The sequence below is a fragment of the Heptranchias perlo genome, chromosome 26, assembly GCF_035084215.1.
Source record: "Heptranchias perlo isolate sHepPer1 chromosome 26, sHepPer1.hap1, whole genome shotgun sequence".
Classification (NCBI taxonomy): domain Eukaryota; kingdom Metazoa; phylum Chordata; class Chondrichthyes; order Hexanchiformes; family Hexanchidae; genus Heptranchias; species Heptranchias perlo.
This window is the reverse complement of record NC_090350.1, coordinates 21855138-21999316: the sequence shown is the minus strand read 5'-3', so window position 1 is coordinate 21999316 and position 144179 is coordinate 21855138. Positions and strand designations below refer to the sequence as shown.

Genomic DNA, 144179 nt, shown 5'->3' with positions numbered 1-144179 from the left:
TGGCTAGTTTGTCTAGTATCTCCTTTCTTTCTATCTTAACTGTTGTAATATCCCTCATGACTTCTTCGACTGTTGCCATTTCTTCTTTGGTAGTCTCTTCAGTGAAAACTGAGGCAAAGTATCTATTCAATATCCCTGCCATTCCTGTATCATCTCCTGTGAGTTTATGTTGCTTGTCCCTTAGTGGCTCTATCCCTATCTTAATTCTCCTTTTGTTACTTATGTGCCTGTGGAATACTATTTCTTTTTATATTCTTGGATATTTTCATTTCATATTTCCTCTTTGCCTTTCTAATTGTCTTTTTAACCTCCTAAAGGTCATTGTATCCCCTTTTGTCATCCTCTCCTTTATTGTTTATGTACTTTGCATACACCCTTTTCTTTAATCTTCAATCACATTGTTGCCAAGTGAGATTATTAGAAAACCTACCAATCACATCACTGCAAAGTGAGACATGGGAGCAACAACCAATCACGCAGCTGACAAATAAGATTATGGGAAAACCAACCAATCGCAACACTGCCAGGTGAGACTAAATAACACCAATCAATCACAGCGCTGACCATTGATATTATGACAAAACCAACCAATCACATTGCTCCAAGATGAAATTATGAGAAGACTAACCAATCAGAGCACTGCCAGGAGAGATTATAGGAAGACCAACCAATTACAGGATTGCCAGATGAAACTAGATGACACCAACCAATCATATCATTGCCAATGGAGACACAGGAGCAGCAATTAATCATAGCACTGCCAGGTGAGATTATTGGAAGACCAATCAATTTCAGCACTGCCAGGTGAGATTAGATGGCATGAGAACCCAAACCAATTACTTCACAAACGATGACTTCACTGCCTGGTGAGAAAACGGTGACACCAGCCAATCGCAAATGCAGAAATAGAAGGCAAAACCAACTAATGGGTGGAGCAAAATGCAGCAAAGGGTGCATGAAAATGCAAAAAAGCTCCTCAAAAAATAACTTCACCAAAAATCTATCTTTCTCCCTTTAAGAAGCCTCTTCAGCAGGCCAGGTCCCATGATTCCCCTACATCCAATTTAAATGAACAAGGCAAAGCCTCGCCTGAAGATGTGAAATTCAGCATTGGACATATTATCATTGTATTTAAATATTAATAATGATGCTACACATATCAGTAGCATGGCCTCATTATTTGGCCTGACGGAAAATCGTGACCTGCAAATAGTTCACGCAAGTTTGAGCGACCAATATCTCAACCCACGCCCGTGCCTGCGAGGCCTTGCGCTGCAACTAAGGCAACAGATCAGATTACTCAAAGCATAACAGTGACATCAACAGAATTTGACACAAGACACTGGACAACACCAATCACATTGCTGCAATGTGAGACAATAATACAGTTTAAAGTACAAAATCGAAATCACACAACATGAGGTTAGATGGACAACACCGATCACAACAGTGTCACTTCTGAACAAAGTAATAGCTGCAGAACAAGATTCCAATGTAAACTTCATGTGAGGCAAGATCAGGGACAGTCACCAATCATTTTACTGCAGCTCAACACCAGAAAGTAGAGTACCATGCAATATAAAATGGGCCAAACAATGAATTACATTTGGTGTAGGTTAAGATTTTGAATGTGACAAAAAGCTGTACAGCACATGGGATAAAGCTGAGGATAATCAATCACAATAGAGAACAACTTCAGAGTTACAACCCTTAGAGTCATCGACATTTTGTTTTAACAGCTACCATTCTGTGATATAAAGTACGATATTCTTCAACCTCTCCAGACCTGCTACAGTGTGCTGAACTTTAGTTTCTCTGATCAGTTTGGGCATTTACCATATCTGAAAGCACATTGTTCTACGTTCTACGTTCTGTTAAAAATTCTGTATTACCTCAGCTAACACCAGAATTATAGGCAGTTCAAAGATACAGTGTCCAAATAATTGAGGTTCTAATAATGTACTGTACTGTTATTGCAATATGGAACAGCGTCAGTTAAAGCACAAGATAGCGAAGTACACAGCATATAATGGAAGTTGGGGAGGAATGAAGATCTAATCACATTAGTGTTACTGCCAGGTGAGGGAAGGCGATCCAGAGAAGAGAAGAGCAGAGGTAACCAAGCATAACTGTGTGGCACCTAAAGGATTAGGAATCTGGACAAGATGTGATATCTTATTGAAACGTACAAGATTCTGAGGGGACTCGATAGGGTAGATGCTGAGAGGATGTTACCCCTCATGGGGGAATCTAAAACTAGGGGGCATAGTCTCAGAATAAGGGGTCACCCGTTTAAGACGGAAATGAAGAGGAATTTCTTCTCCCAGGGGGTCGTGAATCTTTGGAATTCTTTACCCCAAAAAGCTGTGGAGGCTGAGTCATTGAATACATTCAAGGCCGAGTTAGACAAATTTTTGATCAGCAAGGGAGTCAAAGGATATGGGGAAAGGGCGGGAAAGTGGTGTTGAGGTAAAAATCAAATCAGCCATGATCTCATTGAATGGCGGAGCAGGCTCGAGGGGCCGAATGGCCTACTCCTGCTCCTATCTCTTATGGTCTTATGGTGAGATAAAATGGGGACAACAGTAACACTGGGGGAATTGTGGGAAGAGCACACTATTCACATTACTATTACATTGACAAGAAATGGCAGCACCGACAGCATGAGATGGGAAACTGCGTGATATGTAAAACCAGGCAACAACCAATGACACTGCTTGTAATGCAGTGAAATACGGTAACACCCAGTGCAAGGTATAGGAAAGCACAGCATGTGAGACAAGATAAGGTGGGAGGAAGGCAACAACCAATTACGTTAGTGTTACTGGAACATGAGACAGCGATGTCTGCAGCATAAGGCAAAAGACTGCACATTACTTGAATGTCATGTGTGAAACAGTATGGCATCATTAAAAACACTCACACCATATTACTGTTCCTAAAGTGAGAGACAGGGATACCCCAAGAAAGAGCCAGAGAACCATACAGTATGCAAGACAAGGTTAGAAACAATGTCATTGTTGCTGTAGCACCAGAGAAGGAGTTTTGCAGAACAACATGTAGAACAGACACAACATGATACATCATCACCACTGAGCTCTTACTCATTTTGATTTGTGAGGAAGCAGATTAGAAGAATCAAATTATAAGATTAAAATGTATACTAGCAAATTTTTATAATGTTAGGAGGTACAATATAGATTTATTGAATTGTGATAACATTTGTTTTCATTTCTCAGTCCCCAACATCACCAAATGTGTCAAAGGATTCAGTCCCATCTTAGGACACAAAATAAACTACATGGCAATGGAAGCTATGACAGTAAGCATACAATAACACCCAGAATTATAGACACATTTCCCTTCAAATGGTCCCCAGAGGTTTCTAATTCCTAGAAGTTGACAAAACCACTAAGCACCAATAAATCTACACAGCTTCCCAAGAATACTCTGGGAAGTCTATCTGGGAAGACATAGCCCAACGGATGCTTCTCCCTTTCTCCCCGCTGAGGAGAATAAGCACCCTCAAAATAACCATTCTACCCAAGCTCCAGTACCTACTTCCAGTCAAAATTCCTTCAACTATGTTTAATGATTTGAATAAATACATCATCAGATTTATCTGGAAGGCCAAGAAACTCTGAATTGTTGTCAGGACACTCCAACTATCTGAATACAAAAAGGACTTGCTTTCCCAAACAGCCACTACTACTATTGGGCAGCATAAGCTCAGGTAATATCATGGACCAGTGCCCTTCCAGGCAATCCCTAGATAGCTGTGAAAGAACAGTGTTGCAACGTGTCCCCTATATCTCATTGACTAAACTAACCTCCCTTGTCTACTTGCAGCCCTTAGTCTAGACCACAGTCTGAGTATGGAGAGAAGTGGAATGTCATTTCCATATCTCCAGGCAGAAATCTGCAGTGTCACTCATCTGGTGTAACTCTGACATTCCAGCTGCAATCCTGGGAAAGGGCTTCAACCCTTGGCATGATGATATTAATGAAAAACTCTCCAATTCATTTACAATGGAGCCATCAAATCCTTCGGTATCCTTCAGCTGAATTCCAGCCCCATCAGAATGATACCTTCTGAAGCATCTCCTAACTGTTGACCCCATACGGGCCAAAGTCACACAGCCACTCACAGCCCTGGAAATCTTCTTCCCATCCAACAAATACACAGCAAAAATACAGGTATAAGGAATCTTTAATTCCATCTACCCAACAATTCATATCTAGCAAAAATATCCTGGCAGAGAGGCCGAGCAGATGATGATCGGGATTCCTTTTGTGATGCAGTGAACACAGTCTTAATTTGTAATAAATTATAAGAGCAAATCAAAATTATCCTCAGGACATATACAATCCTTTTGGCGTGCGCAGGTGGAATCGCAAAATTATGCAGAGTGCTAGAAAGGCTGTGGAGGAGTGGGTACAATTCTCCACAGTTTCTGGTTGTGCCCCAAAATTCAGTCCTACTGGCAGAGGCTACATGACATCCATAAAATCACCAGCATCCCAGTGAACCAGATCTAGCACAGTGCCTCCTTGACTTCTTCATTGTGAACTTGCTGTATCCTAATACAGGTAAGCTCACTGTCTCCTTGCCCTCCTCATAGTGATCCTGCTATATCTTAACATGGGTATTTCTCCGAATCCAACTGTTAAAGTGTCCCACTGGGGTGGTGCCAGGTCAATGTAAATTGGGGCACTATGGAAGATAGCCCAGTCTGAGAAAATTATATACACCCCAAGACTGAACTAGGGGAAATTCTTCAAAATTGGGTCCCCATTCCTATCCCATTGTCAGCAATTCGCTGTACGTCAACAACAGTTCCCCCATAAGTTGCATTCCAAACACCTGGAGTGTGCTCCACCCCACCCATATAAGGTAACTGCTAAAGATCTAGTGTCACAACTAAATCCCTAGACACTGACAAAGCAGGCAAATGCGATGCACACTAGCTGGAATCAGTCCCCAGGGTCATTCAGCAATGCCAGCTGCTCAGTAAATCTCATTCACTGCCACAATGTACTATGTACACTCTGCTATGTACACTGTGTGCTATGAATATGAGTTGTAACCAAAGAACAATTGCAGTAAAATTGTTTGCATATTTGGTTGTTTTTAGACATTTTACCAAATCTTATTTTTCCTTTTGAAAGGCGGTTGGCTCCACTTCAGCAGCCACACATCTTATGTCAAAAGACATAATATCATGAAAGCGTCATGGGATTTGTATCTATAGACACAAAAATGAGATGTCACAACAAATAGATCATTGCTCCTGCTGTTCAGTGTGAGACAAGCTATTATTCATTTTACTAGTGAATAAATGACTAAGTTGTTTTAATCTACAGAAGGTGCAATCAAATTATAAAACTGTGATAGGTGCAATACCAAAGTTCTCAAATGTTGCCATAATTTGCAATATTTGTTAGTTTTTTAAAAATGCTTTTCATTTATCTGCTTTCCAACTGAATCAGTAGAATGTTGGGTTCAGATAGACCACTAGATCAAGAATTGGCAATCAACCAATGGCTATTGTTACTGTAAGACTTCAACACATTACCAGAAACTGAATTTTCTTATATCACAAAAACTTGCAACCTGCACTCACTGATGCTACATAGTTACTACTTTTATCATGTACATTGGTTTCTGACCACTATTTTACACTTACTTGTGGATTATACCATTGTATTGCTTGTGTGCCTTGTATTGCCCTTTTCTCAAATTGCATTGAAGCTGTGGCCATTTATAAAGACAAAATATGTTACTTAGTCACTAATTTGATTATATGCATTGGCTCTTCATCAAAGGAGTAAATTTCTTTATTATTTTAATGGTAAAATCAAATAATAATAATATACTTATACATGTACTGTAGTGAGAAATTTAGGATAAACTGTTTGATTTCCTTCAATCATTGGTCCACAACGCGCGTTAATACTTGTGGCAATTCTCCAATCATTGTCTCAGTACATTTGGTAATATGTTAATCTTGAAATTGTGTCCATATTAACAAAAAATGTTTCATCATGACTAATCTTATCAATGTTTGAATTATTTATTTTCAATCAATTGAAGAAAAAATGAAGGCTGCACAATACAACAGTAGCAACAAATGATATTAACAAATTAATTCAATTTCCATTTCACACAATTTGGATCTAACACAGTTTGGAATGTTGGTAAGTCACTAGAATTTACAATACAACTTTTACAAATAAAATCAAACTTGTATATACAGTGAACCCACATAAAGGTGAGTTTTATAGGAGTGCTGTCTACTTATCTCTGCAAAAATCACACATGGTTACTTTGAACTGTTTTATTGTTATAATAATCTTGTTCAGGAAAGTTCCACTTTTCAGTAGACAGATATCTCATAGTGACATAGAGCAGTGTATGTCTTCTCCCTAACATTAGGGCTCCGATTTTAACTCTGGGCGGGTTTTGGCCAGGTGAGTAGCAAGGTGAGTCGGAAACCCACCTGCTGCTCCAGAAATTAGGCCTAGGCTATTTTAACCCCTGGGCCTCATTTAACGTGGATGGGAAAGGGTAGGTTGTTGATGGGATGCAGCAGAAAATCGCATGTCGACAAAAGGTACTTGCCAGGATCGACTTCTAGGTCCATCTCACAAGGGTCTCAAATTCGGAAAGTAGGGGGAGTCCAGGTCAGGGAGGGCCTAAAGCTTTCATTTCCTGTGAGGCCTGGAGGAGCACTCCTGCTGTTCTTGGCTCCACAAAGGGAAGAAGAAAACTTAACTTTTTCAACCTCTTCTTCTTCCCTGCAGGTCCTGACTGACTTTCACCTGGTAGATAAGCCACGGTAGCTTCCCCACTCCGGTCTCAATTAAAATTGCAGTCGGGAACGGATGATATCATCAGGATCCGAAATGCATATGTAAAGAAGGGCACCACTGGCTTTGGGCTGGTGTCCTTGTCACCTGCTCAATAGAGCAGGTTAAAATTTGGAACGGTGACATCCTGGCAACTTTCTGGGGGCTAAGTAACCTGGGTGATTTTAACTGTCCATCCACCCAGTTTCTGTTGGGCAGATAGGGTTAAAATCACCCCATAGGAATGCCACCAAGTAGTTACTCACTCAGTTTGTCTGCTGATTTAAAATGGATGAAGGAAGGACTCAAAGGGAAGATCTGTTATTATGATTATGGAAAGAAAAATCTTTGTATACACTATTCTTTGTACTTACCACAATACTAAAGCTCCACTTTAGCAGGAATTATGTGACTATATATCTCCTGATGGTATCAGGTGGACCTATAGCATAATATATGTCTGTACAATAAAATAATTGTAATGGAGGAATCTTATGCCTGTGCATGTTACTTAGGGTAAGAACAGTCTGTCAACTTTAAAGATTTAATTCTCATAGAAGTATTATCTCTTTCTTTGTTCCAACTTGGAATATGAAAGCATTTTCCACCATCCAGTTGCCTTCAGTTTTCTGCTGATAATGGTCACCTAGTTGAATGGTTCTGCTAGTTTTGAGAGTTCTCTGAGTTTTCACGTTTACATTCTGCCTAGTTATGCCCCTATTCCTGCTGCCTGTATTGGCCTTGATTACACTGCCAAGCTGTTAGGCCACAAACTCAATGCCAAAAGTTTTCAATCATCTCCTACAAATCCAGAAATTCTTTACCTAAGTGCCCAAGTGAGAGACTGAGCGCTGACTGGGAGCAGTGCAGCTGGATTATGACAAATTATTATTTTTTAATGTTGAACGGGACTATAAAATCAGAATTAACTTGAGGACATCTGCCCTGATTACCACTGAGCACACTTACTGAGCAATTATGATGTGCACCCACTGTTGGGCACTAACACTCCAATTTAATTGCAGTTTTAATAATTTTGAAACCATGCAGCTAATCATAACCAAATTTTATACATGTCCTGCCAATGTGCAATATAAGTTTATTTTCAAAATTGTGCATTATTGGATCAGATTCATTATTGCTACCACCAGCACATCAATTTTCTTGTACATTTTATATATAACTTACCAGAATCACAATCTTTATTTGTAATCAGACACAGCTACAATGTGCCCCCCACAGTTGAATAGTTTGCTGACATTCAAGGCTGAAAACTTGAATAATGACACTTGGGTGAGTTACTTGATGACTACTTGTGGAACTGTATCCCTACAAGGAGTCAATGCAGCAACAGAGAGACGGGAACAAAAGCGCTAGGAGAAAATAGAAAAAAGCATATCCACACCTTTTAGAAAACCAATGAATACAATAAAATTATACTGGTGAAATTATTAATTTTCCTGGAAGATTAACTTGTCTATCCCTAATTGTTCTGAGAAGGTGGTGGTGGGCCTTCTCCTGGAACTGCTTCAATGCTTGTGGAGATGGCGCTCCCATGTTGGTGTTAGATAGGTAATGTTGTTGCCCCAATGTATTTTAAACCTCAAAAGGATTCTTGGCATTCTTCTTTGAACATTTACTCATCATGTACTGGTGGGGATTGCATGGAATTTTAATTTTGATTTCCCTTTTGAATTATTCTGTTATTGTAGTAATTTGGGTGAATTTTAGTTGCATTGCCCTCGGGGAGCACTTGATAGCTTGTGGGACTAGGCTTGTCTGGTCTGCACTTAAATAGGCCTACCTGAAAATAGGACTCGTCCATCATGTGCACACGTGATTTTGCACTTAGCTTACATTTAAGCACATTAAATTTCATCTCCAATCTCCTTAAAGTTGGTTACTTGACTACATAGCTTGGTGTGATCAGCAAATCTAATAATCTTACTAGACATACCCTACCTTCTTTTGTCTATAAGTACCGTTCTCCATATCATTTATGAGCACCCACTGAAGGGGTAAAAAAACATTGGGCCGGAATTTGCTGGAGCATGGTATCTTGTGGCATGCCCAGTTAGTTAGACTTTTTTCTGCACCCTTCAGCCCAAAAATCTTCTTGCCCTGTTAGTTTTTGGAAGTGCGAGCTGATAACAAGAGCAAAAGGGCATCTGGGACCTTGGTGAACGATGGAACCAACAGTGTATCTCCTTAACCAATGAGATTTAAGGATTGAGACATAAACAGAGGAAGGACTGAGAAGGAGGGTGAATTCAATGTCAAATCTGGTACAGAAAGAGAAATAAAAAGAGGGAACGAAAGATAGGATTGAGAGAGAGAAAAAAGGGATAGAAAGGAAAAGAAAGAATTTTTAAAAGAATTTTAAAAAAAATTTCCAACAACAATTCACAACCTGAAGGAATGAGACTCCACACTAATAATTGTTCACTTTCTAGGCAGGAGAGGTTGATTAGCAATAATTAACAACTATCACATCATTAAAAGAGTACTTACTATTAATTACTAGACTTAACTTTCTGTGGTGAGTTTAATGGGCAATTAATGTGCAAATGCAGCAACTTCATGAAACTCACAGGGAGGTTAAGGGTGAGATGCTGTTTTTGCAAAGCTAACGGCGGAGCGGTGCAAAGCGTCCACCAACGCATGGCGGTTTGTAATTTATGGAGTATCTCTACCTTGCCACAAGTTGCTGGGCAGTTTGCATATTAATAATGTCATGCATCAGTCAGACCCCATTATTTTTTCAGCAAATTCCGGCCCAATGTGAATTTCTATACTGAAATCTTTTCTGAACATTATTCTTTTAAAAATTCTATTTTGAAACATCTGATCAAACACTACGATTTCTTTTCTCACATTTTTAAAAAAATTCTGTATTTCCCTCTAATTCTTGCTACTTCAGCAGTCACTATTTCCTGGCTAAAAAGCTGGGGGGTGGGCAGGTGACTAGCTTCCAGGTTTATGCCAATGCCTTTCTGTAACTATCCTCCAGGAGATGCCCAGGAGCAATCTAAAGGGGCTTGTCTTTCGATTGTCCCCGTTTGTGGGAGGCACCAGTTTCAATTTGATTGCATTGTAAAATGAGGCTCAAGACCAATCAAGTAAAATCAGTTCTAGTGACTTGTTAATCATAATGTTTGTCCATTGCTACTTAAGATCAAATTCCATTTACTTTATTTTATTGTGCTAATGAGAACATTTGTAATCAGGGTCTTTGTGTTGTGTTATCTTTAATAATTTCAATAAGTTACCCCTAGATTACTGGAGGTTTAAAATTTTTAATGGTAGTTAGCAGAACAGCAAGGGTAAGTACAGGATTTAATTTCTCCATTTCTCTGCATTTCACCTAGAAACAGAGCCCCCCCCCAACCCCCCACCTCATTCCCCAGCACTCTGAACACTTCCCTGCCCTGCATCACAATCTTCTCCACCAATCACAAGGAGACACTGTACTACTTCTTCTTCACATTGCAAACGCACACTTACCTGTTGTTTGCTGCCTTCACTGCTGGCTCTACCAGCATTCTGTTCTCACATGGTAGCAATTGCAAAACAATGAACTCCTCTGATTACTCTTTTTTGACTTCACTGTCCAGTCACTGTCTTTCCATTGAACACCTCCCCATCCTGCTCACAACTTACTTCTTCTCCCTCTCAGCATATGAACTACATGAACACATGTGCACATTTCTTTTCAATAGCCGTTCACTAACTCTCCCCCTTTCTTTTTGCAAGACAAAATAGCTTACAACACAAGGGAGAGGAGCAAGATTGGCGGGGGGAGGGTAGGGCAATTATCCAGGCCCTTAGCAAAATGGAGATCATTGGCTCATCAAGAGTATAAAGTTTCAGATATGGCGAGTCTGGGGGCAACAGTGAGCGTGTTATCTGCCTATTGTACCCATTAATTTACCTCAAACAATCGCACATTCAACTAGCTTGCCAACATCATGCTGCACAGTGAAGTCTAGTATGTGCTACAGTCTAGCCTTTCAGTACCATGCTAACTCTTGTCCCTTTCTCCTTTCTCTAGGTTCTTTTCAGTACTTGGACCCTGTTGAAGAGGATTCGAAGAAGGACGATCCTCTGGAATTTGCACCATCATGCATTCCATCCCTCCCAAGTAGCAGGGCAAAGATTGACACCCTGGGTGGGTTAAAGAGTGACTTAGAGGGGTCCGTACCCAGCATGGTGAAGCACCCAGCACAAGTAAGCAGGGACAGAGACTAGTGGAAAGGACAGCCCAGGTGACGGTTCACTGGAGAGCAAGCTTGCCTCCAAGCTTTGATGAAGAAAACAGATGTGCTGCTTCAGTGGCCCAACCATTAAAAGAAAACTCCTTTCAGCACACAAGCAATTATACAATGTATTGGAAAGCCTGCCAAGGAGTTGCGGTACCATGTCTGAAAGTTTGGAGGAGTCTGCTTCTAGCTTGTGTGGTGTCCTGTCGCAGGGCATCAGCACTTTGTAGTCTACCATGGAGAGTATTGTCACCTCCTTGGACGCTGCAGCCGGCCCCTAACACCAGGAGTCTGTGTCACCAGCCTTTGTAGTTTTGCCGAAATCTCAAACTGCTTCCATTCAGACTCTGGGCTCCAACATCTGCACCACCTTGGATAGGCTGGTGGACCACATGTCTAGTGGCTTTAAAGGCATCACTGATCTCAAGACTGCTCTCCCGCATATCAGTGGGAGTGATGAGCTTCCCACTTTGGATGGTGAGATTGTTCAACTTGAAGCACACTACCACATTACATGAGACTCTGTGGGCTGTACTGAAGCAAGCCCCCAGACCTATCCAGGTACCTAAACCATTGCTATGTGCTCAATGATCATCCTGGTAGTCTCATGGCTATGGTTGTACCTCATCTGGACAGGCGTGCTGGGGTTATGGAGGGGTGTCATCAGCCATATGTGGGTAGCCCTTGTTCCCTAGCAGCCATCCTCTGACATTCCTCGATGGATGGAATAGTGAGGAAATGATTGACTGATGCAGCATGAAGACATCGTGACAGCTGCCTGGAAACCTGCTACAGACCTGCATTATTCTGTGGCAGTGATCACTGACCAGCTGCACATGTATTGAATGAAATCCTTTCATGTTAATGAATGCTCCTGGCTGGTTTTCTGGTGCCTTGATGGCTACATGTGTTTAGTCTGTGACCCCCTGTATACAAGGGAAGTCAGCTACTGCAGCAAATTCCAGAGCCCTTTCATTCTGACTGCTAAGCTCCGATTTTACATAACGGTCCTAATGAGATCATAGGACCCCAATTTGCATGTATTCATGAGGCACCTGCCTGTTTCTGGTGGGCATCTCGGCTGCCTAAAAGAAGTGAACAGTTAAAATGGTAGCAGGCGCAAAACTAGCTGGACCAGGGTGGTAAGTTCTCCCATTCAATTTTAATTGCACTCCCGCCCTGTTTCTGATGGGCGGAGAGAGTTAAAATTCCCTCTATATTTTTAGTTTGAGCTGTCTGTTTATGGTTCTTCTGAGTTGTAATCTCCGTAAATTACAATGCTGTAATCATACTGAGTAAGTAAATCTGTTCAAACACTGTGCCAGATTCACAGAAATGTAATTTATGCATACAAAGTGGTAGCAAAATTGCAAGTGTGTGAGAGTTGTTAGTGTGGGTACAAAAGTAAAAGTATCCTACTCTGTGTGGAGTGTTGGTGTGTCTGGAGCTGAAAGTTAAAAGGACCTAATTGCCATGAAAGTGTCAGGCAATATTGTTTGAGGGTCTTGCTTGTGGAAAATGGCTGCCACATTTGCCCACATAATAATAGTCACTGCAGTTCAAAGTACTTCATTATATATAAAGTGCTTTAGGTTGTTTATGAGAGACATTTAAATAGCACCTTTAATGTAGCAAATTGTCCCAAAGTGCTTTACGGTTGGGGGTCAGACCTGGGCAGGACTAGGAGGGAAAGCAGAGTCAAAGAGTAGGTTTAAGGAGGTTTCTAAGATGGTAACACATGTGGCAAGAAAGAAGGGTTTAAGGAGAGAGTTCCAGAGAGTGGGAGTAAGATGGCTAAAGGCTCTGCCACTGATGGTAGAGGAGGAAGGAGGGGAAAGCAATGTATAGTAGTAATCAAACTAACAAATGTTTAATAAACTGTACAGCATTATTAGAAGGTACATTATTAGGCACCTAACTTTGGGTTTCTCAAGCTATTTTTCAAAATGCTCTGATATAAAAGGTACTCAAAAGGGTGATAACTGTGAACAAACAATCTTCAGCCTTACCATTAGAACTGAACCTCTCGTGACAAGATGAGTCATAGAATCAGCATTACTCCCGCTCTTCTGCCTATATAGCATTTTGAGTCTCTAAGGATTTTAAAAATATGCTCTGCAGCTGTCCTAGCTCAAACTACGCACCAGAATATTTTTAAAAATTTATGTAACAATGTAGTCCCATACTTAAAAAAGTGATATATGGAGATGCGAGACCAAAGAATTTGTGCATCACTGGGCTCCCTTAATGCCTTTTTGTGTTAGTCCAGTGAGTAGCTGAGCCAGTGCAGATCAAGTAATGCCAAGTGTGATCCCCTGTCTATGCTGAGTTAGCTGACCTCAGCCAGGAAGATTATAGAGATGCTACAATGGGCTGAGTATTGCTGGTAAGGGTGGAGAAAATTGGCCAGGGTTCTCACTGCTGATTGGTATCATGTAACTCCTGCTAGACGTGTATGTGCATTGTTGTTGAAAGAGGGCAGGATTGGTCTCAGTTGTGATGCTTTGCTGTCACTCACTGTGGAGGCTCACACAAGTAATATCTATTTGGCAAGTTACTGGAGGATGTTCACTGTCCATTGAACTGTCCCCAGTTAGGAGTCAACACCTTCATCAGAGATAAGGAGGGGAGAAAATTGGCCAGGAAAAAAATCTTCCATATAATAAAATGTTCTGTGTCTATAGTGAACATTGTAGTCTAGATTTTCTGAATGGGCACAAGTTCGACTGGAAATGGGCAGTGCAAGAAAAGCATAGTATATGCTGATCCCAAAGGTATTCAGGGGTCATTGCCATTTGCATAATGAAGCTGAGCATTCAACTTGAAGAACACCCATCGCTGGGAGCTTGTCCAATGTCTGACAGCAAACTAGGTGCTGTTGGTCAGTTTAAAGGCTTGCAACAGCTTAAAGGGCCCGTGCTTGTAGGGTTTGTGACATTTGAAGGCAGCAATCTTGTTTGGTGGTACATGATGTCTGGAAAGAGCAGTACAGCATAGAGAGCATTCCATTTTTCAGACCAGGCCATAGAAATTATGAGAGAGAAAGTGAGGCACAGGAGGAGGCTCTTTTTGGGATCAAAAACTACAGGACCCCCAGGAAAGCTACCCAATAAGTATGCCAGGAGTTGGCAACCATCACCAACATATCACGTGCATGGAGACAATGTTGGAAGAAGTTTAGTGATCTTACCATGTTTGTCAAGGTAAGGAAACAAACTTTCATTCTATTAATTCAGGGTTCAAAGCATTTACAGCACTTACAACTACCTCCTCCTCATACTGTCTTCAATAATTTTCAATGCTTGTCATGAATGCTCATTGAATACAGGATGCTTAGCACCCCAATTCTTCCCCTGGCCCTATAGACAGCATGTTCCTTCACTTCCTCTGCCCATGTTCACTAGTGCTGTGTGTGTCATCCAGAGTGCTGCCTTCTGGCTTGCTGTCCAAATCTTCCAGGATCAATATTTCTGAGTATTTGCCTGTGTGTACATGGGGATCTGGACCTCATGTCCTTGCATCCATTCTGGCCAAAGTAATCATCGTATCTAATGCAGCCACATGTTGCATGTACATATCATCCCATCATTGTGAATTGAATGCTGAATTTTAAGTATCACTGTATGTCATCAAGGTAATTGCAACCTTTCACTTCTTCCATCCTACTTGCAGAATAAGAGAGGACCTAACAAACAAGAGAGAACATGCACAGGTGGAGGACTGCCTAATCTTTGTGTATTAACACCGTATGAGAAGGAAGCCTTTCAAATCCTGGGAAGAGAAACCATAGACAGTGCTGGAGATGGAGAATTAGGACGACTGTCGCTAGCTCAAGACTCATAATTATCTTCTGTTGATCTACCTTTCCGTATTCTTCTTTAAATCACTAGTGGTAACAAAGCATACATTGCAGCCCTTTATCATGACACTCCTTCTACTAAACGCTATATGTAAAGACTGCCTTGGAGGATGCCACTGTAATCTGTTTTTCTGTTTTTTAGGAATTCCCTCCCTAAACCTCTCCACCTCTCTATCCTCCTTTAAGACGCTCCTTAAAACCTACCTCTTTGACCAAGCTTTTGGTCACCTGTCCTAACACCTTCTATGTGGCTCGGTGTCAAATTATGTTTGATAACGCTCCTATGAAGCACCTTGGGACGTTTTACTACATTAAAGGCGCCATATAATGTGAGGCGTTGTTGTTGTTGTTGTTGTCGTCGTCGTCGTCGTCGTCGTCGTCCTCCTCCTCCTCTTCACTTTCTCCAGCTGTATCACAGGAAGCAGTGGCAAGCTCCACTACACACAGGCACTTCAAAGGACACACCGCCATTCACACTAATGTCACAAGCACCAACTTAGGTATATCTACCCTGGGGGCTATAGATGGTCAGCTAAAAGGGAATGCATTGAGTGACACACACAGCACAAGTGAGTAGGAGTAGCACATAGGAGCAGAGGAGGAGGAGGAACTTGTTTTCTATAGGGCCTGCTTGCATCCCACTTTGGCAGATGAGTCTGGTGATCTGGTCCTCATGGGACCTGCAGGATGCTTTCTAAGCATCAAGCATAGATTCAGTCAATGGGAACCATGCCAAGCAGTAAACTGCAGTTGGTGGCTCAGGTGGTAGAGTCCACTAACTACAATACACAGCCTTTCATAATCATTTGCAACATGGGAGTCTATGATGCGGTGTGGCAACTTCAGGATATTAGAGCTGCCTATGCCAGAGGTCCCAAGGGCATTCTGTGCTTCTCCCATGGATGCTTGGATGGTTGCTATGGAGGCCGGGGGTACCAGAGTGGAACAGGCCATCTGTTCTCACTTTGACAGGCTTGGAGATTGCTTAGAGGGAACAATGAGGTATGACTGCACTGATCTAATTAGTGCCATTAAGACTCCTATCAGGCCATTCAGTGGACATGATGAGACAGGAGCTATCAGTGTTGGCATGGCTGGAATGGGCATGAATGATGGTGCTGTCAGGATTCGAACACACCTGGATCTTTCTGCCACTTCCCTCCGATACTTGCATATGTGGCAGAAAGCACGTGGGGCCAGGCTACTGTTGGTGGCCCATGGGGTAAGAAAATGAAATTGCTTGTTCAAGCAAACAAGGCATCAGCACTTGCTTTATACATCTATGGACAACTGATTTGCTCATTTGCTGATGATCCCAGTGGTAATCCTGGAATGAAGCCAAGGCATAAAAGTTAAGGACAGTTGTGACATTGTCAGCTACTTGCACTGTTGTGCCTGTGGGGGCATTTGGCTGCAGATCGGTGTGGAGCACGCAGCACAACACTGCCACATCCTCCAATGTAAATCAAAGCTCTGCAGGCACTACTTCTCCGACAAAAGGAGATACGTGTACCTTTGCCTGTATATTCTGGTTGGGGCTACAGAGTACCTCTGATGTAGCCTAATATGTCTGGTATCCGTCCATTTATCCTCCTCTTCTTCCTGCTAGAAAGCACAGGCATGTGGGATTCCCACCGGAAACCTACTGTGGCACAATTGCAGCTGTTAGGAAAAAAGTCTGCACTACAATTGGCACAAAGGTTCCTGAACACCTAAGTGACATCAGCAAGAACATTTAAAAAAACAAAAAAAAAATGGCTTGAAGATTTGAAAAAAACATTCTTCTTACAGGACTCTTTAAAATGAACCTCTGTATAAAGTTCAATCCCTAGCAACTCTGAAATAATGTTAGGCACTCAAACACTAGGAAAGTACATCATTGAGACAATTAAAATATTTGAATTATTACACTTATTTTGTTTATATATTTTTATGCATTTTTTTGTTCTATCTTTCAACCTCTTTTATATATATGAATATTTGCCCTTTGTTTTGTAATACATCGCCTTGATTCTGTTATTTCTTTGTGTTATTCTCTTTAATTGGTGTTGGTTTTTTCCTTTTTCTTTCCTCCATATTTCCTTTTTTTTCTCACCTTTTTTTTGAGACAGTAGGGAATGTATAGAGGCAGGTTATAGTTTATGGGGACTCCAAAGAGGGTGAGGTGGAAGGGTAATCCCATAAAATCACAAGATTGGTGCAGCAGAAGGACTTAGGGTACATATCATCTTATCCTTTCAGCGTACCAACCCTACCATCTTACTGTTGTGGTATCTAGCTGCTTCCTAAATGCATCCAATGTCCTAGTCTCAACAGCCCTTCATAGCTTCTGTTCCAGCCACTGACCCAACAAATCAAAGATTGTCACTCTACAGTATAACTGAAAATAATGTGTTGCAGGCACAAAGAAGATTAAAATGATTAACTCTCAATGCTGAGTGCTTCATCAACATTCATTGATTTGATATGTTTCAAGTTACATTGAAACTAAGCAATGGCCTTACTAGTGAACCCTGGGTGTTTGATGTTGTGATGTTATTCCAGCTTTGACAACTTAGAACTTTCATACATCAGAACATTGAAACTAACAACAGACTGTGGCTTCTGTTGCTATTTATTTATGATGTAAAGGAAAAGCGAACATATTCTGAATTGTACCTCTCCAATATGTTTGCTTTTTTTTAAGGGTACTGCAGGGATACTTCTTCCTCAGTAGTAACTGGTCGTTTTAGCACAAACTTACCCATGATTTCTTTGAATGAATGCAACTGTGTAGACAAATATTTAACGTAATGTTATGTTGTAGCCTGTGCGGATATAGCAGTATTACATTTATTAACACCATAGGAAAATGGGTTCATTGAATGATCGTGTGACATTTCTGTGAAAGGAAAGCACACAACTGACATTCTAATTAGGTCTTTGTCATATTGCCAGCAATGAATATCCCCGCTTTTTGAGAAAGTAGTCAGTATCATGAACTTTGTTTTTGTGACTAGCAATATCTTTTGTACATCGGGCAAGATGCAATAATGGTTCCTCACAGAAGTAGCTTTCTCATGACCTATGGGCCATGGCCAATAGGTTGAAGAGCACTATTTTATATCAGCCCTGATTACCTATTCCAAGCAGGCGCACATCCCACTCTGCATTAACTACTTGCAAACTAGTCTTACTGCATTACATGAGTAGTGAAGAGAGCACAAGCCACACATATACTTCCAGCAGGGGTCCCTGAATGGTCACCAACAGCAGGAACCCTCATAGATTAGGTGCTGGAGTCAAAGGTAATATTCCTACTGGCTCCCCTGCTGAGATCAGCTAAAAGAATACAAACTCTGGATCAACTACTTACTGGATAAACTCACGCAGCCATTTTACCGACTGATGAAAAGCTGCTGCCTTATGTTTTAAATATTAGGATTATTTCTTAGTAATGATATAATGTATAGTGTTTACATATTAACACTTCAAGTTTATACTTTAAATATCAAGGTTGGCTTTTATGTATATAGACTAGTAAATTGCTTGTGGCATTCCCCATGATTTTTTTTAATATACAAAATGGCAATGGAGTTGGGAGAGAGACTTCAAAAACTCACACCACAGCACCACTTACTGGTCAGGTCCTGCAACTACATTGTTAGACATGATGTGGAGATGCCGGTGATGGACTGAGGTTGACAAATGTAAACAATCTTACAACACCAGGTTATAGTCCAACAATTTTATTTGAAAATCACAAGCTTTCGGAGGCTTCCTCCTTCGTCAGGTGAATGTCAGGAAATCCTTGAACGTTTTGCATTTATATTCAGAGAACAATATCTGGTGATTACAGATAATCTTTCCAACTGCCCGTTGTCAAGGCAATCAAAGTGTTCAGACAGAGAGGTGTTACCTACAGGACCACCGAATATACAAACGGCCAGAACACAAAACAGAGAGAGAGAGGAACATCCAAAAGGAAGAGAAAGACAGAAAATGACCCGTTGAATTAAAGACAGATAACTTTTATTCGCTGGTGGGGTTACGTGTAGCGTGACATGAACCCAAGATCCTCATGGGACGGCCTCAACTGGGATCTTGGGTTCATGTCACGCTACACATAACCCCACCAGCGAATAAAAGTTATCTGTCTTTAATTCAACGGGTCATTTTCTGTCTTTCTCTTCCTTTTGGATGTTTCTCCCTCTCTCTCTCTGTTTTGTGTTCTGGCCATTTGTATATTCGGTGGTCCTGTAGGTAACACCTCTCTGTCTGAACACTTTAATTGCCTTGACAACGGGCAGTTGGAAAGATTATCTGTAATCACCAGGTATTGTTCTCTGAATATAAATGCAAAACGTTCAAGGATTTCCTGACATTCACCTGACGAAGGAGGAAGCCTCCGAAAGCTTGTGATTTTCAAATAAAATTGTTGGATTATAACCTGGTGTTGTAAGATTGTTTACATTGTTAGAGGCAGCTATTTACTGTCCATACATAATTTACATTCTAAATGTTTGTATAGACAGTTTCAAGTTAAATGTTGACATAAAATTATGACCAAAAATCAGACAATAGGAAACTGGACAGGAAGGGTATACGTACACAAATTTATGATATATACTAGTTGATCTTCCATGGCATTGCACGCAGGAGTCAAGACCAGGTGAAGAAGGGTTAGAAGGTGAGGGTTAATTAGACCAGTGTGCTCAGACGTAATTCATTCCCCATCTTAAAGTCATAAATTCTGTCTTTCTTTTTATAGTTCCATTATAAATTCCTGTATCTACATTCGTAATGGAAATGAACTATGTAAACTTGTCATGCTGTGATTACACCTTCCCTTCACTGGTGTTGCTGCAGCACCTCCACTGGCAGGAAGTTTCCATTGGAAATGTGGACATAGGAATTTATAAAGGAAAAAGTACACAGATGATAGATGTTTAACATATGGCGTTGCACAACGTAAGCTTGAGAATATGACCTCTCTCTTACCTGTCTTCATGTTACTGTTTCTCTCTTTCTCTTCTCCTCTCCCCTTAACTCTTTTTGCTTGTCTCTGTATTTTTCTTCTTTTCTTTCTGCAATGTGACTTGGTGTTATGTGGCAGGGAAAAGAGCCACCAATGGCTATAGGCTGCATTTGGGATGAAGGTTACACGGAAAATGTGGCTTTCAGCGGCTCTTTTCCTATCCTATCCTCCAGTCACTCATGCTTCCTTGCTCCCATCATGTGCGTCAACCCTTCACCTTCCCATTACTCATTCTCCTTCCTACTACCTCCTCGATATCTCTTTCCATCTGAACTACTTGCTCAATCCCTTTATCTTTCCTTTCCCCTTGTTCCACTGTTACTCACCTCACCTTTAGCCTTCTATCCACTCCCCCACCCACATTCACTCCTCCTACAGCCGGTGGTGAGAGGCCAGAGGCTCTCACCCTCAATCAGTTTCTCTCCTCCCCTCCCTCTCCTACTCTACCATCCTATCTGATTCTTTCAGAGGCTTTATGTGCTATCAAAATTCAACCAGAAATTCCAATTTCTAACACCCATGAAACAGAGGCAGAGCGGGAGAGAGAGACAGACAGAAAAAGACACAAATAGAGATAAAGGCAGACGGGTGGTTTCTTTCCTCATTCTAATTTTATTTCTTTTTTAAAAAAATCAGAATATCTGGATCACATGTGTAAGCCATGAGCATTGACTCTTTCTAATTGTCAAAGAAACACAGATGAGGTAATTAGGTGGCTTCAAAATTCAGCTGATTTTTAAAAATTGAACTAACATTACATGAAGACGGTCACACTCTTGTTACCTCAACTCTCTCTTTCCCACCCGTCTAAGACCCCAATCTCTCTCTCTATCTCACTCACTTTCTAAAGTTTATAGAACACAAAACAAAGGCTTGAACAGGTGTGTTATCAGGGCACTGTAATTCTATCTCTCTCTCTCACACACACACAAACACATTTGATTTGATTTGATTTTTTACCTCAATGAAACTTTTGAAATTTGTCTATTAGCTTTTCTTCAAATAATTCTGTAAAACTTCTGAGCAGAAACTGTTCCAAGCTAAAGAAAAAACATTCCTCAGCATAGCTGACTGAATGGTACTGATGCATCCTAGAAAATCGGGTACGATGTACATGGTCAGACTGCACAATCAAAATTCAGCCCACAGCTCTGATCAAAACTACAAACTTCAAGCCCAAGCTTTTGGGAGAGGCTAAGGCCTCAAGTAAAAACTTTATTGAAAACATTAAAATACACAAAAGACAATTTAATGGATGCATTTAATCAAGCTATTCAGAATCATTAAACCCTTATTTTGGACAACAGAAATTTCAGTTACTGAGGAAAAAATGGTTGATGAAAAAATTTCAGAAAGCATTTTGAGAGACTTGTGGGAACCAATAATCAGATTGTGCAACCAGTAACCTTATACACAATCAGACTGATGAATTTAGATAGGCATTTTCTATTGTAAATGTGGACATAAAAATTAATAATGAAGAAGTTGAAGAAAAAGTATGTCAAAAATGTGATGAAACAAAGTCAAGAGGTGCAGACAAAGTGTGTGCAGGCATAAAAATGTTAATATATTAGGATAGATGAGTATTGCTGACTGGTGTTTTAAGTTCAAGGCTACGGGTTGGTGTTTTGTATTACAGGATTGCCAATTGATGGTCTATATTATAAGATTATTGACTAGTGTTTTATATTACAGGGATTATTGGCAGCTTTTTTTATTTGCTCTTAGGATGTCAGCAGCACTGACGAGGCAGTATTTATTGCCCACCCCTAGCTGCCAGAGGGCATTAAAAGTTAACCACATAGTGTGACACTGGAGTCACTGAAGTCACGTATAGGCCAGACTAAGTGGGCAGGCTCACTTCCCTGAAGGACATTGGTGAATCAGTTGGGTTTATATGACAATGCGGCAGCTCTGATGGTCATTTTATTTGGTGGCAGCCCACAAATTTTCATATTTATTGCTGGTCCAGTACCATAACTACTAGGTTGACATAACTTTTTATATTACATAATTAATGGCTGGTGTTTCATATAGCAAAATTGCCAGTTAATTTTTTCTATTACAGGATTATTGGCTAATGTTTGATATTGCAGGATTATTGGTTGGTCTTTTATATTACAAGATTATTGGCTAATGTTTTATATTAGATGATTACTACGCCGTGTTTTATATGACAGGAATTTGGATAATTTTTATATTACAAGATTATTGACTGCTTTGTATTACCGGTTTATTGGCTCTTGTTTTATATGACAATGTTACTGGCTGAATTTTTACATTACAAGATAATTGACCATTGTTTTATAATGCAAAATTATTGATTGGCATTTTATATTGCAAAACCATGGGCTGGTGTTTAGTTTTTCTGGACTATTAACAATTTTGTATGACATATTAATAGGAATCATGAATCAGAATCATGACTGATGCTTTAAATATCAGTATTACTAATTGAGTTTATATTTGGAATAGGTCTTTCAACTATCAAGATTACTGTTATAATTTTTTTTCAGGATTATTGGATGGTATATTTTGGGATTGCTGGTGTTATTTTTAGGATTGCTTTGCATTTTAAGAATTGATGGTGGGTGATTAATTTTTCAGGATTACTTGCTGTTTTTCATCTGACACACCCAAGTGTAGAAAAAAATATTTGACTGGAGGTCTCTGACTGGTATTTCACATTTCAGGATTACTGGATTTTTATTAATATTCGAGATTAATTGATTTTTTACATTATAACTAGTAGCTGGGGTCTCTGTTAGAATTATTGGCTGGTATTTAATTTATCAGGATTACTGGTTGATGTTTTTTTCACTATTGCTAGCAGATTTTCATGTGACACGCCTCTGTGTAAAAGAAAATCCCACCAGAGGGACTGCTGGCTGTTTCATATATTGAAATAGCTGTGTTTTATCAACCAGAAACACCAGATAATATATACACCAGGATTGCTGTATCTAAGTACGTACATTGATAAATGGTGCCTAGTGTCTTATATATCAAATTGCTTGCTGGTGTTTTATGAATTCAAAATCCTAATGTTTAATTTCTCGGAATTAGTAGCAGTTTTTATGTGTCACGCCTATGTGTAGGAGAAAATGGTAGTATCGGGATTGATGGCGAGTATTTCATTTGTAACACTTCAGACACACCATTAGGAATGCAAACTACTCCTCCATGGGCGGAACCATGGCAACAGAGACACCAGCTACTCCCATATTCTGGATCATTTTAAGTCGTGGAAATTGGTTGCTGACATTCAGGGCGGTACCATGGTATAATATTGTTGCACTATTTGTCATTCGATGAAAAAAGAAAGGATTTTATATCATAAATTCCAGAGACCGCACAGTTATCTCGTCTTCTGCTGAAGGCTGCGCTGGATCTGCTCTGTAACTGACTAATACCATGGTTGCTGTAGTGAGTGTGAACCCCATGTTTCTGGTGTGTCACTGGCGTTTCTCCAATAGGACAGCAATAGACCGAAAAAGATAGAATCCATCCAGGCCAGGGGGATGGTAGACCAGGGGGTGGCTAATAAATAAAATACAACTATACTCAGTCTTATGTTCACATTTCTGACCAAATGGCGTTTTACTCGAACTTTAAGCATTCCAGGATGTGAATCAAACCATTAATAAGGAAATAATCCGCAACTCGACTGGTTGATATTGGGACATTTTAGTGCCCATGAAATATTTCTATCAGCGCACATGTGCTTCAAACATAATTTCCCTAGCTTGTTGCTTCGTTTCTTTTATGTACTGTATAGATCCCAATTGGTTACATTGCCTTTAGTACATTAAGGTATGATTTGATAGCAGTAATGATATTAAGCGTTTGAGGTGGATGGAGAGCTTTCGCTGTATGCAGCTCACTCACGACCCACATCCTAACAGTGTTCAAAGCGATTTCTTACCAGCGACTCTGACCACGGCTCTCTCTGCGGGATCCAGCACCGAGTCCTGGCTTTGCCTTTTGGACCTCTGATGTTTGGAGAGGTTCCAGGGTAAAGTATCCCCTGGACACGGGGACAGGCTTCCCGATCTCTCGCTCACACTCTCTTCGTCTGAAGAAGACATCAGGAGGAAGGAAGGGTGCTGTCTTTCTCACACACAAAGATCTGAGAAAACATCAACACTTCACTGTGTAAGATATAAAGAAAAGGAGGGTCTCGGTTTCTTTTAAATTTTAAAGGGAAAAAACCCACCGAAACACCCTGCTTGCAACCTGCTGGTGAAATACAAGGACTTACCGTGAGCTGCCGGCTTGTGTGAACGACTCTAGTTGTTTTCTGTGACCACTATGGGCTGAGCTGTGACTCTGCAATGGCTGTCACTAAATATCCGCCGATTGCAATATATTCTCTAAGAACAGTCAATCCAGCCGTGTATACCCCACACTGCAATATTTCCTTCAGTATCAGCAGTATAATGCACTGCCTCTGGTTACCCAGCACGGTGCCAAGATGAAGAGAGAACTGGCAGATTTTCTGATTTTTCTTTTTGGAATTCCTGATTTTTTTTTCCCTTCCAAACGCGCTCAGCTCTTCCAACTCGCAGTGTGAGAGAGCAAAGGGGAGATTACTGCCAATTGCAATAAAAACATGGATTATCTCCGCACATCATAACCTTAGACTGGTCCACTCTTCCTCCACACAGCCCGGATTGGTCCAGTCTAACGGGTTTACTAATTCATTTTACATCACCTGCTCTTAATTTTTATTTTACAGAATGTTACTGCAATAAAATAACCTCAATCAGTACAGAAAAACATCGGATGTTGGATTCAAAAATAGATATGTATGTATTTTAATTATGTTCTTCCCCAGTGCGTATCATCCGTTAACGGTGATCTCCGATCAGATTAGTTCTGACCTAAAATAAACTTTCATCGATTTCAATCCATTATATTTGTATATTATTTATATATTGCCAAATCGCTGTTCTTTTTTTACTAACTCCCTGTCGATCCCATCTTTCCATTGTAAAGGATTCACTTGTGAACATTATAGAAACGTGAATTTCCGGTCCCCCTCATTAGATTGAGAGTTCCGCCTCACTAAACCACATTAAAATAACACCCTCTCCATTGCACACCCCTCCCTAAAAGCGGGCTTTTTGTCTCATCCCGAAAAAAACAGAGCACGGGGACTTTATAGATTTGACAGTTTATCTTTTTGAAGTGGTGATAACTTCTTATTGAATTCATTGATTTGATTTAATTTAAATTCTGACCCTAGACGCCTCATTTGGATTGGGCGCTCCTGTTCTGTGAAAGCGATCTGTGGTTCTAGGAAGCATCCCTTCAACCTATGGAGCTGAAATCCGCAGAGGGATATTCTCACCGGGAATTCGAGCGTTCATCTCCAAACCATTTGGAATAATTGTTACAATGGGAGGCAATTATACATTCCGGCCAGAGGCTGAGATTAATTGCGGTATCATCGGAGCATCACTACACAGACAGATCCCATAAACCAATCTCCAGTGCTGACTTCTGATGAAAGGTCATTGACCAGAAACATTAACTCTGTTTCTCTCTCCACAGATGCTGCCTGACTCGCTGAGTGTTTCCAGCATTTTCTGTTTTTACTCCAGTGCTGTGTCCCTGTGTCACTAATACAAGGACCAAGAAACCCAATCTATGATAAATTCATAACTATTGTCAAGAAATTTTGTGACTAGATCAAATACGTTTGTAATCAGATTACATTGTAACAATAAGGATATTTTCCTAATAATAATTAGCCTTCTAACAGATTTACAGCAGATTGTGCTGATTCAGGATAGACAACTGCATTATATCCTATAGCCTCTCCCAACGCCTCAATTTTAAAATTCTCGTGTTCAAATCCCTCCATGGCATCACCCCTCCCTATCTCTGCAACCTTCTCCAGCCCCTCTATGAACTCTGCATTCCTCCAACTCTGGCCTTTTGTGCATCCTGCAACCCCTATAACCCCCATTGGCAGCTGTGCCTTCAGCTGTCTAAGCCCTAAACTTTGGAATTCCCTCCCTGCACCTGTGTCCTCTCGACTTCCCTTTCCTCCTTTATGAGCCTCCTTATAACCCACTGTTGACAAACCTTTAGTCCTCTCTCCTAATAGCTCGCTCTTTGGTTAATTGTTGATTTTTGTCTGATTACCTTCCCTGAAGTGCCTTGGGACGTTTTTCAACGTTAATGGCACTATATGAACACACATTATTGTTGATTAATAACGGTATGAATGGAAGGAAATTCAAAATTAGCAGAAACACTGAAACAGCCTTTGAAACGGTGCGTTCAGCTTTCTGCAGAAATTCCTGATCCCTGAAAGACACAGTGACTTTTTTCTCTTCCTCCTGTATGTGCATTTGTGTCTGTGTTTGTATATATATCTATGCGTGTCTTGTCTGTATCTGTATCTATATGCGTGTCTGTCTGTATCCATGTCTATCTGTATCCATGGGCCTGATTTTACCAGGCCTGTGGGTTTCCGGTGGGTTGGGTTTCGGGAGCGTGGTCAACACGCTCGGTGAAATTAGTGGGTTGCCCGCGCGATCGTAGCAGGCAAACCACTAATTGGAGCCACTTACCTGCTCCTCCGGACTCCGCGCTGCTGGTCTGCGCGCCGGGCGGGCTGCGCATGCGCAGTACGATCTGTCAGCTGGAGGCTCTCTAGTTAAAGGGGCAGTCCTCCACTGACAGATACTGCAACCAATAGAACACATTACAGCATGGAGCAGCCCAGGGGGAAGGCTGCTTCCAGTTTAATGATGCCTCACCCCAGGCATCACCAGATGGGGTGAGGAGGAGGGGGAGGACAGAGATCTTCCACCCGGCAGGCGGGAGGAAGCAGCCTGCCTCTGCCACCAAGAAGGCCTGGCTCGAGGTGGCAGAGGAGGTCACCTGCACCACCAACATATCGCCCACCTGCATACAGTGCAGGAGGCGCTCCAATGACCGCAGTAGGTCAGCCACAGTGAGAACACGTAGTCTTTCCCCTACACTCCGTCTGCCACAACACTGCCCCCACCCCACATCTCCTTCGGCACCGCCAACACCACTCTGTCACATCACCCCTCATACCCACTCAAACCCCATCCTCATCTTACCTGCACCTACTCACCTCGCCAGTACTCACCCGCCACTACCACTCAACCCAATCCTCATATAATCCCATGGCTCTATCCCATACGCACCCTCTCGTGCATCTCCCTCACGGCCAGCCTCACTCAACCTGCCACCACCTGTGCTGCAGCCACAGGGCATGCATCACATATGTGCAGTAGGCAGCGTAAGGCAAACGTGTCGTGAGCATGAAGGGGATGCACAAGGGTGTTTGAGGGTTTGTCATGGGTGTTACCTATATTGAATTTCAGAACAACTCACATCACACATTATATTGGCACCACCACTGCCATGTCTCCGCGAATCCTGTCTGTTTTGCGCAATAATGCCCGCTCCTGGGTATCACTATGAGGACCCACCACTGATGCCACCCATTGTGTCACTGCAGAGTAGGTGCAGGTGTATTTGCAGGGCTCCTCCGCGCAGACGACTGAGAGACATCGGCGGTGTACCCGGCAGCACCCTGGAAGGATGTGGAGGAGAAGTTGTGGAGGGCAGTGGTGACTTTGGCAGCGACAAGTAAGCAGATGGTGCTGGGGCCAGCCAGGAGCAGCTCGGCATGAAAGAGGCTGCAGATGTCCACGACTACATGTCGAGTGAATCTGCGCCTCCGTCTGCACTGCTGCTCGGTGAGGTCTGGCGAGCTGCACCCCGGTCTGTGGACCCTGTGGCGAGGGTAGTGCCCTCTGCGACGCGTCTCTCTCTGCGGTAGCCCTCCCTCCTGCTGTACAGGTGGATGTGTCACAGCACTCTGTTGTGGAGCTCCACGTGTCAGAGGTGGACGGCGTGGATGGCGAGGCTGGTGATGCTGTTCGCCCTCCGAGGGGGTCATGACTGCAGCTACGACGGCCGCCATCCGCAATATGTACATCTGAGGGGGTCCGCAAGGTAGGTACATGTCTCCGGACCCCGGGGAGAGTGTGCAGGTTGGTGACTTTGACCGTCAGGAGGGGGGTGGTGGAGGCCACACTTTGTCCCAAGTGACAGAGTGGCCTCCTGCAATGGGTGAGGGTCTCCCCCCCCACCACCTGTCAAATGGACCTTTGCAGCTGCCACAGGCTGACGGCTGCAACACGTCCAGTTCAACTAGGACTGTTTCCCCCAGTGTGTGAAACAGTCCCATGTTTCTCCAAAATCACACACAGTCCCTTAATCAGGTCAGTTAATGACCTGAACAAGCGAAATAAATACTGTCAAGTGGCATCCCGCTGGCTTTAATTGCCTGCGGGATTCCCACCAGCGGGGGCTACGCACGCACCCCCGCACGTCATCGGGGAACCTGGAAGTGGGCGGGATCGTGGCACGATCTGGTCACGTGCCTAGATATCGGGATTTTCGGGGCACCCCCGCTGGAAACGCACAGGAAACCCGACAGTAAAATCGAGCCCCATGTGTCTGTCTATATCTGTGTCACCAAGTTATAGTCCAGCAATTTTATTTTAAATTCACAAGCTTTCGGAGGCTTCCTCCTTCCGGTGGCATCCCGCTGGCTTTAATTGCCTGCGGGATTCCCACCAGCGGGGGCTACGCACGCACCCCCGCACGTCATCGGGGAACCCGGAAGTGGGCGGGATCGTGGCACGATCTGGTCACGTGCCTAGATATCGGGATTTTCGGGGCACCCCCGCTGGAAACGCACAGGAAACCCGACAGTAAAATCGAGCCCCGACAGTAAAATAAAGCCTCCGAAAGCTTGTGAATTTAAAATAAAATTGCTGGACTATAACTTGGTGTTGTAAAATTGTTTACAATTGTCAACCCCAGTCCATCACCGGCATCTCCACATTATATCTGTGTCTGTATCCATGTGCCTGTATCCATGTGTGTCTGTATCTATATGTGTATTTTTGTCTGTACCTATGGGTCTTTACCTATATCTGTGTTTGTATGTATAATACGATATACATATCTGTATTTGCATCAATGTGTGTCATTATTTGTGTGCCTGTATCTATGTGGCTGTATTTATATCTCTGTGTCGGTATCCATATTCCTGCATGTGTCTGCACGTGTGTCTGTCGATGTGTGTGCGTGGAAGGTGGGACTCCTTTCTCCCTGCCGCCTTGTTTCCGGGGTTGTAGGGTGTTTGGGGTATTTATCTATTCTAATAAAACCCAAGTGACAAAAGACTGGGGGGAAAAAAAGTCGGATAGGGACGCAAGTGAAATACTGGCGCTGGTGTGAGATGGCGGCTTCCTTCTTACGTATCCAGTTATCGAGGAGGGAATTCACCGGCAGGAAGCGTGGAGAAAAAGACACACAGGGTCCTGCTTAAATAACAGCAGCACATACGGAACATGTGGGATTTTCGCAGCGTTATTCTTCAAAATGTTAAATCCGCACCCGAAATGATGATACATCACGACAGTAACTTCTATTAAAAAACAGAAAATATTTGTTAGGAACAGCGGGAAATTCCGATTTTCCACTGGGTAAATTAAAAGCTGAAATGTGTCTCCCTGGTCATGGGAAAAGTGAGCGCCACGTTGTGGTCGGCGAAGCTGGAAACCTATCAAAATGAATTAAAAGATATAGATTTACTTTCCTACAACCGTCATCGAAATATATCCAGAATATTGCATAAATGGATAAATTGCCTTTAAACTTATCGTTTGCACTGGCACATTAAAACAGGGGATGAAGAAAATCCCTGTACTCCCGCCTCTCAATGTGAAAACTTGACAATATGGATACTTATATATAAGCTTGAATATTCAAACAACCTAACATTTCCATTTAGTCCTATTTGTGTGGTTCTAATAGCTTTAATACATTGACGTAGCTCATTCAAATTCAGCCCCCAATTAAATGAGTTTGGTCTTGTATGTGTTATTTTTCACGCTTCTCCACCAGATTTTCAAAATTTGGAAATGCCACTCTGAAGTTGGGACATTGAGGCAGGATTGATATTTGCCTGCAAAATCACAATGTCCGGACTGAAACAGGGGAGTTGAGATTCAGAACAAGATTAAATACATTAAAGGAAGTGTGAATCAAGTGTGAGGAAACAGTACAATGAAAGATAAGCATGCAAATGGAAAAATGGCCTTCCAACCCCATCCCCCCTTGGGAACGGAATTTGGTGGAAAAGCATTTTTGTTTTGCAAGATAATAATCTCCGTGGGTGAAAAGAAGAGAGGAAATAATAAATGTGTAGGTTTGCAGCAAGGGAAATATATAGCAGATTCCAAACAATATCCTGCTTTAACAAACTAGTGTTATCAGAAATTTACTTTCCTACAACTGTCATCATAACGGATCTGGAATTTTGCAGGAGTCGATAAATTGCCTTCAAACCTCTCACTTGTAACAACAACTTGTAGAAAATAATAGTGTAATATATTTAAAAATTCTAAACAAACTTTATTAGACAGTGAACAGATACGCACTTAATATTTTGGAGAAAGAAATTCACTTGTTGTAAAAGAAACAGGTTGCTCTCAGATGGAGTTTAGTGCTATCATTTGGGTAAGTGACGTGGAAAGCTCCACAGAGGGAGGGATTGTTCTGATCGAATTGCTGTGAAATAATTGTGAATGTGCAGATGTCAATTGAGGGAGGACAAAATCCGATTCAACTATGAGCATAGGGAGAAAATTGGAGGGAGAGAACAAATTCCTCTTAAATGGAATAACTTGTTTAATATACTGGAAATCAGGCATGAGTCACAAGTCAGGGAAGGAAAGTGTTTTAGAACTTGAGACCAATGCAATCAATATGGACATCACTAGAATAACTGAGACATTATTGGAATCCAAAGAGGCACCAGTGAGAGAGACCACAGTGTAATAACAAAGGTATTAATGGGGCTGTTAGGGTAATCGTTCAAATCAGAAAGAAGAAACCACAGCACTCGACCAGGTATGTATGTGATAGAGATGAGTCAATGAAGCTGATATGCCATCAGTACAAGTGAACACCTTGTTTAAGCAGGAAAAACAGTAATCAATGAAAGAGCCTGTAAAGGTAATGGGAGATTTTTACTATCCATAAGTACATAGAAAATAACTTGTTTCAATGCCTAAAGAGGATCTAAATGCTGTATAGAGTTACCGGATTATTTCTCAGAACAATATATCAACACAGATAAACAGAGCAGGAACAGTGCTGGATCTAGAATTTAACAAGGACCAGAAATAAATACTCATGTCGAAGTGAGACAATTTTAATTAAAAGCAATTAGAATGTTATTATGGTTTAAGATATAGTGAGGATCATTGCATAGAATAATGGGATTAAGATTCCATATTAGGAAATCTTACAACTGAGAAGAAGGATCTGGAGAGACCTGAATTGGGAAATTACATTAAATTGACAGCAATGTAGAAATGTGGCATTTTAAGGAAATCCTTTAAGGACTTCAAGAAGTAACATCCAAATTTCTAGACTTAGGCAGCAAAGCAAAGGGGTGAAGGATTGCAGGTGCAAAAAGCAAGCCATGATCAAACTGCAGAGCTCTAGTCAGACCACATCTTGAATATTGTGTCCCATTCTGGTTGCTAAGACACAAGGGAGACATTCAATTGTTGGAGAGGGTACAGAGAAGAGCCACATGGCTGATCCCTAATGCCAGGAGTCTGAGTTATGAGAAAAGACTGGAGAAATTTGGACTTTTTAGTCTGGTAAGGAGGCAACTCAGAGGTGATCTTTTCGAGGTCTATAAGCTTGTTACGGGCATTGAAAAAGTGAACCTAAAATAGTATTTTAAATTGAATTGAAGGAGTAGGACAAGGGGACATAAGTTTAAAGTAGTCAAGGAGATTGCTAATGGCATAATGATAATCCAAAGTAGTTTTGAAGGATTGGTGGGGCACTAGATTAGCACACTGTCCTTTCACATGTGGGATCTGGATTTGAATCCCGATCAAATTGATGGTATGAATGTATAGATTAGATAATGACCTTATAGCCCACTCTCAGCTACACATTTTCCTGTGTATGATTCATTGGTTAGACCAAATTGGAATATTGTACCCAAGGCTCCTACATACCTGAGAAATGACAGATATTTTCAACATGGTACCAAAAGAAACAATTAGAATGATTCTAGGACTAAACTCCAAGAATTATTAATAAAAGAAGAAACAAAGCTTTAACTCATTCCTGCAACAGAGAAAATTGAGGGACATATTAAGTAGTTAAAATCATTAGGGCAAATGATTGAATTGATATTAGTAAGGTATTCATAAGATGATCCAGGTTGATAGAAAAGACATGATGTAAGATCTCAAGGTATTTAGGTAGATGTTGTTTCCACACAGGTTTGTAGGAAAGTGGAATAAATCACCATCTTGTGCAGTTGGTTTGTTCAGTTAAAAATGTTGAACAGGAGCTGAGTGGTGCAGTGGCCTAGCAAAATGCACTTTCCATTTCTGGGTTTGAATCCAGTCTGGACAGATAGGATGAACAGTTCCCATCTCTCCACCGGCTGTTAGAGGCCTATGAAAAAATCACACTCTCGGCCCAGTTCATAAACTGTGCCAGATTTGGCACCAATTGGCAATCTCACTCAGAGAGGATGCTGGGAGGCTGGTGTGGGAAATGGAAGTATCACATTTGTACGGTAGAATGCCCACTGAGATTGGGGTTAAAGTGAATCATTGGGGAAGTGCATTCGCATCTAAACTTTGCAGTACCTAAACTGTGGGGGGCTAGTTGCTGACAGAATACAAAAAGTGGGAAAGTTTTCCATTTTCTCACCTTGATGGACATAAAAATCCACATATGGTTTGTAAAAGGTGACATTAAACAATTATAAACCCAGAGTTTGATAGGATAAGCTAAATTCAGGATGCAGTGTAAAAACATAAAGTATGAGATAGACAATGTCAGAACAAGAGTGCAGAACTAGAAGTGATTTCATGATTTATGTCAGACAAGAGTTGACACAGTATAAAAGGAGAGACCGAGAGCGGGAGGAGAGTCTGAGAGGTGAATGCAGTGTAAATCTAAGGCAAGTCATGGCAGCAGAGCTTGCACCCGTGATATGCTGCTCCTGCACTATGTGGGAAGTCATGGACACTACCAGTGTCCCTGGCGACCATGTGTGCAGGAAGTGTGTCCAGCTGCAGCTACTGGCTAACAGCATTTCGGAGCTGGAGCTGCGGGTGGATTCACTGTGGAGCATCCGTGATGCTGAGACTATCGTGGATAGCACGTCCAGTGAGGTGGTCACACCGCAGGTAAAGACTACGCAGGCAGAAAGGAAATGGGTGACCGCCAGGCAGAGTAAAAGGACTAGACAGGTAGAGCAGGAATCCCCAGGGTCCATCTCCCTCTCAAACAGATATACCGCTTTGGATACTTTTGGGGGAGATGGCTTATCAGGGGAAAGCAGCAAGAGCCAAGTTTGTGGCACCACGGGGGGCTCTGCTGCACAGGAGGGGAGGAAGAAGAGTGGCAGGGCTATAGTGATAGGGGATTCAATTGTAAGGGGAACAGATAGGCGTTTCTGCGGCCGCAAACGTGACTCCAGGATGGTATGTTGCCTCCCTGGTGCTAGGGTCAAGGATGTCACAGAGAGGCTGCAGGGCATTCTGGCGGGGGAGGGTGAACAGCCAGTAGTCGTGGTCCATATCGGTACCAATGACATAGGTAAAAACAGGGATGAGGTCCTGCAAGGTGAATTTAAGGAGTTAGGAGATAAATTAAAAAGCAGGACCTCAAAGGCAGTGATCTCAGGATTACTACCAGTGCTACGTGCTTGTGAGTATAGGAACAGGAGAATAGACCGGATGAATGCGTGGCTTCCGGGATGGTGTAGAAGGGAGGGACTTAGATTCCTGGGACATTGGGACCGGTTCTGGGGAAGGTGGGACCTATACAAGTGGGACGGGTTACACCCGAGCAGGACCGGGACCAATGTCCTCGCGGGGGTGTTTGCTACTGCTGTTGGGGAAGGTTTAAACTAGAGTGGCAGGGGGATGGGAACCTTAGCGGGGAGTTAGAAGGGAGTAAAGTTGAGAGCAGCAAGAGAGGGGAAGACCCAGGGGAAATTTACAATACAAATAGTACACACAGTTGTTCAAGAACAAGTGAAAGGGAAAAGCGTAGAGCAGCAGAAAAAAAGTGTACTTTAGGCACTGCAGATAAAGTGAAAACTAGAAGGCGTAGAGCGATTAACCCAGCATCAAAGCTGAAGGTCAGGCTAGGGTGTGTGGCCCAACTAAGAGTTCTATATTCAAATGCATGGAGTATGAGGAATAAATTAAATGAACTGCAGTTTCAAATTCAAATTGGAGGGTATGACATGATAGCTACTACTGAGACATGGCTGCAGGATGGTCAGGATTGGGAACTAAATATACCGGGTTATAAGGTCTACAGGAGAGACAGGGAAAATGGAAGAGGGTGAGGAGTAGCCTTAGCGATTAGAGATGAAATCACTTCAATGATAAAGGAGGATATAACGAGGGGTAAGCAGCCAACAGAGACCTTATGGGTTGAATTGAGAAATAGGAAAGGATCTAAGACTATAGTGGGAGTTGTGTATAGGACCCCTGGCAGCAGCTCTGAAGTGCTAGATTGTATAAATGTAGAGATTAGACAAGCGTGTAAGAAAGGCATAGTGGTCTTAATGGGGGACTTTAACCTTCACATAGATTGGGAAAAGCAGACTAGCAACTGTCAGAAAGGTAGTGAATTTCTTGAGTGTGTCCGGGATAGTTTTCTACAGCAGTATGTCCTAGAGGCAACAAGGGGGCAAGCCATACTAGATTTAGTAATGAGTAATGAACCAGATTTAGTTAACAGCTAAACTGTGTGTGAACATCTATCCAATAGCGATCATAACATGATCGAGTTCAATGTAGTGTTTGAAAGGGAAAAAAGTGAGTCAGCTGCTAAGATTCTAGACTTGGGTAAGGCCGACTTCAATGGGATGAGACAGAGACTGTCCACAGTAAACTGGGCAAAGCTGTTAATGGGTAAAACGACTGATGATCAGTGGGAAATATTTAAAGAAACATTTAACGTGATACAGAATCGGTTGATACCCCTGAGGGGCAAGAACTCTACTTGCCAAAAAACAGCCATGGACAACTAAAGAGGTAAGGGACAGTATACGACATAAGGAAAGGGCACACAAAAAGGCAAAAAATGGCACAGATCCTGGCAAATGGGAAAGATACAAAGATCAACAAAGGGTCACAAAACAGATAGTCAGAGCTACAAAAAGAGAGTATGAAAAGAAACTTGCAAGGGAAATCAAAACCAATACGAAGAACTTTTATAGTTATATTTGGAAAAAGAGGGTGGTCACGAGCAGTGTTTGCCCCTTAAAAACTGAAAGTGGGGATATTGTCATTGACAATGGGGAAATGACGGACATGTTGAACAATTACTTTGCGTCAGTATTTACGGTAGAAAAAGAGGATAGCATGACGGAAATCCCAATAAAACTAATACTGAATCGGGGACAGGGACTCAATAAAATTAACATAAGTAAAATAACAGTAATGAAGAAAATAATAGCACTAAAGAATGACAAATCCCCAGGACCAGATGGTTTCCATCCCAGGGTTTTAAAGGAAGTAGGTGAGCACATTGCAGATGCCCTAACTATAATCTTTCAAAGTTCTCTCGATTCAGGAACTGTCCCTCTAGATTGGAAAATTGCACATATCACTCCGCCTTTTAAGAAAGGAGAGAGAGGGAAACCGGGGAATTATAGACCAGTTAGCCTAACATCTGTTGTGGGGAAAATGCTGGAGTCTATAATTAAGGATAGGGTGACTGAACACCTCGAGAATTTACAGTTAATCAGAGAGAGCCAGCATGGATTTGTGAAAGGTAGGTCATGCCTGACAAACCTGACTGAATTTTTTGAAAAGCTGACTAAAGTAGTGGACAGGGGAATGTCAATGGATGTTATTTATATGGACTTCCAGAAGGCATTTGATAAAGTCCCACATAAGAGATTGTTAGCTAAGATAGAAGACCATGGAATCGAGGGAAAAGTACGGACTTGGATAGGAAGTTGGCTGAGCGAAAGGCGACAGAGAGTAGGGATAATGGGTAGGTACTCACATTGGCAGGATGTGACTAGTGGAGTCCCGCAGGGATCTGTCTTGGGGCCTCAATTATTCACAATATTTATTAACGACTTAGATGAAGGCATAGAAAATCTCATATCTAAGTTTGCCGATGACACAAAGATTGGTGGCATTGTAAGCAATGTAGATGAAAACATAAAATTACAAAGGGATATTGACAGATTAGGTGAAGGGGCAAAACTGTGGCAAATGGAATTCAATGTAGACAAATGTGAGGACATCCACTTTGGATCAAAAAAGGATAGAACAGGGTACTTTCTAAATGGTAAAAAGTTAAAAACAGTGGATGTCCAAAGGGACTTAGGGGTTCAGGAACATAGATCATTGAAGTGTCATGAACAGGTGCAGAAAATAATCAAGAAGGCGAATGGAATGCTGGCCTTTATATCTAGAGGACTAGAGTACAAGGGGGCAGAAGTTATGCTGCAGCTATACAAAACCCTAGTTCGACCACACCTGGAGTACTGTGAGCAGTTCTGGGCACTGCACCTTCGGAAGGACATATTGGCCTTGGAGGGAGTGCAGCGTAGGTTTACTAGAATGATACCCGGACTTCAAGGGTTAAGTTACGAGGAGAGATTACACAAATTGGGGTTGTATTCTCTAGAGTTTCGAAGGTTAAGGGTTGATCTGATCGAAGTTTATAAGATATTAAGGGGAACAGATAGGGTGGATAGAGAGAAACTATTTCCGCTGTTTGGGGATTCTAGGAGTAGGGGGCACAGTCTAAAAATTAGAGCCAGACCTTTCAGGAGTGAGATCAGAAAACATTTCTACACACAATGGGTGGTAGAAGTTTGGAACTCTCTTCCGCAAAAGGCAATTGATACTAGCTCAATTGCTAAATTTAAATGTGAGATAGATAGCTTTTTGGCAACCAAAGGTATTAAGGGATATGGGCCAAAGGCAGGTATATGGAGCTAGATCACAGATCAGCCGCAATCTTATCAAGTGGCGGAGCAGGCACGAGGGGCTGAATGGCCTACTCCTGTTCCTATGTTCCTACGTTAGCTAAACAGGCTGAGTGATTGAAACATTATGGAGAAAGCTTCAATGAACGTTTTGAAAACAGTGCTTCTCTTAAGAACAGGAAGCAAATAGTTATTAAACAAAGCCTGTCTTATGAAAATTAAATTGAAAGGGTACAAATGGTCATCAATCTTGATGTATTTGGGAAAGTCTGATCTTTTGTAAAAAGTGATGTCAAGGTGTGCCAATATCAAAGCCCTTTTTGCAGAGATTCATAAAAGCAATCTGCTCCTTTAAAACGACCATTAATAACAAAGCTTCTCTCTTCAGATCACGTTAATACTAATAATAATTTAATGTCTTCAGCCACCTCGGCCCTAAACTCTGGAATCCCCTCCCTAAAATTCTCTACCTCTCTCTCCTCCTTTAAGATGCTCCTTAAAACCTACCTCTTTGACCAAGATTTTGATCATCTGTCCTAATATCTCCTTTGTAGCTCGGTGTCAAATTTTGTTTGAAAACGCTGCAGTGAAGAGTCTGGGATGTTTTACTACGTTAAAGACACTAAAGTTGCTGTTGTTGTTAACATTATTCATACATTTTTTCCTCTTAATCTAATATTATGCAATAAACCTGAGCTAATTTTATCTGCATTTTACTCTATTTAAAGTATACTGCAGAAGGCAAAAGACAGCAATAAGTGAAACATTTAGCTTGGAGATGAGGTGAAAAATAGTCTAAAGGAAATAAAAATGGGACTTTTTGTACAGTAGTGCTACTCAACACCCAGACACAACTGTAGCAAAAATGTAATATAGACGCGAAACAAATTTTATGACTATTGGAAGCACACAAAGTCATGGCAAATTTGTATGAGAATGCTTATGGCCAAACACAGGCTATTCACTGGCCTAGTGTGGGCATTAACAAGTGATAATCATATACAAAGGACAGAGTTCTAGGCATAAGCACTGTCTGGGAGAAAGTTCCACAGGCAGGGGAAACAGTGTGCAAAGCCTCAACACTAGTGCTCCCTGGAAGTTGTTCACTGTTAAGTAAGTCCAAGCATTCTTGGATATTCACATTCTTCCATCACTTTGAGCTATCTTTGCTAACTGTTTGACCAGCTTAGCACATGTATGATTATCAAATCAAAGTGCTGAATGTCGGTAACTGAAGAGAGCTTGGTACCCTTTCTGAGATGAGAAATGTAGGCATCATAAATGTTAGAAGAGAGTAGACAATATTGCATTATTGATAAAATTATTGAATTGGTCTCCAAAGCAATGAAGATAATGCAACACTTGCTCATCCATTGTTTATGTCTTCCTACACCTGATGCAGTGATAGACCATGACATGGTAAACTAAAAATACACCTAAAATAACAGTGATGAACAGGGTAGGTAGAATGGTAATTGTACCAGTTATCATTTCAGTAAGTACTATGGTGTTGCACTAAAAGGAAAAAAAAGTTGGAAATTCACCTTTTGAATGCAAAATGTTCCTATTTGACTATTTCTTGTTCTAACTACATTAAAAGTGTAGGGGATTTTTACTGGAAAGTGTTCAATGACAATGTTTAGAATTTTTCAGATGCAGCAATTCCCATTGATTAAAAAACATATACACAGAATGCACACACAAATCCCAGCACTGGTTGTTACTGAGTTGCTGGAAATTGTGTGAATTTAAATTCCCATGTGGTGATTAACAATTACCACTTCCCTTTAATTGATCTCATTTTGTCACATTGCCTGTATAAAGTAAGCATTGCTGGATTGGGGCGAAACATTGCTGACTCAGGGAAAGTTAAATTTAAATGTAAAAGGAAGTGTTTGTCAGTGACAGAAAATAAGCTTATTGTAGCAAAAGTAGAAAAAAAAACACAAAACGTAGTTCTTTTCAGCAATTGAAGTGGGAAAGTAACAGCTGCCAAAAAGTGGCTTGGAATTAGCTTGGCGCAGTTGTGAATATAATTTTCTCAAAGGATGCTAACAAAAGTTTAAAAAGATGATTTGAGCAGAAGATAGACACTAAAAAATAAGATGGATTTAACATGAGGAAACAATTTAGAAGGTGTGGGCAGAAAGGGAGCACTCAATTCATGTTTCTCTCCTCCCTCAAAAGAATGCATACATTCTTTGTAAGCTTGTTGCTGGCAGGGATTGCTGGTCATTTTCCCTGTAGAGCCCAGTGGAAACATTTTGTGTAATTCTGTTCAAGGTTTTTTTTGTGTGTGTTTTGTTTAAGGGTTGGCGGGCATATAAAAGATCATTTTCCTTTTTCCTTCCTGCTACTCCACTGGATAACTTGTGGCACTTTTCAAAGTCTGGTATTGTACTTATGTTAATGTGCTTTGGAATAATGGTTTGATTTTAGTCATACTTTTGTTTCTGCCACAAAAATCTTTCATTGTACAAGGTTGGTGTCACTCTCCAACTGAGATGTTTCTGGATGAAATAATTGGCTCAATTATGTGTACTGGCTGTTATTTCTTACCGGGCATTGAGGTTAATTTGGATTTAGGGTTTGATGAAGCTTTGGATGGACTAAAAGTTGAACTCTCAGTTTGAAAAGCATAGTTTCCAAGATAAAATGCCTGTTGTTTTACCCATGCTCCCCAGTGAAGGTCTTGAGAGTGCATTCAAATATTCTAAGGAGTACTACCTGTTGTCATTTTGACTTGCCTACTGCATGGATGTATCAGTGCAAAGCTGCATGCTTTTCCCACATTAGACTACTAGGAATCAAACAAGTACATTACTATAAGAAGAGCACATACCCTCCTCCCCACCAGCTGCAAGGTAGATGAATCCCAGCCATGATGCTGCTACCCAAACTCCACTAGATTACCTCAAGTAACAACAACAACAAAAGCAACAACATGCATTTTCATAGCGCCTTTAAGGTAGAAAAACGTTCCAAAGTGCTTGACAGAAGAGTAATCAGACAAAAAAACAACACCGGGTCAAAGAAGGACATATTAGGAGGGGCGACTAAAAGCTTGGTCAAAGAGTTGGGTTTTAAGGGAGGCCCTAAATGAAGAGAGGGAGATGTAGAAGCTTAGGGAAGGAATTCCAGAGCATAGGACCTGGACAGGTGAAGGAACGGCCACCAATAGTAGGGCGAAGGTGGTGGGGTGCACAAGATACCAGCATTGGAGGAACACAGATTTCTTGGAGTGTTGCAGGGATGGAGAAGGTTACAGAGATTGGGAGGGGCAAGGCCACAAAGGGATTTAAACATGAGGATGAGAATCTTAAATTTGAGACATTGGAGGACTGGTAGCCAATTTAAGTCAGCGAGCATAGGGGTGATGGGTATGTGGGACTTGGTGTGGGATACAATATGGCCAGCAGAATTTTGGATAAGCATAAGTTTGTGGAGGGAGGAGGATGGGAGGCCAGCCAGAAGATCATTGGAATAGTCAAGTCTGGAGATGACAAAGGCATGGATGAGGGTTTCAGCAGCAGATGGGTTGAGGCAGAGGCTGAGGATGTTATGGAGGTGGAAGGAGGTGGTCTTTGTGAGGATATGGGGTTAGAGGCTCAGCAAGAGGCTGGTTCAACATGAGAGTGGCCAGGGAGGGGGATAGAATTGGTGGCGAGAACACGGAGTTTATGGTGGGGACAGAAGATGATGACTTTGGTCTTCCTTATTTAATTGGAGGAAATTGCGGCTCATCGAAGATTGGATGTCAGACAAGCAGTCTGAGAGCACAGAGGCAGTGGAGAGGTCAAGCAAGGTGGTAGAGAGATCGAGCTGGGTGTCATCAGCATAAATGTGGAACCTGACCCCATGTCTTGGGTGATGTCACCAAGAGGCAGCATGTAGTTGAGGATGAGGAGGAGCCAAGGATAGATCCTTGGGAGGTTTCTAATTAACGCTGCAAGGATGGGAACAGAAGCTATTGCTGGAGATGCTATGATTGGATAGGTAAAAGTGAAACCAAGCGAAGGCATTTCTACTAAGCTGCATGATGAAGAAGAGGCATGGAGGTGGATGGTTTGGTCAACCATGTGATAGGTTGAGAGAGGTCAAGAAGGGCAAGAAGAGATAATGTCATTTTTGATTTTGATGAGGGCTATTTCAGTGTTGTGACAAGGTGGAAATCTGATTGGAGAGATTCAAACGTGGAGTTGTGGTAAAGATGGGCACAGATTTGAGGGGTGACAACATGTTCAAGGACTTTGGAAAGGGAGATTGTAAATAGGGCAATAATTTGCAAGGACAGAGGAATCAAGGGTGGTTTTTTGAGGAGTGGGTGATGATGGTGATTTTGAAAGAGAGGGGGACAATACCTGAGGAGAGGGAATCACTTACAATGTTAGCTAGCCTGAGGGCCAGGAAGGGAAGTTTAATGGGAATGGGATCAAAGGAGCAGGAGGTGGGTCTTGTGGACACATAGAGCTTGGAGTGGGCATGAAGGAGATAGGAGAGCAACTAGAGAAAGATGTGGGTTCAGGCCTGGGGCAGGGGGAGCCTTGATCGAGGTTTGGCTTAGTGGGCTAGAGGAAGGGAGGATGCAGCAGAGGCAACAGAATGGATGTTCTCAATCTGAGTAACAAAATAGCCAATGAGCTTCTTGCATTTGTTGTTGGAGGTGAGGGTGGAGGGAGCAGGAGAAAAGGCTTAAAGGAGCTGGTTGGTAGTGGAGAAGTAAAGATGGAAAAAGATTTAATTGCATACTTGTCAAGTGTCATCACAATTCAAGCCTCCCACATCAGACCAATAGAAATTGCATGTAGGTTAACAAGCAAGATTATCAACTACCTAAACCAGACTGGCAATAATTAGACCCCAGAAAGTAGGTGATAGAAATATTGTATTTGTTTTTAAATTTAAAATGAATTGTAAAAATAAAATGCAATAGCCTTTTTCACTGTGACTCTAGTAATAGACAGCAGCTACTTCTCGGTCATATTGAACTGAAATTTATGTAGGATAGGTAAAACAACATGCAAAAACAATTAATTTTTTTGCAAATGGGAGGTATTATTTTAAATGAATTTAAAGTGTCTAAAATTGACCCTATCAATTAATTCAGCCAGTTAGTCCTATTTGGATAAATTAGCATTTGGAATTCAGGTCAATGCTCATCTTTCTGATTTCTAGATTCTTTATTGGTTGCAGTGCCCTATTTTGTTCCAGGCTGATAGGATGGCAACTTAGGCAAAGCTCTACCAACCACCAAAACCTAATGCCACCAGAACAATTACAAGTGCTGCCCTAGAAGGAAGGCACTATTAATAAAAGCCAGATGGCCTGTTCAAATTAAAAATGAGTTTAGATAATTTAGCTGGTTGTATCAATTAAATCGTCAAAGTCCTGGGATACCCACTTGTTTGCAATGTCAAATGCTTTTCAATTTTTTTGAGTCCAGAGGGTTTAAATATGTTCCTGGATAAGACTTTTTCTTGTTTTAAATATTGCATCAAGTATTGTGCACAAGCAGACACAATACATATGTTTTATTTAGTGTGAGGGCAAGGAGAAGACAAAAGTCAGGTTGCACCGAAATCACAGAAGCCTATTTGCATATGCCAAATTAGATGGATGGCCAGTTAATCCTTTTTTGGTGGTGTTGGTTGATTGTGGACCAGGACAATTATCTGCTCTTTTTTGAATAGTTCCATGGGATCACCTGAACAGACAGACAAGGCCTTGGCTTAACATCTGTCCACAGACAGCACATCCAACAGTGCAGCATTCCCTCAATGCTGCACTGAAGTATCATCATAGAATAGGTGCTGGAGTGGGACTTGAACTCATGACCTTCAAACTCAAGCAAGAGTGCAAACACTGAGCCAATCAGCCACTTGACAAATATTATTTAAGGAACCAAAATAAAGGAATGTTGAACTTAGCAAGCAGCCAGCATTTAATATTTTCCCATTGACTACAGAGTAATTTCTGAACACAAGTTAGTTGGTTACTTCTCCAGGTCATTTTGACACTCTCCCTAAGTCATAGCCACACATGATTTGAATTCTGATGGAGTATACATATTCAAATGTGTTCTTTTTATGAAGGTTTAATACTGTTGCCATATAAATGCAACATATAGCTCCTGCCACATTCAGACAACCTGCTAGTTCTCATTGTAGAAGAGATGTATTTGGGACAAAGGATTTTTTGCCTCAATAACATTAGGCAGAAGCCTACTAAAAAAGGACTGAAATCTTCTAAGAGTATTCTTATTTGTTTTTAAAAGGTACCTGTTGCCACAAGCTAAATACAAACTGCATTGCTGTGTATAGTTTCTTTCTTTACATGTGGCAGATAATAACTCAGTTGTAACAGGTCTAGAACTGACATTTGATATGAAAAAGCTTCTAAGAATTTCCCTTAAAAACACTAAATTGATTACAAAGTACTGTCTCCTGTCTCAAATTGCCATGTGCAGAGTTCTCACGAAGCCATGATCAGGCATTGTTTCATGTTCAAGCAAGCAAACACACAAAACATTATCAGGCAGTCAGAGTCGGGTCAGTAAGCAAGATCATTGTGTATCATCTGGTTTAAAATTAAGCATTGGATGAGAAAATGTATTTTAAACAGTGTGTCACTGCCTGTTGCAAAATCTGTGAACAAATTTAAATTAGCATCACTTTGTAATTCCACCCTGATCACTTTGACATTTTAAACTTATGTTTGAAACCAAACATCTTTCTAACAATAACACAGATCCGTTTCATTAGGGTAACAGAAGCAGTGAAGCGTAACAAAAATACATTAGCTTAAACCAGGAGAATTTGTCAGCAGAGAAGGGATCAAGTGAAATACCGAAGACAGCCAACAAACTATTAGCTCTGTGCATCGGCAGAATTCATTTTAACCACTTTGGGTGCATATACACTTGAAATAGTGGGCTATTTTTGCTAGAACAGAGGAGATTATGGGATAATTTGATAGAGATGTTTAAAATTATGAAAGGACAAAACAGAGTAAACAAGACTGTTTCCAGTGATTGAGCATTTAGAATGAGGGGACATAGATAAAATATTAAATATAAGAGATTTAGGATAGACAGCAGTAGAAACTTTTTTTTTTACACAGAATGTTGTGAAGCTGTTTAATGCACTACCAGAGTTAATGATTGAAGTAGAGAGCATGTCAACATTTAAGAATTAGTTAGATAGGTCATTGAAGGAAGTGGAAATGAAGGAATAGGGGAAGATGGTGGGCACAAGGGATTAGAACTACTACTCTTGTGGAGGATAAACACCAACACAGACTGATCGGGCCGAACAGTCCGTTTCCATGTTGTAATTTCTATGTAATACAATTCATGTAAATATACACTTACTCTTTTTGATTTCCATTCTTTTCTAAAAGTAAATGAGTCATGGGAGAAAGAGGTACTTACAAACTTTAAGCAGAAATCAGCAGGAAAAAGGTATACCCAATGGGGGACAATTTCCTCTGTGTCCTATATGCAACAAAATTGTAAACTTGTTAGAACCACAGAACCATAGAAAAGACACAGCACAGAAAGGGGCCACTCGGCCCATCGTGTCCGCGCCAGCTCGAAGAACAACCAGGTGATCATTCTAATCCCATCTTCCAGCACCCGGTCTGTAGCCCTGCAGCTTGCAGCACTTTAGGTGCAGGTCCAGGTACCTTTTAAAACAGTTGAGGGTCCCTGCCTCTACCACCAATTCGGGCAGCAAATTCCATACACCCACCACCCACTGGGTAAAAAAGTTTTTCCTCATGTCCCCTCTAATCCTTCCGCCAATCAGCTTAAATCTTTGTCCTCTAGTTCTTGAACTCTCCGCTAGTGGAAACAGGTACTTCCTGTTTACTCTATCTGGGCCCCTCATAATTGTGTACACCTCAATCAAGTCTCCCCTCAGCCTCCTCTGCTCCAAGGAAAACAACCTCAGCCTATCCAATCTCTCCTCGTAGCTGCAATTTTCAAGCCCTGGAAACATTCTTGTAAATCTTCTCTGCATTCTCTCCAGAGCAATGACGTCCTTCCTGTTATATGGTGGCCAGAACTGTGCACAATACTCCAGCTGTGGCTATACCAGCATTTTATACAGTTCCATCAGTACATCCCTGCTTTTGTATTCTATACCTCGGCTAATAATGGAGAGCATTCCGTATGCCTTCTTCACAACCTTATCTATCTGTACTGCCACCTTCAGGGACCTGTGCACATGCACTCCAAGGTCTCTCACTTCCTCGACCCCTCTCAATATATTCCCATTTACTGCGTATTCCCTTTTACTGTTTGCCCTCCCTAAGTACATTACCTCACACTTCTCCGGGTTGAACTCCATTTGCCACTTTTCCGCCCACTTCACCAACCCATTGATATCTTCTTGGAGTCTACAGCTATCCTCTTCACTATTAACTACATGGCCAATTTTTGTGTCGTCTGCAAATTTGCCAATCATGCCCCCTACATTCAAGTCCAAATCATTAATATATACCACAAACAGCAAGGGACCCAACACTAAGCCCTGTGCCACACCACTGGAAACGGATTTCCATTGCAAAGACATCCATTGACTTTTACCCTTTGTTTCCTGTTACTGAGCCAATTTTGGATCCAATTCACCACATTTCCCTGTATCCTATGGGCTTTTACCTTTCTGACCAGTCTGTCATGTGGGACCTTGTCAAATGCCTTACTAAAATCCATGTAGACAACATCCACTGCACTACCCTCATCAATCCTCCTTGTCACTTCCTCAAAGAATTCAATCAGATTTGTAAGGCATGACCTTCCCTGAACAAATCCATGCTGACTATCCCTGATTAAACCATGCCTTTCTAAGTGACAGTTTATCCTATCTCTCAGTATTGATTCTAATAGTTTGCCCACCACCGAGGTAAGACTGACCAGCCTATAATTGTTCGGCCTTTCCCTCGTACCCTTTTTAAACAATGATACTATGTTTGCAGTCTTCCAGTCCTCCGGTACCTCCCCTGTATCTAGTGAGGATTTGAAAATTATCCTTAGAGCATCCGCTATTTCCTCCCTGGCTTCCTTCAGTAGCCTAGGAAACAATCCATCCGGCCCTGGTGACTTATCAACTTTCAAGGATTCCAGTCCCTCTAGTACTTTGTTCTTCATGAATATGTTTACAATTTTGATAGACAAAGTGCACAGAAAAAATTTTCTTCCTATGCGTTTATAAATATATTTTTATTAATCTCAACCAATTGCAGTGGTGGCACTGACAAGTTTTACTATGGGATAGAACTGTGAGTCTGTAGGCCAAGCAATTCTGCTTACATAATGCATCTTAAAGTGTTGTTGCTTTAACAAGCTGGGTGGCTGGAAACATAGGGCCTATAAATATCAGCCTTTTTATCTTGCAGAGATTTGCTTGTCTGCCCAACTCTCGCTTTCTAAACTCATTTGCACTGCTTTAGAATCCCTCATTGTTTGTTCCTAAATAAATTGTTGGCTGAATTGCAGAATATTGTGGAACTCTTTGGCATAACTGATTTATTTTCCAGAAGAGGATATGCAATTCTGAGTTAAAAATGAACAATATCACTACCGTGAATTGCATTATACTTCTACTCCCGTACAAGTTTGTATGGAATGGTTCAATCTAGTTATAAAGTTTTATGGGCCTGTGAAGCCCCAAGATAGTGTTTCACAGTTGAGAAATATGTACCATTTGCAATGGCAATGGATAATAACAAATATTCAGTTTGGAAAATTGATTAATTGTTTCTTTTGACTGTGCATTGTGGTCTTATGGTAAGATTGCCATAGTTGACCTTGAATGTGAAAATGGCTTAAAAAGACACAGACCAGGTCTGCCGAGACCACTATCCATTAGAAGTTATGATATGACTGGATTATTCTTGAGAGAAATTCCTGCTAAATACTGTCTGGAATGGGGAACTGGGTAAAAAATGGAATGCTTTCCAAAGAAAAATTAACTGTCATTCTCTGAACTATTGGATGTGGGAAAATTTAATTACTTTTGCTTAGTTGTTCATTAGTCTTCTGCACCAAGGTATTACTTTCATGAATTAAGAAAAAGAGAAAACAAAGAGAAAAATCTACAAATGCTGGAAATCTTAAACAAAAACAGAAAATACTGGAAATAGACAGTCAGCCAGCATCTATAGAGAAAAGACAAATTATTCTTTCAGGTTCATACCCTTCATCAGAACTGAAAACTGAAAAATAAGCATTTTAATAAGGTTGGGAAAAAAGAGAAAAAAGGGAGGGGTAACAATGGACACTCCAGAGACAGAGGAAATTAGCTCATGGTGGTTCACACCCTGAACGAGTTCCTGGATTACTTATCAGCTACTTGAAAACTGTTAGAGTAAATTTTAATTAAAAATAAAATTCAGAACAGCACACTTTTGTGTTGTAGGACAACGGTACTCATTTCAGACATCATGAATTATCTCTCAAAAAATGCATTCTTCACCCGGTCTGCAACACGCAGCAATTACTGGTGAATCAATGTTTTACACTTTACTACTCACACAGAAATTGACTCCAGGAATTGTATAGTTCATTTGAGAACAGATGAATACAATCAGAAGATGTTTTATAAACGGCAAATTCCTCTCACTGAAAACACAGAAACTGCTCAAAGTGTTCAGATCATAGAAACATATGAAACGTTAAAGTCTGTCAAGATTGAGGAGGTAGATGGGGCTGACCTTTCTGAACCTTAGTGTGATGTTGAATGCTGTGATGCGGTGGATGTGACAGAAGTCAGCAATTACTTCCGGAAATATAAATGATTAATGATTGCACTAATACTCAGAATGAGGAGAAACATTCCTCTGAGGTCAAAGGCACAGATGCTGATAAGGCGCAACACAGATTTTTACATTAAGCAAAAATAAATGTACTTTTGAGGTTATTTTTTAAAATGTAAGTGATGAGAGCACTGCAAATGGAATATTTTTCCATCTTTATGTCGCATGTTAATATGATGCAGTTCCAGGCAGGTATAGCATTGCTTAGAAGCTGACATGCTGTCTCAGCAACATGCTTTAATCCCAGCCTCAAGAGAAATGCTGCCTATTGCACAAGTGTGACATTTGCTTGAAACTCATTTTATTTGATCCTTACTATGATCAGAAAGAGGAGATTTTTATCCCATCAGTTTCAGCTGTGTTTGGACCAGTTCCCAGGAATGAATGGATAATGTCTGAATCTGCTGTGCCATCTGACACACCAGTAAAATCCGCCCTGACTGTCGGGAAGCTCTCCACGGATATTCTGGAGAATGTTCAGCGCGTGAGCTGGAGACTATATCCTGATAGAACTGATCTGGAGAGTTATAACTTCTCATTTACACTTTCCTATCCATATCTGTAAAGCAGAAATATATAATGGATTTTCGTGAGTAACTCCATTTAATGTTAACATAAAAACATCACTGTGAATTGTGGAGAGGCAATGCTATTTAAAATTTTTTGGATAATCTTTTACTGTAACATCTTACTTTCAACTTTTTTGAGGGAAATTTCTCACTCTTTTCATGAAAGCACTTATTCATGCTGGAGTATGACTTCACGGTAGCCAACTGTCCTTGGGTACTTTACCCAAGGGCCATTCTTTACACGTGAGCCTGGATAGTGAGTCAGTAGACTAATTCACTGTGGACGGCATCACAGCCAAGCCTGATGTTGTACTCACCTGAGCTCCATACAAAACCATTTTCCAGCAGGGGCCACTGAATAATGATCAGGGTTGGGAACCTGGCTGTTGTTCACTTCCCACCCAACCCTCTCAAGTCTAGGTGCACGGTGGTAAGTTGTAGTGCCCCCACTGCTGCCCCAGCTGAGATTAGCTAACTCAGCACAGACTGAGGAAAATATTTTTCCCAAATGTCAGTAGGTATGATTGAGCGTACTATTCCATAATGATTTTCAGTTGAGCTAAAGGCATAAAAGTGATTGGATTCAAAGTGCTTATTTTTTAAAAGAATTACTGTATGAAGCCCTGAAGGAAAATACCTACATTGTAACAATGTAAAGAGCTATTAGTCTGTTCTACATTTTTAAATGAGAATGTCACAAACTGCATATTCTCACGAAAGACCGTGCAGATTATTTTTCAGTAATTTTACACCTCTGCTATTGCATTTCGTGCACACAGTGTTCTCCATTGCTGACATCCGCCTCAGCCATACCATTATTTTTGTATGAAAAAGTACATCACTAGTGTAAAACACTGCAGCAAAATTAGTACCATGGAGTGCTCAAAAAATATTTGAAGAGTTGCCACTTGGTGTATTGGACTTATTCTTTTAAATGTTTAAATATTTCAAAACACTCATAAGCTCTAAGGTTGACGATTTTCATTTTAAGAGGAAAGGAACAGTTTAGATTGGTATCATCTAAGAAAGAAACAGAGTCAAAATATTTATACATCTTACAGCAATTTACTTTGATCTTTAGCCACAAAAATAGTTAAGACTCTTTTTTCCTTTGGTGTAGTTGCTGTTTATGTACAAAAAGTCACATTTTGTCATGCTTACAAGCACTAATTAAGGCTTCTTGTTATTTTTTTTCTATGCCAAACTTTCCCTATGAGCAAAATAATTGAGCATAACTGCTTCTGTGCCTAATGAATACATTCAAAGGGATCTCACTTTAATTTTCAAGCTACATTTCGTATGCAAATTGTAGGCACTAATAAGACCTGATAGATCTAGATCTTAAATGTGGGTAGTATATCAACAGACAATTTGACAGAAAACCTGGCAGACTTTTGTCCTTTGAAGTGTTGGAGAAGGAGAGGCTGAGACCATGGAAGAGGAAGCACATCATTATTAAGAAGTTGATGGCTGATTTAGAAGCAGATCCTTGGTGCTCACTACATTAAGATAGTGGCAGTGGATGTGACAAAAGATTTAATCTTTTTACTTTTCCATCTTTCAGGTCTTTGTAATTGATATTGCCAGCTGGTCCACTCAATCTTAATTGTGCAAACCTGATGACAGTTTCTTTGTCTAAGATGGTAAATTGCCATATTGGTTTTCTCAATCCATGTACAATAGAACATCACGGCTTAGATTGATTTTTCCTGCCTTTGCTGGTTTCCTTAGGGTCCTGGAAGTAATTCAATGCACCTGAATATACAAGTTGAAAAAGGAGCATCTTCCTAGAAAACATCCTATCTTGTAGTTGTTCTCACATAAGGTGTTCTTGTTCTACCCCTAAAAGAAAGTAAAGTTTTAAATCATTCATCGGGGCTGAATAGATGACAGTGATTTGTACGGTATCTTGGTTAATAGACAGATCAGATGTGAATTACTGTTACTGCAACCACAACAGAGGAGGAAACCAGGAGTCATGCCTCACACTGGTGGATTCAGGGTGGTAGAAAGAACATACAGAATCTTTAGACTGACAACTGACATATGTGCAGTCATCGAAATACTTCCACATACGATCGAATCCCATTGCTCAAATGCGATGATAAAATGCATGTTGTGACCATGCACGTATTAAATACCAACCTTAGAATAAATATTTTACTTTTGGAAATGCCTGAGCATATTTTTGTTTGAAAAACTTTGTTACTGTCCGTACTTGGCTAATTGAAAACTTATGGGGTTGACTGTCTGTCTGTGAATTATGAATGTTTTACCTCTTACATAAAGGGAAAGTATTTTGAGATTACTTTCTGCTTTAGATGCTGGCACAGTGTTCAGACAAACCACTTTTGGAATAAAGAGAGAAATATCTTTCAAATAACAGCAGTAATGAAATGGACGTGTGGAATTGGGATGAATTGTGACTGTCTAGCCTTGCAGGCAAATATAGGGGTCAGTGAGCAAACTGAGCTGCTCTGTCTTGGAATGGACTTCTCTCTCAGTCTTCATACACACACTGGCTCAAATCAGAAATCAAGGATATGATTTTGTAAAAGACGGTGTTGACTGCTGAATGCACTATGAGCTAGTGCATAATATATATTATCTCTGGTTTCGCACCATTACACAAAATAGTATTTTAAAAAAAAGAGTCCATGCAGGCATAATAGATGCAAGAATAACATTGTCTGAACACATTATACCTTTGGTGGGTTCTTGCTACCAAAACGTTTCTCCATCCAGATCTGAAAGGACTTGACTGGCTTATTCTTTTGCAGCATTCCTTCCATATCTTCTTACTTCTAAAGTAATAATAGGAAATTTGGACATCTTTGTAAAGCACAATGTCCTAGAATTTGCTCCAAAAATAATGGAGAGCCATACAACACTCATCATTATTTAAGGGCAAATGGAAGAACAACTTCCGGCGAGCGCGCATGTGCGGTCACGTGCAAAAATCCGTAAGTTGCTCTACCTGATGCACTGCTCGTCCGAAAGCTGCACGGAAGGTCAGCTTACCAGTGAAATAAATGGACTAGGGTGATATTGCTCTCCTGCCAATCTGGAAACGAACTAATCTATACAGATAAAGGTACGCTGGATTTTTTGGGTCTAAACTAACTTTCAACAGCGTGGTAAGTCTTAATGACTGCCAAACAACCTCTCTGGCATTGAAAATTAACTTTTAAAAATGTGGAGTCTCATTACTTCCAATTTTAATTGTTGTTGGACGTTTAAAAAAAATGTTTTTTTTACTTTTAATTTGTCTCTTTTATCTCTGTCTTTTAATTCAATATTTCTTACCCTCACTTTATTTCACTTTCTCTAACTGATTTTACATTGAATTGACTGTTGTAGCTTGCAATTCCTGTTTCTGACTCTGCGCGGCTTGTCAAGGATGCTTCAAGGGGACAGAGTGATCCTTTCCCCGTTCACACAGCTGACAGATGTCCAGGAGAAGACGCTGCTCTTCATGTAGTTCACCACTAAAGGAAGTTCCTCCACTAAAGCGTTTGTGGGCAAGTTTAAATCTAATGAGCAACGGGCGCTGTTTGTTCACCGCTCAGAGCAAATTCCGGACCAATGTGTCTTTGGTAATTGGGTTGAGGGAGTAGGGTTCCCCAATACCTGGCTGAAAGCTGTGAAAGTATTTTTATGGCTTTTTGGCCAGTTATTTGGAGGTATTGCCCTAGGTGATTTGCTGTCTGTGTTTTTGTTCCCACTTTTCCCTCCTTGTGAATAAACGCCAAGCATCTGTCTACACCTGACAGTGTACTTGAGATCAGTCCCTGTGGGGAATCTCAAGTGTAAATTAATCTTGTGCATCCTGAGTTAGTTTGTTCTGTATTTGAGATATAATGCATTGATGTACAGCCTATATCTTGATAAGTTGTTTCTTCCGAATAGCACTACGTCCTGATAAAGGTGTACACCACCTTGTGACACCATATACCCTCCTAGATCACTACTGCCACCTATGGTTACAAAGGTTTTTTAAAGATTGAATGTAGTATATTCTACATTTAATCTTTAAAAAAACCTTTTATTAAATATAATAAATGTCTGGCAATGAGATTAAGGTAGTAACTATTCTATAATATTACTTAATTTCAGGTCTGCCCAAACATTGCTTTGTTGTTTACGATATTACCAGAACTGTTTGATTGAATTTGCGCCTTGTAATTCATTATCCGAGATCTTATTTGTTTATTTTTTTATTATTGTAATATTAATGGTCACTTTTTCCTGAGTAATCTAAGTAAATGGCCAAAGTTCGTAGATTTGAAAAGAATGAGAAAATCAGGAAGTAGTATTTCATAGTGTAATTGTAGGGGGAAGGAGGTAACGAGTTCCAGATTTTTGAGCTCCTGAGGAAATAAAAGAGGCCGCAAGATAACTTTTGATTTGAGAGTAGGATATAGTGCAACGACTCTCGACCTGAACGCACGGAGGATACATGGGGGGAGTAAGAGTAAGATGGTATACTTGGAGCTTAGGAGGAATAAGGGAGAAAAGTTCAGAGCAGCAATGATCACAGTAGTATTGACAAAATAGAGACAAGAAAGGTTATGACAGACAGAACGAGAAAGAGAGAGCGCGAGAGAGAGAATTAGAGATGAGAGATGAGAGACAAATCACATGTCAGACAACAAGCTTCTTGGGATGGCAGGACTGATGTATGAGGAGAGATTGGGTCGACTAGGCCTATATTCACTAGAGTTCAGAAGAATGAGAGGTGATCTCATCGAAACATATAAAATTCTAACAGGACTAGACAGACTAGATGCAGGGAGGATGTTCCCGATGGATGGGAAATCCATAACCAGGGGTCACAGTCTCAGGATACGGGGTATGCCATTTAGAACCGAGATGAGGAGAAATTTCTTCATTCAGAGGGTGGTGAACCTATGGAATTCTCTACCACAGAAGGCAGTGGAGGCCAAGTCATTAAATGGACCACACAGTGTGTGCTGCTGAGAGTTCGGTGAGTGTGGGAGTTTAAGGGTTAATCTCTTTAAATCTAGTGCATATTGCTTCAACTGTTTAAGTTCAATTGCTTTCAACTGTGTAAGTTCAATTAAAAGTTCAAATTTTTAAGTTTCTGTCAGGCTTCAGCAGAAAGATCTGCTGCAACAAGTTAATTGGTTAGCTAGATTAAACTGATACTTGAAGGTGGAGGAGGCCTGACTCACCTGAGTCACAAACTGTAGAAATACAGAGGCCTGTCAGTGCGTACTGTACGGTGTGCGGACGACACAGTGTGTGCTGCTGAGAGTTCGGTGAGTGTGGGAGTTCGGTGCAGTGGGGGAAGGAGGTGCTGCTTTGCCTTGCTTTTCCTGACTTTTTCCCCAGAGTGGCAGTGTACCTGAGAGTAGAAGACTGAGATTGGGGAAAAAAGCAGCAGCAAACCTACAACAAGAGAAAACTACTGTGCGACGTCACAGGTGAGGCAGGAGAGTCCAAGAGGTGAGCACAGTATAAAAGGGGAGACCTAGAGCGGGAAGAGAGTCTGAGAGTCTAAGGCAAGTCATGGCAGCAGAGCTCGCACCCGTGATATGCTCCTCCTGCACTATGTGGGAAGTCATGGACACTACCAGTGTCCCTGGCGACCATGTGTGCAGGAAGTGTGTCCAGCTGCAGCTACTGGCTAACCGTCTTTCGGAGCTGGAGCTGCGGGTGGACTCACTGTGGAGCATCCGCGATGCTGAGACTATCGTGGATAGCACGTTCAGTGAGGTGGTCACACCGCAGGTAAAGACTACGCAGGCAGAAAGGAAATGAGTGACCGCCAGGTAGAGTAAAAGGACTAGGCAGGTAGAGCAGGAGTCCCCTGGGGCCATCTCCCTCTCAAACAGATATTCTGCTTTAGATACTGTTGGGGGAGATGGCTTATCAGGGGAAAGCAGAAAGAGCCAGGTTCGGGGCACCACGGGTGGCTCTGCTGCACAGGAGGGGAGGAAGAAGAGTGGCAGGGCTATAGTGATAGGGGATTCGATTGTAAGGGGAATAGATAGGCGTTTCTGCGGCCACAAACGTGACTCCAGGATGGTATGTTGCCTCCCTGGTGCTAGGGTCAAGGATGTCACGGAGCGGCTGCAGGGCATTCTGGAGGGGGAGGGTGAACAGCCAGTAGTCGTGGTCCATATTGGTACCAACGACATAGGTAAAAAAAAGGGCTGAGGTCCTGCAAGGTGAATTTAAGGAGTTAGGAGATAAATTAAAAAGCAGGACTTCAAAGGTAGTGATCTCAGGATTACTACCGGTGCCACGTGCTAGTGAGTATAGGAACAGGAGAATGGACAGGATGAATGCATGGCTGCAGGGATGGTGTAGGAGGGAGGGATTTAGATTCCTGGGGCATTGGGACCGGTTCTGGGGAAGGTGGGACCTATACAAGCGGGACGGGTTACACCCGTGCAGGACCGGGACCAATGTCCTCACGGGGGTGTTTGCTAGTGCTGTTGGGGAAGGTTTAAACTAGAGTGGCAGGGGGATGGGAACCTGAGCGGGGAGTCAGAAGGGAATAAAGTTGAGAGCAGCAAGAGAGGGGAAGACCCAGGCGAAATCTACCATACAAATAGTACAAACAGTTGTTCAAGAACAAGTGAAAGGGAAAAGCGTAGAGCAGCGGAAAGAAAGTGTACTTTAGGCACGAGAGATAAAATAAAAACTAGAAGGTGCAAGGCGATTAACCGAGCATCAAAGCTGTGGCAGGGGGTTGGGAACCTGAGCAGGGAGACAGAGGAAAGCGTGGTGGGGTGGCTATGTTAATAAGGGAAGGAATCACTGTAATACAGAGAAAAGATATTGGGACAAAGGATCAGGATAATGAAACAGTTTGGGTAGAGATAAGGAATAATAAGGGGGGAAAAAACACTCGTGGGCGTAGTATATAGGCCTCCTAATAGTTGCAACTCTGCTGGAAGAAGTATTAATCAGGAAATAGTCGGGGCATGTAATAAGGGAACAGCTATAATTATGGGGGATTTTAACTATCATATTAACTGGACAAATCAAATTAGGCAGGGCAGCCTTGAGGAAGAGTTTATTGAGTGTATTAGGGATGGATTTCTTGAGCAGTATGTAACTGATCCTACAAGGGGGCAAGCAACCTTGGACCTGGTCCTGTGTAATGAGCCAGGATTAATTAATAATGTCCTAGTTAAGGATCCCCTCGGAATGAGTGACCATAACATGGTTACATTCCATATCCAATTAGAGGGTGAGAAGGTTGGTTCTCAAACAAGCGTACTGAGCTTGAATAAAGGAGACTATGATGGTATGAGAGCGGAATTGATTAAAGTGGACTGGGAAAATAGTTTAAAGGGTAAGACGGTACATGAACAGTGGTGTTCATTTAAGGAGTTATTCTACAACTTTCATAAAAATATATTCCACTGAGGAAAAAAGGGTGTAAAAGAAATGACAGCCATCCGTGGCTAAGTAAAGAAATTAAGGATAGTATCCGACTAAAAACAAGGACATATAAGGTAGCCAAACTTAGTGGGAGGATAGAAGATTGGGAAGTCTTCAAAAGACAGCAAAAAGTAACGAAAGGATTGATTAAGAAAGGGAAGATAGATTATGAAAATAAATTAGCAAAAAATATAAAAACAGATAGCAAGAGTTTCTATAGTTATATAAAAAGAAAAAGGGTGGCTAAGGCAAATGTAGGTCCCTTAGAGGATGAGACCGGGAAATTAATGGTGGGAAACATGGAGATGGCAAAAATGCTGAACAAATATTTTGTTTCAGTCTTTACGGTAGAGGACACTAAGAATATCCCAACAGTGGACAAACGGGGGGCTCTAGGGGGGGGGAGGAGCTAAATACGATTAAAATCACTAAGGATTTGGTACTCAGTAAATTAATGGGACTCAAGGCGGATAAATCCCCTGGACCTGATGGCTTACATCCGAGGGTCTTGAGGGAAGTGGCAGTAGGGATTGTGGATGCTTTGGTAATAATTTTCCAAAATTCTCTGGACTTGGCAAAGGTCCCGGCAGATTGGAAAACTGCTAATGTAACACCGTTATTTAAAAAGGGTAGTAGGCAGAAGGCTGGAAATTATAGACCAGTTAGCCTAACATCTGTGGTGGGTAAAATTTTGGAGTCTATTATTAAGGAGACAGTAGCGGAACATTTGGATAAACATAATTTAATAGGACAAAGTCAGCATGGCTTTACGAAGGGGAAGTCATGTCTGACAAATTTGCTTGAGTTCTTTGAGGATATAACGTACAGAGTGGATAAAGGGGAACCAGTGGATGTAGTGTATTTAGACTTCCAGAAGGCATTCGACAAGGTGCCACATGAAAGATTATTGCTCAAGATAAAGAATCACTGGATTGGGGGTAATATTCTGGCATGGGTGGAGGATTGGTTATCTAACAGGAAGCAGAGAGTTGGGATAAATGGTACATTCTCGGACTGGCAACCAGTAGCCAGTGGTGTTCCGCAGGGGTCGGTGCTGGGTCCCCAACTCTTTACAATCTATATTAACGATTTGGAGGAGGGGACCGAGTGTAACATATCAAAGTTTGCAGATGATACAAAGATGGGAGGGAAAGTAGAGAGTGAGGAGGACATAAAAAACCTACAAGGGGATATAGACAGGCTGGGTGAGTGGGTGGAGATTTGGCAGATGCAATACAATATTGGAAAATGTGAGGTTATGCACTTTGGCAGGAAAAATCGGAGAGCAAGTTATTATCTCAATGGCGAGAAACTGGAAAGTACTGCAGTACAAAGGGATCTGGGGGTCCTAGTGCAAGAAAATCAAAAGGTTAGTATGCAGGTGCAGCAGGTGATCAAGAAGGCCAACGGAATGTTGGTGTTTATTGCTAGGGGGATAGAATATAAAAACAGGGAGTTATTGCTGCAGTTATATAAGGTATTAGTAAGACCACACCTGGAATACTGCATACAGTTTTGGTGTCCATACTTAAGAAAATACATACTTGCTCTTGAGGCAGTACAAAGAAGGTTCACTCGGTTAATCCCGGGGATGAGGGGGCGGACATTTGAGGAGAGGTTGAGTAGATTGGGACTCTACTCATTGGAGTTCAGAAGAATGAGAGGCGATCTTATTGAAACATATAAGATTGTGAAGGGGCTTGATCGGGTGGATGCGGTAAGGATGTTCCCAAGGATGGGTGAAACTAGAACGAGGGGGCATAATCTTAGAATAAGGGGCTGCTCTTTCAAAACTGAGATGAGGAGAAACTTCTTCACTCAGAGGGTGGTAGGTCTGTGGAATTTGCTGCCCCAGGAAGCTGTGGAAGCTACATCATTAAATAAATTTAAAACAGAAATAGACAGTTTCCTAGAAGTAAAGGGAATTAGGGGTTACGGGGAGCGGGCAGGAAATTGGACATGATTTTAGATTTGAGGTAAGGATCAGATCAGCCATGATCTTATTGAATGGCGGAGCAGGCTCGAGGGGCCGATTGGCCTACTCCTGCTCCTATTTCTTATGTTCTTATGTTCTTATATTCAACAAGGAGATAGATATATTTCTTAATGCTAAAGGGATCAAGGGATATGGGGAAAAAGCGGGAACAGGATACTGAGTTAGACGATCAGCCATGATTATTTTGAATGGCGGAGCAGGCCCGAAGGGCCGAATGGGGTCTACTCTTGCTCCTGTTTTCTATGGTTCTATGATTCTTCTGTATACTGTGCTGGTGTTAGAGGAGGTTTCTTGGATTTGCGGCCAATTTTCAAGTCTTGGGCACGCATGGGCTTAATACAGAATTAAGAGTTGATGAGGGGAAAATAAACGTTTGGCATGAACGAGGAAAGCAAACATCTTGAAGGCAGCTTTTGCAATGGAGAAGACGTGCGCATTCCATTTGAGATCAGAAAGTGAGGTTAAGAATGGTGAGGACAAAGTTTGGAGCCATCAATCAGGTAGTAGGTGGTTCATTTTGCAAGAGACATGAAGAGATTGTGTCTTTGAAGAACCGGAAGACCCTGATTTTCAATGCTTATTGATGAGTATGAACATCAAGATACAGTGATTCAAAATTATGTGAACATGTGTAATCTGAAGGAAATTGATGAATGTAGAGTGGAATAATTAGCAAAAGAACGTATAGGGCTAGATGATGAGTGAAGAGCATGTTACTCACTATTTCCCTCACTCTTCTGGTCTCATTGCATCACACATCTGCTCCAATTGAGGTCATGATGTGGAGATGCCGGTGATGGACTGGATAAGTTGAAACAGGCCTCTGTCAATGTTACTCTGAAACCAACTAAGAAATAACTGCAATAAAAACAGAAAATGCTGGAAATACTTAGCAAGTCAGGCAGCATCTGTGGAGAAAGAAACAAAGTTAACGTTTCAGGTCAATGACCCTTTGTCAGAACTCATTATTTCGTAAGAAATAACTGCCGTCTCTCCAATTTTCCTTCCTTGTTGTGGGGAAACCCTTCTGTTTTGCTCTGGTCATTCTACAATGAAGTAACTGAGATTAACAGGTCAACAGGATTGGTACAGAGCCTGTATCACACCACTCTGTGGCACTGTACTAATATATGATGCTGAAAACTGACTTTGTAATGGTATAATATAGCACCAGTGAACTCAATGCACTGCTGTAACCTACATCAGTTTAATGTTGAACTGCTTAAAATAAAATGAAAGTCTTTTTTTTGTGACAATAAAAATGATAACATGTGGTCCCATACAAACGTATGAAATTGATGGGCAGGAAAAGACCAACTGGTCCATTAAGCCTGCCCAACACCATGATGGCTGGAACATCATAGCTAATCACTTCTTCCCTCCCCTGACCTCACACCCACCCCTGCAGCCACGTAATCTCCTGGGAGAGACAAAAGAACCCCAGGAAAAATCCAGAGCCAATAAGGGAAAAATACTCTTTAAAATTCCTCTCTGACCTCCTCAGGCGATCGAAACCAGTCCAGAAGAACACATGGACCACATGTTATTTATAAAGACATTTACCTTCTGTATGATGTGATCTCTGCTCCAGTCAGTAACCGGTCCAGCTCTCTCTTGAAGGCCTGCAGAGTGTCAGCACCCGCCATACCGGCCGGCAACATATTCCAGAGGCTCACAATTTCCTGGGAAAAGAACAACAGCCTAACATCCAGTCTATCCCTGCTCTTCCATAGTTTAAACTCGTGTCCCCTGGTCCTCCCCATCTGTTTAACTGGAATAATCTATCAATAGGGACGATATCCAGCCCTTTAAATATTTTATAGACCTCTATCAGGTCACCTCTGAGTCTATGCTGCTCTAAAGTAAATAGACCCAGGTCCTTGAGCCTATCTGAGTAGCTGAGGTTCTTTAAGCTAGGAGTCATTCTTGTAGCTCTTCTCTGGACCTTTTCTAAGGCCACTATATCACCCACCATGAGGGGGGGACCAAAACTGGGCACAGTATTCCAGATGCGGTTTGACTACCGACCGGTACAGTGTCAAAATGGTAGTCCTTTGATTTATACTGAATGGTTCTATTAATACAACCCAATATCTTGTTAGCTTTAGCTACAGTTTCTCTACATTGGTCATGAGCCTTTAGTGATCTGTGCACAATAACACCAAGATCTTTTTCTCTCTCAACCTCTTTCAGTATTGTTCCCTGCAAATGATACGTGTATTCTGTGTTGGCCCTACCAACATGCATGACCCTACATTTATCTAAATTAAATGGCATTTGCCAATGTGTGGCCCGCTCCTCTAGCACATCTAAATCTTTTTGGATTTGGTTGCACTCCTCTACCTTCTTAACCCTTGCACAGATTTTGGTGTCATCTGCAAACTTACTTACCATACTCCCAACACCGCTGTCCAGGTCATTAATAAAGACTGTGAAGGGTAGCGGGTCTAGAACCGATCCCTGGGGGACACCACTAGTAACATGTCTCCAAGCTGAATCACGTCTGTTATCTACAACTTTTTGGCTGCGGGATTGGAGCTAATTCCTAATCCATCTTTTCAAATTTCTACTGATACCACAAGATTCTATCTTGTGAAGTGACCAGGTGTGAGGTGCCTTATCAAAGGCGTTCTGAAAGTCCAGGTAGACAATGTCCATGTGATATCTAATTTACAACTCTGTAACAAGGCCTACCTGTCAGTGAGACCAACTTTCTGTAGAGACAGTGGATGATAGATTTCACTACATAAAACTAGATAGGCACTAGGATGCTGAAGGCAGTAATACAATCTGGGTTCAGGTGATTGTCAGAACTTCACTTCTGGAGGGATTCAGATGACCTCATAAACCACGATTGTATTCCTGCCTTGCAGTTTCCTCCTTACTATCCATTATTCATATATAATGAGCTGCCATTGCAATCTGAGTAAGATACAAATGAAGATCAAAAAGGATATGACAAATCAAGAACAAATTATAGAACAATAAACAATGAGCCTTATGGATAGATGCAGCACAATGTTTCTCACATAAAATACAAAGATGACTACGGTGGCAGGATAGAGTCAAAACAGGGAACGTGTGAGCCATGGCGAACTACATGCTCCAGGGCCCTGAATGGGGTAATTCATTAACTGCAATTAGCACTGCTTAGAATGATTACATAACAGTACAAAGCTCTCATCACCATTATTATCCCAATAATAAATTCCATAATAATTTTCAGAAATTGGGAATTTGGAATTAAGAAGGTATTCTGTTTGGACTATTTTGTAATATGTTTATTATGATTTTAGCACAGTAGTGCCTTTTAGTATGAGCTGATGCTATGCGCTGAAACACTGTGGTGAGAGAACCTTCTTCTCTTAATTCAATTTTTAAGCACTAGATTCCCATTTTGCCAGGTTATGTTTCTTAATTCAAATTATTGTATAATTCAATCTTTTCACTGCAAAAATGGCTTTAAATTATCAGTAGTCTGCATACTGATTTATTGCTGTCACATTACAATTGGGTTTGCCTTTTCTTTGTTAAAAAAGTTTTGAGACGGGCAAAACATGTAAGGAAAGGGTTAATCAGACTGACTTGAAGTGTGCTAATGTAATGCTGCTATTGATTTGTCTTTATGTTGTAGTAATGTTAGATTTTAGCCATTGTTTGTTAAATGGGGAAGTATGATTCTTAAATTGTAATGTCTTAAAATAATTACAATTATACAGCTACACAATTCTAAGGTGGTGATCACTGAACTTTTGAATGGAGAATGGCCCTTACGGGTAGGTTCTAATATGAAATAACCACCTGCTTAATAAGAAGTTATTAGGAGACATGTGTAGCAAATTAAAACGTAGAGTACTAACTTCAGCACACAGTGAAACAACAGTGTACCACAGGCATAAAGGCTCTCTCTCTACCAAAGCACTAAAGGGAGAGAGAGCTTAATTGAAATAAACATATACATTTTTAACATGGCATGGACCACGAGAGAAACTGTTTGGCTCTGGCCTCACGATAACTTAACTGGTGACCTTGAGCTGGAAAAATAGGGAGAATCTGCCTACTTTAGCCAAGTTAAGGGAGTTAAAAACAAAGACGATTGAAGGTTGAGTCATTTTCACCCATGTCAATCATTGCAGCACTGATCTGTAGGTCTGATGATGCCCCTGAGAAGCCATTTAGGATGTTTTTGCGACATTAAAGGCTCTATATAAATGCAAGTTGTTGTTGCTAGCACAGAAGATCTGTGTAAAGCATTATTTTTTTAATTAGAGTGTAGAATCAGACCAGTGGTGAATGATATGTGCAGGCCATTTGGCCCGCACGGACCGAATGCCCTCCTTCTGTGCTGTAACTGTTCTATGATTCTATGATACAGAATCAAAGACAGAATTATAACTGGTAGTTTCACTTGGTGAAACTTCAATTAAATGTAACAGGAAAAGAATGTGCATAAGATAACAGAAATAGGGAATTATAATGATCTTTTTAGTTCAATGGGAAAAAAGCTAGTTAGTGAGGAAAGCAGCTTAATAACTGAGTATTGATACATTCTAGATTCTGCTTAGTTTCTCCTTATATGGAGCTATTACCTTTTGATGTAACTATGTAATGTGGAGACAACTGAGGGACACGTAGCAGACGTAAAAGAAGGTATAAGAGACGAACTGCTGGCCACCAAACTTCCCTTCCTGGCTCCCATGTTAGCTGATATTATTAACGGTTCCCTCTCCTCAGATAGCCCTTCAAATTTGCTGTCATCAATCTCCTCAAAAGCCTCACCCTTGACCCCTCTGTCCTTGCAAACGACTGCCCCATCTCCAACCTCTCTCTCCTCTCCAATGTCCTTGAATGTGTTGTTGCCTCCCAAATCCGTGCCCATCTTTCCTGCAACTCCATGTTTGAATCCCTCCAATCAGGTTTCTGTCCCTGCCACAGCTCTGAAACGGCTCTTATCAATATCACAAATTACCTCCTATGTGACTATGACTATGGTAAACTATTTCTCCTCATTCTTCTCGACCTGTCTACAGCCTTTGACACGGTTGACCACACCATCCTCTCCAACGCCTCTCCTCCATCGTCCAGCTGGGTGGGACTGCCCTCGCCTGGTTCCAGTCATAGACAGAGAATCACCAGCACCGTTACCTCTGGATCTATCCTTAGTGCCCTACTATTTCTCATTTACATGCTGCCCCTTAGCGACATCATCAGAAAACACAACGCCAGGTTGCACATGTACGCTGACGACACCCAGCTCTACCTCACCACCACCTCTCTTGGCCTCTTCACCGCCTCTGATTTACTATGCTGCTTGTCTGACATCCATACTGGATGAGCAGAAATTTCCTCCAACTAAATATTGGGAAGACTTCCGATTGTCTTTGGTCCCTGCCACAAACTCCATTCCTTAGCCACTGACTCCATACCTCTCCCTGGCCACTGCTTGAGGCTGAACCAGACCGTTTGCAATCTTGGAGACCTATTTGACCCTGAGATGAGCTTCCAACTCATATCCGCTCCATCACCAAGACCACCTAGTTTCATCTCCATAACATCGCCCATCTCCGCCCCTGCCTCAGCTCATCTGCTGCTGAAACCTCATCCATTTCTTTGATATCTCTAAACTCGACTATTCCAATGCTCTCCTGGATGGCCTCCCATCTTCCACTCTCCATAAACTTGAGCTCTTCCAAAACTCTGCTGCTGGTAATCTAACTCGCAACAAGTTCCGTTCACCCATCACCCCTGTGCTCGCTGACCTACATTGGCTCCTGGTCGGGCATCGCCTCAATTTTAAAATTCCCATCCTGGTTTTCAAATCCCCCCATGGCCTTGCCCCTCTCTCTGTAACCTCCTCCAACCCTACAACCCTCCAAGATCTCTGCGATCTTCCAATTCTGACCTCTTGTGTATCTCCGATTTTAATCGCTCCACCATTGGTGGCTGTGTCTTCAGCTGCCTAGGCCCTAAGCTCTGGAATTCCCTCCCTAAACCTCTCCACCTTGCTCTCCTCCTTTAAGACGCTCCTTAAAACCTACCTCTTTGACCAAGCTTTTGGTCACATGTCCTAATGTCTCCTTTTGTGGCTCGTTGTCATATTTTGTTTGATAATGCTTCTGTGATGCGCCATGGGACTTTTTACTACGTTAAAGGCACTATATAAATGCAAGTTGTTGTTGTTGTAATGAGAATTTGGATTTGAAGTGTTCGATCAATCTGAACACTGAGCTCAGAACTGTAATGTGTTGAGAGTCCCCAACCATCCGGTGTGGTTATAATGATTATTTTAAGTGCATGCTTATGTACTATTGCATGCACCAAATACATAATAAATCTATGAACACTTGACCTCAACATTTCAAGAACCTTATTAATTCTAAGGAACAGGGTCTGGTACAGCCCTAAACCAATCAGAACTCAGTTTTAACTTCAGGTCTATATTATAAATGGAAATATAATTGTGAATAGAACATCTGAAATGATCAAGATGTTGACACGTGAGGTTGAGAAATACGTAAAAGCAGAAATGTGGAAATATTGATGTGAATGGGACTGTAACCAGAATTCCATTATTCTAGTAAGTGCATATATACATACACACAACATATTAAAATCCTATCCAATCTGTTTCTTGTGATTATTCTCAGAGTTCCTATAGCAGAATCACACACAACAAAGGTAAGTCACTTTAACACAGGGAGGTTAAAATGGAGAGGGCAAATCACTCCGAGATAGAAAATAAGAGAACTTTCTCAAACAAGTAATGTGGTACTAAAATTAAACAAATTTTCTCATTATGTTGTAACAATGGTCTGATTTGTAAGGTACATTTCATTTAAGATTTAAAACAAGCAGTGCACTTACATATAGAGAAACAGACTGCTGGCCCAAGCAACTTCAGCTGTTTCATCAATTACCCCCCCTCCATCATAAGGTCAGGAGTGGGGCTGTTTGCTGACAATTGCAGAGTGTTCAGTTCCATTCACAAATCCTCTGATAAGGATGCAGCCCATGCCAACTTACAGCAAGCTTGGGTTGACAAGTGGTAGGCACCATTTGTCCCACTGACGTTCCAGGTAATGGCCATGTCTAATAAGAGAAAGCCCAGCCATCTCCCTTGACTTACAATTATACCACCATTGCTAAGTTCCTCACCATCAATATCATGGGGCTCACCGTTGACCAACCTTAACTGAACTAGACATTACAACACCGTGGCTACAAGAGCAAAGCAAAGGCTGTGTTCCCTGTGACGGGTGGCTTGCCTCCTGACCCCTCAAAACCTATCCACCATCTACAAGGCTCAAGTCAGGAGTGTGATGAAATACCACTCGTCTAAATGGGTGCAGCTGGAACAACAACCCTCAAGAAGCTCAACACTATCCACAGGTTCAGGTTAGAAGCAGCCCTTGGGGGCGGTCGCTCCGACTGTCTGCCTCTCTTCCACGGCATTCTCCGCGCCTGGGTGGCCCTGGAGAGGGAGCACGCGGTGTCTGCTGGTACGCTTGAGGCTTTCCACAACCGGTGGGCAGCGGAGGGACTGGAGTGCATCCTGGATCAATATAATAAAATTATAATTTGACACTTATTTTGAGTTTATTGATTTACTGCACATAAAAAAAACACACCGTAACCACCCCCCCTTCTTATAAAAGGGGAAAAAAACAGAACTATATGAACCTCACTTATAAAAAAGAATAAAAAACAAAAAAAAGAAAAAAAGAAAAAAAAAGCTCAACACCATCCAGCAAAGAGTAGTTCACTTAATTGGTACCCTGGTCACTGTTAGAGAAGCAATGCTCAGTGAAGTTGTATTCAAATTCCATTTTGAATTAAAGACTCCATTTTGTGGGTAAAAGGCAGCTTCTTCAGAGATTTGCTTAAATAGCTAGTATTTGGAGAATGTCAATAAGACAGTCAAATCTGTAAGACTGGTACCACGGTGTTGGCCAGGGTCTGCAGAAAACACTGAGTTTATTCCAAACTGCTGACACACAGGCAAAAGCAACTTTTGAACTGAAGTAACCTGAGTTCAGTCGCTGGCCTGAGCTGGCTGGAACCGGTTTGAATTAGCTAAGTTTTGTGACAGACAAAGGAGATGTGATAAGACACAAGTCCTTATTTAGAAAAGGAGTAATGAGATAATGCTACCTAAGTCCTTGGGACAGAGCCAATGAGGAGAAGACACAGACTAGGCGAGCAAGCCTAAACCAAAGGGAGAGAGACAGCACAGCTTGAAGTTATAAGATTCGGAATAAGAATGAAGAATCTGGGGCGTGGAGCCAGAGTGAAGACTCCGGAGACCAACCATCGCGGAAGTGGAAGAACCTATGTCAGGGACGTAGAGATGACGTAGAGAGAGAGAGAGAACGGAATGCCTGGCCAGCGTCAGCTCTCCTTTTCGGGTATTATCCTTTACATTCTGTGACCACTCAGGGAATGTCAGAGAAACCTAGTGGGTGTGCGTTTAGATCCTAGTTTGGGTATAAAACTGTATAACCTGGTGCAAACTGCATGTCTATATCTAACCAGACGTATAAGCTATATGTATATGATCTAATGGCGTGAATAAAGCGAATTGAGAGTTAAGAGAGAATTGACTCTTCTCCTCTTTGTTCTGAGCCAATAACCGCAACTGGTGACCTCCGGTCAACAACGGTCTGCATCTAAGATAGATTTGGAAGATGTGACCTTCTCATGGATACATCTACCTGGTTGGCAACTAACTGTTTATTCTTTGCTGTACATGTAAATAGATAAGGTAGTTAATATTATGTCCTGAGACTGTGATAAAAGAAATGCTTTATAGATTATCCACAATTATTTTGTAACTGTTGCTTTTTGGAGCGGGGGGGGGGGGGGAATCACTTACTGATCATAAATTAAGATTAGGAATTGAATGTTGTTCATGTTTTATTTAAGAAATAAAAAAATCAAGGTGCATTTAACAATTTATTCATTTGCAACTTTGAAACAGTTTTCAGGAACCAAGTCATTACAATTTTGCCCACACACTACGTCATGTTTTACAGTAATACTGACAGCTAAAACAATGACAGACGTCTGGAAAATGTAAGCTGACGACTAATTAGCTTCCCCACTTGCAGTGGGCTAATTACTAAGATGGTACTTTGTAAATTCAGATTGGTGAAGCATCCAAGGACCATTAGTGGAGCTCAGCCATTTAGTTTTATTTTAATAAACAAAAACAAACAATGATCAAAGATCAAAGGAACACATTAACATTGTATCCTTCAAGCCTCAGGTGGAACATTAATCTACCTTAATCACATTTTGCCATGTAGATTTACACTTGTTTCTGTTAACTAAATCAGTTATTAACTTTGCTTGTCAAGTATTCTTCAAATATATCAATATAAAAAGAATCGTTAAATGTGAGGTGGAATATCTGAAAGGAGGAGATAGTGAGTTAGTAGAGGATAAATCAAAACTGGCAGGGATATTTCACAAATACTTTGCATCAATCTTTATAAAAGAGGATATTGGGGAGGAGGTAAATCTTGAAATGGTTAAAAATGAGATGAGATATATTATAACAAATAAAAGTACTGGAGAAATTAGTTAAGCTGAAGGAGGGCAATGTGCCAGGACCTGACAGGATATATCCAAGGATCCTGAGGGAAATGGGGCAAGGAACAGAAGCCGTAGAAAATGTATTTCAAGGTTCTATTGAGTGTGGGTGTGTGCTGGAGGACTGGAGAGTGGCCAATGTAATACCCTTAAAAAAGGGTGAGAAGAGCTAACCTAAGGATGAAGGGACCGAGTGAAATGTATCCAAGTTTATTGACAATACAAAGCAAGGTGGGAAAGCAAGCTGTGAGGAGGACACAAAGAGTCTGCAAAGGGATATAGACAAATTAATTGAGTGGGCAAGAAGTTGGCAGATGCAGTATAATGCGGGGAAATGTGAGATTATTCACTTTGGTAGGAAGAACAGAAAAACAGATTATTTTTTAAATGGTGAGAAACTATTAAATGTTGGTGTCCAGAGAGACTTGGGTGTCCTGGTACAGAAGGCAATTGGGAAAGCAAATGGCATGTGAGCCTTTATTGCAAGAGGGTTGGAATGCAAGAGTAAGGAAGTATTACTACAGTTGTACAGATCTTTGGTGAGACCTCACCTGGAGTACTGCATATAGTTTTGTTCTCCTTATCTAAGGAAGGATACTTGCAGGCGGTGCAATGAAGGTTCACTAGATTAATTGCTGGGATTAGAGGGTTGTCCTATAAGAGAGGTTGAGTAGAATGGGCCTCTACTCTCTGGAGTTTAGAAGATTGAGAGGTGGTCTCATTTTTTTTTATTCGTTCATGGGACGTGGACGCCGCTAGCAAGGCCAGCATTTATTGCCCATCCCTAATTGCCCTTGAGAAGGTGGTGGTAAGCTGCCTTCTTGAACCTCTGCAGGTTCTCCCACAGTGCTGTTAGCTAGGGAGTTCCAGGATTTTGACCCAGTGACGATGAAGGAACAACAATATATTTCCAAGTCGGGATGGTGTGTGACTTGGAAGGGAACATGCAGGTGGTGTTGTTCCCACGTGCCTGCTGCCTTTGTTCTTCTAGGTTGTGGAGGTCGCGGGTTTGGGAGGTGCTGTCGAAGAAGCCTTGGCGAGTTGCTGCAGTGCATCCTGTGGATGGTACACATTACAGCCACCATGCGCCGGTGATGAAGGGAGTGAATGTTTAGGGCCCTGGATGGTGTCGAGCTTCTTGAGTGTTGTTGGAGCGGCACTCATCCATGCAAGTGGATAGTATTCCATCCACTCCTAACTTGTGCCTTGTAGATGGTGGAAAGGCTTTGGGGAGTCAGGAGGTAAGTTACTCGCCACAAAATACCCAGCCTCTGACCTGCTCTTAAATACTGTGGCTACATGTGGCTGGTCCAGTTAGGTTTCTGGTCAATGATGAACCCCAAGACGTTGATGCTGGGGGATTTGGCGATGGTAATGCCATTGAATGTCAAGGGGAGGTGGTTAGATGCTCTCTTGTTGGAGATGGTCAATGCCTGGCACTTGTCTGGCATGAATGTTACTTGCCACTTATCAGCCCAAGGTCGAGGTCTTGCTGCATGTGGGCACGGACTGTTTCATTATCTGAGGGGTTGTGAATGGAACAAAACAGTGCAATCATCAACGAACATCCCCATTTCTGACCTTATGATGGCGAGAAGGTCATTGATGAAGCAACTGAAGATGGTTGGGCCTAGGACACTGCCCTGAGGAACTCCTGCAGCAATGTCCTGGGGCTGAAATGATTGGTCTCCAACAACCACTACCATCTTCCTTTGTGCTAGGTATGACTCCAGCCACTGGAGTGTTTTCCCCCTGATTCCCATTGACTTCAATCTTACTATGGCTCCTTGGTGCCACACTCGGTCAAATGCTTCCTTGATGTCAAGGGCAGTCACTCTCACCTCACTTCTGGAATTCAGCTCTTTTGTCCACATTTGGACCAAGGCTATAATGAGGTCTGGAGCTGAGTGGTCCTGGCGGAACCCAAACTGAGCATCAGTGAGCAGGTTATTGGTAAGTAAGTGCCGCTTGATAGCACGGTCGACAACACTTTCCATCACTTTGCTGATGATTGAGAATAGACTGATGGGGCGGTAATTGGTCAGAATGGATTTGTCCTGTTTTTTGTGGACAGCACATACCTGGGCAATTTTCCACATTGTTGGGTAGATGTACTGGAACAGTTTGGGTAGAGGTGCGGCTAGTTCTGGGGTACAAGTCTTCAGCACTACAGCTGGGATGTTGTTCGGGCCCATAGCTATGTTGCATCCATTTCTTGATATCACGTGGAGTGAATCGAATTGGCTGATGACTGGCTTCTGTGATGATGGGGATAGCGGGAGGAGACGGATGGATCATCCACTCGGCCCTTCTGGCTGAAGATGGTTGCAAATGCTGCAGATTTGTCTTTTGCACTCCCGTGCTGGACTCTGCCATCATTGAGGACGGGGATGGTTACAGAGCCTCCTCCTCCCGTTAGTTGTTTAATTGTCCACTACTATTCATTGAAATATAAGATTATGAGGGGCTTGACAAAGTGGATAGAGAGATTGTTTGCCCTAGCTAGAGTGTCTAGAACTAGGGGCATAGTCACAGGATAAAGGGTTGGCCATTCAAGACTTAGATGAGGAGGAATTTTTTCACGCAGAGGGTTGAGAGTCTTTGGAATTCTCTACCCCAGAGAGCTGTAGATGCTGAGTCATTGTATTCAAGGCTGAGATAGACAGATTTTTGGACTCTAGGGGAAATCAAGGGATCGGGCAGGAAAGTGGAGTTGAGGTCAAAGATCAGCTGTGATCTAATTGAACGGCAGAGCAGGCTCGAGAGACCGTATGGCCTACTCCTGCTATTTCTTATGTTTACTGAGGTAATTACAGTCCAGTTAGTTTAACATCTATGATATGGAAAATTTTGGAATCTTTCATTAAAAGGTGAAATTACCAAACATCTAGATGAAGTGAAAATAATTAGAAACAGCCGACTTTCAGAAAATTGGATTAAAAACTGGTTAGAGGGGAGGAAACAGAATGAGTTGTAGGTAGTTTCTGAGTGTCGCAGAGTTCTGTCTGGGACAGTTTCTGTTCACTGTATAGATCACTGTTTTGGATATAAGGCTAGAGGACATGGTGTCCAAGTTTACAGATGATACTAAAATAGGGAGATAGAGTAAATGATTTTAAAGAGCAAAAGAAGCTGCAAGCAAATATTAATAAGATGGTAGAATGGCAAAAATATCAGTAAATGTGAGGTGATACATTTTGACAAAGTTATACAGAAAGCTGCATCCAAAAAATTGTTCATTTTACAGCAACTGGTACAAAATTATTCAAATATTAGTGACCGAAAACAGTTTCAGCTCGTAGAATCAAAGAAAAGATACAGCAGAGAGGGGGGCCATTTGGCCCAAAGTGTTCACGGCGGCTTGAAGAACAACCAGGTGCCCATTCACCCAACCAAAATACTGTACACTCTCAAGTTAAGGGCGAGCTGAACAAGTATCAAGTTCTGGCTGAACTCAAACAAAAGTTACATTTTTAAGAAATTGACTGGTTAATGATAACTACATTATACATTATCCTTTATGTAAAAGCAATAATTAATGAAACTCAAGGAGTGGCTAAAGTGAATGCGAACTGTGTCCATTTTGCTTTAAAAAGTTAAAATATGCTTCAGATGCAAAGGTCCGTGTTGTGTTCCTTACTCCCCCCATCGTCAGCAGAAGGGGTGCCCCTCACTGCCATGTGTTGAATCAGTGACAATCCCAATTTGTTTGGAGATGTTATGGTAAAATAACAGGCAATTGCTTCTTGGAGGATACAGTCCCTGTGGAAAACAGATCTAGAGAGAATCTTGAATTGAAACTGAAAAGTTAATGCATGCACATTTATAGTTCAATCTGATCAACCATTAATACTACCTCTCACGCTGGCTTCACTTCAAAATCAGCACTTTCAGGATCTTGGTGTTGTGGCAAATTCATGGGTGCATGCTGACATTTAATATGGAGACACCAAATGGTTTGGGGAATAGATTGAAACACTATCCAATGTTACCATTATCACCACTCAGTATGTTCCTACTATTGTGACTATTGGGATGGAGGACACTTTTCCTTCAAATCTAAACTGATAGAGCTGAGGTAGTCACCAAGAGCCCAATTCTTCAAAGGTGGAGAGAAAAAGAAACCCACAGCAATAAACTGAGTGAATAAAGAACAACCAGATGATCCTGAGAACAGTGCTGTACCCAGTGCAATACCCATGTGCAATATCTGTAAGACTACAGTTCCAATGCACACTGCTCTAGCATGTCAGGTTTGACATGCATTTTCCCAGACTGTACTAGTGATACAACAAAGACAGTACTAACAAAATAGTTACAGTACATTTAAGCACCAGATTAAAAACACAGACAGCAAGCAGTGTCATACTTAATTAGATTTAATTCTATGATAAATTACACAGATTTATTGCCCGTGAATGGCCATCCCCAAAACAACTCAACTGAACTGGATACATATGGTGTGTGCGGTTCCACAATAATCTTCAAACACAGACCAACTGCAATGTTCCAGTCTTTAGTTGCAACTGTTGGGAGGATCTTCTGATGGTTGCTCTTGCCAGTGAGATGAAGCCGAGGGCAGTACTTATGGGCGTGGCTCATCATTGCCAGTGTGGTGGTCTGGAGGAGTGTACTTGCCTTCCTTTATCAGCTTATCCCTTTGCTCTTGGATATCATGCAGCCTCTGATGCTGTGAACAAGGAAATATGCAGAAGCAATGTAAGCAGCACACTTAGTCCATGGAGATTTAGTCTGCTAAAGGCAATGGGGAAACATCCTGATAACATGGCAGTGCTGTCACGTATATCTAGCATTTGGGTATGAAATTAAAGCGCTACAGGAAAAATCTGCATTTGAACCAAGTTAGTGAGGTACTCACACCTCTGGTTATTTCTATCATGACCAATGATAGGCACCAGTGCTTAGCCCTAGTGTGAGATTTAAAACAATTTTTTCTACACAACCCAAGTTTGAGGGGACAAATCTACAGCTGCACTGTTCAACTAAACATTGCAAGAAAATTTCACACCCACAATTACACTCTACTGAAGCCTTTGTGACACAGCACATTATCCCTAGGCTCTGGCTACTCACCAATTTTTGTCGGTGCATACATTCATAGAAATCATCCAGCTCCAGTTTACACTCCTTCTTGGCTCTGATTTTCCCAATTCCATGTGAACATTCAATCCACTCCTTCTCAAAGACATGGCAACGAGCTGCACGTTTGTTGGATTGTTCAGCACTTTGAATCAGTAGCCATTTGTCAATATCGATACCCAGCTTTTCCTGGAGATTAATCAATGGCATGGCTGTGGAACTGGAAACACAGGACACTTACAAATTAACTGATGGAAATAAATATATTGTTATGCACTTGGGTAGGGGCAACTCCAAGCACCATGCAGAGTTGTGTGTTCAAGGATGCTGAGTGGGAGAAGGACCTGGGTGTTATAGTGCATGAGTCATTGAAAATCCATGACCAGTGCCACAAGGCTGTTGCTAAGGCAAATAGAGTTAGTTTTATATCGTCTTAGAATAGTATTTCTTGAATATATTGTCGTCACTGTATAAGGCCTTGGCAGGCATCAACTAGAATACTGTGTCCAGTTTTGATCCCCTCATCTGCTGGGTGGTAGAGGCCCTGGAAAACACTCAGTTGGGGCCACTAGATTGACATCTAGTTCAAAGGTCCTCAGTCACCACAATAGGCTTAAGAGAGCTAGGTCCTTTTTACTGTAGAAAAGAGTGTAGATTTTGAGGGAATTTGAATGAGGTCTTTTAAAATAACAAAAGTATTAGACTTCGTCTAAGTAGGCAGGCTATGCAAGGTATATAAATTAAGGAGGACCAGAGGAAATAAATACACAAATAAATAAATGCATAAGCAGAAAACTAAGATAGATGTTAGAAGATACTTGTTTTCGCAGAGAGTCGGCAACCTACAGAACAAGTTGCCAGCAGGTGCAGAATCACTGCAAACATTCAGAAGGGAGTTGGATGAGTTCCTGAGAGTGGGCACCACATCCACATGTAGAAGGTAGGTGGGTCACTGGGGGATGTGTCAACCAGTCACTGCGGTCGTCTGGAATTTGTTTTAGGGACTGGGAAGGAATTTACTTTTTTTTTTGCAATAAACACACAACCACTGACAGACTTGGCAACAGAGAACCTGAAAAGCTTAGGTCAGGGCAGCAGGTAACAACGTATGAATCTGGGCAGCTTTCTCACTCACTTCCCCACCTGAATAGAGACTGCTGCACTTTTTCATTATGGATAGGCTCCATTTTCTCCATTCTCGATCTCTTGGTGAGATCCAACTTCTCCCCCAAGTTTCAGTAGAATCCCAAACTGGCTGACTTGGCACCACAACATCAATTCAACTATACATGCCCAAAGTGATGAGAAGATTGGAAATATCCTTTATAAATGTGACAGATGGTTAACATTTTCAACTGTTAACATTGGAAAGAAACTAATTTGGATTGAAAATACTGTTGATTTTTTTTTAAAACAATAAAAAAAGATTAGGAATCAGCTTTTATTAACTAGAAATGGTCATTTAAAGGTATATTTGCACTGCAGCTACTGCATGGAGACCAGTGGTAGCAGCTCAGACTGCAACCAGGCAGTACCGGTCCTGTTGACACCACCTTATGTGTGGGGACACAGAGCTCGCTGCCAAGTTAAAAATGTTAATGTTAAAAGAGCGTGGAAGGGAGAAGCCCTGTTTCCTAAACATTTAAGGTCAGGTAGATTCAAAGTGGCAAGAAGCCCAATATACTCTTAAAGCACTTTGCAAACCAGGTTTGACACCACCCTGTTCTTGCTAGTCCTTTTCAGTCCACTTTTGTAAAGACAATAGAACACACATGGCAGCATGTGAGAGTTATAGCAACCACAATATGTGACAAGTGTTCTATGTTACTATTCCTCAATCAGCCATGTTGACCAGATACTGAGCAGAAAAAAGATGCACTTCGGATCATAAGAACATAAGAAATAGGAGCACGAGTAGGCCATCCATTCCTTCGAGCCTGCTACGCCATTCAAAAAGATCATGGCTGATCATCTACCTCAATGCCATTTTCCTGCACTATCCCCATATCCCTTGATGCCTTTAATATCCAGAAATCTATCGATCTCTGTTTTGAATGTACTTAATGACAAACTCCACAGCCCTCTGGGGTAGAGAATTCCAAAGACTCACCACCCTCAATGAAGAAATTTCTCATCACAGTCCTAAATTGTCTACCCTTTATTCTGAGACTGTGACCCCGGGTTCTAGATTCCCCAGCCAGGGAAAACATCCTCCTTGCATCTACCCTGTTGAGCCCTGTAAAAATGTTGTATGTTTCAATGAGATCACCTCTCATTCTTCTAAACTCTAGAGAATACAGGCCAAGTCTACTCAATCTCTCCTCATACGACAATCCCACCATCCCAGGAATCAGTCTGGTGAACCTTTGTTGCACTCCCTCTATGGCAAGTATATCCTTTCTTAGATAAGACGACCAAAATTGTACACAATACTCCAGGTGTGGTCTCACCAAGGCCCTATATAATTGCAGTAAGACATCTTTACTCCTGTACTCAAATCCTCTTGTAATAAAGGCCAACATATCATCTGCCTTCCTAATTGCTTGCTGCACCTGCACCTTAGCTTTCAGTGACTCATGTACAAGGACATCCAGGTCCCTATTAATATCAATATTTCCCAATCTCTCACCATTTAAAAAACTCTGCATTTCTGTTTTTCCTACCAAAGTGGATAACTTCATATTTTTCCACACTATATTCCATCTGCTATGTTCTTGCCCACTTAGCCTGTCTATATCCCCTTGAAGCCTCTCTGCATCTTCCTCGTAACTCACATACCCACCCAGTTTTGTGTCATCAGCAAACTTGGAAATATTACATTTAGTCCCCTCATCCAAATCATTGATACAGATTGTGAATAGCTGGGGCCCAAGCACCGATCCCTGCAGTACTCCACTAGACAGTCTGCCAACCTGAAAAGGACCTGTTTATTCCTACTCTGTTTTCTGTCTGTTAACCAATTCTCAATCCATGCCAGTATATTATCCCCAATTCCACATGCTCTAACTTTGTTCACCAACCTCCTGCGTGGGACCTTTATCAAAAGCCTTCTGAAAATCCAAATACACCACATCCACTGGTTCCCCCTTATCTATTCTACTAGTTACATCCTCAAAAGAACTCCAATAGGTTTGTCAAACATGATTTCCCTTTCATAAATCCACGTTGACTCTGCCAAATCCTATTATTATTTTAAGTGTCCTGTTATCACAACCTTTATAATAGATTCTAGCATTTTCCCTTTTACTGATGTCAGGCTAACAGGTTTTCTCCTATTTTCTCTCTCCCTCCTTTCTTAAATAGTGGGGTTACATTTGCAACACTCCAATCTGCAGGAACCTTTCCAAAATCTATAGATTTTTGGAAGATGACAACCAATGCATCCACTATCTCTATAGCCACCTCTTTCAAAACCCTGGAAATGTAGATCATCAGGTCCTTGGGATTTATCAACTTTCAGTCCCATTAATTTCTCTAATACTAATTTCCTTCAGTTCCTCAATCTCGCCAGACCTTTGGTTCTCTAGTATTTCTGGGAGGTTTTTTGTGTCTTCTTCCGTGAAGACAGACACAAAGTATTTGTTTAAGTTCTCTGCCTTTTCCTTATTCCCTATTATAAATTCTCCCATCTCTTTCTGTAAGGGACCCACATTTGCCTTCACCGGTCTTTTCCTTTTTACATGCCTATAGATGCTTTTACAGTCAGTTTTTATGTTTCTCGCTAGTTTAGCCTGCTCCGCATTCAATAAAATCATGGCTGATCTTCGACCTCATATTAGAGAAGTGCAGCCTACTGAGGCGCACTCCTCATCTCTCACTGTTGGCCACACTTCCCAGCATAAATGACCCAAGCTGTAAAGAACAGATGGTTTTGTAGACCCCATAAAAATCTGCCATTGATCAAATCCTCGATGCACCAACCTAAATAAGCAGAGCCAATGAGGTTTTCCACATTTCTCCAACCATCAGTAGGCTGGCACTCAAGATAAGGGGAGAGCAACTCAGGCAGTTACTTTCCTGAAACAGGAATAGAAATAAATAAATTCCATAATATCAACTGACTGCACCCCTACTTCATCCCCATTGTCACTGGAACCCTCACTGATGCAGTTATCAATTCTAGGCTTGACTCTTCCAACAAACCCTTCCTGAGCTTCAGCCTACATAAACTCTGAATTATCCAGAGCTCTGCTGCCTGCATCCTATCCTGCACTAAATCTCACTCACCTATCACCCCTCCCCAACCTCCATTAGAAATTACATAGAATTCACAGCACAAAAACAGGCCATTCGGTCCAACTGGTCTATGCCAGCATTCATGCTTCAAACGAGCCTCCTCCCACTCGACTTCATCTCACCCTATCAGCATATCCTTCTATTCCTTTCTCCCTCATCTACTTATCTAACTTCCCCTTAAATGCATCAATACTATTCATCTCAACTACTCCATGTGGTAGCAAGTTCCACATTCTAACCACTCTCTGGATAAAGTAGTTCCTCCTGAATTCCTTATTGGATTTATTAGTGACTATCTTATATTTATGCCCTAGTTTTAGACTTCCCCACAAGTGGAAACATCTTCTCTACAACTACCCTATCGAACCCCTTCATAATTTTAAAGACCCCTATCAGGTCAGCTCTCAGCCTTCTCTTTTCTATAGAAAAGAGCCCCAGCCTATCCAGTCTTTCCTGATAGTTATAACCTCCCAGTTCTGGTATCATCCTTGTAAATCTATTTTGCATCTTCTTCAGTGCCTCCATCTTTTTTGTAATATGGAGACCAGAACTGTGTACAGCACTCCAAGTGCAGTCTAACCAAAATTCTATACAAGTTTAACATAACTTCTCTGCTTTTCAATTCTATTACTCTTGAAATGAACCCATGCTTTGCTTACATCTTTTGGCCTTGTTAACCCACAGTGCTACTTTGCTCCTCTACCCCATTTAGACTTATTTTCCAAGGAGTATGTGACCTCCATATTCCTCCTTCCAAAATGCACCACTTCACACATACCTATATTGAAATTCATTTGCCATTTACACACCCATTTTGCAAGTTTAATGAAGTTGTCTTGTATTTTATCTGTCTTCCTCAGTAGTATCTATACCCCCCAAATTTGTGTCATGCACAAGTGTTGAAAATGTACTTCCAATTCCAGAATCCAAACAATTTATGTAAATGATGAAGTGGTCCCAGCACCGATCCCTGTGGAACACCACTTCCCACCTTCCACCAGTATGAGTAAATACCTTTAACTCCTGCTGTCTTTTCTGTTTTGTAGCCAGTTTGCTATCCATTCTGGTGGTTGTCCCCTGACTCCACCTGCTCTGACCTTAATCAGGAATCTACTACAGGGTACCTTATCAAAGGCTGTTTGAAAATCCAAGTATATTACATCTACTGCATTACCCTTATCTACTGTTATTTTAATAAGAATTCAATAAGATTGGTCAAGCATGACATTCCCTTTTGAAATCAGTTCTGATCATTCTTTATTATAGTTCCAGTTTCTAGATGCTTTTCTATTACATCTTTGAGTAAAGATTCAATTATCTTTCCTATCACTGACATTAAGCTAACTGGTCTATATTTCCCTGGACTTGTTCAATCTACCTTTTTAAATATAGTAATATTAGCTGTCCACCAGTCCCCTGGCACGATTCCCTTTTCTAATATAGTGCCACTGCAATCTTTTCACTAGTTTTTTTATAAATATGCCCAGATGCAACCCATTCATCAGCTCCCTGTCCTTCAGTGGATTGACTTCAACAATCTTCATCTCTTACCCCTAAATCTACCCTGTCCTTGCACCCTTTGCCTTTCTAACTCGGGTATACCGCACATTGTCTCCTCTACCAGTGCCCCCCATTCCGGGGCTCATTCCCCAAATCCCTCAATGTTGCCACATCCCCATCTTTAAAAACCTCCTCCTCCTCCTCCAGCCTCCGACGGGTCTCCTCCCTATAAACTCATCGGGAGCTTCTGACCCCATAAAGGGTGGTAATTTATTGTTAAGTGCAAGCGCCTCATCAACTGCTCCGCCCCCGTGACCTTCTGCTGCTCCCCGGCCCGAGAATCAGACCTGGAGCCGCGAGCACCGAATCCCCCGGCCCCCCCGGGCCCCGGGCCACACCCAACCCGAACCTCCCGCCTCAACTTCTCCCAGAGGCCGCAGCACCTCAGCGAGTGAAGGGCTGACTCCGGCCAGACTCGCCCGGCAACGTCCCGCCGACTCCTCTCACCTCCCAGCCGTCTTCTGCCCTGCGACACACGACTTCACTTTCCGGCCTGTCGCAACACAGAGGCGGACTTTACGGCTTTCAACGTTGTGCCGTCACTGGTGGAGCTCTGCTGCCCCCTAGTGTACGAGCGCGGCTGCACGGAGCAGCCTGGTCTGCGCTGGTCGAATACGCGGTAAGACATCTTGGGCCCGATTTTAGCAGGGCGGCGGGTTCTCGGCGGGTGGTCTATCGGGCCGGTGAATTGAGTGCGTCCCTCGCGTGATCACAGGATAATTGAGGTCATTAAGCTGTGGTGACGGGTTCTCAGCTGCGCGCCGGCGGCCTGCGCACGCGCAGTGACGTCTGAGCGATGGTGGCGCTCTATTTAAAGGGGCAGTCCACCAATGCCCCTCCAGCTGCAAACAAGAAGTAGCGCACCATGGAGCACCCCAGGGGTAAGGCTGCCCCACGATTCTCTGACCACGCACTCCAGCTGCTGCTGGACGGGGTAAGGAGGAGGAGGGAGACGTTGTTCCCCAGCGACGGAAGGAAGTGCCCTGGCTCCGCCACCAGGAAGGCATGGGCGGAGGTGGCCGCGGAGGTTAGCAGCAGGGGCAACACCACCAGAACATGGATCCAGTGTCGGAAGAGATTCAATGACCTCACTAGGTCCGGCAAAGTGAGTACACTAACGCACTCTCCCACACTCCGTCTTCCACATCACCTCAAACACCTCACAACCCCTTCTGCACTGCCACCACAGCGCTCCTGCATCAATCCTCACAGCCACTCAACTATCATCCTCACCGTGCCTGCACGTACCCACCGTCCCTGTCCCCACTCGAACACTACCACACACCCCAATCCCCATACAATGGGATGGGCATGTGGCACACGCATCCTCCCATCCATCTGCCACACGCTCAACCCACCCACACCAATGCTTGAAGCGTCTCATAATGCAATCATCACTCAATCACGCATCTGTGTTTTGCCTTGACAGGAGAAGAGATGCAAGAACGCCCGGGAAAGGGCACGCACCTGTCTGTGGCGGATGGCGAGGCTTGGGCTGCAGAAACGTCCGGTAAGGGAAAGCTGACACTTAGCACTCATGATCGCGAATGATCTTAGCATCACCTGGCATTTGCCTCACCGCAACATTTGTCCACATGCCTAATATTGCCCTCTGTTCTCTTGCAGGGCCGTCTGCGAGCGCCGTGTCTGTGGAGGGCGATTCCTCAGAGGACATGCCGGTGTCTGAGGGTCCATCGTCACATATGAGCCAAGCATCCACCAGCGCAGATACACACACCTCGGTGGGTCCCCCTCCTCAATTAGTTGGGATTGCACATGGTGAGTCACCGCGCACATGTGAGCATGAGCAGACCCTGGTGGCAGGGGCAGCCGCGGAGGGTCCGCGTCGGTGGGAGCACTCTTCTCCAGGCTCTGCTCAGCCGGACCCAGATGCTGAACCCAGGGGGCCACCAGTCAAAAGGAGAGTCGTCGAGGGGCACCAGCACATTGCCGAGGTACTGGGAGAGGTGCCACGCGCACTGTCCACAATCGCGCAGGTGATGGAGGAGTCCAACTCCTGCATGTGGGCAATGGTGGCGCAAGTACAGGAGGGTATCGCCGAGATAGTGTCGCGGGTAGGTGCGGGAACGTCTGCCGTGGAGGACAGGCTCGCCTCCCTCGAGCGTCACGCACAGCTCAACATTGAGTCCATGCAGGCCCTGACAACGGCTGTTCGGATTCAGGGTGAGCAACATTCTGCCGCCATAAACAGGCTGACAGATACATTAGAGGTGGCCTTGCAAGGTCTCACACAGGTCATCCAAACCGCCGTCTAGCAGGGTGGAAGGGGTGATGTGGGCCTAGGCCATGAGAGGGAAGATGGTGAACGGGGACATGGAAGTGGGGACGCTACTCAAGGTGCCCCCACGTCTCACCCGTTGCCCCCCTCTCAACCAGTACCCGCAATGGTGCCTGCTCTCCAGGTGGCCGAGTCTGCCCCTGCACAGGTGCAGGAGGAGCAGTCTGTGGAGGTGCACGAACAAGAGCAACCTGCCACTACCTCTGCTGGAGCCACAGGGGTAGCACCACGTAGGGGTTCCCGCAAACGTAAGGCAAAGGTGTTATGAACACAAAGGGAATGCACCAGGGTGTATGACAATTTGTTATGTTTTTATTTATAGTCGTTGACTGCACATACACAATAAACACAATTGTTCTCACCACTGCTGCCACCTCTTGTCCATTCTTCAGTGGCTTGTGCAATAGGTCCCTTCCGTGCGGCTCATCATGACGACGAACACCTGGTCCCACCCATTGGGCACACTACAGTGGGTGCAGGAGTACTGGTACCACTCTTCTGTGGAGGGGGCTGGTATGGCCCCTCGTCTGTGCACGTGATGAGATGTGAATGCCTCAGACAGTCTGATGTTAGGAGAACCGTTGACATATGAGTGCCTCCCTGGCCTGACGAGCATCCAGGTGAGCCGGTGTTCGGCCCATGGGTCGTTCCTCCTCCTCTCGCTCGTCCTCCTCCTCCTCCTCCTCATTGTCGTCCTCAATGTGGGTGGCGGGTGTGCATGGGGCCTCCTCCAGCGGCACCCCTCTCTGTTGTGCCATGTTGTGCAGGGCACAGCAGACAACTATAATTCGTCCCACTCTGAGTGGCGTGTATTGGAGCGCTCCCCCAGAACGATCAAGGCACCTGAAGCGCATCTTGAGCAGCCCTATAGCCTGCTCAATTGTAGACCTGGTAGCAATGTGGCTGTCATTATATCGACGCTGCGGCTCGGTGATGGGGTTCCTCAGAGGTGTCATAAGCCACGTGTGCAGGGGATATCCCTTGTCGCCGAGGAGCCAGCCATTGCTGGTGTTGGGTGCGTGGAAGAGGGGCGGGACGGTGGACTCCCTGAGGACGAAGGCATCGTGGCAGCTGCCAGGGTATCTGGCGCACACGTGTAGGAATCTCTGGCGGTGGTCACAGATGAGCTGGGCGTTCATGGAGTGATACCCCTTCCTGTTGATGAACAGCCCTGGCTCATGTGGAGGTGCCCGTATTGCTATGTGGGTGCAATCGATTACACCATGTACCCGTGGGAAGCCAGCCACAGCATGGAATCCAACCGCCCTCTCCATCTGGCTGCACTCATCCATGGCGAAGTTGATGTAGTGCGAGGCCCTGTGGAACAACCCATCGGTGACCTGCCTTATGCACTTGTGTGCAGACGACTGACAGACCCCGGTGATGTCCCCGGTGGCACCCTGGAAGGATCCGGAGGCGAAGAAGTTGAGGGCAGTGGTGACTTTGACGGCGACGGGTAAGAAGATGCTGCTTGGTCCATCCGGGAGCAGCTCGTCGTTAAGGAGGCTGCAGATGTCGGCGACTACCTGGCGAGTGACTCTGAGCCTCCGTATGCACTGCTCCTCAGAGAGGTCCATGAAGCTGAGCCTCGCTCTGTACACCCTGTGCGGAGGGTAGTGCCTCCTGTGACGCATCTCTCTCTGCGGTTGCCCTCCCTCCTGCCGTGCAGGTGGATGTGCCACAGCACCGTGTTGTGGGGATCCACGTCTCTGAGGCGGACGGCGTGGACTGCGACGCTGCTGGGGCTGGTCATGCTGTTCGTCCTCCGAGGATGTCAACGCAGCACCCATCTGGCAGGTGTAGGTCTGAGGGGTTGTGCACGGTAGAAAAGTGTGTCCTCGCACAGGGGTTGCGGTTCCACGTCGGTGAATCTTCTTGCTTGGAGGAGGATGGTGGAGGGCAGGCGTTGCCCAATGTTACGGAGTGTCCTCCTGCGTTGGTGAAGGGTCCCCCCCCACCTGTGGAATGCACCTTGGCAGCTGCCACAGGCTGCTGGCTGCAACACGTCCGTTTGGAGTGAGAGTGTTTCCCCCAGTATGGGAAACAGTCTCAGTTCAAGGTAAAATCCCACCCTTCCTAATAAATTAGCTCAATCAGGTCAGTTAATGACCTGAAATAGCTAAATAAATACTCTCAAGTGGCATCCCGCTGGCTTTAATTGCCTGCGGGATTCCCACCAGCGGGGGCTGCGCGCACGCCGGTGCGTCCGTGGGGAACCTGGAAGTGGGCGGGATCGAGGCGGGCTCCGGTCCCGCTCCGGGATTCCCCGATTTTCGGCGCCCCCCCCCCGCCGAGAACGCACCCGATAGTGGGTGGTAAAATCGAGCCCCTTGTCTTTGATTCTGGTAACCGACCTGGTATATTTTTACAAAGGATCATCACCTTTGACTGAAAACACTTTTTATAAGTTTAAAATTTACTTTTAATTAATTTAAATTTATGTCTCGGATCTTTAAAAATATTCTGGATCTACCTTATCCATTGTAAAAACAGAAGATGGGGGAAATTGGAGGACAGATAAGGGGAAACATTTGCAGCAGTTCTGAAATGAAAACTAAACAATTCTGAAACACACACCAGGTTTTACAATCCTGAAAGTAGAAAAGAACAAGCCAACGCCCTGGGCACAGACCCCTCCCCCCCCCCCCCCTCTCATCAGAACTGTGTTCTGACAAAGGGTCTTCCCCAGAACATCAACCCACCTCCCCTCTACCCAGATGCTGACAGACATCCCACACCCCCAGCAGCCCTGAAAATGGGAGCAGAGTGGAGATGTTCGGCAAAGCAGTCACCTAATCTGCATTTGCCAAATATATTTATTTTATTTGGAAGTGTGACCCTGAGCTCCCTGTGTTTTCAGTTTAGTTAGCATTCTTCCACTGGGAATTTGTCAAAGATCTTCTGGAATCATAGGATGTTACTTGTAACATTCTCAAAGAAGTCAAGCAAATTTGTCAAATAGGACCTTCCGTCCTAAATCTATGCTGTCTGTTAGTTATTAAGCTATTAATATACAGGTACCCTTCCAACCTATTCTGTTGTATAATTTTCATTATTGTTCCTGGTATTGATGTAAGGCTAATGGGCTTGTAATTATGTGGATTTGATTTATTTCCTGTCTAAATATAGGCACTATACTCAGCTCTATATTAGTTAGCTACATAAAACAACAAGAAGCAGTTTCAGATGGGGCTTTCAAAGCAGCTGTATTCATAGAATCATAGAAAGTTACGGCACATAAGGATGCCGGCCGGCCCATCGTGTCCGTGCTGGATCCATCTCTCACACGTCTCTATTGTTTGAAGTATAAAAACTTGTCTCTTTGTGCAAATATATTTTAGCAGCTCAGAGAACTTCTTGTGGATGAGAATTGCCTGGGATAAGGATATGATATTTATGCATCAAGTAGAATGGAATAAATAAGCTTTGAAGTGCCTGTAAAACTGAGCTCTGCACAGACACGGCTAATGGGGTAGAAACCTGAACCATGGAGCAATTCTGTGCATTCTCACTGCCTTTTGTAGGCAAACTGTAGGCTGTGTGCAAACTGGGGGGGGGAGTGGGGGGGGGCACGTTTACCTACAAAACAACATTGCTTGCACTTCAAAAATAATTCATTGGATGAAGCACTATGGGATGTCCTAAGAATGTGAAAGGCACTATGAAAATGTGAGCTCTTTCTTTGGTTTTACATTTAAATCATTCCTTTAAAATAGTAATATGTTCTTTTCATTATAACCATAGAATCAGTTGTCAAGGTTTTGAAATTTTATATTTCTGCTTCGATCCCATTTGATGAAGTCACAGCTCGTTTTGATGCGGGGACAAATCCTTCCAAGAAATAATAGCATAAGCGAAATATCAGTGAAAGAGGATGAACAGTACCTGATAATGGCCACAGCGGGGCAGGAGACAAACACTTTACTGACTGCTTACAGAAAGTGTCAAAACATTTCATAGGGATTTGACTACGAAATAATAAAATCGAATTAGGATGGAATCTTGCCTTATGCCAAAGATTAAGACAGACAATAGGACTGACTGCGGTAATTTTTTGTAAGGTATTCTATAATTTATTCTTTCTTCTCTTTGTGTCTCCCCCCACCTGATGCCATACACAATAACCCAGCTGAGAGGGGATCTTCTCCCAGAGAATTCCTTCAGCCACTCCTGCTCTGTAACTGAATAATAGGAGGTGTCTGAAAGTCGTCTACGGAGATTTGGCCTCTTTGCCTATGGGTTACTCCCTGAAACACAGTCAGTCACCTATTCTGTGGCAGAGTCCACTTGAGCTCCATCATGCTATTTCCCTGTGCTTCTCTTACTAACCGGACTAATACTGACTGCAGTCCTGTCTATACTGCTACTCGGTGCTGCCCTGGTTTCTTTTGCTACAGGCAAATAAGTTTAAGCCTCTCCATTTACATTGTTTTATGAAAAAGCTCCTGATTAGAAAGGCCATCCTGCATTGGTTGTATGTGAGAAACAGCAAGCAATTAGCTTCCAGGCCCAAAAATCTGACAACATTCCCCAAAGCAGTGAATATCTGTGGTTAGTAAGTGGGAAATGCTGATTTTGAAACTTGTTTTTACTGCATAAATTAAGTGTCTAGAGCTAGATATTGGAGGAACGCGCTGTGTGTATCAATTGTTTGGAATCTGGAGCACGTATTAGTGATGATGGGAGAAGGAAGAGATGTGAGTAAAATATTCACAGTGGCCATGCGGCTTGATGTTAAGATGTAAAGGATGAAGGTAAATCTCTTCTGTTTATGGCATAATATTGTTCAAAGTTTTAATTCTGCAAAGCTAAAGACAATCATCTAGAAATTACTGTTGGTGACATAAGTGGATGGATACTTAATGCATTTGTATGACATTCTTCTGTTCATTGTTTTAACTGAGGAACTGTCCTGTTTATCTTAAATGGGCTGACACCTCCACTAAAATATATGAAGAGAGAAATATAATGTGAATGTGTTAAGCATTTGATCACTGATATCACTGACAGTAATTTCTCGACTAGTGCTTGTAATAAATCACACATAACCATCATCAAGATGGTATTTGTACATTTTCAAATATTCAGAATAGAGGTGAGTCTAAGTTCCTAGTTAGTTGCACATTCACTTTAGTTCGACTGTAGCTTCCAGGCTTTGCTCTCCCCTTTCCTTCCCTATTCAAAATGAAACGTTTTTAATAAAAATCCTCTCCTCCCTTAGGCAGTACAATGGATCCTGTTGCAGTGGATCCTGTTGCAGTGGATCCTGTTGCAGTGGATCCTATTGCAGTGGATCCTGTTGCTGTGGATCCCATTGCAGTGGATTTTACTGCGGTGAATTTCTCCTCAAGAAGTACTATTGAAGTGTGGTTTTGCTTTCCTGGGGGTGGGGGGAGTGTGTACCATGGCAATGGTAACCTCAGTTTTTAGTGAAATTATAAAAGTTGCTCTACCCAGAATGTTGAATCAACGTATCCCATGGGACTGGGAACAATGTGGCTATTGTACTGCGAGAAATGAAAATCAACCCTTCTAAAAGCCTATTGCACAAACAGTAATTTACTGAGTTCATTTTAAGATGACAATGGAAATGTGGTTGTGGTGATGGGAACTGCTTTTAACCACAGAAGTCCGTAGGGCAAGTCTTGCAGTGGTCTCCCAGGAATGTTGACCTCATGGTGGCTACTACAGTGGGCAGCAGTGAGCATCATTGGTATCCGGCAGGTACCAGCATTAGTTCCAGCATTCAGTACATTGCCACTTTGGAGTCGTACTATCAATTTTGAAGCTGACCATTAGCATTTCAACCCATGTGCCAGCTTGTCAGCATTTCGCAAGTAGAATCATATTTTTTTTACTGGAATTGGAGGTTGCCAATAGAAACCCAAATCAGCTTTTTTTTTTCATTAGGATTGGGAGTCATCAATATGAACCAATGAGATCAATTGCAGGGCAAGAATGAAGGCTGTTGGACCCAATCAATCAGATATAGCTTTCTCCCACTGTTGGTTGCATATCAAGTTCAGGTAGAAAAGTTTTAAGGTGAGTTGATGGTTTTGGAGTCACACTTACAGGTGTGTTGATTTAATGTTTGACTCCAAAGAACTTACATATAACAAATAAACTGCTAACATGCGTTTCATTTTCCTTAAAGGAAGTTAACAGGACATGTCTCTTGTGAAGGTTTATTTTCTTCAAAACTAGTTGCAGCCACTTTTTTGAAATAAGGAGGATGTTGTCTGATGTGAATGCATTAACTGGCTTTATTTGAGTATTGCTGTCACTTGACTTTAGGTTATTTTTAAATGTTGCAGTGTGTAATGATTTTTATTTCCAGTACAAGAAACTAAACCTTTTTGGAAAGGTCATAAGATCAGTATAGACTAAAAATTGATGTTGATGATAATGCTTAATGTATTCATCTGACATTCGTCTATTTTAATGGATGATGTTACCCCATTTACCTTAATTGTACCCTATAAAATTGTACTTAAGTCTGAAGAGCCACTTGGGATGAATTTTCTCGGAGAATTTCCCACCCCATCGCCATAACTTTGCGGAAGTTCAACAGAAACACACGGAGCAAGAGGAGGTCCAAGGAAGTTATTTTTAAATTTGAAATACCTCCAACCCTTCCAGAAAAAAATATGTTTACTTTGAAATGTGGAGTTATAGTAGGGTCCAAAATGTTAGAAGATGCATGAAATATAGTGTCAAAATTCAAAACTTTGTAGGGGGGTGGGGAGGGAGATGGGGGCGGGGGCATTAGGCGTGCCCCCAGAGTCTGCTAGAAAATAAATCTCATCCCTTCCTCACTTCCACCCCTTTCAGTAAGTTCTAAACACATCACTGCTGAACAATGTGCTTTTGTGTAAATCAGCCCTTTTTTCCTGTTAGCTGTGTTTGTGCAGAGCTCAATTGTTTATGCCTGCAGCTTAAATTATGTCCAGCCTATTTTCCATTGGACTTTCAATCTATTTCCCTGTCTTCATGTGTCATAAACCCTAAATCTATGGTTGTTTTCGAGCTGTCAGCTTTCTGGGGGAATGGGCCAAGTTTCTTGAGGCTGTTGGTCAGCTCTTGATAGTTTTCTAGGTTGGCGTATATGTTGAAACCAATTACGTTTACTGTCTGGATCCAAACTATTTTCCTATAAATAGGTTCCCTGGGGTTGGAGCTGAAAGTTTGATTGATGGTTTGGCATTTCACACAATTGGTTATTCACACTATTAATCAGCAATGGTTCGGTCACTGCCTGTCCAACTGGAGGTTGGTGTCGGGAAATTAGCGAGAGCCTGCTGAGTGGTTTTGACATCAAACTGAAGAGGAGTTTGGCTCCAGGGATCAGATTTTACTGACTTGGGGAGATTTAATAAGTTGTCTTTTTGGCTGCTGGAACTGGTGTGATTTCAAAATGGCTGACTTGCTGCAATTTGCTCATGATTCACTTCCAGTTTTTATTTTTAATTTTAATTAATTAAAGAAGCTTTGTATCTGGAATATCAGCATTGGCTCATTTTCTGCTAATGGTTTCTGATCAAGCTGAGTTATTGTTCTCTCTCAGTCCAGGTAAATGACACCTCATTTTCCTGGATCATATTGCATCTTCTCTTTATTTCTCCCTTCATTCTTTATCTTTGCTTTCTTTTCTTCTGCTTGGTAGTGTGTGTGCATAAGCATTTTCATCAGTTTCTTTTAGACAACCCCCAATCTGAGTGCTCAAGCTGCAGGCCTGGGATGGTACATATCAGCTGTGATGTGCGCAGCAGCACATCAGTTAGCCAGTCAGCTCCAGTTACTCTCACTGTCAGTGACATTGTTTGAGTTGCTTTATTATCACACTAATTAGATTCAGAACCTGACTCCCTACTGAAAATAAATCCATGAGGCAACTGGGACAGACGGTAATGAAGTTATTCTGGATCAACGGCTAAAAATAAGGCTCATATCCTGAGATCAGTTAAAACTAATAATACTGTAAATTCAACAATGTACCTAAAGTTGATCTTCTGTGGCATTGCTCACAGATAAAAGAATCATCTCTCTCTTCATTTAATTGCCTCTGTTTGTGTCCCAATCTCAAATTCTTTGTCTCCCTCATTCTACTGTTCCTTTTGTATATCACTTTCTTCTTGTGGCTCACAGTCACACCTTTGCTCTTTTTTTGTGAGTCCCTCCTTCCCTCTATCTCCTCTCTTTTCTATAAGTGAGCTACTGTCATATGTTTCTCATGGGCAGTCTCGCTATGTATATTTCTCTCTCCTTTTCTGTGTATTTCCCACTCTGTTAGTCTCCCACACACAGGTTGTCAGAATTAAATGATGGAATTTTTCCATATTTAAAGTCACACCAAGTGTATGTGAAGCTCTGGGCTGTGTCAGCTGGAGGGTGGGTAAGGGACAGGCAGGGGTCTCTCTTCAGTGCAGGTCATGGTTCTGCGTTGCCATGTATCAGGCAGGCACCTTCTTCCTATTAGTGCCTTACAAAGGCAGAGGTCCCAGCTTGTGTTAAGGAGTGGTGTATCCAGTAGTATCAAAAGAGAGGAGCTGGGGATCTAAATGGCTTCAGATGGGCAAACAGTGCAGAGCTGCAGATTTGGGTGGCTTGGGTGTTTGCTGCGGCTGTTCTGCAGTGGGTTGGGAGAGAATGGAGAAGATAGTGCAGAAGGATGAAAGTGATGATGAGGTATGGGTTGAGCGCTGGCAAGGTGGTTTAAGCTTTGGAAACTTTCCGACCTGTCCCACGAGTTCCTGTATGTTAATTTGAAGCATAGAGCTGTGCTCAGAGGGCCTTGTGTCAGCTCATGCTCATAACTACACCCACCCATGCGTCATTGATGCTAACACACTAAATTACTATCCCTCAAAGCACAAATATTACTGCACTAGCTCCAGTACACAGCGGAAATTAGTCCCAGAGGAATTAAATGAGGTCGCCATTTGTGCTGGGAGAAAAATCCTCCAATCTTGCTGCTACTACCTGAGCTGGAACCTGTACGCCTGGATCCTGTATGCTGGTACATCTGGATCCTGAATTTCATTTTTCAGTTTATGCCTTGTACCATCTCCCTTCCTGATTATCGACTTGAGGACAGTGTATCTGTACTTTGACGATGCTATCTATAAGGCTAGTGTCTGCGATATTTGTACAATTTTACACTGTGTCGTGGCAGTTCTGTGCCCTTAACCAAGAAATTATTAAAAGATCAGGTTCCTGAAAATGACCCCTGTAGAATCAATCCTCTGAGCAGCATGACTGCGATGCGCTGGTGACTGTCTCTCACTGTCATTGCGTTACAGCTGGAAGGCTTAGACTCCCGCTGATTTCAGCATAAAACTGAACAGCTGCTTCCACCTGGTGATGATTTCCTGAGATTTTGTTGATTATCAGTGGTTAATGTTGGACATTCATAACTTTCCGTAACCCTGCTTCAAAGATCTAAGCAAACTTCAAACAAATGTGGACACACAACATCTTTAAAAATTTTAATCATTTCATTTATTTTTGGTTTAAACATTTTTCCATGAGTTTCATTTAATGTTTTGCATGCTGCTATAATAAAAGCAACATGTCCACTGTAACCTCATAGACATCACATTCATTTCAGAGCATCAAGAGCTGGACTGAATGTAGTTTGAAAAAGATCAAGCAATTGCAAAGAATGATAATTAATTTCAACGTACTTGTCCAGTTCTCCATACCCACTGCTTCTCTTTTAAAAATACTAGTGAACCTCCTGTGGCAGTGCTCGTGGTTAATCAGAGGAAATGGTATGTTTTTCAGCTGTGTTTGTATTGCTTTACCTTTCTGACTTTGTTACTTCAATATTGGTCCCAAAAATGTGCAGGTGGGATAGGTGCAGCATGCACCCTCACCCCCTAGACTCCACCAAAGTTCACAGGGTCAGAAAATGGGGCAATGAAAAGTGGGCCTTTGGTGCCTGGGGAGTGGATATCGGGAGCCCACCACCAGATGAAGCTACATAGGAAGAAAGATAGAAAGAAAGATCTTGCATTTATATAGCACCTTTTACAGCCTCAGGACTTCCCAAAGCGTTTTACAGCCAATGAAGTACTTTTAAGCATAGTCACTGTTGTAATGTAGGAAGTGGCTGGTGGGGAGTGGGGCTCCAGCCCCTCAGAAACAAAGATCTAGCCCTCCTTTGTATGGGGTTGCTCTTATATATATTTTAAAGTTCCCTTCATCTTCAGGGGTTCAGGCAATGATCTTAACTCGCTTGTCTTGGCTCAGTGTTATTACTCTTGCCTCTGAGTCAGAAAGTCATGGGTTCAAGTCCTATTGCAGAGCCTTGACTCCAGTGCAGTACTGAGGGAGTGCTACACTGGCGGAGGTGCTCTCTTTTGGAGGAGACATTGAATTGAAGCCCCGTTTGCCCTCTCAGGTAGATGCATTACTCAAAGAAGAGCACGAGAGTTGTTCCAGTATCCTGGCCAATATTTATCCTTCAACCAACATAATTCAAACAGATTATCCAGCCATTTATCTCATTGCTGTTTGTGGGACCTTGCTGTGTGCAAATTGGCTGCTGTATTTACCTATATTACAATAGTGACTACACTTCAAAATGAATTCATTGGCTGTGAAGTGCTTTGGAACGTCCTGAGGTTGTGAAAGGCGCTTTATAAATACAAGTTCTTTCTTCTTTGTTTCTTTCATCAGTGGAGCCCACTTGTGCCGGAATAGAGGCCGGGGTGCCTGTTCTCCTTTGGCATACTGGCCTCCGATGTTATGCCTGGACCCTTGTAGGACATGGACATGGGAACCCCTAGCACTGGGAGTCCCTGTCCCTTTTGCAGGGTGCCCAAATAAGGAGTTGGACAAAGGTTACCCTGGGAATCCCATCCAAGGCCGTGACCCAGCGTATCTGGGTCCTGGTTGATTTTGTGGCCGTTCTGCTGGACTCCTACTGGACTTACGGCAGGAGTCCCGTGGAATGGCTGCACTGTTTTGGCAGCATTGTTTTTTTGGAGATTGCAGTGCCATCTCTGGAGAAAGTAAGAATAACAGGCATTACCGGGACCATTCACCGTTACTCATTGATCTCAATGTACTGGGAATGTGACAACGTTACCGCCTCAAGAATATAAATGTTATAGCAATATTTTTGTTGAGGTGAGCGCTGATAGCATTACTGGCAGGCTACTGGGTGGAAGGAGTGACAGCCCGCAATTAACATCCACAGATGAAGCTGAAACACCCCAGTATAGTGACTGTCTCTACTGATGTTAATTACACTTCATCTCAGTACCAGGTTCAGTCACTCTTCGAAGCTAATTTTCCTGTCAAGCTCATCAGCACTCAGTGTTTAAATTTACAAAAAAAAACAAGGGACATAGTCTAACGGAAACAAAAAGGCTTTCTTTATAATTCTTTGCTATGGTTTAATTTTATTAAGGGGCTACTGATGGAACTTACTTATCAAGGCTTTCCCGACACAGACTGTGTGCCAGGAGGCATTGAATTAGCAACCCCATATATCTTATGTGCTGAATACTTTCTGGCTTGTGAAAAATAGCAGTAGCTTTGCATTTGCACCAGTCTGATAGGAAGATCCTCCTTCATAATCAAGGTCAAATCCAGTGTCAAGAGATGGGAGTAATTACTCTGACCAGTAACCAGGGTAAAATGTGCTGAGCTGTATATATTTGGCTGCATATCAGCTTCACAATCTTCACCTGCAGTATAAACCAGACCAATTCAAAACCAACCGGTGAGAAAGGGTGAGCTATGTCAGTACTGCCAGCTCAAGAACAAAAAAAACAAGATTAATTCAGGTGAATTTTTATTCTGGTGCAAGATGGATGAATTTCATTCCCTCATTCAGATAGCAGAAACTTTACTAATTAAACTCTGGAGATTGCAACAAAAGCTCATTGATGGAATAACACGGAGAACGAATTCTCAAGGAATTTCATTGCTGAAAAAAAATAAATGGGAAACAGACCCTCATTTATCTTCTGTCATCTCAAGCACATCTCAGCTCAGTAACCGTTCAAGGCTGTTCCAGGGAGTAGAAATCTCTGATAGCATAGCTGGGATTTCTCAAATATTTTAATAAGATTGAACTCTCACATTTTCAAAGACTAAAAGGGATATCTCGAAGTGGCTGGAAAGGATCATGGAAAGGGGGGGAGGAACCAGTTGTTGTGATCCATGTCGGAACCAATGACATAGGAATGTACAAGGAGGAGGTCTCGTTGAGTGAGTATCAGGAGTCAGGCGCTGAATTAAAAAGCTGGACCTCAGGTGCAGTAATCTCCAGTTTATAACTTGAATCATATGCTAATTGGCATAAGGATAAACAGACCAAGAAAGTAAATGTGTGGCTGAAGGACTGGTGTGGGAAGGAAGGGTTCCATTTCACCGGACTCTGGCACCAGTACTGGGACAGGAAGGAGCTGTACTGCTGGGGTGGGCTCTACCTGAATCGGGCTGGAACCAAGGTCCTAAAAGAAAGGATAAATAGGACCGTAGAAAGAACTTTAAACGAATAAAGAGGGGTGGGTGGGTCCGGTGGAAATAATAGTAACCTAAAGATTAAAAAAAGAGGGGATAAGAGCAAAGTTCAGAGTACAAAAAGCATTAAAGATAACATAAATATTCCGGAAATAGAAACAGGAGAAAGGAAGTAATAATAAATACCTGTATAAAATAAACTAAGAGTGACGAAAAATAAAAACCTATTAAATTGCCTGTATAGCAACATACAGAGCATTAGCAACCAAAAGTGTGATATGACAAAAAGTGTGAGAAATACACCATTAGGGTGTACGGCAGTTTGCGGACAGTTACCCACATAAGAATTCTGTACACGAATGAACGTAGAAATAAAACGTAAGAAATAAAACAAATGAGTTAGAAGCACAAATTCAGCTTAAAGGGTATGATGTATTAGCCATTCCAGAGAGCTGGCTACAAGCCGGGCATGACTGGGAGCTAAATCTTCCAGGCTATAGTATCTTTAGAAAGGACAGGGAATTGGGAACAGAGGAGGATTTGCAATGTTGATAAAAGACATAATTATGGCAGTGGAAATAATGGATTTCAGTAAGGGTGAACATGCAGTGGAAATAGTATGGGTAGAACTAAGGTACAGTGAAAGATGCAAGACTCTGGTCTGCAGATCTCCTGACTGTAGTGGGAGGGGATGTATAAATACGTCGATCAGGGAAGCATGCAGCAGAAACAATGTGGTTATAATGGGAGATTTTAATTTTCACATAGACTGGGAGGAGCAGAATAGCACAAGTAGTAAAGACAACAAATTTCTAGAATGTATACGGGACATTTTTCTGAAACAATGTGTTTTAGAACCAACAAGGAATAGGGCTGTACTAGATTTAGTGATGTGCAAAAAAACAGAATTAGTTAACAGTCTGACAGTAAGGGAATATCTTGCAAATGATGACCATAATATGATTGAATTTGTTATTGAGAGGGAGAAGCAAGAGTCATAAACAAATGTTTTAAACTTAAGTAAGGAAAACTTTGAAGGGAAGAGAAATAAACTGACCACAGTAAACTGGGCTGAACTGTCAATGGGTAAACCTACAGACAAAGAGTGGGAAATATTCAAACAAGTATGTGTTACGATACAAAACCAGTACATCGATCTAAAAGGCAAAAGAGCCACTTGTGCAGTTAAGCAACCATGGTCAACCAGTGAGATAAGAGACAGTATTAAGCTAAAAGAAAGGGTTTACACAAATGCAAGGAAAAGTGGAAATTCAGCAGAGTGGGAGAGCTATAAAAAGCAACAAAGGGATATAAAGAAAGTAATAAGAGGTGAAAAAAAGGAATATGAGAAAAAAACTTAGAAGGGCTATCTCAGCTAACAGTAAAAGTTTTTATAAATATATTAAGAGAAAGAGAGTGGTAAGGGGGAATGTGGGCCAATTAAAGACAGATGCAAGTGGGACTATTATGGATAATAAGGAAATGGCAGACTAGTTAAATGAACATTTTGTGTCCTTTTCCACAGTGAAGGAAGAAGATAAAATATCAGTGATACAAAAGAACCTAAAAATAAATCAAGGATTGGATTTAATTTAAAATGGTAATGAGAAAAATAGCATCCAATCTAACTATTAACATTAGTTCTGTTACTATCTTATTCTCAAAGCCATTGCTTACGGTTTGGGTCCAAATATAATAATTTCTTTTTGCATTAGAGAGATTGATTATCAATAATGGATAACCAAATGTTGATTAATGGAACGGAGTACTGTGTGGTAAATTGATAGGTCATGGCCGTACCATTCACATGAGTCACTGAGAGGCCCTGCCCTTATACAAAAGGAGAAAATGGAAATCAAAGGCTAGGTCGTACTTGCATCGTGAGAACCTCATTGGTAGAACCTCGTAAGCAGGTGAAAGCAATGTACCTTGGCTGGTAATTATGTAACATATAAGGCCCAGAAAGAGTGAGAAAAATAATAAATATGGTACCCTATATCCCAGTTGTTCAATGTGTAGACGATTTAAAATTAAATTTGCAAGTTTTGCTGTTCATTTGGATGGTATAGTAAATGCAGGAAGAGGAGGTCTCAGGGTGAAGCTGTGCAGAATGAACTAATTAGATTTGAGTGGATACATTGGGAGAGATTATAGTTCTGTCCAGTTAGGATCATACATTTTTTTTCTTTTAAAATGCAGAATTTGATTCTTTTGTTCAGATTTTAAGTGACTGCTAATAGTCAGCTCACAGACGCTCAGACAATCTGTTCCCTCCCCCCAGTCTGTTTTCTTTCTTTATTGGCCACTCACCTCCACGGTTCTTTATTTAGTTGGAAGGTTGCATTCTTGGATCTGTGAATTTAATCAATATCAAAGTTGCTCAGTCATGGACTGGCAGGAAACTTGATACAAGAAGGGCTGAGAGAGATGACGTGAGATTATCCTGTTGTAAGAAGGTAAGGTCGAACCTGAGAACTCACCCAACTAAAGCAGAAATTCTGAATGGCTCAAGACTCAAACTTGACCTTCAGGCTGGGAGGCCAGTCGAAGATTCGTCTCGTTGGACTGCCTGTCAAGAGCACATTTAATAAATTTCTAACGACCAAAAGGAAAAAGTGCATTAAACGTAGAGTATTTGTAAAGATTTGTAAAATGCACGAGAATCTTGGCTTCAGTTCAGAGTGTTTCATTATTCCAGATCAGAGCAGAAAGACTTTTGATAGCAATGAGGAACAGTTGTAAACAGTAAGAAATGAAACACAATAAACACAGCCATGATCCATTGATAATAATGAACTGATTGTGTGTGTATCTTTGATTTATTGCACCCAGTGTCTATTCTATATTCAGCTTTGCTTTGTGCCTCAGCAGATGATGATATTCTAATTTCTGACTCAACCTCTTGTTCATTAGTGTCTAACTTTTGCCAGCTGCTTCTAAAACCACTAATGATCCAACATTTTGTCAATTCCTATAGTATTATTTGTCAAACTGGATGGAAAATATAAATGTTCAAGGTCTGAAATAAAAACGGAAATTGCTAGAAACAGGTTTGTCAGGGAAAAAAGGGGAGACATTCATACAGAAAGGAGAAGTTATGTGTTTTGATTTGGAAACACATCTGAGTTCATTTTTTACTTTAATCATCCAGTCTAACTATTAACATTAGTTCTGTTACAATCTTATTCTCAAAGCCATTGCTTACGATTTGGGTCTAAATATAATAATTTCTTTTTGCATTAGAGAGATTGATTATACAAAGGGAGAAAATGGAAATCAAAGGATAGGTCGTACTTGCACCGTAAGAACCTCATTGGTAGAACCTTGTAAACAGGTGAAAGCAATGTACCTGTACAGTTGGCCGGTAATTGTGTAACATGTAAGGCCTAGAAAGAGTCAGAAAAATATTAAATAGAAAATAGCCAGTGTGGGGAGGAGACTGTATAAAGAAGCTTCTTGAACAATTGGAAAAATGCTTGAAAAGTGCATTGTGGATATATATCAAAATTGAGAATTTCACCTTGGATAATGCAGTGGGAATGAGAAAGGGTCAGTTCCACTGGGAGACACAGCCTCAGGCTGTAGCTTGCAGAAAGCTGCCGAGGCCTCACTGAAATCCCAGAGCTTCTTTCAATTCTACCTCATGCTGCTTCTTTAAAATAATCTCTCTCGTGGTCCCCCTGCAGCGCACACTATTTCTTAGGCACACTGTCGTGGACATCAGAAGGACTGTAACAAAAGCCTGGGTTGTCTCTCGAATGGACAAATCCTCCCTCCCAGCTGAGAAGCTGCCTTCCACTCTTCTGTGGTGAAGTGCTGTGCTACAACCACGTTTTGTGCCATTAGGTTGCTGTCCACACATTGTTTTTATTCAGCATTTTCTCTTTTTACTGCTGATGTGATCTTACAAACATTTGCATTAAATTTTTTCCCACAAACATCAAGAGCTCTCACGGAGCACTATTGAAAATGGAGCCAGATTTCTGATCAATTGAAATTTTGAATTAAAGTGGTCTCTGCAGGAGTGACCTTATTGTAATGGCATTTTTTCATTAGCTTCTAGTTTCTTTTTAATTTATAAAATCTTTATGTCTGATTGTCTGAGTCCAGCTAGAGTTTGTATTTTTAAACTGTAATTAATATCCTGTCATTGACGTCTGAAGTTCAATTGCCCTTTAATTTGTCTTTTTGAAAAACCTAAAAGAAGAGAAAAAAGTTTCCCAGATTTTGCTGAAACACAAGATTGCAATCAGAAACACATGGTCGTGAAATTATTTCCTGCACATGCCTGGATTTCCCCATTGGGAGGAGGGTAGAGGATGCGTGCTGAATGCTCCATTGTCAGTTGCCATGCCAGGGATGGTAATTACGTTCTGAGAAATGTATTTAAGTTTGAACTGATGAGCACTGGGTGAACTGCATTCCTTGGGTGTTAGGTTTATAAAACAGATTAAATGATAAATTGTCTTTAATGGGTCAGTTCCAAGGCTTCTGAGATAACAATAATCAAAGCAATGATAGAACTGGATGATGCCAAAGCAAAAGCAGAATAACAGTGTAAATATTTAGCAATATGAATAGTTTAAAGAACTCTCTTGCATTTCGAGCACACGTGGAAATTTTATTTTAGAAATTACACAAGACTGGGAAAGCCACGGTGTGATAGGAAGTGGGTTTACATTCATGATTCACCATGAATTAAGTTGTTGATCTCAGCCAAGCACAAAGCTTAGGCCTCATGCTTTCTTGCAAGGAGGGAGAGTAACTTAGAGAAATGGAGCTTTAGGAAGCAGAAGAAGCACAAAGATGAAAAGCTGTGTCACTCTGGCTTCGTCTGCAACATATAGTATCCCGTGCAGTACCACTCCCTCAAGAACTTTGTCCACCAGCTCAAAACTAGAGCACGGAAGAGAAGTGGTTAACCACTGACTATCACCAGCTTTCATGTCCATCAAAAATCTGTACTGCAGTGGAACTGTCTTCCCGAGTCAATACGTGTAGCATGAATTTGGCGTTGTGGTTAGTGCACAGAAACAAGTAAATAACCTTATGAAAGGTTTTGCTAGGGTAGCCATAGAGACTTGTGGGGGAGTCCAAATCTAGAGATCATAAATATATGATAGTAACTAATAAATCCAATTGGGAATTCAGGTGAAACTTCTTTACCCAAGGAGTGATAAGAATGTGGAACAAAGAGTAGTTGAGGTGAAAAGTATAGATGCATTTAAAGGGAAGCTACATAAGCACATGAGGGAGAAAGGAATAGAAGGGTATCCTGATAGGGTAGATGAAGTATAATGGGAGGAGGCTCATGTGGAGCATAAACGGCGGCATAGATCAGTTGGGCCGAATGGCCTGTTTCTGTACTGTAGACTCGATGTAACTCGACGTAACTAACTATTACTGCCAACACGTAACTTGATTGATATTAGTTATCGAATTTAGTCCTGTTACTGCTATTTTTATAATCAATAATTATTTTTTAAAAGCTAGTGTTTGCCTGAGCCAGCCTGACAAAACAGTGAAGATGCAGATAAAGTTGAATTACTTACCCAAATTTACACTAATTCCTTCTAATCTGGTTGATTTAATATTCCGTGTGTGGGGAGGGGGAGCGGAGGTTGCCTTCGCTTACCCATTTTATCACCTTGAAGGCCACTAATGAGCATTTTTCTTCCTGCCCCCCTGTGGATATAGGTCGGCCCTCCGTCTGTACACCTCTTCCACTAAGGCCTCTAGTGCACCGTCGGAGAACCTCGGTACACGCTCTCTCGCAGGCGCAGCCATTCTCCAGTACATTCCACCACAAAGTTAGTTGCCACACCAATTGCAGGTCTTCCTGCGGCCACAGAGCACCTCCCCTTTAAGAGGTGCAGACTGCCTTTAAGTAGTGCTAGCCACTCCTGAAATTGGAGCCCCCTGCTGGTGCGTGCAGCTGATCAACAGCACAGGTAGCGCTGGCTGCTCACAGCTATCATTGGAATCATCAGGTAGCACGAATGTCACTTGCTGCCTGCATCGCAAACAATGGGCGCAGGTTAATCGCAAACCACGATCCCAGTGCCCATTTTTGAGGGTTAACCAATTTAACTCCCCATATCTAGTTATTTATCTCACTGCTGTTTTTGGGACTTTACTGCGAGCAAATTGGCTGCCACATGCCACATTTCTTTACATTATAACAGTACTTCATTGGCTATGAAGTGCTTTGGGATGTCCTGAGGATGTGATAATGCTATAGAAATGCAAGTTATTTCTATATATATCCCGCAGACATATATGTGCATTTGTGCATTTGCATCTCTGTGATTATGTATGTGTGTGTAAATGTGCATGTTTTACATGAATGTGTATGTTCATATGTATCAGGATTTTTGATTATTATTTTTCTTCATGGAAAGGATTTTGGGATTGAGTTATGTTAAGGGTTGTGTTTTAAAACAAAGTGAATTCGCACAGGTTTAAAAAGCCATAGGTTGCAGCACTGGACATTGTGTATTAAAGCGAGATGAACCAGTTTGGGGGATGTTACAACTTAACAGTCTATTTCAAACTGATACAACAAGGATCTATTGATTCATCCCAGGCCCATTCGCTAGGAGGATCAGGGACATTAAACAATTTGTAATCTTGTCTCAGGTTAGCAAACAAATATTCACACCCATTATGGTGAGGATGATTCTATTTATATGGACATGGCTTGAGGTGTGTGGAGGATATACCTCTGGGAGAGGGGGTAGTCAGTATGATTGACAGGCCTGTTAATTAATCTTGATTGGATATGACCCCGCCTCTCTGCTACCTGGGGCCAGAATTAACAGAGAAAGGGGACATATAGGTAGTCTGGTTTTGAACAGAGGAGAGAACTGTGAAACATAACCCCTGGCCTGGCATTGGAAGCTAAAATTGCAGGTCAGTTTTTGCATTTAGAAGTAATCTGAAAGAAAGGTAATGCCAAAAACAAGCCTGCCCATGAAAGAGACAGGGTGCATGGTTTATTTTTTCCCCATGTTTTGGAGAAGAGAAATGAGACTGGGCTAAATACATGGAATTTGCTTTGATTGTTACTCTATGTTCACTTGCTGTCTGTGAAATAAAGTAGCTTATCAATTCATACTTGGCCTGTTTTCACCAAATGCTTCAGTCTGCCTTTGAAATGCTTGGATAGGTGCACGTGAGGGCGCGTGTGAAAGATGTGATATTCAGTTCAGATCACAAGGGGGTCCTATTGTTACACCCCTGGGTTACGCTGTTGTATCATTAGACGTTGGGCAGGACTGCCACATCCCAAATGTAAGATGCTTAGACTGCTTACAGGAGTGGAAAGCACCACTGAACCAGAGAGAATATCTAAGGCAGACCCTAAACTGGTAACAGTGTCTCTCTGTATATGTGTATTTGTGTGTGTGTGAATGTGCATGTGTGTGTAAATGTGCTTGTGTGTGTAAATGTGTCTTAGTAGTAGGATGATAGTTAAGGTTCAAGTAGGGTCACAGAAATGAGGGTGGCAAGTTTGTAGCGGAAAGTGAAGGAATGGCAGAGATAGTAAATAAGTACTTTGCCTGAGTTTTCATAGAGGAGTGGAACCACCAGAGGTGGATTAGTGGAGATCAATATTCGAAGAGAAATGGTACTAAAGAAGTTACTCAAACTAAAGGCAGCCAAGTCACCAGAGCCTGAGGGAAGCAGGAAAGAAATAGTAGGGGTTCAGACTATAATTTTTCAAAGTTCTGTGGAAAGGAAAACTGTGCCAGAGGACTGGAAGGTGGCAAATATAACTCCCCTCTTCAAAAAAGTCAGGAAATTATAGACCAGTTAATTTTACTTTAGCTTTTGGTAAACTACTAGGAGTCTATAATCTGGGATGGAATTACTAAGTACTTGGAGAGACAGGAGTTAATCAGGGCCAGTCAGCATATATTTCTAGAATTTTGATGAACCTTATAGAATTCTTTGAAAAAATAACAGGGAGGAAATTCAGTGGATGTGGTTTATATAGATTTTCAAAAAGCATTTGAAACTTGTACAAAGGCATTAGTCAGGCCACGGTTGAAGTATTGTGTACAGTTTTGGGCACCTTTTTATAGGAAGGATATAAAAGCAATGGAAAAGGTGCAGCACAGATTTATTAGGATTGCCCACTAGCCAGAAAGATGGTAATGAGCTGGCATGAATTTAAGATGATGGTTAAAAAAAAACAGGAGGTTAAAGAACATTTCTTTACACAGATGGTGGTTTTGTCAAATTTTCTGAAACAGTCCATAAACTCTTAAAAAGGCTATGGGGATTGAGCAGCAAAGTGGGATTAGACCAAGTGGTTCATGTAGAGAAAAACAGTGGTGCAGATTTAATGGGCTGAGTGGCTTGTTTCTCTGCTGTAGCATTCACTGATTCTTTGCATGTGTGTGTGTACATAACTGTGCACATTTGTCTGTGCCTCTGTGTGCCTATAAATATGTGCCTGTGTGTGCTTGTGTTTATGTACATCTGTATATGCACCTGTGTCTCTGTGTCCGTGGTTTCGTGTTGCAATTTGTTTAAATTGAATTTGCAGGTTATAGGAGGGGGGGTCCCACAGGCCCATCCCTATTTTTTAGTTGTATCTTGGTTGTTTAGCCAAACTTGATCTCCAATGTTTTCCCATAACAATGCTATCTAGATAGCTTAGTGTCTGGACAGTAAGTTGTAAGATGCTCTGTGGAGGGTTTCACGTTCAGTTCTATATTGGGACAAAATTACATGAGACAAAAAAAAAGTTACTTCACTCTTTCCATGTTTTAAACTCAATACGTATTTATTAGCTCAGCAGATATTTAAACCTTTAACCATACAGAATTCAATACATTTTGAAAATAACATACCGTGTAGAATCCACTACTTATATTTCAGATTTACAATAGAGTTTCTTATGGCTTTCCCACATAGTGGAGAGATTAAGTGCATTTGATTCAGAAATTACCCATTCTGATCAGTTGCATAGTATTCTAATAATATTTCTACATTTTCCAATAAGTTTTCAGAACTTTACTTAATAACATTACCTCTATTATATTAAAAATTCCATTATATAAACTTTTTTCCATTCAGTTTGCTTCTTCTATACCTTAGCTCTAAACAATAGTTTGAAGTACTGTTGTGCTTTTAATGTTTTTTGATTTCAGAGTGCTCCCTCTGCTAATGCTGAACAAGCATGGCTCAGCTGGATAGGATTAGGTCAGTCCCAGCTACACTGCTGGGTGAAGTGTTGTATGGGAAACAGGTACGCAAACTTGCTGAAGGAAATACTGACACTCTCTGACTTGCCCCGATTTAATCACTCTCTTGCCAACTAGTAAGGAGAGACAATTCTCTTCCTCTAGAAATCTCTCCTAAAAGCACCGTGCATTGCTGCCTCATTTCCCTCAAAAGCCTCCCAAAAAACCCTCTCTTTGACTGTGCCTTCAGTCTGTCTCCCTCTGCTGTCAAAACTCCTTCAAAATGCTTCGCTTCTTGCTTGGTGTCGAAACAGTAAAACACCTTGAGATATTCTTTTACACAGAACCATTATATAAATGTAAGTTGGGATGTCTGTGGAACAGAACAGTCTCCCCACATGCCTGCATGAAGTAAATGACCTATTAGCAGAGGATTTAAGTGGGAAAATAGAAAGTAAAACAACCGTAAAAGGAACAAAACTGAATTTAATGAGAGCTTCAGTTTCACTTTGATATAATTAATTCAAGAGAAAAGAATAATGCTGCCAGCATGCTCCAATAGTAGGCAGAAAATACTGAAACATAGAAATACTTCTGTAAATCTGGTTTGTATTAGTGTCACAGAAACTAATGGCAACTGGAGGTAAGAGTCTCTTGCTGTCTAGAGATTGAAGCCCAGTAACATTGTGACTCACAACATGTGTTCTTTTTGAAAGAAAAAAATCCTCTTTTATGTAATTTTCCTTTTTTATATTGTTCCCCATCTTTTGTCTTCTGTTCCCAGGTTACAGCCAATGCCTTTGCAGCAGCCATTAGAGGTGCTAGGGATGATGCTTCTTTTGTCGCCACATACCTATTGCAGGGAGAAACTATACCCTTCACTTGACAGCTCCCAACTCAACACAACAAAGATAGGAACTGAATGGAGATTTAACCCATGTCCATCTTCAATCTGTAGCTCCAGCATCAGTGTCCTAACACTCAGCATCAATGTTCAACACGATGTCTACTGATTTCACTCTGAAAAGTCTACTTTCTAAAGTTATGGGCACAATTTAATTAGAATTTAGTTATTATGAACTTTGTTATAAGGAATATTTCCCTGGTTACAGTAACAGCTCTGCTACAGTCAGTACAACAGGTCAAACTTTAATGAGATAAACTCCTGATAAAAGCTGAGGTTGAGGTCATGATATTCCAATGTATTTGATCTGGTTTTCCCTGTGTTAAATTTGCAAGATTAAAAAAATCAACTTTGTGCTTTTCCATGAAATAAAGTTAAGTGGTTTCATGCAAAAGTTTGGGTGAATTTTAGGCAATACAATTTAAGCTACCATTGATCAGTGGTATATTCTGCACTAATTGTCAATCACCAGAAGGAACTGAGACAGTCAGGTCCCAATATAATACTTAATGAGAGCTGCACTTTACTTTCACTTGCATAAAATGTGTTACCCAGTACTTTAAATTGGAATGTTACTTGTTCATTAAAAGAAATCATGGAACTGATTCACCAAATATTTCTTTGTTAATAAAAATTCGTCTTGGGCAATAGTACAAAATGGGAGATAGGGAATTGGCAGCCCATTCTGAACTCCGTCCGATTAATGGAAAAGAAAATCGGGTGGAGTGCAAAGTGAGCTGTGGATTCGCTATCACCCTCTTTGCACTGTGGCCCGAGGTGAATTTATACCCCACAGTCTCCAACTGTTTCGGAACTATTTCTTTCTAACTAATTTATTCTTATTTAGTTACCTTCTAACAAATATTATTAAGATCTTATTGGGTCTAAGTTACTTGAAAATTTACAGTTTGTTTTGGTGACGAGGCTAAACATTGGGTTTCGCCTTAAATTTATGTCCTGTATATAAGCAGGTTAATTGAAAATCAATTGTGTAGGCTAACAAGTATCAGCACTAGATATGTACCAGCGCAAGTACTGCATGTATTGGGTCACATCTCTACCAGTGTTTACATTCCAAGTATTGTATTGTACCAGGGTGGTTACTGCACTGAACTATTATTACTACTACTGGTATTGCAAATATCAGCAACTGATCTGTACGAATGGTGTCATGCTTGTGCCAACTCCAGAGCTCATACTTTAGGTACCAGTAGCAGATCTATACCAGTGCTATACCAAATCTGCACCTGTGCTCATATTGGAAGCACTTCATAACCCGATTGGAGCAATGTAAAATTAATATTTTATTGGGTCCAACATTTCCTGCACACTTTCTGGAATGACGAGAGCTGGAAAGTGCACCACTCTGACTCTCCATAGATTTCTGATTAAGAAAAGACACTTCTATGGCCTGGAAGTTTTTGCAAGTGAACCTTTGAATTCTAAACTGGAGTTATGATGTCCCAAGTGGAACTGCCATTTGCCATTTTGGGGCAAGTTTTACAAATTCTTTTCCAGACTACAAGATGGAACGCTGCGCCACAGAAGTGCTTTCCACCGTAATTAAAGCACCAATCCTTCCTATTAGCAGTATCTTACTTCATTATGGAGTAGCATCGCCTATGGTCAACAAGTCTAATATTCAGATAGTCTATATTCACAAGTCAAAGAAAACAGCTATTGTTGGAGACATCAATAAAGAAATGAAAGTGAGAGAATATAGGCAGAATTATACTTAACAAACACATTATTCTCCCTTATTAGGGCCTTCAAAAACAAACCAGCGCTAGACTTGTACCAGCAATGAACTGAAAACTTATATCTTGCAGGATGAAATCAAGAATGAGGGAAGAATGGCAGATTACTAAATACTGAACACAAATATTCTGGGAAAGGTATACCCTAGAAACAATTTTTTTCTGAGAAACTAAAGCACTGCTGTAGGGAAGGGTGGAGTAGATTATGGAAAAATACAGCACTTCATTTATCAGACAAAAAAACAATTGCATCACAGATTAGAGGGCTGCAAGAAACCTCTGCACTGTGTAATGTGCACAGAAACTGAACTTCAGCTATTTTTTCTCTCACTTCTGTAAAGAATACAAACTGCTTAGATCTAGTAGAATATTTTCTAGCACAATATATTCTCATATCACAATGAAATATGTAGTTAAAATATTTTCCCGATTAGGCTAGGTTCAGAAAGCCCCAATCTCAGTTGTCCACGATCTCTGGGGTTTGCGAGTGCTCAGGTTGCTTGTCTGACCAGAGGGATTAAGTCGGAAGTGTGATACAGATGGAAAAAGTCCTAAAGACCCAGGAATGGATGCAGCAGCTGTATGAATGGCGCCGGAATTGGAAGTTGGTGACAGCAAGGGCGAGGTAATTTGTGGAGATACAGCAACACCAGTCAACATCTTGTTGGTTGAGGTCGCATTGGACACAACACCAGGAAATGTGCATGTCATATTGGACAGGACTCTATGAATAGGTGATGTCAGGTTTGTCAGGAGATTGAGACTGGAAGATGTCATGTTTGGGAGAAGGCTGTGTGTGGGTGACATCACAGTGGATGCTATTCTGTCAAGAGGAATTCCTTTCAGAGCTGAGGTGGAGTATGCCAGTGCAGAGCCAGTAAGGAGGGCTGGGTTATAAGGAGTGTCCCTGCATGGTAATTGTACTCCTTCCGCTGTCTGTGGCAACAAAGCAGCTAAATGGTGGTGTGGCCAAGTCCAGGCCCGGTGGATCAAGGAAGACGGTGCCAATGGTGTAGGCTCTATTTCAGATACATAGGTGTTGAGATGAGATACCAGACGATCCTTAAGTGGATCAGTATTGTCATGTCCTTGAAATCGTTCAAGTGAGCTGAGATACCTTATGACTTCAGCGAGACATTCTCTGAATCCTATGCTCCTGTAATCCACGGCTAGCAAGTGAGGATCAAAATAACCTGTCAGTAAAATAATTATAGTTAGTGTAATGATGGAAAAGGACACAGCAAAGCCTTGTTCATTATTCAATTCGGTAACATTTTAATGTACAGTATAGTGACCATCTACGAAGTTGATTGCTATAACCCGTCAATGTCTTTGGGGTTGCATCTGTTCTTACACAACTCATAAAAATAATGTAATCATTTTTTAAAAACATTTTTCTTATCTTTCTTCTGAATGTTCATGTTTATCAATAGATGAAGCACAAATCCAAGGAGGTAATATTGATACTAGGATAAATTTTGAGAGGCCCCGCCAGGGCTATGGAATCTCATAAAATTTAGTTTTATATAAAAGATGACCAAGTACATATTTGGACCACCGTGGTTTATTTTGACCAACATCCGAAAACAACAGAAGACATCTAAAGGGGAGAAAAACTGTATTGGGTCTTAACGATAAGATAAAAGCAGATACGAAGGCGAGTTTGCTGTTTCTGGAAAAAGACTAACGAAGCTCGAATGTAAGTTTTTCAAATCATAAATCGAATTGATGGATGAGTTTAGAGAAGCTCTTTGTGTTGAACCAAGAGAGATCTAGGAGACATTTATAAACTGAGAAAATCTTGACTTAGCCATGATTAAGGAGTAACTACTTCATTGTTAACTCATGGATTCACTTACCATTTAATGCACTGAATGTATTTATCAAAACATTAAAAGAGATAGACAGATTCCTGATTCAATGGGGATTAGATAAATACAGGCTCAGCACTAAGGCAGGAGGGGTGAGTCGTGTAGGTGAACTTGAATGACGTGGTGAGCTAATGAGCTAGATGGTCTTTTCTCATCCCCACACTTGGACAGTGAAAAGTAGGAACCGAGTAAAGGTTGAATTGTGTAGGTTTTATTTTATTAATTTTAAATTAATCAATTAAAGCTGGGTTTATATATATACAATATATGTCATGCCCATAGTGACATTAGTTTAGTATAAAAATCACAGTCTAGAGCAGCCAAACTTCAGTGTATTTCGGTGGCACTGCCTATACTGAGACAATCCCAAAGAAATGGTCTGGCAATCGAATCATGCTGTGTTGACTTAGGTATAACAACTGGACATAACGTTCCAGGCATGGTACAATAGACTGAGAGCTTAAACAATTGACTTCTTCTCAGAAGGTCATAAGCTTGGCTTCTTGGTTTGCTCATCACTGAACTTATATTTCACTGGGTTGAATTTAACCTGTTCTGAGCCAGATGACCAGCTGATGCAGGGTATTATTCTAACCTTTAATTTGCATCGACAAAGTGCCTCTGAAAAGCATCCAATATTGTGAATTTTTCCATTTCCCACATCATCGTTTTTATGGTGCCTCTGAGTGAGGTTGCTAGTTTAATGCTAGTTTAGTACCAAATTGTACACCAACTAGAAACTGGCTTACAATCTGCCCAAACTCATTCCATGTCAGACCCTTACAACCAGCAGAGAAAGAAGACTTTTCCCTCATTGGTCTGGGCTGGCATCCTAAACTGGACACTACAAACTTAGTGTCCATCCAGTCTCCTTCACACAAGATTCAATCCTCCCACAGACTAAATAATGAACTAATTGCTTTTATATTCTACTTTCCAGTAGGAAGAGTGTTAAAAGTCAAGTACATGTTTGTTTTTGCAGTTTTTCTTGCATCAACATATCAAATATTTTTGCTGTTCTATCAAGTTTTATAGGTAAGTATCTTGACCAGCTGCCATTATAAAAGTATTTAACTAATCCTGATCCACACCCTAAACATAGGAGTTTGGCACTGAATGGGGAATGTTTGAACAATATATTTAGAAGTAACACTGGTCTAGATTGATGCCATATTAAGGCTAATCATTGAATATTAATTAGATGATATTACTACATCCCACAAAATAATCAATATCCATTTTGAGAACTTCCACTAAACTTTTCATATCAGTTTCAAACAATCTAAGACAAAATTATTCAGAATGGCCTCCTGTACAATTCTACAAATGTGATATGCAAGTAGGAACATTGGAACAACAATAGATCATTCTATCTGTTATGGCAGCACTGCCACTTTGTTAGCCATGCCAGCTCCATCTTTTTAATCCCAATCTCCTTTTAATCTTTTAATTCTACATAGGTCAGAGATGCTGGTGCTAGGAAAAGGAATATTTTTCAACTCTTTATGTTCAGCATCAGGATCAAGGTTCCCAGGTCAGGTACAGCAATGATTAAATGCAACATAAATATTCCTCCACTCTGCCTCAAGCATTAACTTTGACCCTTATTGCAGCAGAGCATCCCTTACTGCACAAGTGTGATGTTCCATTACCAATAGTAGCTTGCTATCCTTACCGTCTCCAAATCAGATTTGCAGTTTAAGCTGAATTTATACTACAACTGTAGCATTGATTCAAAGCTAAGGAGTTTTAGTATAAATCCAGACTCAGGGCTTAACCTGTCTCTGGAGCAAGATGGAGTTAAGCTCAAGTCTCACTCCAGGTTGCTCCACTGTCAGGTCAGGTTCTAAATCTGGATTTACACTACAACTTTAGTGTTGCTGCAAAGCAAAACCTCTTTGCATGGACACAACAGTTGTAGTATAAATGGAGCCTTAATGCCAACTTATGCTGAATCACAGGCCGGTTTGTACTGAATACCCACATTCACCAGGAACTGTGGGCATTTTTTCCTCTTTTGCAGAGAAAGGGTTCATAACGCAACTTTTTTTTTGATTTATGCAACCTGTCCTCCATAATTTAATCCTTTAAGCCCTGGTATCATTCTGTGAATCTGTGCTGCACCTCCTCCAAGGCCAATATATTTTTTCTGAGATTTGGTGCCCAAAACTGAATGTAGTACTCGAAATGGGGTCTGACGCAGGCTATGTACAACCTAAGCATTACTTCTTCATTTTTGAATTCCACCCCTTGACATAAAGACTAACATTCCAATCACCTTTTTGATTACTTTTTGTACCTGTGCATTAACTTTTACTGATTTGTGTACATGGACACCCAAATCCTTTTGCTTCTCCACAGCTCCTAGTCTCTCATCATTAAGAAAATACTCCAATTCGTCTTTCTCAGATCACGCTTCTCCACATTGAACTCCATCCGCCATAGTTTTGCCCACTCACTTAGTCTGTCTATGTCCCTTTGTAACTTCCTACTCCCATCCACACAACTTTCTGTGCCTCCTAACAAGTGTCACTCTGCAAACTTCAATATACAACTCTCTATTCCTTCATCCAAGTCATTAATATATATGGTGAAAAGCTGAGGCCCCAGTACATATCCCTGGAGAAGACCACTTGTCACATCCTGCCAATAAGAGAATAAGCCCTTTATCCCTACTCTCTGTCTCCTACCTCCCAACCAATTATTAATTGACAATGTGTCAGATTCAGTATGTGCTGGAAGCCTTTAGTTCACCGAGAGTTAAAATAGACAGAGGCCATTGGTCCATCTCACCTGTGCTAGCTCTCTGAAAGGATTATTCATTTAGTCCCATTCTCCTACCCTCTCCAATTTTTCTTATACAGAAATACCACATAGGTTCAGCAGTTTACAAATTGCTCATCATGTGTATCAACTAATATAAGACATTATTTACTGCACTGCCTTTCAAAACATGGAAAAAATTACACCGCTGAATGCATAATGAGCATAAATTTTGCAACCTAATTGTAGACTTCCCATTTACTAGCCAATCTAACTTTGTGGTTCTTATCTGATTTTATCATTATACTACTACGTGCAGTAGAGTGCAATTGGATTTTAAAGTCATATTTATTAGGAGTCAAGTTTTAAGTTCTTTTCATAGTTGGACAGTGAAGCTTTTTAATCCCATTATTACCCAACATTCCACATCAATTATGTATGACCAAGATATTGAAACTCATCAATTTGCAACAAGTAGAACTCATTTTCAGTTGTTTACAGAGATATGTAATGGAATGTAGCTTATCCACTTAAGAGTTTTCCTTACTCTTCAAAGTGTAGCTTTTTGAAAAGTCTAAAGTTTTCTCCAATTATCTGCATGGAAGCTTGCTCTGACAAATGTATATGTGTAATTTCTAAACATATGGCTTTGCAACTCTTAGGTAACAGATGGAAACAAACAACAAATATGTTTTAATGTCTTAAAAGTGTGCAGTGGTAACGAATGTCCAAATAGGTGAGCTATACCACTGTTGTGTGTGTGTGAGAGAATAATCCCAGTAATGTAACTTTTGTATGGGGATTTAGATTAGCAAATAAATTCTGTGTAAAAAGATTCTAAATTCAGATAATTATGGGCACTGTGTGTCCTCTTGATCCACACATGATGTACGCCAATATTATTCATGAGAAAAAGTTCACAATCCGTACGTATAAATAAGTGCCAGGCAAAAAAGTGACTATTTCTATCTTTAAAGCTATGGTACTTTTTTCAAAACAGTTGACAGTCATCACATTATTTTATAATTAGGGACAATGGTTTATTTTTTATAAATTTATGTTCTGAGATTCAAATAAAGTTATAATTGTTTTTTAAATGCTGACATTTGAAGTATCAAGATTCACAAGGCACTTGTACATACTTAAAAATATTTAGTACATGTTATCAAATATATTTCTCAATATTGTAAAAGATTTAAAAGCTGAGATACAATGGGACCTAATAAATGTGCAAAACAAGACAAGGGTAATCATGAAATACTAATAAAAACAAAAAGGATTAATGGACAATGTTAACTTTACAGCAAGAGCCCAGGATAGGGCAGTTTAAAAAAAAGACTGGATTATAGTCACTCTTAAACCTCTTTAAATAATTTATAAAAAATGACTTTTTGTAACATTGCCGACCTCACAAAAAGTCCAGGTGTATTTTTTCTGGTAATTATTAAATTGCTATTTTGAGCTTTTATTTCTCTCAAAGATAAACACAAATGTTAGGCAATGACTTTGGATTTCTTCAAGATACTGTGGCTGCCTTCATATTGCATAGAAAAGATTTTGAAATCTTTAAAAAGTCAGTCACATTGGGTGCACTTACTCCTTTGCTAAATCATATCACTGCATTTTAATCCTTAGTGTGCAATTGATTCATTTATACATTTGCTTCAAATTATTATTGAACTTTTACAATAGATTGATAACATAAGGTTACATAAAACTACAATGGATACATAATAAGTAGCCATTCAGTTATTTTGGTTATGTTTTGCTAATGACATTTTCATAAAACACATCTGAATTATCTATAGTAGAGGTTCCCAAAAATGGGGGGGGGGGCGAGCCCCCCTTGGGGCCGTGTCAAGGTTATCGGGAGGGTGGGCCTGAGGAGGTATGGGGTGGGGGGGGAGTCGTGAGGAGGATGTTAGCTCTAACTCACTGATAGGTAATACCTACAATATGTATTATCTCCATTTGTGGCGCTGTACCCCTACCCTCAACTCTCTCAGGATGATTCCCCACTCTGCTCTCTCCAAAACTCAGGCACTCCCTCCAGACAGTTTCAGCTTACAGGCATTTTCAATACTTCTCATTTTAAATGTGTTTTGTTCCGTTAAGAAAAGTTGCTAGCCTTCTGGTGTGTACCTCTGTGTAGCATAAATTTCTTTTCAGAAGAGCTCATGAGCCCTAGGGTCCCTGCAGCCATCGAGAAATAAATAAATAGCTACAATTTGGTGCCCCCACTCCACCGACTCTGCTTGAAAAATCTGTTAAAGGGATCTTTGCCCTGAGTTCTGCAGCTCTGTGAAATGTACTTTCTTGACCTTGCATCAAAGTCCTCATGAGCCCTTTATGTTTAGAGGGAATGGATAAATAGCACTCCTTAAAAAACTTGTCTCAGCCTCAAAAAATAATTTATTGCCCAGTGTTCTGCACCTTTCTGGAAAGTTTATTTTGCCCTGCTTGCTTGGCGTTGTCTTAAATTGAGAAATAAATTAATAATCGAATTCGCACTCATGGGTCCTCGATGTTTGCTCAAAAAAAACTTATATTTTACCTCCTGCAAAGCAACCCAAAGATTCATTACTCCCTGTTCCACCCCCAAACAACCTGACCACAGACCCATTCTAGTTCTGTCTGCCGTGGATTGTTCATCCTGCGCCTCACTCACATCCCCAACCCAAAGAGAGGAGAGGCCAGCTTCTCTCTTTTCAGTAAAGTTGCTTAAACTGTTATAGTGGCCAGGAAATCCCTTGGATCCGCTTACACTTTGCTGGCGTTATTTCACCAGGAGTGTGGAGGAAAACCGGTTCAGATGTAAACAGGATTTCCACCACCCCTCCGGCAAAGTAACCCCAGTGAAGTGGGAGCAGATCCAGGGTGTAAAACAGGCTGTCCATTCGCTATTGCCCATTAAGCACTACCGTCAAAGGCCAATTTCACACCCAGTTTCTTAAAAAGAGGGGGTGCATATGGGAGATGAATCTCCGAAGGGGGACTCATCAAAAAATGATCTATAGTATTGTTGTGTCGCTTTTGTATACATCTATACTAGATTTTTAAAAAAACGATAAATACTAGCTGTGCTGTCCAAAATTATTCTTCTCCTACAAATAATTGACCCCATTGCTACATGAGTTTAGAAATCACTTTCATTTAAATGCCCCCCATGCAACTCTGCACAATTTTATCAGGATTAGGCTTTAATTGACCTAAATGAGCAAATGCTTTTTTGCTAATTTCTTTTACAACAAAAGCAAGACTTAGCAGCTACAATAATGGAAAAAATGCTCCTGCATGTTGCCTCTGGAGTCCCCCAAGGATCTATCCTTGACCCTTCCTCTTCTTCATCTACATCCTGCCCCTTGGTGACATCATCAAAAGTCATGGGACTAGCTTCCACATGTATATTGATGACATCCAGCTCTGTCTCTTCATCACCTCTCTGTCAGTCTGTTTGTCCGACAGCTAGACTTGGAGGATTTCCTCCAGTTAAACATTGGGAAGCCAAAAGCCATTGTCTTCTGCCTCCACCACAAACTCTGTGCCCTTTCCACTAATTCCATCTTCATACCCAACTACTGTCTCAGGTTGAACCAGACTGCCCGCAACCTTGGTGTCCTATTCGACTCTGAGCTGAGCTTCCAATCCCATATCCTTACTAGCACAAAGACTACCTACTTCCACTTCCGTAATATCGCCTGCCTCTGCCCCTACCTCAACCCATCTGTTCTCGAAATTCTCAAACATGCCTTTTGTCATCTCCAGTCTCAACTATACCAATGCATTCCTGGCAGGCCACCCATCCTCCACCCTCTGTATCCTAACCCGTACCAAGTCCGGCTCACCCATCATTCCTGTCTTTGCTAATTTGCATTGGCTGCCGGTCCCACAACGACTTTAATTTAAAATTCTCATCCTTTTGCTTAAATCCCTTCATAGCTTTGGTTCTCCCTATCTCTGCAACCTCTTCCAGCCCTACAACCCTCAGAGACCTCTGCGTTTCCCCCAACTCTGGCCTCGTGTGCATCCCTCCTCCTTTTGTTCCGACACTGGCAGCCATGCCTTTAGCCATCTAGCCCCTCCCTAAACCCCTCTGCCTCTCCACCCCCAAGACCCTGCTTTAATCCCACCTCTTTAACCTATCCTTTAGTCACCACCTAATATCTCCTCCTCTGGCTCAGCATCCATTTTTATCTGATTACGCCTCTGTGAAGCACCTTGGGACACTTTTCTACATTAAAGGCACTATTCATATTCTCTCTTTGCCCCTCTTATTTCCTTTTTCACTAGGGGCGTGGATTTGCTCCACCCTCATGCAAGTTATTGCTGATGAAAGTCATTTATGCTTTCTACCGGCATTGCTTAGCTTTTATCTTTTTTATTTAGAATCAACAAAGTGAGGAAAATATGCCATTGGATTGGGAATGCTCAGAATTATTTCACGCAGAACCCTTGTGTGAGGTCTGCCCAGTTTCAGATGTTAAGAATGCCCATATATATTTTAAAATTAATTTTTAAACCAGCCCAATGCCTTATTTTTTTTCTAAAATGTATTTCTGTGGCAGCTTGTTGAGACCAACCTGCTTCCATGAGGGGGAGGAGGGCATGAGGGTGGAGCAAATCCACGCCCCTAGTGAAAAAGGAAATAAGAGGGGCAAAGAGAGAATATGAAAAAGGACTGGCGGCAAACATAAAAGGGAATCGAAACGTCTTCTATAGGCATGTAAACAGTAAAGTAGTAAGAGGAGGAGTAGGGCTGATCAGGGACCAAAAAGGAGATCTACTCATGCAGGCAGAGGGCATGGCCGAGGTACTAAATGAGTACTTTGCATCTTCTTTACCAAGGAAGAAGATGCTGCCAGAGTCTCAGTAAAGGAAGATGTTTTTGAGATACTGGATGGGCTAAAAACTGAGGAGGTACTAGAAAGGCTAGCTGTACTTAAAGCAGATAAGTCAGCTGGTCTAGATGGGATGCATCCTAGGTTGCTGAGGGAAGTAAGGGTGGAAATTGTGGAGGTACTGGCCATAATCTTCCAAACATCCTTAGATACGGAGGTGGTGCTAGAGGACTGGAGAATTGCAAATGTTACACCCTTGTTCAAAAAAGGGTGTAAGGATAAACCCAGCAACTACAGGCCAGTTAGTTTAACCTCGGTGGTGGGGAAACTTTTAGAAACGATAATCCGGGACAAAATTAGTAGTCACTTGGACAAGTATGGATTGATTAGGGAAAGCCAGCATGGATTTGTTAAAGGCAAATCATGTTTAACTAACTTGAGAAAGTTTTTTGATGAGGTAACAGAGAGGGTAGATGAGGGCAATGCGGATGATGTGGTGTGTGTGGACTTTCAAAAGGCATTTGATAAAATGCTGCATAATAGGCTTGTCATCAAGATTAACGCAGAAAAATGTGAAGTGATACATTTCGGTAGGAAGAATGAGGAGAGGCAATATAAACTAGAATGCACAATTCTAAAAGGGGTACAGGAACAGAGAGATCTGGGGGTGTATGTGTACAAATCGTTGAAGATGGCAGAGCAGGTTGAGAAAACGGTTAAAAAAGCATACGGGATCCTGGGCTCTATAAATAGAGGCATAGAGTACAAAAGCAAGGAAGTCATGATGAGCCTTTATAAAACACTGGTTCAACCACAACGGGAGTATTGTGTCCAGTTCTGGGCACCGCACTTTAGGAAAGATGTGAAGGCCTTACAGAGGATGCGGAAAAGATTTACTAGAATGATTCCAGGGATAAGGGACTTTAGTTACATGGATAGACTGGAGAAGCTGTTTTCCTTGGAACAGAGAAGATTGAAAGGAGATTTGATAGAGGTATTTAAAATCATGAAGGGTCTAGACAGAATAGATAGAGAGAAACTGTTCCCATTGGTGGAAGGGTCAAGAACCAGAGGACATAGATTTAAGGTGATTGGCAAAAGAACCAAAGGTGACATGAGGAAAAGCTTTTTTACACAGCGAGTTGTTATGATCTGGAATGCACTGCCAGGAGGGTTGGTGGACGCAGATTCAATCATGGCTTTCAAAAGAGAACTGGATAAGTACTTGAAAGGAAAAAATTTGCAGGGCTACAGAGTTAAGGCAGGGGAGTGGGACTAGCTGAATTGCTCTTGCATAGAGCCAGCATGGATACGATAGGCCGAATGGCCTCCTTTCGTGCTGTAAATTTTCTATGATTCTAATATGCAGATATCACTTCAAATGGACCATTATTTATGTGAATTGCTTAACAGTTGTTGGGAGACAAAAAGTCCATTCAGGTAAACAAAAATAATTAACATTGATCACTGGACTATTAATCACTTAAACATCTATAGCTTTTGCAATTGTCACATCAGCGGGTCCTCCGAGCAAGACTCTCACAGTTTGGCTGCGCCCTGAAGGTGCATTAATTGCTTGTTTGGTTTCTGGGAGATGGTCCCAAAACCTGTCTATCACTGCAAGAAGAGCTTTTCTAATCAGTAAGCTTTGATTAATTGTGAATGATTTCTGTCCATAATTTCTTTTGTATCAGCTTCTTATATGCAAATTGGCTGCAATGTTTGCCTAGAAAACAACAATGACTAAACATCAAAGTAATTCATAGATTGTGAAATGCTATGGGATGTCCTACGGTCATGAAAGGTGTTATGCAAGTTCTTTATTTCTTCAATATGAAAGTGAAGCAGAAGTATACAGCCTAGGGTGGTCACACTTATTCACTTCCCTTCTTATACAGGCAAAGACTTAATAAGGAATCTGTGGGTTCATTTCTCACATTAAAGCTCTTTATCAAGGACACATAGTCCAAGTTGTTTACGGTACTGAGGAGAACTTCTAAAGCAGACACTGTGAATTACACAAAGAAATTAACTGAAATCTGCTATCTGCTTTTATCTTGCTTCAGTTAATCTTACTTATTAGTTGACTTGATTTGTAGTTTCCAGCCCAAGTTTTATGGTCTTTTGTTATGGTATTTACCATCAGTCGGAAAAAAAAATCAGTAAAGCGAGTTCATTGTTCACCCTGCGGTCTTCCATCACAGAATACTTAAGCATAATGTCGCGTTTTGGTTCATGGGAAGTGAGGGCTTGCTATGAAAGCATGCCTTTCTGAAGGGTGTAAGGAAAATGTATCTGGAACAAGCTTAATTTGTAACACAGTGAAACCCAGTCTCCAATAGATAAATCTTCAATTTTTTATGAATACTTAAAAGCCAATATTGCAACCTTAACCTCTGTTGGAGTGTGTAATTCCAATTCTGACCCTAACTGTAACCTGGAGCCTCCCATCTCAAATTGGTAGCACACAGGGCACGCATCAATGAAAAATTAGACGTGAGAATAAAGTGACGAAATAACCTTTTTACTCATGTCCACTTTTTCATTAACATTAGAAAGAGGAGAGGAATTTCACCCTGCGTTAACATCTCCAGAAAACAGATTCACAAGGTCTCATGGGAGTTTTGATACTGATCCTTGAAACTTTAGCACATTAACAAACTTCCTACATAATAGCATAAGCAGACGCAATATCCCTGATACTTCTGATATTTTGAAGCAGTGATGGTTAAAGGTGAACAAAATACAGTGCACTAACCGTTTCATTCTTACCTTTACCCCCTGTTGCATGGAGCAACTTCAGATGGTCCACAGTCATCTGCAGGATCTCAGCTTTCTCCAGCTTGGATGATCCCTGAGTTATGGAATAAGGAAACTTCTGTTATAATGAAAACAATTGTAACATGCACAATCAAAGTAATTAATGAGAAAAAGATTCAACTACACTGAATTACTGAATGAGTCAATGCTTTAATGAGTGAGTGAATGAATGAACCATTAAATGAATGAATCATTAAACAAAGAAGTGAATTTTGACTTTCTGTATTCATTGATACAAATTTTTATCCTTATGAAAGACAAATATATCTTTCCAATTGGTTCTCAATACAGCAACTGATTGGAAAGCAATGTTTTAGCAGGCTCTACAGGGTGAATAAATGAGTGTTCACTGCATGTTTTTAAAATATAATGGAAATTGAAGAGGGATGTGGAAAAGTATTTTATACAAAAGTAGCATCTAAGAATCAGAGACCATGACTATGAACTAAAGAAGCCATGGACTGAGCTTGACGTAAAGAATTTACTCCTTCATGCTCGAAGTCAGTGACTTATGTATTAGACAAGAGCATGAAAGACTGAATTAAAGTATTCAAAAGGTAACTGGATTGATTTTTGATTCTGTATGTAGTAGAATATCAGCTTGGGCAGGAAAAAAATGAAAAATGGTTAGATTGGTTTCAGAAACAAGATCTGAATGACAGAACGCAAGTTGGATTGAGTGGCCTGATCTTGTTCTTACATATGGATATAGTACATAGAAATATAGAAACGTAGAAAATAGGAGCAGGAGTAGGCCATTCGGCCCCTCGAGCCTGCTCCGTCATTCAATATGATCATGGCTGATTCTCTATCTCAATACCATATTCCAGCTCTCTCCCCATACCCCTTGATGCCTTTTGTGTCTAGAAATCTATCTAGCTCCTTCTTAAATATATTCAGTGACTTGGCCTCCACAGCCTTCGGTGGTAGAGAACTCCACAGGTTCACCACCCTCTGAGTGAAGAAATTTCCCCTCATCTCAGTCCTAAATGTCCTACCCCGTATCCTGAGACTGTGACCACTCGTTCTGGGTGCCCTAGCCAGGGGAAACATCCTCCCTGCATCCAGTCTGTCTACCCCTGTCAGAATTTTATATGTTTCAATGGGATCCCCTCTCATTCTTTTAAACTCGAGTGAATACAGGCCGAGTCGATCCAATCTCTCCTCATACGATAGTGCTGCCATCCAGGGATCAGTCTGGTGAACCTTCGCTGCACTCCCTCTATGGCAAGTATATCCTTTCTTAGGTAAGGAGACCAAAACTGCACAAAATACTCCAGGTGTGGTCTCACCAAGGCCCTGTATAACTGCAGTAAGACATCCTTGCTCCTATACTCAAATCCTCTTGCAATGAAGGCCAACATACCATTTGCCTTCCTAAATGCTTGCTGCACCTGCATGTTTGCTTTCAGTGACTGGTGTACAAGGACACCCAGGTCCCTTTGTACATCAACATTCCCCAATCTATCACCATTTAAATAATACTCTTTCTTTCTGTTTTTCCTTCCGAAGTGTATAACTTCACATTTATCCACATTACACTGCATCCGCCATGTATTTGCCCACTCACGCAACTTGTCTAAATCGCCTTGAAGCCTCATTGCATCCTCCTCACAACTCACGATCCCACCTAGTTTTGTGTCGTCAGCAAATTTGGAAAGATTACATTTGGTTCCCTGATCCAAATCATTGATATATATTGTGAATAGCTGGAGCCCAAGCACTGATCCCTGCGGTACCCCACTAGTCACTGCTGCCACCCCGAAAAAGACCCATTTATTCCTACTCTCTATTTCCTATCTGTTAACACAGATGAGCAGTTCTGATGAACTAAAAACTATAAGGGCAAAACTCAAGTTATAATTATTAGAATCTTAATGATGCAGTTTACTACAACTTCCATCTGACAGTGGTAACTACTGTTAGAGCTCTGTGAGATGGCAGCGCCAAGCTATACTGCCAATGTTGCACCGCTCTATAGTCAGGAGAAAGTACAGCACTGCACAGGTACACATAAAAGAATGTTCAGAATTCTGCTGAATAATGAAATGTTATTGTCAGTAAAAAGCAGACTATCCTGGCTGCTCTTTTACCAATAAAGAGTGGTGCGGAATTTAAAAGTTTGGAAAGTTTACTTTGTACTGATTCAGTTATGTTGCTGTGTATGTGAAACTATCTCCTCAAGGTGGTCTCACACAAGAAGCTGAAAGCTGAACTGATGCCATTCAATTGTAGTAAGGCTGTGCAATTTGCTTTGTTGCAACACCAAAACAGCATCACAGTGATACAAGCTTTACAACACAACTGCCCTCTGGAGAGTGTGTTGAAATGAAGACAGTTTTTACTTTTAACTACATGCTGTCTTTGTGGGGGGGGTGGGGGCGGGGGCAATTGGCAGAAATATTGTTGAACTTCACTCAATGGGTTTACGATGTCCATTACTGCCTTTTGCGGGCTGGTCCATATGATGTATGTGGGGTGGGGGCGGGGTGGGGGATTTTTTTTTACATGAAAATTGTACTGAACAATAATGTAATGTGATTTACCATGTTGTTATGAAGCAATTATAGTTAACAGAGTTCTTTGAAGAAATAATTAAAAGTTACAGTTATATGGGTTTTCACAGTTTCAACACACTTATACGAATCGAAGTACTTTGTGTAAGGATAAACAATTCAAATGGAGATTTAGATTCTTAAACTAGCATTTATTTGAGTTCATTAATTACCTGCTTTTCAAAAGCTGTTGGGACCAAACGACGCAGTTCAGATAAACTGTTATTAATCCTGTCCCGTCTTCTTTTTTCAATAATCTGAAAGAAAAATATTTAAATACCCATATAGATTTAAATAAAACCTAGCCAGTATTTTGACATTCATAAATGATAATTTCCCCACTTACTCCACGCCTCTTCTTTCGTGCCAGAATGTGGGAAGTTGTAGTTGGTGAAGTTGATCTAGTCACAGGGCTGAAAGCAGAAAAAAATAAATTCTAAATGTTTAATAATTCATATATTTATGAACAGACCTCTACCTTGCGGAGGCTGAACGCCAACTCTCCGACACCTCCTTCCACCTCCCCCTGGACCATGAACCCACCGCCGAACATCAAGCCATAGTTTCCCAGACCGTCACTGAACTCACCTCTTCTGGAGATCTTCCCCCATGGCCTCCAGCCTCATAGTCCCCCAACCCCACACAGCCCACTTCTACCTCCTTCCCAAGATCCACAAACAGGACTGCCCTGGGAGACCCATCGTTTCAGCCTGTTCTTGACTCACAGAACTTATTTCCTTCTATCTTGACTCTATTTTTTCTCCCCTTGTCCAGTCTCTTCTGACTCTTCCGACGCCCTCCACCATTTTGACAGTTTCCAGTTCCCCGGCCCTAACCGTCTCCTTTCCACCATGGACGTCCAGTCCCTCTACACCTCCATCCCCCAGAGAATGGTTTGCGGGCCCTCCGATTCTTCGTTGAACGGAGGCCCAACCAGTCCCCATCCACCACCACCCTCCTCCACTTGGCTGAACTTGTTCTTACATTGAACAACTTCTCCTTTGACTCCACTCACTTCCTCCAAATAAAAGGTGTCGCTATGGGAACCTGTATGGGTCCCAGCTATGCCTGCCTTTTTGTGGACTATGCGGAACATTCCTTGTTCCAGTCCGACTCAGGTCCCCTCCCCCAGCTCTTTTCCTGGTACATTGATGACTGTATCGGTGCTGTTTTCTGCTCTTGCCACGAACTGGAAAATTTCATCAACTTTGCTTCCAATTTCCACCCTTCCCTCGCCTTCACATGGTCAATCTCTAACTCTTCCCTTCCCTTCCTCGACTTCTCTATCTCCATTTCTGGGGATAGGCTGTCAACCAATATCTATTATAAGCCCATCGACTCCCACAGCTACCTTGATTACACGTCCACCCACCCCGCTTCCTGTAAGGACTCTATTCCCTTCTCCCAGTTTGTCCATCTCCATCGCATCTGTTCTGACGATGCCACTTTCCACACCAGTGCTTCCAATATGTTTTCCTTTTTGCTCAACCGTGGATTCTGCTCCACTGTAGTTGATGGGGCCCTCGACTGTGTCAATCCTATTTCCCGCATGTCTGCCCTCACCCCTTCCCTTTCCTCCCAGAACCATGATAGGGTCCCCCTTGACCTCACCTTCCACCCCACCAGCCCCCACATTCAACATATCATTTTCCGCCACCAACAGCGCGATCCCACAACCAAACACATCTTCCCCTCCCCTCCCCTTTCTGCATGTTTAAGGGACCGCCCCCTCTGCGACACCCTGGTCCACCCTTCCATCACCCCCAACACCCGATCTCCGCCCCACGGCAACTTCCCGTGCGAGCACAGGAGATGCAACACCTGCCCTTTCACCTCCTCACTTCCCACCGTCCAGGGCCCCAAACACTCCTTCCAGGTGAAACAGCGGTTTACTTGTACTTCTTTCAATTTAGCATACTGTATCCGCTGCACACAATGCGGTCTCCTCTACATTGGGGAGACCAAACGCAGACTGGGTGATTGCTTCGCTGAACACCTCCGCGCAGTTCGCAAGCATGACCCTGACCTGCCAGTCGCTTGCCATTTTAATTCCCTGTCCCACTCCCACCCTAACCTCTCTGTCCTCAGCCTCTTACACTGTTCCAATGAAGCTCAACGGAAGCTCGAGGAACAGCACCTCATCTTTCGTTTAGGCACTTTACAACCTTCCGGACTCAACATTGATTTCAATAACTTCAGATCATAACCACTGCTCCCATTTTTTTGTGGCACTGCAGCTGCTGGTAATGGTTCTGCTGTTGCCATTTACAGCTCCTCCAGACCCATCTTTTGTTTCTTAACTTGTCCCATTACCACCCTCCTTGCCTTGCACCATCATCCCTTTTGGTCATTTAATCAGTCTTGCCCTCTACCCTATCACAGACCTTCCCTTTTGTTCTTTCCTCCCCTCCCCCCCCACTTTCTTCGACTCTGTACTTGCTTAAAAATTTTTACTCTTTAATATCCTCCACTTCTGATGAAAGGTCTTCGACCTGAAATATTAACTGTTTCTTTTTCCACAGATGCTGCCTGACTTGCTGAGCTTCTCCAGCATTTTCTGTTTTTATTTCAGATTTCCAGCATCCGCAGTATTTTGCTTTTCATATATTTATGGTGTCACACTACCAACAATCACTATTTAAATGAGTTTTTAAAAAAAATAACGTAAACCTGGGTGTAAGGATAAGACTGTCTGTCCTACAGTGCGGTAGAATGCGTTAACCCTTACGCTGCTGTTGAGTTGTAACATTTTAAAGGGGCATTAAAATGTACATTTTTTTAACCAATGCTCAGTGGAATGAGCAATTTATGTTGAAACAAGGCAGAATTGTATAAACATAGAGCCATAATTTGCTGTGGCCATTAGCTCCTGCCCTTGCATATTTAGTTTTAAAAAATTTTGAGTGGCAGGTTGCTGAAAGTGCGAGCTGATAACGTCACAGCGAGGGAAACAGGGCATCTGGGACCTGAGTGAACAGGGCAAGCAATGGTTTATCTCCTTAACCAATCAGCTTGAAGGATTGTGAAATTAACAGTGCAAGGACTGAGAAGGAAGTATAAATTAGAGTGGGTGAATTCAATGTCAAATCAGGTACAGAGAGAGAACTAAGAGGGAAAGAAAGAGAGAGAAAGAAGAGACTGAAAGCAAAAGTAAATTTTAAAAAAATGTTTACATTTTTAAAATGTCCAACAACAATTAAAACCGGAAGGAATGAGACTCCACACTTGTAATAGTTCATTTTCAGTGCCAGAGAGGTTGATTGGCAGGAATTAACACATCACATCTTAAAAGAGCACTTAGGCTGAAATGGACAAGACTTAATTTTCTATGGCAAGTTTAGTTCGTATCTATCACGAAAATACAGTAACTTCACGCATTTCAATGGTGAATCAGACAGCGAGATGACGTTTCCGCGAAGCTAATGGCAGAGCGGCGTATCTCGGACAGCAGCTTTTGGATATCCTTGTTTACCCTCGCTGGAAGTTGCTGCACCATTAGCCTCACCTTTATTTTGACAGCAAATTATAGCCACTAGTATTGTCACTTGTGTGATGTAATCAGGACAAAAAAGTGATCTGCACCTGTTCCAGCTGCTCTGTCCCTGCTGATCACAGCCAGTCTGTTCCTCATAATCTTGTCCCTAAAACAAGGTTGGGGTTTCTGCTGATCTTTACCCTCCAAAAAGTTAGCCCCATTAATATCCACTTGGAAAAAGGAAACTGGTTTAAAATCCCAGATTTTTAAAGTATCAGCAAAACCCAAACAGGTGAAGAAGGAAATTATGGTGGGCCTGAGATTGTATGCAGCAGGACAGGAATGCAAAACAAAAAATGAAGTTACTCACCAGTAATTTTCCTCTTTCCCAACGTCTATCATCTCCTCCAGATCACTGTCGGAGGAGGTTTCATCGTAGAGCCGCTTCATTCTGTGATTTTTTTTTTAAACAAATATTTATTTATATATAAACACTCGGGGAACGATGTGAAACCCCTACCCACAGGCGTGACTGGAACCGAATGGTTCCCCCTGTCTTGGGTTTCTGAATCTTGATGGGGCAAATTAATGGCGATTCTCTGAATGTTGTTTGCTGCACTTCTGTTGTATGCTGAAGGCACTTCTCTACTTGTTGGAGTTTCTATGAATGCTGATGGTGTTTGTGTTGAAGATGCTGCTTTCTCTGGATGTTGGTGCGGGCAGAGTGTCTACAGATGTCGGCAGCGTTCCTCTGCGGATTGGTAAGAGTTCTGTTTTCTTTTAAAACCTTGACAGTGTTTTCTCTGGCTCAGGCTCAGGCTGCCGGTGGGATGTCCCTGGCTCAGGGTTTCTGTCCACTCTGTATGTCCGCCTGCCTCTTTCTGCTGTTCCCACTTTGAGAAGCGATGACTTGGGTTTGTTTGTAGATTGCTGTTTTTCTTTCCCCGCGAGGCTTTTCCTGTTGCTGAATCTCTCTCATGTGGTCTCTTTGATGTTTTTTTTTTCTTTCTGACCGAGTCGCTCTGGCTCGGTCCCAGATTCTCAGCGCCTGTCTCTCTCTCTCTCTCTTCTCTCGCTCCGATTCCCTCTCTGAAGTTTACTTCTCGCGGGTTCATTCACTTTCTGTGCCCGAAGGTCCCTTTGTTGGTGATAAGTGTTCCCTGTTCACGAATTCTCTCTCTCTCTCGAGTTTCTCTCTCTTTTACTTCATCTCCACTGTGTCCCTTTTTGGGGAGGGAAGGAGGGGGGTGGTTAGGGGTTGATTCCCGATCAATTTCCAAATGAAACTTTACTGGGAACAAATGCGAGCCTCCAGGCTGACAGGACAGCCCCTTCACCTGTCCCAGTTACCTGTGACAATTGCAATGACGGCTGAAGCGTGAGAAAGAGCCGACAGCTGCGATTGAAAGAGGGAACCGGAGATCCGTGACATCCATCAACACAACGCTCCTCCTCACCTGTCTAAATACACTGAGCAAACCCGCGCCCCGGGCACATCCCTCACACTCCACACTGGTCAAAGCTCAGAAATGAAACTACATCGGTGATCAGGGATCAGGCCGTTTCAAGAATAAAACGCGCATATTACCTGCAGAAATGATTTCAAAACAAAAGGCACATATACAACGCTTTATTTAACAATTTGGGACTTTTTAAAAAAAAAACTTTTTTTGTTTTATTTAGGCTGCCAACTTTATGGCGCTTCAGCATGAGGCCTGTCAGAGAAAGTTACAGTGTTTGGGCTCCGGTCTTTATATAAAAAAACATTTTTTTTGAATCACACAGCGCTACCACCAAGTGAGGGGGAAACAACCAATACAAACAAAGATTAAAACGATCAACGTCACACTGTAGATTGCAGAGTAATCATAGAATTATAGAATAATATAGCACAGAAGGAGGCCATTCGGCCCATCGTGCTTGTGCCGGCTTTTTGAAAGAGCTATCCAATTAGTCCTACTCCCCTGCTCTTTCCTCATAGCCCTGGAAATGTTTCCTTTTCAAGTATATATTATTGCAACGGTAACAAACTCAAGTTGGTAATAAACATTCGAGGCCAGATCAAGCCAAATGGATAGTAATGCTGAAAGGTCATAGGAACTAGACAGAAGATACTGTGGTGAGAGTCTCAACACGAAGACAGAGAGAAACATAGGAGGCCTATTCAAGCCCAATGTTGGCAGAGGTGCTAGGGACCAGGACAGCAAGTTATGAAATTTGTACTAAAGAAAAAAATACTTGTATTTATATCGCACCTTTCACGGTCTCAGGACACCCAAAATCACTTTACAGCCAATGAAGTACTTTTGAAATGTAGTAACTGTTGTAATGTAGGAAATGTGGCAGCCAATTTGCACATAGCAAGCTCCCACAAACAGCAATGAAATAAACGACCAGATGACCTGTTTTAGTTGTTGGTTGAGGGATGATTGTTGGCCAGGACACTGGGAGAACGCTTCTTCGAATAGTACGGGGGATCTTTTACAACCACCTGAGAGGGCAAACAGGGCCTTGGTTTAACATCTCTGAAAGACGGTACCTCTGAAAGTGCATCCCTCCCTCAGTGTTGCACAGAGGTGCCAGCCTGTGCTCAAGTCTCAGGAGTGGGGCTTGAATCCACAGCCTTCTGACTCAGAGGCAAGAGTGTTACCACCGAGCCGAGGCTGATAATTTACTAGGAAAGGTCTAAGGTACGATTTGCAGGGCTCTGAATCAGAATCAGAAGCAGACAAAGCTCACTGAGGGTAATAAGGCAAAGAAAGTGATCTAGACACTCTCCTGGAAATCCAAATAGCACAAAGATCCTCTGATCCAGTCACTTGCAGGTGAGTGCCCCTTTTAAATACTGCTTCAGTGACTCCGAGACCAATTCCACTCGGTTTTCCTGAGCGTATTTCGCATTGGTGGGACTTCCATAATTTTGCGTAAAAGTGGCATTGGTGTCCTAATTATGTCATAAGACCCCTATTTACATGTATTCATGAGACCCGCCTGCCTCTGTTGGGTGCCTCAGCAGATTCTGAAAACTGCATGGTTAAGATGGTGGCAGGCAGGGAGCATGTCGGGAGCGTAGCGGTAAGTACTCTAGTCGAGTAGGCAGAGTTAAAATTGGGCCTATAATTACCATTTTGGAAAGGGAAGGAGTCTAAAAGTTAGTGCCTTTGTCACCAAGATAACACCACAAGGAAGTGGCATGATGACATTTGTGTGATGTGAATAATACAATCATGTTGCTTCGTGATAAACAGAGGGGAAAAACTTTTGTGAACTTTGAACTTCATGACCTAAGCGTTGTCTTATCAGGCTCCACATAAATGAAATGCATAGAGTTAATTTTACTGTTAAAATAAAATTTTAAAACATTGCACGCGGGAATAAAACAGTCCTTGATTCAACGTATAAGTGTATTTTTATAGTAGAGCTTTTTCTTTTTCTTGGCATCTTCATAAAGATTAAGATACAGTTTTCAAACTGTGTCCCCCGTGTGCCCAATAAACTAAGAATAAAGCCGAATACAGTTGACTCCATATAAGCACAATTAGGCTGAAATTCTGAAACACCTCATAAAAATGGTTCTCTGCATGTATTTTGCAATTTTTAAATAATATATTTTGAAACCCCAAATCAGAAATACTTTACAACCACAAAGGGTACTCTTTTTATTATTCCCACCCCTTTACAACATTCTGCATTACAGACCATCTCTGAGGTGAGAGGATTACCAACTGAGCAAAGCTGATACTTAGAGCTGCTACTGGTAGAGGTACAAAAGGAATCCATGGTGACTTGTCCTTCAATTTTCTGTCTTCCTGCTTGACAACCCACGACAGATTAAGAACTTGCTATGTGAAGAAGTATGAGCACAAGCCTGCATTCCTATTTACTCAGCGTCATCCTGTTACAATTTGGGCTCTCTCCCAACTCTATTCATGTTAGCAGAAAAACACAGTTTCCATAGGCTGTCCCACATCTCCTGTGATCAGAAACTAACATAAGAACATAAGAAATAGGAGCAGGAGTAGGCCAATCGGCCCCTCGAGCCTGCTCTGCCATTTAATAAGATCATGGCTGATCTGATCCTAACCTCAAATCTAAATTCATGTCCAATTTCCTGCCCGCTCCCCGTAACCCCTAATTCCCTTTACTTTTAGGAAACTGTCTATTTCTGTTTTAAATTTATTCAATGATGTAGCTTCCACAGCTTCCTGGGGCAGCAAATTCCACAGACCTACTACCCTCTGAGTGAAGAAGTTTCCCCTCATCTCAGTTTTGAAAGAGCAGCCCCTTATTCTAAGATTATGCCCCCTAGTTCTAGTTTCACCCATCCTTGGGAACATCCTTACCGCATCCACCCGATCAAGCCCCTTCACAATCTTATATGTTTCAATAAGATCGCCTCTCATTCTTCTGAACTCCAATGAGTAGAGTCCCAATCTACTCAACCTCTCCTCATATGTCCGCCCCCTCATCCCCGGGATTAACCGAGTGAACCTTCTTTGTACTGCCTCGAGAGCAAGTATGTCTTTTCTTAAGTATGGACACCAAAACTGTATGCAGTATTCCAGGTGCGGTCTCACCAATACCTTATATAACTGCAGCAATACCTCCCTGTTTTTATATTCTATCCCCCAAGCAATAAACACCAACATTCCGTTGGCCTTCTTGATCACCTGCTGCACCTGCATACTAACTTTTTGATTTTCTTGCACCAGGACCCCCAGATCCCTTTGTACTGCAGTACTTTCCAGTCTCTTGCCATCAAGATAATAACTTGCTCTCTGATTTTTCCTGCCAAAGTGCATAACCTCACATTTTCCAATATTGTATTGCATCTGCCAAATCTCCGCCCACTCACTCAGCCTGTCTATATCCCCTTGTAGGTTTTTTATGTCCTCCTCACTCTCTACTTTCCCCTCCCATCTTTGTATCATCTGCAAACTTGGATATGTTACACTCGGTCCCCGCCTCCAAATCGTTAATATAGATTGTAAAGAGTTGGGGACCCAGCACCAACCCCTGCGGAACACCACTGGCCACTGGTTGCCAGTCCGAGAATGAACCATTTATCCCAACTCTCTGCTTCCTGTTAGATAACCAATCCTCCACCCATGCCAGAATATTACTCCCAATCCAGTGATTCTTTATCTTGAGCAATAATCTTTTATGTGGCACCTTGTCGAATGCCTTCTGGAAGTCCAAATACACTACGTCCACTGGTTCCCCTTTATCCACCCTGTACGTTATGTCCTCAAAGAACTCAAGCAAATTTTTCAGACATGACTTCCCCTTCGTAAAGCCATGCTGACTTTGTCCTATTAAATTATGTTTATCCAAATGTTCTGCTACTGTCTCCTTAATAATAGACTCCAAAATTTTACCCACCACAGATGTTAGGTTAACTGGTCTATAATTTCCAGCCTTCTGCCTACTACCCTTTTTAAATAATGGTGTTACATTAGCAGTTTTCCAATCTGCTGGGACCTTTGCCGAGTCCAGAGAATTTTGGAAAATTATTACCAAAGCATCCACAATCCCTACTGCCACTTCCCTCAAGACCCTCGGATGTAAGCCATCAGGTCCAGGGGATTTATCCGCCTTGAGTCCCATTAATTTACTGAGTACCAAATCCTTAGTGATTTTAATCATATTTAGCTCCTCCCCCCGCTAGAGCCCCCTGTTTGTCCAGTGTTGGGATATTCTTAGTGTCCTCTACCATAAAGACTGAAACAAAATATTTGTTCAGCATTTTTGCCATCTCCATGTTTCCCACCATTAATTTCCCGGTCTCATCCTCCAAGGGACCTACATTTGCCTTAGCCACCCTTTTTCTTTTTATATAACTATAGAATCTCTTGCTATCTGTTTTTATATTTTTTGCTAATTTATTTTCATAATCTATCTTCCCTTTCTTAATCAATCCTTTAGTTACTTTTTGCTGTCTTTTGAAGACTTCCCAATCTTCTATCCTCCCACTAAGTTTGGCTACCATATATGTCCTTGTTTTTAGTCGGATACTATCCTTAATTTCTTTACTTAGCCATGGATGGCTCTCATTTCTTTTACACCCTTTTTTTCTCAGTGGAATATATATTTTTTGAAAGTTGTAAAATAACTCCTTGAATGAACACCACTGCTCATGTACCGTCTTACCCTTTAATCTATTTTCCCAGTCCACTTTGATCAATTCCGCTCTCATACCATCATAGTCTCCTTTATTCAAGCTCAGTACGCTTGTTTGAGAACCAACCTTCTCACCCTCTAATTGTATATGGAATGTAACCATGTTATGGTCACTCATTCCAAGGGGATCCTTAACTAGGACATTATTAATTAATCCTGGCTCATTACACAGGACCAGGCCCAAGGTTGCTTGCCCCCTTGTAGGATCAGTTACATACTGCTCAAGAAATCCATCCCTAATACACTGAATAAACTCTTCCTCAAGGCTGCCCTGCCCAATTTGATTTATCCAGTTAATATGATAGTTAAAATCCCCCATAATTATAGCTGTTCCCTTATTACATGCCCCGACTATTTCCTGATTAATACTTCTTCCAGCAGAGTTGCAACTATTATGAGGCCTATATACTACGCCCACTAGTGTTTTTTTTCCCTTATTATTCCTTATCTCTACCCAAACTGTTTCATTATCCTGATCCTTTGTCCGAATATCATTTTTCTGTATTACAGTGATTCCTTCCCTTATTAACATAGCCACCCCACCTCCCCTTCCTTCCTGCCTGTCCTTCCTGATTGTTAAATACCCTGGCATATTTAATTCCCAGTCGTTGTCATCCTGCAGCCATGTTTCTGTAATGGCCACAAGATCATACCCATACGTCGTTATTTGTGCCGTTATCTCGTCCATTTTGTTACGAATGCTACGTGCATTCAGATAAAGAACTTTCAAATATGTTTAACATCCTTACGCATGCTGTGAATGGAAATAGCTTGCCATGGGATTAACAATTACCTTTTTATTGAGTTGTGTCTCACTAGAGGTTGCGTGGAGTGCCTACCATGTACTTCGCTCCACTCTAAAAAGTGAAAAACATCATGCAGTCTGACTATACAGTTCAGATGAAAACTAACACTTGAACTTATTCTATGAGAATTAGAATTGTACACAAGCAAAATAAAATAGCAAAATATTAATAGTACAAACACTTATAAGCCATAGAACAACATTAAGAACTATGGGGAGAAACCTTATAGGGTCACCAATGAGGAGGGACGATGGTGCCTATATTTGATAGATGGCAGATGGCAGAAGGGGCATATATGGTGCATAAGCCACAGTAGATGGAAATAGATAAAATGGTTTGTACTGAGCAACTGTGTGTTGTCACCTTGGAAAGGACTAGTTCAGCAAGGTCCAAATGTGCAAATTAATAGAAGCAATTTTCTATTAGTGCCTACTGCTTCCTGGCTCCAAATGTGCTTTTTCCATTTCTGTCTCCTCTTCTTCATCTTCCTTTTCCTGCCGCATGTTCACCTGAAGGGAAGGCCCAGAATCAACATGCGGCGGGAAAAGGATGCTTCCTCATCTTGTTCTGCACATGCAGCAGATGGTGATGACTTTGGAGACCTTTGCTGGTGCATATAACCTGACGGGTTCAAGCAGTGAAATCTTTGCTTGAGCGTACCGATGGTGTGCTCAACAGTTATTCTGGTTGATCAATGAGCTTTATTTTATTTTCACTCCGTTGTTGTTTAGGGGGTTTTCAGATTTGAGGAAGGTTTCCTTTGTCTCCAAGCAGCCAACCATCCAGTCTCTGTGGGCCTTCAAATAATCCAGTCACTCTGGACAGCATAATGGATGCATTGAGTTGCAGGTTGATATTTCTGTGGCCTAACACTGCTATACATTAATGGAATGAGAAACCTTTCTGTTCTTGTAGGCAATATGGTTGATGCGAGGAGTCCAGATGGCCATACAGGAAGGAACATAGAAACAAGAGTCGGCCTTTCAGCCCCTTGAGCCTGTTCTACCATTCATTTAGATCATGGCTGATCTATATCTTAACTCCATCTACCCGCCTTGGTCCCGTAACTCTTAATACCCTTGCCCAACAAAAATCTAACAATCTCAGTTTTGAAATTTTCAATTGACCCCCAGCCTCAACAGTTTTTTGGGGGAGAAAGTTCCAGATTTCCACTACTGTTTGTGTGAAGAAGTGCTTCCTAACATCACCCCTGAACGGCTTAGCTCTATACAGATGCCATGTGCATTCTTGACAATGATGTCAGCTGATTTCTGCTACTTGCTTGATGCATCTGTGGACAGCAGACTGGCTGATTTGGCATATGTCCTGTGTGGTGGCTTGGAAGGATTCAGGAGCATAGAAGCTAAATGCAGTGGTAAACACCACAGCTAGAGAAAGAGCTGTCCCTTTTGGGGACGTTGTTTACAATTTAGTCTGGATGGTTGATACCATAGCACTGTGACAACTCCTTTTCCCCTTCAAATCCGTCATCATCACCCCCCCCCTCAAAAAACCCACCCTTGACCCTTCTGTCCTTGCAAACTACTGCCCCATCTCCAACCTCCCTTTTCTCTCCAAAGTCCTTGAATGTGTTGTCGCCTCCCAAATCTGTGCCCATCTTTCCTGCAACTCCATGTTTGAACCCCTCCAATCGGGTTTCCGCCCCTGCCACAGCACTGAAATGGCCCTTATCAAAGTCACAAAATGACATCCTATGTTACTGTGACCATGGTAAACTATCCCTCCTCATCCTACTTGACTTGTCTGTAGCTGTTGAGACCGTTGACCAGTGCATCCTCTCCAACGCCTCTCCTCCGTCGTCCAGCTGGGTAGGACTGCCCTCGCCTTGTTCCGTTCTTATCTATCCAGTCGTAACCAGAGAATCACCTGCAATGGCTTCTCTTCCCGCTCCCTGACCATTACCTCTGGAGTCCCCCAAGGATCTATCCTTAGCCCCCTCCTGTTTCTCATCTACATGCTGCCATTTGGCGACATCATCCAGGAACACAAAATCAGGTTCCACAGGTATGCTGACGACACCCAGCTCTACCTCACCACCACCTCTCTTGACCCCTCCAATGTCTCTGATTTGTCACGCTGCTTGTTCGACATCCAGTACTGGATTAGCAGAAATTTCCTCCAGCTAAATGTTTGGAAGTTGTTGTTATCTCTGAGTTGCCTGGATTATCAAATGTGGGACAAGGGTAAGAGCAGGGGTGTATATGATGCTTTAAGTGCAATTGCACTTGCTTTTCCTGTCCTATCTTGAATTTATATTCCTCATCGAAATTGTTCAGTACTTTGGGATACCCAATAGGATTCCTACCACAAGCACTCTCCTGCAAGTCAAATGGCAGATGTAAGAAAGGCTTCTATATGAAAGGGAATGGTAACTGAAAAGTCTTGCACTGCAAAATTATGCCCTCTGCAGCAATAGGAATCAATGCACAGTGGGAAATGTACAGTAAAGTAAGTTTTAGTAGAAAAAGAAATCTACTTTGCAAATAACACTCAAAACTGATCCACAGTTTTAAGAAGCCTACTTCTCTTGGTGAGGGCAGACTTGGGTGAGCGGTACTATGGGGAAAGAGCCAGTGAAAATGAAGTGAAATCTGGAATGAGATCTTTTTAGATCAATTTTACAAATATAATAAGAATAGCCTATAATGGTCACTAGAATAGCCCCTAAAAAGTTGGGAATTTTCTTAGCTGTGAAATACAACACATTGCGAGCACGGGCCTGTGTGCCTAATTTCACAACTTTAGCTTATTAAAGAGAATGCCCTAATCCCACTCTTTTAATGACTGCATTGAGCAATTACAAAGAAAATAATGATCACAGACTTATTTCTAAATCTATCCCAACTCAAGGGTAATACAAATACAAAGCATTGAATTCCAGTGTACCAAATCACTTTCCGTTTACTCCCATTATAATGAATTCCTCATTCAGACGTAACAATTAAATATAGTCCTGATCCAAGCAGAAAATATTCCCCAATTATTTCCATTTTCCTTGCTCTGTGCACTGGATGTTGTCAGCCCAGCACATGTTAGTCATCTTTTGTACATAAACTGTTGTAAGAGAGTATATTTAGTATGATGAAAGGGCTTAATTTATTTTGGTTTTAACATGGATAATTAAATGAAAGGAGGATAAACAATATTGCAGATACTTCTTTAATAAGCAGTCTGCAGAAATCTTAATCTAAAAGTAATGTTTCCTGGCAGACTGCTTATATATTTTGCCCACGTGCTCACTGACCTACGTTGGCTCACGGTCTGGCAACGCCTCGATTTTAAAATTCTCGTCCTTGTTTTCAAATCTCTCCATAGCCTCGCTCCACCCTATCTCTGTAAACTCTTCCAGCCCTACAACCCTCCGAGATTTCTGCGCACCTCTAATTCTGGCCTCTTGCGCATTCCCGCTTTTAATTGTACCACCATTGGCGGCCGTGCCATCAGCTGCGTAGGCCCTTAGCTCTGCAATTCCCTCCTTATAATGTGGAACTCACTACCACAAGGAGTGGTTGAGACGATTAGCATAGATGCATTTAAGGGGAAGTTAGATAAACACACGAAGGCAAAAGGAATAGAAGGGTAGAAGGGATAGGGTAGGTGAAGTAGGGAGGGAGGAGACTCCTGTGAAGCATAAACACCGGCATGGACCTGTTGGGCCAAATGGCCTGTTTCTGTGTTGTACATTCTATGTAATGTAATTTATTAGGATTAAATTGTATTCTATGGGCTAACCACAATGATTTTTTTTGTTAGCTATTTAAAAAGGTAATGCAAAGAACCAAAAATAATCAATACCAAATTTATTTTGTTTCCCCCCATTCCGATAAATATTCTGACTATTCTGTTTGAACGTGGTATAAAAATAAAAAGTCATAACTGCATAAACTTGGCCAATTTGATCTGGATTCTGACTTAATTATGGAGAATGCCAAATTTTGTTGTTTCAAAAGACACAGGAATCCAAACTGACCAACAAATTGGAGCTCAGTCAAGTTTCACTTCTACAGTCAAAGTTTATTAATGCTCTTGAAGGACAGAAGAAATGATGAAACAAGAAGAGGCCATTTGACTCATTGAGCTCATTCCTTCCAATTTATTGTGTACAATTTGCACTGTCATGGTCTTTTCCTGATTTAATTTCTTGAGTAAATCACACAACACAGGAAAAATCTCTAAGAGAAAACTATGATAAGTTTCCATGTCTTCCAATTGCAATAGGGCATAAAAACAGGATATCAATGAACTATAAATGGTTTTGATAGAGTAAACAAGGAGAAATTATTTCCAGTGGCAGAAGGGTTGGTTACTAGAGGACACAGATGTAAGGTGATTGGCAAAAGAGCCAGAGATAACATGAGGAATCATTTTTTTAGTGCTGTGAGTTGTGATCTGGAATGCACTGCCTGAAAGGGTGGTGGAAGCAGATTTAATAGTTACCTTCAAAAAGGAATTGGATAAATACTTGAAGAGAAAGTATTCACAGGGCCGTAGGGAAAGACCAGGGAAATGGGACTAATTGATTAGCTCTTTCAAAGAGCCGGCACAGGCACGATGGGCTGAATGGCCTCCTCCTGTGCTGTATCTACTATGATACTATGACACTATGGATCAGCAATGTCAGCTTGGCTAAATTAGTATCACTCTTGCATTTGAATTAGAAGATTGTGGGTTCAGGCCCCACTCTAGGCCTTGAACACATTTTCTAGGATGATGCTTGATTACAGTACCGAAAGAGTATACAAGAATTGGAGATCCTATCCTTTGGATGAGATGGTAAACCATCTCTGTCTTGTCTGGTGGTGTAGTGGAGGGTAAATCCACTTTTTATCTTTGGAGGCAAGAGTAAGCTTGTTTTTTGGCAGCATGTAATTGGGAGTTTAATTTTCATTTTTTGAGGTTAAAGTATGAATGCGTAGTCCTCATCAACATGCCTATCATATACATATACACACGATTCTCATTCATATATTGTCTCCATTATCATTAAACACTGTGTATAATCTACATTCATATACAGTCCCCATTACCATTGCATATTATGTTTAAATCCATATTTCTATGACTTAAAATTGTTTCCCTCTCACAAACTTAATTAAGTATTATTAAAGTAGGCTGATAATAAATCTCTAAGCCAATGTTAAGTAGATAATCATTAAAGATTTGTGGTCAATCGATTGATATATCCCCACTTATTGCTCAAATTTGGCATCTCATTAATAATATAGGTGCATCTCATCCTTCACTGTATCAGGCCTTAGAAGGCAAGGCTCTTATTTAAAAATGTCCACATGAAATTATATTGCTTTTCTCAATACATTTTGATCACTTTTAGTTTTGATTGAACCCCAATTTTGAAGAGTTATATATTAATAAAGTTCCAGAATAATTATGATTTGGGGAAGAGCATGGAGAAATGATAATAGAACAATACTCCTTGTCTCAAACATAGCAAGTCTGAAGTTGTGAACCTGTATGGATCTGTTTCTTTGCTCCAAAAACATGTGAGCAAATCACAGAAGGTCAAGATGATGTGAGAGCTATCTTCTGATGAAGTTCATAAGGTTTGTAGCAGTCACTGTATTGAGAAGCTGTTTTTTAGTCCCACCTCTCCTGGGGCCGTGGCCAACATTCCTCCCTTAAGCAATGCCACCAAAAAGAGATTAACCGGGCAGTTATCTGTTTGTGTGAGCTTGATGTGTGCAAAATAGCTTTTTATATTGATGAGGAAAACATTTCTATTATCCAGTTATTCCCCTAAGATAAAAAAAAGACCATTATAAAATACTGATTTTTGATTGGCAGCAGAATGGGAAATATTTCCACTGTTCACTATTTATATATATATATATATATATATATATATATGTATAAAGAACATATTTATAATTTCACTATAAACAATGAGCACAAACCTCCCTCCAAGTTCTTAAGAATCCAAAAATTAATACAAAGGGATTTAGGTGTCCATATACACAAATCACTAAAAACTATTGCACAGGTACAAAAAGTAATCAAAAGGTCTAATGGCATGTTGGCCTTTATCTCAACGGAGTTGGATTTACAAAAGTGAGGAAGTTATACTTCAGTTGCACAGAGTCTTGGTCAGGCCCCACCTAGAGTAATGTGTTCAGTTTTGAACACTCTGCCTTAGGAAAGATATATTGGCCTTGGGGGGGGGGGGGGTACAGCACAGATTCACCAGAATGATATCAGGGCTTGAAGAGTTAAATTATAAGGACAGGTTGCATAAACCTGTTTTTTTATTCCCTTGAGTTAAGAAGGTTGAGGGATGATCGATTCGAGGTGTTTAAAATGATAAAGGGATTCGGTAGGGTAGATACAGAGAAACTATTTCCTCTGGTGGGGGAATCAAGAATAAGGGGGCATATCCTTAACATTAAAGCTAGGCCATTTCGGAGTGAAATCAGGAAACACTTTTTCACACAAAGGGTAGTGGAAATCTTTCCCCCTATTGATGCTGGTTCAACTGAAACTCTCAAGACTGAGATCAATAGATTTTTGTTAAGTAAGGTTTCAAGGGATATGGAGCAAAGGCAAGTAAATGAAGTTGAGATACAGATCAGCCTTGATCTAATTGAATAGCGGAACAGGCTTGAGGGACTAAATGGCCTACTCCTATCCTATGTTCCTATAATTTCTCTAACAGTGGGTCTACACTAGAAGATAAAAAAATGTACAATGGCTCTATTGAGCCTTAGACTATTGCATGGCAACAGCAGAAGATTATGCATTTTATTGCTCAGTTGTGCCAGTTATACTACTTCATGGAAAACCAATCAACAGTCAGGAGGAAAGTTCACATGCAAACAAAACATTCACTGCTTCTTTTATTTAAAACAGTTACTTCTGTCAATCTAAAAATAAATCTATTGCACTTTCATTGCAGAGTAATCATGGGCACCTAAAAAAGTTTATAAGAGGTTTAGATAACATCACAAACTGCTGGAGCAAAACTCAAATTGTTGGCGCCATTATCAGAATCATAAAATTAAATTAATTTAATTTAGTCATTTTTTATGGAACATAGGTTGGGACTTTTTATTTTGTTTTTCTCTTTTTTTATCAGCTACAGGCTTTTGGCAAATATCAAGAGCCAGATCATTTCATGGTGTTGTGAGATGATATGATGAAAAGATTAATGATTATGATGTAATCACTGAGAGTTTATTGAGTGCCAGTCTTCTGTTGCTCAACAGAAAATAGCTGTCACTAAGTTATATATTTAAAGTCGGCATCCCCTAACCCCAGAGATCTTAGATCGAGAGAAGTTGGAAAGTTGGATGAAGATGTGAAGAAGAGATGAATGCAAAAAGAAGAGACAGACAATTTAAGGCCTAAGATGCAGAAAAGGAGCAGAATGAAGACAGCGTAGGAGGATGGAACATTAGAAATGTGAAGGAAAAGAACTGGAGAAAGTGAAGCAATGATAGATAACAGACAAACATGATATGGGTGAGAGAGATAACAGATGGGGATAAACATAAGGGAAAGAGAACAAGTGCATAAAATGGGGTCAGACCAAGGTGAGATCACGGGCTCAATTTTGAAATGGTGGCAGGTTAGAAGTGGTGCGGGGGGGGGGGGGTCGGGGGTGGTGAAGGTGCTTGTGGCAACCTGAATAAACAAACCTTCCTATTTCCAACGTGATCGCATCGTAATTAATGGTGATAAACGTGCTCTCTAGGTTTTGCGCCCGGCAGCCAGTCTGATTGACAGACTGGCTGGCTGCCATCAGGGGCTGCAACGCAAGGGGGGGCTCGCGCAAGACGTTATTCGGCACTGGAATGGAAGATCGGGGTGGGGAGAGAGGGGAAGATCGGGGGGAGAGGGGGGTGAAGAAGGGGAGATTGGGGGAGAGGGTGGTGAAGAAGGGGAGATTAGGGGAGGCAGAGGGGAGTGAAGAAGGGGAGATTGGTGGGGGGTGAAGAAGGGGAAAACGGGGGGACATCGGGGTGGGGTGAAGAGGGGAAGATCGGAGAGGGAGACATCGGACATCAGAGCAGGGTGGAAAGGTAGGTTGATTTTGTGATTTAACTTCATGCAATGGTTTTTTTATTTAATTTATTTTGTTTCTTTTTGCCTGATCCGGCCCTTCATGCCTGGTTTCACCAGGCGTGAATCAGAAGCGGTGGGCAAGCCGCCCAGGTAAGTTAAAAATCGTTCTAAGTACGTAATCTATCACAAGTAAAGTGCCTTAAGTACCTTAATGAGGTACATTTGGCTCTTTAACTATCATCCTGCCGACTTTTTCCCGGGAAAATCAAACCCCATAAGTCACAGGCAGAAAGCGGGAAGGAGTTTGATTTCAGGAAGCAGATGAGTGAAGCTGAGAGGTTTAGGGAGAATGAAAGGATGAGATGGATGGAAAGAGAAACTAAGACCAAGAAGAATGGAAAAATGATCTAATTTATATTTAGTTCAAATAATGAGGCATTGCTGGTGATCAAAGAAGAACAATTGCTGTTGGCCTGTTTTGCTGCCGTTATTTAGCACAGGGAGTCTCTAAAATCTGCTATTGAGGAACTGAGAAGCTGGAGAATTTTTAAAAATTTGTTTGGTTCATGACTTTCTTATTTGAAAGTAGTGCATCTCAAAATATTACTGCTTCAATGCACTACTTTCAAATAAGGTGCCAATCAAAATTTTGTATCTCACATGCACGTGATGTCAGAGGAGATAAAGCGATGCAAAATTAATGAACTGTGCTGTCAGTGTGAAGATCACATCAATACGTGAGAAATCTTCTCACTAACTATGAGTCTATTATCTGGCCTTCACCGGGTTTTCAGTGGTCGTGGATCTGGATTTGAGTTTGCTGTGGGAGAGTGAATTCCAGTTTCTTTTATTCGTTCATGGGATGTGGGCGTCGTTGGCGAGGCCAGCATTTATTGCCCATCCCTAATTGCCCTTGAGAAGGTGGTGGTGAGTCGCCTTCTTGAACCGCTGCAGTCCGTGTGGTGAAGGTTCTCCCACAGTGCTGTTAGGAAGGGATTGCCAGGATTTTGACCCAGCGACAATGAAGGAATGGCGATATATTTCTAAGTCGGGATGGTGTGTGACTTGGAGGGGAACGTGCAGGTGGTGTTGTTTCCATGTGCCTGCTGCCCTTGTCCTTCCAGATGGTAGAGGTCACGGGTTTGGGAGGTGCTGTTGAAGAAGCCTTGGCGAGTTGTTGCAGTGCATCCTGTGAATGGTACACACTGCAGCCACAGTGCGCCGGTGGTGAAGGGAGTGAATGTTTAGGGTGGTGGATGGGGTGCCAATCAAGTGGGCTGCTTTGTCCTAGATGGTGTCGAGCTTCTTGAGTGTTGTTGGAGCTGCACACATCCAGGCAAGTGGAGAGTATTCCATCACACTCCTGACTTGTGCCTTGTAGATGGTGGAAAGGCTTTGGGGAATCAGGAGGTGAGTCACTCGCTGCAGAATACCCAGCCTCTGACCTGCTCTTGTAGCCACAGTATTTATATGGCTGTTCCAGTTAAGTTTCTGGTCAATGGTGACCCCCAGGATGTTGATGGTGGGGGATTCGGCAATGGTAATGCCATTGAATGTCAAGGGGAGGTGGTTAGACTCTCTCTTGTTGGAGATGGTCATTGCCTGACACTGGTCTGGCGCGAATGTTACTTGCCACTTATCAGCCCAAGCCTGGATGTTGTCCAGGTCTTGCTGCATGAGGGCACAGACTGCTTCATTATCTGAGGGGTTGCAAATGGAACTGAACACTGTGCAATCATCAGCGAACATCCCCATTTCTGATCTTATGATGAAGGGGAGGTCATTGATGAAGCAGCTGAAGATGGTTGGGCCTAGGACACTGCCCTGAGGAACTCCTGCAGCAATGTCCTGGGGCTGAGATGATTGGCCTCCAACAACCACTACCATCTTCCTTTGTGCTAGGTATGACTCCAGCCACTGGAGAGTTTACCCCTTGATACCCATTGATTTCAATTTTACTAGGGCTCCTTGGTGCCATACTCGGTTAAATGCTGCCTTGATGTCAAGGGCAGTCACTGTCACCTCACCTCTGGAATTCAGCTCTTTTGTCCATATTTGGACCAAGGCTGTAATGAGGTCTGGAGCTGAGCGGTTCTGGCGGAACCCAAACTGAGCATTGGTGAGCAGGTTATTGGTGAGTAAGTGCCGCTTGATAGCACTGTCGACAACACCTTCCATCACTTTGCAGATGATTGAGAGTAGGCTGATGGGGCGGTAATTGGCTGCATTGGATTTGTCCTGCTTTTTGTGGACAGGACATACCTGGGCAATTTTCCACATTGTTGGGTAGATGCCAATGTTGTAGCTGTTTGGCTAGAGGCGTGGCTAGTTCTGGAGCACAAGCATTAAAGCTGGGATGCTGTTGGGGCCCATAGCCTTTGCTGTATCCAGTGCACTCAGCCGTTTCTTGATATCACGTGGAGTTTGCTGCGGGAGAGTGGATTCCAGTTGAATAAAACCAAAGCAATGCCACTTATCCATAGCTGTTTTGACTGTGTAACAATCTGCGAAACGAGTTTGAGGCAATATTTGCCTAATTCCAAATAGATGTGCCTCCATGGTGCAAAACTGCCCATAATTTCACATTCTCAGCAAGAGAGACCTATAAAATGCATCGGAAATGGAAAATGTAAACTATTAATACAGTTGCAGTACAATTTTAAAATCCCCATGAATGCATGCGTGCTCAACCTCTGCAAACTTTGCTTTGCTCAGTTACAAAAAGTTCTACAGTATTGAAATTAGAGTAAATAGAAATTAACCTTTAATCTATATATTAAAAAATATTCTATCATTAAGAAACGGCGTGTATAATCATTATCCTATTAGGAATAGCATAATAGCATTCAGCTTCATTTGCTGTAGTACATTATGGTTACAAACTAATTCAATAGATACAAATTGCTTCATTTTGTACAGGGAAAGGTTTGAATGGAGTTAGGGAAAAATCATTACTGTCCCTATCACTAATGAAACTGGAATTGCCTTTTCAACATTTTTATTCAGAAATCAAAAACTTGAAACCCACACCGTACAAATCTTGGGGAGTATCAGTAAGGACACTGTTCTAATTTCAGGGAATACTGTCACCTATAAAGAACAACATTTCCAGTTCTCTATAACTCCTGTATTATTAAATGAACTATAGGGGAGAGATTTTCCAAATCAGCACTCCCAGGTAGAATGATCAGAAAATGGGATGGGGGGTGAACATTTTCTCCATATGTGATCCCAGTGAATGCAGTTTCACAATGGGAGCACTGAAGTGTAAAATCTCCTTTTATACCTTTTACACTTCTCTCTTTACACAAGTATAAAAGCACAGTAGTGGGGTAATTTTGCCAGTTCCACTTGCGGTGTGGAACCTCGTTAGATGGGAGTGCAAGTCAGAGATAGGGCTATAACACTATAGGACCACATCTGCAACCCATGCTCCTGTTGATATGTTCCATGTCAGAAGTCTCCCCTTTGCAAAATTACCCTTTAGATTTAATTAGCGGTGTGGCAGGGATGAGTCAATTGGTCTGGGGTTAAGGAGAAGAAAATTAACCACTGTTCCCACTTCCTGAATGCTATTGCTGGAATATGCTTGTGTGCACATCAGGTGAAGGCAGGATTGGGCTCAGCTACAATCTGCAGTTAAACAGCCTGCGGGCAATTACTGTTAAAACTCTCACATGATTAAAGGCCATTTGGGCGAGATATAGGAAGGGCATCTGTGGCTATGGAACCAAGGAGTCAATGCTTCAGGAGAGATGGGGTAGGGAAAAATTGGCATGAAAACTCCCCAAAGGTACATCGTATAATTTAATTTTAAGTCTTAACACCAACTGAAAATCTTTACATATGAAAATTCTTTAGAACTGGGTAACTGAGCTTGATCTTTTTGTTTCTTTATTGTTTATAGAGTGAAGTGAAGCCACATGATATGTTTGATCAATGACAGCCAAGAAAATATTGTGGCAAAAAGTAGTTCACCATTAATCAGTACTCCTCTCTGAATCAATTTTATCTAGAAATGATCGATAAGAGGGGAGCGAGGGATTGTTTGACTTATTTTGCTTCTTGTCACTTGCAGAAACAGCTATACTCAATCTGGACAATACAAACACAGAACATAGATATACTCTGAACCTAGAGCGAAAGTAAGAATTATTTTGATTTGTTTTGTTAGAAGAAACAATAACAACAGCCTTCAAAGGTGTACATTGCATTGTCTGTAAGCGCTTTGGGACCTTTTACTATGTTAAAGGAGCTATATAAATGCAAGTTGTTGTTGTACTATACATCTTAGATGGTGCAATTGTACACAGAATGATGTAAATAGAAGAATCACAAAGGGCATCTGGGGATAGCTTGGTCATGACAATTGACTGATTCCAGATGTTGTTCAAGTTTATTGACCTTCAGACAAATTCCTCTTTATTTTACATTCATAGACAGAAGAAGAGTGAAAAACTGCATAGTTTTGCTCATGACCAGTGATTACTACCATACAGGTGTGGTTAACAAGAACATAATATGTAAAAGCAAAAGAGATGAACACTTATGGTCGCTTTACGGAAGAACTGGTCTACTCTCAAATTGTGGGTTTCAACGTATGATCCATTTAACAAGCACTCTGAAACATTTCTTTCTGATTTGCAATTTGCAATGTACAATAAATTAATACCCTCAAATTTAAGTACAGACAACCCTGACATAAGCAAATTCCTATCATGAACACACTTCGTTGCATTGAAATTTTGTAATGTGTTGAGTTTTGATAATTGTACACTACTTTTGGAGAATAAAATATTTCTTAATGAATTGCACCAGGTCAACTCTGCAATCAAAATATTGTTTGAATGGTCAAAAAGTTTGGAAAGTTATATTTTGTTAGGAATTTTGATGTGATAGAGATGTGAGGATATGTTGGCAATTAGCAAGTTGCCTTGAATACAATAGAGCCTTGTGTTAGGAATTAATTAGGGTGTCAGTCTTGGCTCTGAGTCAAAAGTTGTGGGTTCAAGCCCCCTTCCAGAGACTTAAGCACATAATGTAGGCTGATACTGCTGTGCATTACTGATGAGTGCTGGACGTTTGGATGAGATTTTAAATTGAGGCTCCATCTGCTCTCTCAGGTGGATGTAAAAGATCCCATGACACTATTCAAAGACGAGCAAAGGAATCTTCTGGTGTCCTGGCTAACATTTATCACTCAACTAATATCACTAAAACAGTGACTACACTTCAAATGTACTTTATTGGCTATGAAGAGGTTTGGAACATCCTGTGGTCATGAGAGGCACTATATAAATGCAAGTTCTTTCTTTCATTCTAATTTGAATCTTGTTTAAATTAAATTTAGGATTTTCAATGGAAGAAAAAGATACAGACAAGTTAATACAAAACATAGCAGAGGCAATCGATGAAAGGAAAAAATGAGTCTTTTTATCATTGAAAAATAAAAATCTAGTAACCTTCACACCCTGCTGACTAGATGTGAACAACAGATACATAGCAGTTACTCCAGCACAGGGTTCAATCACATGATAGTTCATGAGACGAAAGATAAAGCAGTTTATGGACATTGTCTGTCTATAATGAATTTCATGTCTTTAATTCATTCCCAGTATACTTCATTCAGTCATTTATGTAGCAGAGCCATATTCTCTTGTGTTCAACAATGGGGTATATCATTATTTATGATCTGCTAATAAAATGGTGGGAAATGCAGTTTTGAAATGTGTAATTTTGTTGAATGTAACTTAGTTAGAACGATTGAAAAAATAGCCTAAAGTGATGCATCTGAAACGATGATTACTTTAACTCTGCTTCAGCAGTAAACAAGCGGTGGGGTAGGGGAAC

General features: G+C 41.6%; 3 protein-coding genes and 2 long non-coding RNA genes across 6 annotated transcripts; 3 read left to right on the top strand and 2 right to left on the bottom strand.

Moving 5' to 3' along the window:
- Positions 1-71820: 71820 nt before the first annotated feature.
- On the bottom strand, positions 71821-78904 carry ndufs5 (NADH:ubiquinone oxidoreductase subunit S5). 2 transcript variants are annotated; one of them, XM_068006494.1, is made up of 3 exons: positions 78801-78904; positions 72552-72777; positions 71821-72147 (listed from the first exon to the last, which is right to left on the bottom strand). In XM_068006494.1, the coding sequence occupies exons 2-3, from the start codon at positions 72765-72767 to the stop codon at positions 72043-72045; spliced, it is 321 nt and encodes a 106-aa protein (XP_067862595.1). In that variant the 5' UTR covers positions 72768-72777; positions 78801-78904; the 3' UTR covers positions 71821-72042. The 2 variants fall into 2 exon arrangements, with proteins under 2 accessions (XP_067862595.1, XP_067862594.1); XM_068006493.1 differs by having other exon boundaries at positions 78737-78841.
- LOC137342549 (uncharacterized) lies at positions 78630-103832 on the top strand. The gene is made up of 3 exons (XR_010967286.1): positions 78630-78972; positions 102291-102388; positions 103108-103832. It is a non-coding gene; the product is annotated as an uncharacterized lncRNA (long non-coding RNA).
- On the top strand, positions 79007-80994 carry LOC137342816 (uncharacterized). The gene is made up of 3 exons (XM_068007002.1): positions 79007-79458; positions 79783-79863; positions 79980-80994. The coding sequence occupies exons 2-3, from the start codon at positions 79791-79793 to the stop codon at positions 80627-80629; spliced, it is 723 nt and encodes a 240-aa protein (XP_067863103.1). The 5' UTR covers positions 79007-79458; positions 79783-79790; the 3' UTR covers positions 80630-80994.
- On the bottom strand, positions 101910-124692 carry LOC137342547 (hairy/enhancer-of-split related with YRPW motif-like protein). Its single transcript, XM_068006492.1, has 5 exons — positions 123677-124692; positions 120178-120244; positions 120005-120088; positions 117229-117310; positions 101910-106177 (listed from the first exon to the last, which is right to left on the bottom strand). The coding sequence occupies exons 1-5, from the start codon at positions 123754-123756 to the stop codon at positions 105426-105428; spliced, it is 1065 nt and encodes a 354-aa protein (XP_067862593.1). The 5' UTR covers positions 123757-124692; the 3' UTR covers positions 101910-105425.
- LOC137342550 (uncharacterized) lies at positions 123600-143060 on the top strand. Its single transcript, XR_010967287.1, has 3 exons — positions 123600-124067; positions 142408-142474; positions 142769-143060. It is a non-coding gene; the product is annotated as an uncharacterized lncRNA (long non-coding RNA).
- Positions 143061-144179: the final 1119 nt, after the last annotated feature.

Coding starts and splice junctions, on each gene's coding strand:
- ndufs5 (XM_068006494.1), bottom strand. CDS start 72,767: ATGCCATTGATTAATCTCCAGGAAAAGCTGGGTATCGATATTGACAAA. Junction 72,148..72,551: donor GTATGCACCGACAAAAATTG/GTGAGTAGCCAG, acceptor CCTTGTTCACAG/CATCAGAGGCTGCATGATAT.
- LOC137342547 (XM_068006492.1), bottom strand. CDS start 123,756: ATGAAGCGGCTCTACGATGAAACCTCCTCCGACAGTGATCTGGAGGAG. Junction 120,089..120,177: donor CACGAAAGAAGAGGCGTGGA/GTAAGTGGGGAA, acceptor TTTTTCTTTCAG/ATTATTGAAAAAAGAAGACG. Junction 106,178..117,228: donor CCATGCAACAGGGGGTAAAG/GTAAGAATGAAA, acceptor TTTTACTGACAG/GTTATTTTGATCCTCACTTG.
- LOC137342816 (XM_068007002.1), top strand. CDS start 79,791: ATGCAAGAACGCCCGGGAAAGGGCACGCACCTGTCTGTGGCGGATGGC. Junction 79,864..79,979: donor TTGGGCTGCAGAAACGTCCG/GTAAGGGAAAGC, acceptor GTTCTCTTGCAG/GGCCGTCTGCGAGCGCCGTG.